This window comes from Monodon monoceros, unplaced genomic scaffold (assembly GCF_005190385.1).
Source record: "Monodon monoceros isolate NGI ecotype Baffin Bay Population unplaced genomic scaffold, NGI_Narwhal_1 Super_Scaffold_13, whole genome shotgun sequence".
NCBI lineage: Eukaryota > Metazoa > Chordata > Mammalia > Artiodactyla > Monodontidae > Monodon > Monodon monoceros.
Window position 1 is genome coordinate 23537549 of NW_021703769.1, and position 116314 is coordinate 23653862.

General features: G+C 41.2%; 2 protein-coding genes across 5 annotated transcripts; one reads left to right on the forward strand and one right to left on the reverse strand.

Annotated features, from left to right (window-relative positions):
- Positions 1–41703: 41703 nt before the first annotated feature.
- Positions 41704–46724, reverse strand: PROCR (protein C receptor). The gene is made up of 4 exons (XM_029221490.1): positions 45773–46724; positions 43323–43574; positions 42652–42930; positions 41704–42397 (listed from the first exon to the last, which is right to left on the reverse strand). The coding sequence occupies exons 1-4, from the start codon at positions 45849–45851 to the stop codon at positions 42279–42281; spliced, it is 729 nt and encodes a 242-aa protein (XP_029077323.1). The 5' UTR covers positions 45852–46724; the 3' UTR covers positions 41704–42278.
- On the forward strand, positions 43354–91869 carry EDEM2 (ER degradation enhancing alpha-mannosidase like protein 2). 4 transcript variants are annotated; one of them, XM_029221488.1, is made up of 14 exons: positions 43416–43563; positions 59280–59491; positions 64317–64525; positions 64761–64871; positions 66711–66750; positions 68744–68849; positions 73968–74093; positions 76059–76270; positions 78434–78575; positions 80210–80334; positions 86105–86249; positions 89024–89145; positions 89872–90060; positions 91302–91428. In XM_029221488.1, the coding sequence occupies exons 3-13, from the start codon at positions 64419–64421 to the stop codon at positions 90013–90015; spliced, it is 1380 nt and encodes a 459-aa protein (XP_029077321.1). In that variant the 5' UTR covers positions 43416–43563; positions 59280–59491; positions 64317–64418; the 3' UTR covers positions 90016–90060; positions 91302–91428. The 4 variants fall into 4 exon arrangements, with proteins under 4 accessions (XP_029077319.1, XP_029077321.1, XP_029077318.1 ...); XM_029221486.1 differs by lacking the exons at positions 43416–43563; positions 89872–90060 and adding an exon at positions 43354–43377 and having other exon boundaries at positions 91302–91869; XM_029221485.1 differs by lacking the exon at positions 89872–90060 and having other exon boundaries at positions 91302–91869.
- Positions 91870–116314: the final 24445 nt, after the last annotated feature.

Here is a 116314-nt window from a genome sequence, read left to right on the forward strand (position 1 = left end):
CAGCCAGCGCGCCCCCGCCTCCGCGCGCCGCGCCCTGGCGGGGGACGGCCAGGGGCGCGGGGGCAGCACCCAGGCGGGACCCGCGGAGCCGGCGGCTCCGGGCCAGCCCGGAGACACTGGCCGAGGAACGACGCTGGGGTGGGAGTCGCAGAGGCCAAAAGACCCGCTCTTGAGGCAGGGTCCAAAGGGGTGGAACTGGAGGAGGGGGGCCTGAGTGGCAGCCCAGGGGGAGGGGGAAGAAGCTAAATAAATAATCCTAGAAATAGAACCACGCCGCGGCTCTGGGAGAGGATATCCGGGGTTGGGGGTCCGAAGCCAAAGGCATAGTCCTGGGGGAGAGGGTCTGAGGCGGGACACTGCAGGAGGGGGTCTGGGCCTGGGGGAGGGGAATGAGGACCTGCCCTGGGGTAATGGTGAGGTTGGAGGGAATGAGCTGAAGAAATAGTCCTGGAGGAGAGAGTCTGAGAGGGTGGCAGTAGAGAAGGGAGGGCAAGGAGGGTGAGAAACTAAAGAATAAACCCAAGGAGCATTTCAGGGGGGTAGCCCTGGAGACAACAGGTAAAATTAAGGTGAAGCTCGTTCTCTTACCCCCAGAGGGAGAGACATCAACCAGTTGGGAAGATCATCTTTCATCCAAAACAACCCATATTTATTGAACACTTTCTATATATATGTAGGGCTCTGGGCTACTTGGGATACAAAAAAAGAAAAAAAAAAAAAGGCTGATTCCCTGAAGTGTAGATGTTTACAGCTTGGTGAGAAAACATAAGTACAAAGAAACACCAAGTGTCAAAAAGCATACAGGCAGGTGCTCCAGGGATCAGAGGAGGCTTGATGGGGGACTGGAGAAGTCAGGACAGGCATTAGGGGTTGGGTGGCGGCAACTCTAGCTAAGCCTTGAAGGAAAGGCCAGATTTAGACAAGGGAAGGGGAATGGAGAGGGCATGATGTCAGGTAGGAAGATGAGGGTGTATATGTGTACAAGACATGTGTACAAGACATGGCTGGGGCAGTAGATCTGTTTCTCTGAAGCACAGTGTTCCCATAGGAAAGTGCTGGGATGTAGGGAAATAGTCTAAGACTGTAAACCCTAGGAAAATGAATTTGGGTTATGTTCTGAAGGGAAATGGGAGTGGTTGTGATTGAAGGTTTTTTTGAGCAAGATGGTGTGTGGAAAATGATGTTTTATGGTTACCTGGTAATTTGGAGGTGTGGAAAGGGAACAGGCTTTAGAGTCAGATCTATGTTCAAATAGATCTTGGCTCTGTTCATTTTTATAAAATGATGCTGATATTACTGCATAAGGTTGCTGTAAGGTTGAAGTGCTTAGCACTTAATAGATGTTCCATATTAGTTCCCCTCCCAGTATATAGAATAATGACCAGAGGAGGCAAAGAGATTAGTTGGGAGATTACTGCAACCTTCTGCGTACAAGGAAATGATGATAACAAACATAATTAGCATTTATTGAATGTCTACTATGTATCGAGCACTGGGTTAAGCCCTTTACTGTATTATATCTCATTTAACCATGACTCATAAGTGGCAGAACTGAAGCAATCTGACCTCAGAACCCAATTTTGTTTTTTAAGCGTGGGAGAAAAAAAAAAGAGCCAAGTTTAAGACACATTGGGCAAAGAAGAAGAGGGAAAGGAATTTGGAGTAATGGCAAGTCCAGAAAGATGGGTGGTGATGTCTTCACAGAAATGGTGTTGTCATAAGGAGGAACCAGCTTGAGGGAACTGACAAAGGCTTTGCTTTTAGGCTTGCTGAGCTTGAGGTGACCACAAGATCCCTGAGATGGGTACAGCAATGAGTTCAGAGGAGGGTGGAGAATAGGTATTTTGGAAACATTCAGGTCAATATGATAGCTGAAACTGAAAGATAGGAGTAGGAAAGAGCAAAAGCCTGAGGGCCCCCTGTTGAGACATGTTCAGTTTAAAGAGTGGTCAAAACGATTGAGGAATCAGGGTTATGGAGTATACAGGAAGGGGGAGAAACGTTTCAAGGAGAGGGAGAGGGGTTGGCAGTGTCAGGGAAATCAGAGATGGAAGAGTGCATCTGCACCATTGAATTGAACAGCTCACAGTCTAGGAGGGAGACAGACATAAGCAAATCATTTTGGTTACGTGATAAATTATGGCAGTGATGAGAACAAAGTGTTATGGAAGCATTGAGGAAAGAGCAACAAACTGCTCAAAGTTAGAAGATTTGAGAGAGGGTATATTCCAGAAGGAGGAAATAGTACATTCGAAGAGTGAAAGGAAGCAGACTGGACTGAGCATCTAAGAATAAGATCTGTCTTATTCATATCCTTACTCCTAATGCCAAATGCTCATTGAACTGCTAATAAGAATGTAAGGCTCAAGTGGTAGTGGCCATGAGCCAGCTACCAAAGGTGGTAGATGTGAGTGGCTGTAGGTAATTGATGATAAAGAAGGAAGAGGTTGGATGCTTATAAAATGTAACCCTAAGGTAGGTCCCTAGTAGGAAAAATCTAGAGAGCATTGGAAAGCCAGCCGAAGAGGAGGTTTAGCAGGCTTCAGAGTAACAGCCTAAGATGGAATCACTAGGGTGCTGACTTCTCTTTTCTCCTCTTCCAGGGAAAAAGCACTGGACTTAGAGTCAGAAACCTGGATTCAATATTGGCTGTCACTAATTTGTAGTGCATCTTTGGGCAAGTCGTTTCATCTCTTTGAACGTTGGTTTCCTCATTTGTAAAGTAAAACTAATGACTCTGCCTTCTCCACTTCATGGGGAGGACCATGTGAATGCTTGGGATTCACTTTGTAAACTATATAGTTAACTGAGCCGATGTTAGGAAAAAGTTAGGTATTGATAATCTTATCAAGAATCATTATTTATATCAGTGCCTGAGCTTCCTGTAGGGAAACTGGAACCCCCTCTTCCCTTTACCTCCTCTCTTATTTCTTTATTCAACAAATATTTATGAAATATCTTTTGGGTGTTAGCTGGGCTGGGGGATATAAAGGAGATTAAGTTATAGTTGCTTCCCTTAGAAAGATAGTCATTTGGGGAGATAGACACTTAAATAGACACCAAGAAGATAACGTAGTATGTGCTATAAGAGAGAAGAGAAAAATATTATGGGAGTAGAGAGGAGGGAACAACTGTCTAGAGCTGTCAGGAGGTGAGATGGGCCTTGAATGACCAGCAGGGATTTGCTGGGTAGAGTGAGAAGGGAACTGTATACACAAAGGTGTGGATATATATGAATGCCACGCTAAGGAGTTTGGACTTCATGTTCTAAGCCAGCAGTTCTCAAAGTGTGGTCCTGACCCTTTTAGTGGGTCTGTGAGATCAAAGCTATTTTCCTAATAATACTAAGACATTATTTTTTTTTAACTCTCATTTTCTTATGAGTAGACTGTGATTGTCCAGAGGCTTTATGACATGTCACGACAGATTGACTGCAGAAGTAGACATAAGAAGACATCTATCTTCTATTTTTTTTTTTGAGATTTGTGGGAGTTTTTTTTTTAAAAATTTAATTAATTAATTAATTTTTGGCTGCATTGGGTCTTTGTTGCTGCACGCGGGCTTTCTCTAGTTGTGGTGAGTGGGGGCTACTCTTTGTTGTGGTGCGCGGGCTTCTTACTGCAGTGGTTTCTCTTGTTGGGGAGTGTGGTCTCTAGGTGTGTGGGCTTCAGTAGCTGTAGCACACAGGCTCAGTAGTTGTGGCTCACCAGCTCTAGAGCGCAGGCTCAGTGGTTGTGGTGCACGGGCTTAGTTTCTACATGGCATGTGGGATCTTCCCGGACCAGGGCTCGAACCCATGTCCCCTGCATTGGCAGGCGGATTCTTAACCATTGCGCCACCAGTGAAGCCCTATCTTCTATTAAGTCAGACTTTAAACAGGTTTTCAAGAGTGTAAAACAACACCACTCTTCTCACTAAATTTTTTGTTTTGTTTTGGAAAATATAGTTATTTTTCATAAAAATGTTATTTATGTTGATGCATTTATCATTTTAAATGAATTAATATGTAAATATTTTTAAATGTCTTAGCTTTGATTTTTAGTGTGGTAATTGTCAATAGATATAATCTACATATTCTAGGTGCTGGGATAGAGCAGTCAACAAATCAAATCAAACGCCCCACTTTTGACAGAAAACAAGCAAAATAATTAATATATATAGTATGTTAAATAGTAACAGCTGTTGAGAAAAGCAGGGAACTAGGATATGAAAGCTGAAAGCTGTGTGTGTGTGTGTGTGTGTGTGTGTGTGTGTAATTTTGGATCGAATAACCAGGGAAAACCTCAGTAAGAAGGCGTGTTTTCAGTAAAGAACTGAAGGAACAAGAAGGGAGTGGATCATGCAGCCATCTGAGAGAAATGAATTCAGAAGAGGGAACAGCAAGTGAAAACGTTCTGGGACAAGAGCATGCCTGGGAGGTTTGAGGAGCATCTTGGAGACCAGTGTGGCTGGAGTGGAAGAAGGTTGAGGGTATTAGAAGATGAAGGTTATGGAGGGAAGGGGTGCTCTCCCTGAGAGAGAAAGACAATAGAAGCTTTTGAGAACTGAAGAGACATCTTCTGACTTACCTTTAACAGAAGCACTTTGGTTGCTGCTGAGAACAAGTGAAAAGTCATAAGCAGAAAGGCCAGCTAGGAGGCTATCGCAGTAATCCATCAGGTGCAAGATGATGGTGGCTTGGACCCGAGTCCAAGTGGGGATAGTGAGATGTAGTTGGATTCTTGATAGACTTTGAAAGTAGAGTTGACCAAACATACAATGTATTGGATATGAGGTACTAGAAAAAGAAGGGACTTCCCTGGTGGCACAGTGGTTGAGAATCCGCCTGCCAATGCAGGGGACACAGGTTCAAGCTCTGGTCTGGGAGGATCCCACATGTGGTAGAGCAACTAAGCCCACGCACCACAATTACTGAAACCCGCACACTCTAGGGCCCGTGTGCCGCAACTACTGAGCCTGCGTGCTGCAACTACTGAAGCCCGCATGCCTACAGCCCGTGCTCCGCAACAAGAGAAGCCACTGCAATGAGAAGCCCATGCACCGCAACGAAGAGTAGCCCCCACTCGCCGCAACTAGAGAAAGCCCGCACAGCCAAAAATAAAAATAAATAAAATAAGTAAATTTTTATAAAAGAGAGAAAACATGAATAAAGGAGAGTGAAGTTCTGATTTGGGGTCTGAAAGGAAGTATAGATGGGAGGCTGGAGAGCACGATCCAGTTCGGGAAGACTTCTTGATTTCTCTCCTTCCTCTGAATTCCTATTACAGCAGCTGACATTTAATGAGGACTTATTATGTGCAAAGCAATTTATCTTTGTTACATCACTTAATCTTCACAGTTATCCTATGAGACAGATTCCAAAGAAAGGGTGAGAGGAGAAGCTATTTACCCAATGATACACCTAGAAAACGGCAAAAGTGGGAATAAAGCCCAAGTGTCTGACACTAAAGCTTATGTCCTTATCTGCTTGTTCTTTTGTTCGTTCATTAATCACCTCAAAAATTCTATAAACATTACTAAGCAGCCATTCTGGAAGGTACTGTGGCGAGTGAGACTGTCTTCAGGTAAAAGAGCTAAGACCTGAGCACACATAAGATGTGACAAATAACCACAACACATTACAACATCCTATAGGATTTCAGAGGGAGTGAAGTCACTCTGGCTGGGGAAAATCAGAGATCAAGGAAGGCTTCCAAAAGGAATAGCATTTGAGATGAGCCTATCTAACCAAGTAATATGTTTAAAACTAATTGTTTTATATGCAATATACACTGAACATTACCACACATGTGTTTAAAAGTTATAAGCAATGGAAGACTGTGAAGTTTTAATTGGCAGAAAATAGGGGTGAAGGCATGGAGGAAGGAAAGGGTCTGATTGTTCAGGATGTAGAGAAGCCCCAGTTCAATCCCCTGCCTCTGTCCCAGAATCCAGCCTCAAATAACTCCAAGGTATTTTCCACTTAGATTTTTTTTCCCTTAAGAACATCCTCAAAGTGATGTGCATTCAATAAAACACACTCAGTCATTTAAGAAAATGACAAAGTATTTTATGAACTGTTAGGAAATTACTTCCAAAATGTGATGTTAAATGAAAAAAAGGAAGGTGCAGAATACTGGTTATGGTATGCTACTATTTACGCAATAATGGGAAGAAAAGAGTGTGTGTGTGTGTGTGTGTGTGTGTGCACGCGCGTGTGTGTGCATTTACTTGTTTACATGTCAAATATGGAAGGATACCCAGGGCACTGATAACAGTGAATACCTTCCCGGAGAGGAACTATGTGGCTTGAGGACAGGGTGAGAGCTCCCTGTATACCTCTATGACTTTTTAACCATGTGAATATATTATCTATTAAAAAAATACATAAATATAAGTTGAACTTTTGAAAAAGTAAGTGTATTAGTCTCTAAAGGAAATTCCCTGAAAAGAGGGCATTTATTACGGTATGATATAAGCAAAAGCAGTTCACTTAGGTGGGCAGTTTCAAAAATTCAAGCCTTAATTTGTTTGGCCAAAAAAAATACCAGAAATAAAGTAAAAAAAAAAAAAAAGAACAGTAAAATATTTAGTATTAATTTTCTTAACATAAGACAGCTCTTTAGAAACCATGAAGCAAAGGACCTATTACCCAGTTCAAAAATGACAAAGGATAAAATGGGCTTCATGTAAACAGAAATATGGACTTATATTCTTTGTTCTAAAGTCCGACCTTATTTGTAATCAAAGAAAGGCAAATTGGAACAATGAGCTATTGCTTTCTCACCCACGAGACTGCAAATATCAAAAAGTTGAATATTACAGAGTGTTAAAGAGGGCACGATTAAACTACTTTGAGAAGGGATATAAACTGGTAGACTTGCTTTGGAGCACAAATTAGCCATGTCTTTCAACCTTGAAAATGAGCGTACCTTTGACTCATCAATTCTAATTTTGAGAATTTATCCTAGACAGATAATCTTTGCATATGTACACAGACAGATGTACAAAATAATTCACTGCAGCATTCTTTGTAATTACAAAAGATCAAAATCGACCTAAATATTTTCCAACTGGGGAAACTGCTACATCTAAACAGAGAAACACTAGGTAAGTGTTGAAAAGAACAGTGTGCATCTGTATTACTGTTATGACAAGATTAATTTATCCCCCTCATTATCTCCTATTTGGGCTACAGTGTCCTGACAGGTTTCCCTGCCTTTATCTTGCCCCCTCGCAGGACCTGCTATGTAATTTGCAGGCCCAGTGCAAAATGAAATTTCAGGGCCCCTTGTTTAAAAAATATTACCAATTCCAAGATGGTGACAGCAGAGCACTAAAACAAGTGCGGGGACCCTTCTAAGTGCGAGGCCCTGTGTGACTGCCGAGGTCACATGCCCGTGAAGCTGGCTTTGTTCTTGGAGTGTCAACTTAGACACTGGCTGCCAAAGTGGCATGCTGCTTCCTCCACCTCCCACATCTTTCCCCCACCATCTGATATACTACATGCCTGTCAAGAAATAACTCAAATGCTTTGGGAAGTTTTCTTTGACCCTCTCACCCAAGACACTCTTTCTTCAGTGCTCCCCTAGATCTTGCCCATCATTTTATTAACTCTTTATTACGGTGTATTATGATGATTTGTTTAAAAATCTCTCCCTGTTAGCTTCTCAAAGTCTTGGCCTATGGGTTATGCTTGTTTGCTTATTTTTTTTTAACATCTTTATTGGGGTATAATTGCTTTACAATGGTGTGTTAGTTTCTGCTTTATAACAAAGTGAATCAGTTATACATATACATATGTTCCCATATCTCTTCCCTCTTGCGTCTCCTGCTTGTTTGCTTATTTGAGTAACCCTAGAACCTCATACATTTCTGGGGACCTGGGAGTTGAGAGAATGAATGAATTGGAGTGGATCTGCTTGGGTGGGTGTGTTAAATAATCAGTTGTTTTGCTTCATGGTTACACCTCACCTTTATGTTGCTAAATTGGATTGGACTCTAATTTCACTGAGGCCAGCAAGCCCTGATGGCTAGCTCTTGATTCTAAGAGCCGTGATATAGTTTCAGATGGTCCCCTGGAGCGGTAGGAGATGCCTGAACCTGAAAGCCTTTGGAGTATCCCCCAATCCACCTATCCCTATCTCTGCATCTCCTTATACCCTTCAGGCATTTAAAAATGGGGGTTTGATTTCATCAGGTCCAGCTGACCCCATCAGTCAGTTCCAGATTCCAGGAATCTGGCAGTAGTTTCAGATTGCCTCTAATCCTTTGCAACACTGGCTTTCAAATGGAGGTATGCGATACCCCTATGGTATAGGAAGACTTTCTATGGGGTTCTCATGTACTGATCATTTTAAGGGCATTAATTTCCAGGTCCTCAACTTCCATATGCATTCTACCTGAGAAAGGTCCTGGGGTTGAGGCTCCAAGCTGGCTTTTCTTTCATAATTGTAATTCTTCTAATCTTCATAAGAAAGGCATATCCTGGGTCAACATGAATCTTACTATGGTAATCTATTGCCTGAGGCAATTAAAAATATATTTATTGCATGGGGCAATAGAAAATACTGGAAGTGAATTCAAAAAGATACATGCACCCCATGTTCATTGCAGCACTATTTACAATAGCCAAGACATGGAAGCAACCTAAATGTCCATTGACAGAGGAATGGATAAAGAAGATGTGGTACAGATACAAAATGGAATATCGCTCAGCCATAAAAAAGAACGAAATAATGCCATTTGCAGCAACATGGATGGACCTAGAGATTATCATACCAACTGAAGCCAGTCAGACAAAGACAAATATCTTATGATACCACTTATATGTGGAATCTAATAAAAAATGATACAAATGAACTTATTTACAAAACAGAAAGACTCACAGATCTCAAAATCAAATTTATGGTTACCAAAGGGGAAACATGGGGGGAAGTAATAAATTAGGAGATTGGGATTAACATATATACACTACTATATGTAAAATAGATGGCTAATAAGGACCTACTGTAAAGCACAGGGAACTCTACTCAATATTCTGTAATAATCTGTATGGGAAAAGAATCTGAAAAAGAATGGAGATATGTATATAAAACTGATTCACTTGGCTGTACACCTGAAACTAACACATTATAAGTCAACTGTACTGCAATAAAAATTTTAAAATAAAATAAAATAGTCTGAGAAAGAAAAAATAATACTGGAAGTGACAAAGAAACAATTAAAAATACCAGTTTAGGGAAACATCCTTTTTTTTTTTTTTTTTGAAACATCCTTTTTTTTTTTTTTTTTTTTTTATTTATTCATTTATTTGCGGTCGGGCCCTCTCACTGCTGTGGCCTCTCCCGTTGCGGAACACAGGCTCCGGACGCGCAGGCTCAGCGGCCATGGCTCACGGGCCCAGCCACTCCGCGGCACGTGGGATCTTCCCGGACCGGGGCACGAACCCGCGTCCCCTGCATCGGCAGGCGGACTCTCAACCACTGCGCCACCAGGGAAGCTCGAAACATCCTTTTTTTTTTAATTGAAGAAGCATAATGACCTACAACACTACGTTAGTTTCAGGGGCACAGCATAGTAATTTGATATTTCTATATATTACAAAATGGTCACCACAATAAGTCTAGCTACCATCTGTCACCATACAAGGTTATTACAATATTATTGACTATATTCCCTATGCGGTACATTTCATCTCTGTGAATCATTTATTTTGTAACTGGAAGTTTGTACTTCTTAATTTTCCTCACCTATTTCACTCATCCCCACACCCCCCTCCCTTCTAGCAACCACCTGTTTGTTCTCTGTATCTCTGAGTCTGTTTCTGTTTTGTTATGTTTGTTCATTTGTTTTGTTTTTAGATTCCACATATAACTGAAATCATACGGTATTTGTCTTTCTCTGTCCGACATTTCACTTAGCATAATACCCTGTAGGTCCGTCCATCCATGTTGTCACAAATGGCAAGATTTCATTCTTTTTATGGCTGAGTAATATCCCATTGTATATATACACATCTTCTTTATCCATTCATCTATCGATGGACACTTAGGTTGCTTCCTTATCTTGGCTATTGCAAATAATCCTGCTATGTATATATCTTTTTGAATTAGTGTCTTTGTTTTCTTCAGAAAAATACTCAGAAGTGGAATTCCTGGATCACATGGTTGTTCTATTTTTAACTTTTTGAGAACTTCCACACTGTTTTCCACAGTGGCTGTACCAATTTACATTCCCACCAACAGTTCATGAAGATTCTCTTTTCTCCACACCCTCACCAACACTTGTTATTTGTTGTCTTTTTGAGGATGGCCATTCTCGCAGGTGTGAGGTGATATCTCATTGTGGTTTTGATTTGCATTTCCTGATGATTAGTGATGTTGAGCATCTTTTCATGTGTCTGTTGGCCATCTGTATGTCTTCTTTGGGAAAATGTCTATTCAGGTCTTCTGCCCATTTTTAAATTGAGTTGTTTGTTTTCTCTGATATTGAGTTGCATGAGTTCTTGGTATATTTTAACCCCTTATCAGATATACCATTTGCAAATATCTTCTCTCATTCAGTAGACTGCCTTTTCATTTTGTTGATAGTTTTCAGGGAAATATCTTTTAATTTTGGGGTTATATCATCTATGAAAATTTTTTGGGTGGTATGTGAAAAAAATAGTATGAAGACCACTGGTCCAAGACAACACACTATGGTAGCCTCTGGAGGTTTCTCTAGGAGATCCTGGGCTTCTCAAGCACTAGGCCTCTACAACTGGACTTCAATTTTACTAGGAGAGTCAGGTAAATAATTTTTACTTGATTTTTTAAAAAGTGTATTTATTTATTTGTTTAATTTGTACTTGATTACTTTATAACTTCCATTGCAGTTGACAGTCTCCCTCTTATTATTTTTTTATATTTTTATTTATTTTATTTATTTTTATTTTTGGCTGTGTTGGGTCTTTGTTGCTGCGCATGGGCTTTTCTCTAGTTGCGGCGAGCAGAGGCTACTCTTTGTTATGGTGTGCGGGCTTCTCATTTTGGTGGCTTCTCTTGTTGCAGAGCATGGGCTCTAGGTGCACAGGCTTCAGTAGTTGTGGCACATGGGCTTAGTTGCTCTGTGGCATGTAGGATTTTCCTGGACCAGGGATTGAACCTGTGTCCCCTGCAGTGGCAGGCGGATTCTTAAACACTGCGCCACCAGGGAAGCCCCGACAGTCTCCCTCTTAAAACACACTCTTCCCTTGGCTTTTATCACACTCTGATTTTCCTTTCAACCTCTCTGGCCCCTCATTCTAACTTTCCTTTTCTAGTCCCATCTCTTCCAATTGACCTTTTAAATTCAAGAACTTCTCATGGCAGTTATAAGCCCTCTTCTCTTTCTGTGTTTTTTTTTTTTTTTCTGCCTTTGGTTATTTTTATTTCTAGCAATTTACGTTAACAAACAAGTCTTTCTTCGTTGTTTTTCCTTGAAAGTAATACTTTAAACGAATGCCAATGGGCATTGAGTGATTTTTCTCCAGACTCATAATCCAGCCACTAGAAACACCTTTCCTTCCTCTTCTTTTCTTACAAAGAGATTTCATCCATTCACCACAATTTTATTTAAAAAATTTTTTTAATTAAAAAAAAATTGGGGGGGCTTCCCTGGTGGCGCAGTGGTTGAGAGTCCGCCTGCCCATGCAGGGGACACGGGTTCGTGCCCTGGTCCGGGAGGATCCCACATGCCATGGAGCGGCTGGGCCCGTGAGCCATGGCCGCTGAGCCTGTGCATCCGGAGCCTGTGCTCCACAACGGGAGAGGCCACAACAGTGAGAGGCCTGCATACTGCAAAAAAAAAAAAAAAATGTTTTGGCTGCATCCGGTCTTAGTTGTGCACGTGGGATCTTCGTTGTGGTGTGGGCTTGTCTCTAGTTGTGGCGCATAGGCTCCAGGGCATGTGGGCTCTGTAGTTGTGGCACGCCGGTTCCAGAGCGCGTGAGCTCAGTAGTTGTGCACGGGCTTAGTTGCCCCACGACATGTGGGATCCTAGTTCCGCGACCAGGGATCGAACCCACGTCCCCTGCATTGTAAGGTGGATTCTTTACCACTGGGCCACCAGGGAAGTCCCCATTAATCACAATTTTAAATACCACCTGCATCCCAACAACTCCCAAATTTCTATCTCTAGCCTAGGACCTTGCTCCCAAACTCCTAAATCCAATTACTTATTCCATATCTATACCTAAAGATCCCACAGAATTTACAAACTGAAAAAAACCAAAGCCAAGCTCATGTTCTTCCCAGTCAGAGTTTCGTCTTCTGCTAGGCTTCCCCAACTGAGTCACAGTATTCCTTCTGCCCAGTTCATGCCAGAGGCCTGGGAGGCATCTCTGATACCTCCTTAACCTGCTCCATAGCCAATAAATAATCTATTCCTATAGATTACACTTCATGCAAGATTCCCCTAAGCCTGCAGACTAGACTACATATACCCCTATTCTATACCCTCATATAGCACCCTGTACTTCTAGTACTCATCCAAATTGTAATTATGTAATTATTTATGTAATTATCTCTCCCCCCTCTACATCACAAGCTCCATAAGCACAAGAACCATGCTTGTCTTTTTTCTGGCACATAGTAGGATCTCAATAAATACTTTTTAAATTAACAAATATAAACCCTCAGATTGTATTGATAGAAACTGTGTGTTGTGTCTGCAGTTTAGTGCCTAATGCTATGTGCACAGTAGGGGGCAGCAGAGTATAGATAATGGAAAAAGTCCACTTCAGTATTGAAAGGGTGACTTCAGGTAGATGATTTAATTTTTCTGAGACTCTATTTCCTTCCTCGGAAACCAGGGCTAATTCTCCTCCCTGTGGATCCCAAAAAATAAGCAGATATAAAAGAGCTTTAGTGCAAACAGAAGAGAGTATTATTGGAGTCAGTTATGATAAATATTTGTTGAATACATGGAGGCAGAGGAAGAGGATCTTGGTTACCTTATGGATCAGATGCGAGCTGAGAGTTGACAGATTCATAAGAGATGAAATGAAAGCTCAAGGAAGAGACTGGCCTAAGTCCATAGCCAGTGGGAGGCAAAGCTGTTATCACAGTGTGTTCTTGGCAGGCTTGTATCTCTGCTCTCTGATCACTGCCCTCCCACCTCCACCTCTTGCCTCTGGTGCCCTATCATTGTCCTGAGCTGCAGGCCTTTCCTTCCCTTTCCTCCCATCGAAGCACGTCTGTCCTGTGTCCCAGCCCCTCAGAGGCCTACTCATTGCCATCCACGATGACAGCTAGTTCACCCAGTAAATGGGTCCCTGCTAACGTGCTAATGGCAGATACTGTGTAATTCTACCACTCCCAATAATAGGAGTTGGACCTTCTTGAGACAGAATAACCTACTCAAAAAAGAATAAATTTCAAGTGATGAAGTTTTAGGTTCTATGGAATACAAGAAAATGGAAAGTTAACTGGGATTAAGGCAGTCTTAATCTTGGTCTCAAGAAAAATAATTGTACAAATACAAAATCTGTTAGATATGACTTGATATGAGAAGAAAAGCTTCTTTTAAAATTCATAAATACATCCATCCATCCATATAATATATGTATCTGTATATACAACTTAATTGTAATTTATATCAGTACAATTGACCTTTTGGTGTATAGTTCTGTGAGTTTTGCACCGTCATGTAACCACCACAATAAAAATACAGAATGGCTCATCATTCCCTAAAAATTTCCATGTATTAACCCTTTGTAGTCAAAACCTTCTCCCACCCTTAAGCCCTGGCCACACTGATGTTCTCTCTATCCTGTGGTCCAGTTTACCAAGATTTCCTTTTATGAATTTGGTTTAATGTTGCATTTAAGAATTCTGTCTAACCTAAGGTGACAAAGATTTTTCTCCTTTGCTTCCTTCTAAAAGTTTCGTAGGTTTACATTTAGGTCCAAGATTCATTTCAACTAAGTTTCTAAAATAGAAAGTATAAGATATAGGTCAAAGTTTACATTTTTGCATAGGAATGTCCAGTTACTCTAGTATCATTTGTTGAAAAGACAATCTTTCCCATTGCACTTTTGTAAAATAATCAATGGGCCATATTTGTGTCAGTCTATTTCTGGACTCCCTGTTCCGCTCCATTGATCTATGCATCTGTCCTTTCACCACTACTATGCTATCTTTATCAATGTAGTGGTATTTCTCCACCAGTGTTCTACTTTTCCAAAATTGTTTTAGCATTCTAGTTTCTTTGTCTTTCCGTATAAGTTTTAGAATCAACTTATTGATATCTACAAAAACTTCCGGGATTTTGATTGGGATTGTAGTGAATCTGCATATCAATTTAGCGAGGACTGATGTCTTAACAGAATTGAGGCTTCCAATCAGTGAACATGTTATATCGCTTTGATTTCCTTCATTGGTGTGTTGTAGTTTTTCAGCATAAAGATCCATCATATATTTTGTTTTATTTATCCCTAAGACTTTCATTATTTTGGTGCAACTGTTAATTATTACTTATTTAATTTTGTTTTCCAATTGTTCGTTGCCAGTATATAGAAATACAATTGATTTTTATATTATGACTTGTATCCTGTGACTTTGCCAAACTCATTAATTGGTTTTAGGAACTTTTTTGTAGATTTAATAGAATTTTCCATATAGGCAATCATGTTGGCTACTAATAGAGAGTTTTATTTCTTCCTTTCCAATCCATATGTCTTTTTCCCCCCTTGCCTTGTTGCATTAGTTAGAATTTTCTGGATAATATTGAATACACAAGAGTGAGCATCCTTTTGTGTTCCCACTATTAGGGAGAAATCATTCAGTCTTTAGGTATGATGCCCTTTTTGTAGATGTCCTTTTTTTAGGTTAGGGAAGTTATCTTCTGTTCCTAGTTTGTTGAGAAATTTTATCATGAATAGATGTTGAATTCTGTTAATGTGTTTTCTTCATCAGTTGAGATTAACATGTATTTTTTTTCTGCTTTAGTCTGTCAATATGGTTAATTACATTAATTGATTTTTGAATGTTGTATCAGCATTGAATTACCTGGAATAAACTCCAATTGGTAGTGAAGTATTATCCTTTTTATATGTTTCTGGATTCCATTTGCTAATAATCTGTTGAGAATTTTTAGTCTATGCTCATGTGGAATATTGGTCTGTAGTTTCCTCGTAATGTCTTTTTTTTTTCATTTTGGTGTCAGGATAATGCTGGCCTCATAAAATGAGTTGCAAAGTGTCCCTCCATTTCTATTTTCTGGGGGAGTTTGTGTAGAACTAGTATTATTTCTTCCTTAAGTGTTTGGTAGAATTTGCCAGTGAAACTCTGGGCCTGGAATTTTCTTCATTAGGAAGGTTTTAAACTATGAATTCAATTTTCTTTAATACTGTCCCACAGGTCCCAAAACTCTGTTCATTAAAAAAAAGATGTTTTTTTTTTTTCTCTGTGATCTTCAGATTGATCGGTCTTCAAGTTTACTCATTCATTCCTCTGTCATCTCTATTCTACTAATGAGTCCCTCCAGTAATTTTTTTTCTTCATATAATTTCCATTTGGTTCTTATTTTATTTTTTGGTTCTCTACTGAGAACTTCTACCTTTCTATTCATTTCAAAGGTGTTTACTTTTACTTCATGGAGGATGGTTAAATAGCTTTAAAATCTTTGTCAGGTAATCTCAATATCTGGGTCATTTTAGGATTAGCATTTGCTTATTTTGCTTTCCTTTGAAGACTGGTCATATTTTTCTGGTTCTTGGTATGTTAAGTAATTTTGGATTTATCCTGGCCGTCTTGAATATTATATTGTGGGACTTTAAAAAAAATTAATTAATTAATTAATGTTTGGCAGCATTGGGTCTTCGTTGCTGCGTGCAGGCTATCTCTAGTTGCAGTGAGTGGGGCTACTCTTCGTTGCAGTGCACTGGCTTCTCATTGCGGAGGCTTCTCTTGTTGCAGAGCATGGGGTCTAGGCACGCGGGCTTCAGTAGTTGTGGCACACAGGCGCAGTAGTTGTGGCTTTGACTGTAGAGTGCAGACTTACTAGTTGTGGTGCATGGCTTAGTTTCTCTGCAGCATGTGGGATCTTCCCGGACCAGGGCTCGAACCCGTGTCCCCTGCATTGGCAGGTGGATTCTTAACCACTGTGCCACCAGGGAAGTCCATATTGTGGGACTTTGAGTTCTGCTACATCTTCTGGATGTTGATTTTTTTTTTTTTTTTTTTTTTTTTTTTGGCGGTACGTGGGCCTCTCACTGTTGTGGCCTCTCCCGTTGCAGAGCACAGGCTCCGGACACGCAGGCTCAGCGGCCGTGGCTCACGGGCCTAGCCGCTCTGTGGCATGTGGGATCTTCCCGGACCGGGGCACGAACCCGTGTCCCCTGCATCGGCAGGCGGACTCAACCACTGTGCCACCAGGGAAGCCCGATTATTTTAATGTTAACAATCAAATCAACACAATTAGGTTCAGACTACAAGTTCTGTCTCACCTTCTATGGGTGGTGGTTCCAGTGTCAGCTCGTTTTCAGAGTTTTTCCTTAGCTGTTTGGACCTGACCCTGTCATGTGCTGCTCAGGGGTTGGTCTGGGACTTAGGTGATGGTTTATATCATAGTTCATTTCCCAAAGCCCTTACTAAGCTTAGGTATGTTCTGCTACTTGGGGATGAGCCCAGAATTTCTGTTGGTTCATGCACAGAATTAAAGGGTCCCCCTTCTCCTGCTCCCTCCTCCCTGGGATTTCTCCTTCACTCTGGCTCCCAGAGGCCCCTTTTTCTGAATCCTCTGTCTAGAAAGTTGGGGTTCTCTCAGAGCTTTAGCCTCCCATCCTGTCACACAGTTCCATATGATTCAGCCCACCTCTGGGGTGAACTAGCAAGAGAAAAGAGGAAAAAAAGGTAGGGGATTCCCTCCATAGTCTCCACAGTTTTAACCACATTTTCTAGTTTCTATATTTGGTGCTTTGACATCTAGGGCCTTGCTGCCCCTTCAAGGGTTAGCTGATTCCTAGAAATAGGAAATGACTGTCTCTCCTGTGTGCCATTCATATGCAAATTAACCAATACTGAGGCCCTACCTCAGAATCACCTCTGGGCCCGTAAATCCTAGAGGCCCTGAAATTATTCAAACTAATCTACCCTAAACTTGTACCCTGTCTCCCTCATTCCTTCCCTCCAAAACCACTTTAAAGACATCCCTCCAGGTCCTCTCTCTGCCTGCAGTGGACCTCAGTATTCTCTCTGTGGCCCCAGTGGCCATCTTTTCTATGACAATCATCTTCTGATCTACTGGCCTCACCATACCTGAATAAAAATAAAATCTACATTGAAAAACATTCACACGCAAAACTCAAAATGGATTAAAGACCTAAATGTAAGACCAAAAACCATAAAACTAGAAGAGAATATAGGTAGAACACTCGTTAACATAAATCATAGCTGTATTTTTTTGGATCTGTGTCCTAAGGCAAAGGAAGCAAAAGCAAAAATAAACAAATGAGACCTAAGTAAACTTAAAAGGTTTTGCACAGCTAAGGAAACCACTGACAAAACAAAAGACAACCTACTAAATGGAAGAAAATATTTGCAAATGATATGACCAATAAGGGGTTAATATCCAAAATATATAAACAGCTCATACTACTCAACATCAAAAAACCCAAACAACCTGATTTAAAAATGGGCAGAAGACCTGAATACACATTTTTCCAAAGAAGACATACAGATGGCCAACAGGCACATGAAAATGTGCTCAATATCGTTAATCATCAGAGAAATGCAAATCAAACCCACAATGACATATCACCTCACACCTGCCAGAATGGCTATCATCAAAAAGACCACAAATAACAAATGTTGGTGAGGATGTGGAGGAAAGGGAACTCTTGTACACTGTTTGTGGGAATGTAAATTGGTGCAGACACTGTGAAAATGGAGGTTTCTCAAAAAACTAAAAATAGAGCTACCATATAATCCAGCAGTTCCACTCCTAGGTATATATCCAAAGAAAACAAAAACATTAATTTGAAAAGATAAATGCACCCCAATGTTCATACCAGCATTATTTACAACTGCCAAGATACAGAAGCAACCCAAGTGTCCATCAACAGATGAATGGATAAAGATGTGGTATGTATATACAACGGAATACTACTCAGACATAAAAAAGGAATGAAAATTTTCCATTTGCAACAACATGGATGGACTTGCAGTGTATCATGCTTAGTGAAATCAAAGACCAATACTATATGATATCACTTATAAGTAGAATTTACAACTAAAACAAATTAGTGACTATAACAAAACAGAAACAGGCTCACAGATATAGAGAACAAACTAGTTACCAGTTGAATAAGGGAAGGGGAAATGGACAAGATAGGGATAGAGGATTAAGAGTTACAAACTACTATGTATAAAATGAATAAGGGGCTTCCCTGGTGGCGCAGTGGTTGAGAGTCCGCCTGCCGATGCAGGGGACACGGGTTCGTGCCCCAGTCCGGGAAGATCCCACGTGCTGCGGAGCGGCTGGGCCCATGAGCCGTGGTCGCTGAGCCTGCACGTCCGGAGCCTGTGCTCCACAACGAGAGAGGCCACAACAGTGAGAGGCCCACACACCGCCAAAAAAAAAATGAATAAGCTACAAGGATATATTGTACAGCACAGGAAATATAGCCAATATTTTATAATAACTATAAATGGAGTATAACCTTTAAAAATTGTGAATCACTATGTTGTACACCCAAAACTTATATAGTATTGTAAATCAACTACCCTTCAATTAAAAAAAAGAAAAAAAATCCACACAACAGTGGTCCCTTTTCCAGATCCTCTGTCTAAAAATGGGTTTTCTCCAGAGTTTTAGGTGGCCATACTGACAACACCACTCCCATAGCAGTGCAGGGACTGGGAGAAGAAAAAAATAGGGATTCTCCCCACACTCTCCAGCTCAAAATGTCTCCTTTTCCGATCCTCTGAACAGAAAGATGGGGTTATCTTAGTGGTTTTTTTGTCTGCATCTACTGCAGAGTTCCCAGATTTGACCCACCCTCGGGTGAAAGCCGAGGGGTAAAGGAGAAAAAAGTCCCAACCAAACACCACTAGGAAATTCACCACTGCCAAAGTGGGCATTCTTCAAGTTTTGACTTCCTTCCCCAATCTGTCTGCTATTATTAACTTTTCAGAGTCTTCAGACTGTTTTTGTTTTGTTTTGTTTCATATTTTTGGTCAGAGATTTTTAGCTGCCATCAGTGAGAGAGAAAGGCGATAATGGGTTTACTCCTTTTGGCCAGTGCCAGAAGTAAAAACCAGATATTTTGATTAATAATAAGTTTGATTGTACTGTTGGAGAGAAAACACTGTATACAAAACCCAGAAAGTAATAGTTTCATTGGATAAATATGATGCACCAGTCAAATGCTACCTATAGAACTATTGTCCAGTTCACACTTGCACTCTTCCAATCTCCAAGATGATTGTGTCACACCTCTCTTTCCAAGCCACCACCATCACTGTGTCCCTCTAACGCTCAGATGAAAATTGTGCTTCCTAGTTCTCTGGGAAAACAGTTTCCACATCTACTGAACTATTAGTATCTCTACCCATTTGCTCTGTCTCCCCTCCAGTTACTATGAGTGAACTGTCTATGCTCCCAGCCAAGTCAGTTTCTCCATCTGTGCCTTAGATTCCATCCTCTCTCACCTCCTCAAGGACACAACTCCAGGGACCGTCCTTTTTCCTGCATCATCAAAATTTCCCTCCCGATTGATTATTCCTATAAGTGTACAAACATGCTACATTATCCACCTTCTCAAAAGAAAAAAACTTCTTTTTTTTTAATAGGAGATGGAGCAATCTGCTCTCTCTTTTTAAAAAATTAATTAGTTTATTTATTTATTTTTGGCTGCATTGGGTCTTCATTGCTGGGCGCGGGCTTTCTCTAGTTGCAGTGAGTGCGGGGTGCTCTTCGTTGCGGTGTGTGGACTTCTCATTGCGGTGGCTTCTCTTGTTGCGGAGCACGGGCTCTAGGTGCACAGGCTTCAGTAGTTGTGGCTCGGCTCTAGTTGTGGCACACGGGCTTAGTTGCTCTGCGGCATATGGGATCTTCCCAGACCAGGGCTCGAACCCGTGTCCCCTGCATTGGCAGGTGGATTCTTAACCACTGCGCCACCAGGGAAGTCTCCCAAAAACTTCTTTTTACTCCACAGCCTCTTTTAGATACTTAATCCCACACTTCTAATACCCTTAGTTAATACTCTATTTTATATCCTACTTCTCTGCTCCCCTATGAAACAAACCAACTACTCAAAAGAGTTATTTATACTCTTTGCCTCAAATTAGTTTCCCCACTTTCTTTCTTAATCCCACTCCAATCAGGCTTTTTGTCCATCCCACCACCCAAATTGCTCTTACCAAGTCACCAGTGACCTCCATCAACAATCCATCCTCAATCCGTACCTTACTCCACCTCCAGGAACATCTGCTACCGTTGATCACTTCCCCCTTGGAACCTTTCTCACCTGGCTGCTGAGATGCCACTCTCTCTTGGTTCTCTTCATTCCTCCCTGGCCACTTCTCACATTTCTTTGATGGCTTCCCCTCCATCCCAATCATTAGAAGCTGGGGCTCCCCCAGGGTGTAGTCCTCGGGTGTTTTCTCGGTCTTCACTATACCTTAGGTGATCCCATCCAGCTTCATTGGTTTATGCATCATCTATATGGTGAGCTCCCATATTTAGGTTCCAGCCTAGACTTCTTCCCTGAACTTCAGACTTGCATACCATCTACCTGTCAGCATGTCTGCTTGGATGGAAATACTAATAAGTAGCATTACAATACCAATAAGTATCTGATTAAGTATCAAACTTAATGTATAAAAATTGATGTATTTCCCACAAAAACGTGCTTCTCCTATAGCTTCCCCCTTTCAATAAATGATAACTCTGGCCTCCAGTTGCCCAGACCAAAAACTTCAGGGTTCTATCTTTTTAACACAGGCTTTATTGAAACATAATACTAATATAGAAAAGTACAAAAATTATAAATGTATAAGTCAATAAATGTTCACAAAATGAGCACATTTATATAGTCAGCACTAGATCAATAAACAGACGATTACCCCAGAAGCACTCATGTCCCCCTTCTAATCAAGGGTAACCAATATCCTGACTTCTTACAGCACCATAGGTAAGTTCTATGTATCTTTGAAATTTAATAATTGGAATCATTTAGTAAATACTTTATGTGTGTCTGGCTTCATTTGCTCAGCATTATATTTTTGAGATGAATTCAGTGTAAGCATATAATTTAAGTTTGTTTTTTTAAAATTTAATTTAATTTAATTTATTTTTTTATACAGCAGGTCCTTATTAGTCATCAATTTTATACACATCAGTGTATACATGTCAACCCCAATCGCCCAATTCATCACACCACCACCCCGGCCCCGCCACGGCTTTCCCCCCTTGGTGACCATACGTTTGTTCTCTACATCTGTGTCTCAATTTCTGTCCGGCAAACTGGTTCATCTGTACCATTTTTCTAGGTTCCACATATATGTGTTAATATACGATATTTATTTTTCTCTTTCTGACTTACTTCACTCTGTATGACAGTCTCTAGATCCATCCACGTCTCTACAAATGACCCAATTTCATTCCTTTTTAAGGCTGAGTAGTATTCCATTGTATATATGTACCACATCCGCTTTATCCATTTGCCTGTCGATGGGCATTTAGGTTGCTTCCATGACCTGGCTATTGTAAATAATGCTGCAGTGAACATGGGGGTGCATGTGTCTTTTTGAATTATGGCTTTCTCTGGGTATATGCCCAGGAGTGGCATTGCTGGGTCATACGGTAATTCTATTTTTAGTTTTTTAAGGAACCTCCATACTGTTCTCCATAGTGGCTGTATCAATTTACATTCCCACCAACAGTGCAAGAGGGTTCCCTTTTCTCCACACCCTGTCCAGCATTTGTTGCTTGTAGATTTTCTGATGATGCCATTCTAACTGGTGTGAGGTGATACCTCATTGTAGTTTTGATTTGCATTTCTCTAATAATTAGTGATGTTGAGCAGCTTTTCATGTGCTTCTTGGCCATCTGTATATCTTCTTTGGAGAAATGTCTATTTAGGTCTTCTGCCCATTTTTGGACTGGGTTGTTTGTTTCATTAATATTGAGCTGCATGAGCTGTTTATATATTTTGGAGATAAATCCTTTGTCTGTTGAGTCCTTTGCAAATATTTTCTCCCAATCTGAGGGTTGTCTTTTCATCTTGTTTACGGTTTCCTTTGCTGTGCAAAAGCTTTTAAGTTTCATCAGGTCCATTTGTTTATTTTTGTTTTTATTTCCATTACTCTAAGAGGTGGATCATAAAAGATCTTGCTGTGATTTATGTCAAAGAGTGGTCTTCCTGTGTTTTCCTCTAGGAGTTTTATAGTGTTCGGTCTTACATTAAGGTCTCGAATCCATTTTGAGTTTGTTTTTGTGTACAGTGTTAGGGAGTGTTCTAATTTCATTCTTTTACATGTAGCTGTCCAGTTTTCCCAGCACCACTTATTGAAGAGACTGTCTTTTCTCCATTGTATATCCTTGACCCTTTATCATAGATTAGTTGACCATAGGTGTGTGGGTTCATCTCTGGGCTTTCTATCTTTTTCCATTGATCTATGTTTCTGTTTTTGTGCCAGTACCATATTGTTTTGATTACTGTAGCTTTGTAGTATAGTCTGAAGTCAGGGAGTCTGATTCCTCCAGCTCCGTTTTTTTCCCTCAAGACTGCTTTGGCTATTCAGGGTCTTTTGTGTCTCCATACAAATTTTAAAATTTTTTGTTCTAGTTCCGTAAAATATGCCATTGGAAATTTGATAGGAATTGCATTGAATCTGTAGATTGCTTTGGGTAGTATACTCATTTTCACAATATTGATTCTTCCAATCCAAGAACATGGTATATCTCTCCATCTGTTTGTATCATCTTTAATTTCTTTCATCAGTGTCTTATAATTTTCTGCATACACGTCTTTTGTCTCCCTAGGTAGGTTTATTCCTAGGTATTTTATTCTTTTTGTTGCAATGGTAAATGAGAGTGTTTCCATAACTTCTCTTTCAGATTTTTCATCATTAGTGTATAGGAATGCAAGAGATTTCTGTGCATTAATTTTGTATCCTGCAACTTTACCAAATTCATTGATTAGCTCTAGTAGTTTTCTGGTGGCATCTTTAGGATTCTCTATGTATAGTATCATGTCATCTGCAAAGAGTGATAGCTTTACTTCTTCTTTTCCAATTTGTATTCCTTTTATTTCTTTTTCTTCTCTGATTGCCATGGCTAGGACTTCCAAAACTATGTTGAATAATAGTGGTGAGAGTGGACATCCTTTTTTTGTTCCTAATCTTAGTGGAAATGCTTTCAGTTTTTCACCATTGAGTATGATGCTTGCTGTGGGTTTGTCATATAGGTAGGTTCCCTCTATGCCCATTTTCTGGAGAGTGTTTATCATAAATGGGTGTTGAATTTTGTCGAAAACTTTTTCTGCATCTATTGAGATGATCATATGGTTTTTATTCTTCAGTTTGTTAATATGGTGTATCACATTGATTGATTTGCGTGTGTTAAAGAATCCTTGCATCCCTGGGATAAATCCCACTTGATCATGGTGTATGATCCTTTTAATGGATTCTGTTGGATTCTGTTTGCTAGTATTTTGTTGAGGATTTTTGCATCTATGTTCATCAGTGATATTGGTCTGTAATTTTCTTTATTTTTCTTTTTCTTTCTTTCTTTCTTTCTTTTTTTTTTTTTTTTTTGCGGTATGCAGGCCTCTCACTGTTGTGGCCTCTCCCGTTGCGAAGCACAGGCTCCGGACGTGCAGGCTAAGTGGCCATGGCTCACGGGCCCAGCCACTCCGTGGCATGTGGGATCTTCCCAGACAAGGACACGAACTCGCGTCCCCTACATCGGCAGGCAGACTCTCAGCCACTGCACCACCAGGGAAGCCCATGTAACTTTCTTTTCTTGTAGTATATTTCTCTGGTTTGGGTATCAGGGTGAAGGTTGCCTCATAGAATGAGTTTGGGAGTGTTCCTTCCTCTGCAATTTTTTGGAAGAGTTTGAGAAGGATGGGTGTTAACTCGTCTCTAAATGTTTGATAGAATTCACCTGTGAAGCCATCTGATATGAGTATTGCTACTCCAGCTATCTGGTCCTGGACTTTTGTTTGTTGGAAGATTTTTAATCACAGTTTCAATTTCATTACTTGTGATTGGTCTGTTCATATTCTCTATTTCTTCCTGGTTCAGTCTTGGGTGGTTATAACTTTCTAAGAATTTGTCCATTTCTTCCAGGTTGTCCATTTTATTGGCATAGAGTTGCTTGCAGTCATCTCTTAGGATGCTTTGTATTTCCGCAGTGTCTGTTGTAACTTCCCCTTTTTCATTTCTAATTTTATTGATTTGAGTCCTCTCCCTTTTTTCTTGATGAGTCTGGCTAATGGTTTATCAATTTTGTTTCTCTTCTCAAAGAACCAGCTTTTAGTTTTATTGATCTTTGCTATTCTTTTCTTTGTTTCTGTTTCATTTATTTCTGCTCTGATCTTTATGATTTCTTTCCTTCGGCTAACTTTGGGTTTTGCTTGTTCTTCTTTCCCTAGTTCCTTCAGGTGTAATGTTAGACTTTTTATTTGAGATTTTTCTTGTTTCTTGAGGTAGGCTTGTTTAGCTATAAACTTCCCTCTTAGAACTGCTTTTGCTGCATCCCATAGGTTTTGGATCGTCGTGTTTTCATTGTCATTCGTCTCTAGGTAGTTTTTGATTTCCTCTTTGATTTCTTCAGTGATTGCTTGGTTATTTAGTAAAATATTGTTTAGCCTCCATGTGTTTGTGTTTTTTACGTTTTTTTCCCTGTAATTGATTTCTATTCTCATAGTGTTGTGGTCAGAAAAGATGCTTGATATGATTTCAATTTTCTTAAATTTACTAAGGCTTGATTTGTGACCCAAGGTGTGATCTATCCTGGAGAATGTTCTGTGTGCAGTTGAGAAGAACGTGTAATCTGCTGTTTTTCGATGGAATGTCCTATAAATATCTATAAACCTATATGGTCCATTGTGTCATTTAAAGCTTGTGTTTCCTTATTAATTTTCTGTCTGGATGATCTGTCCTCTTTTATAGCTGTTAGCAGTTGCCTTATGTATTGAAGTGCTCCTATGTTGGGTGCATATATATTTATAATTGTTATATCTTCTTCTTGGATGGATCCCTTGATCATTATGTAGTGTCCTTCCTTGTCTCTTATAACATTCTTTATTTTAAAGTCTATTTTATCTGATATGAGTATTGCTACTCCAGCTTTCTTTTGATTTTCATTTGCATGGAATATCTTTTTCCATCCCCTCACTTTCAGTCTGTATGTGTCCCTAGGTCTGAAGTGGGTCTCTTGTACACAACATATATATGGGTCTTGTTTTTGTATTCATTCAGCAAGCCTGTGTCCTTTGGTTGGAGCATTTAATCCATGCACATTTAAGGTAATTATCGATATGTATATTCCATGACCATTTTCTTAATCGTTTTGGGTTTGTTTTTGTAGGTCCTTTTCTTCTCTTGTGTTTCCCACTTAGAGAAGTTCCTTTAGCATTTGTTTTGGAGCTGGCTTGGTGGTGCTGAATTCTCTTAGCTTTTGCTTGTCTGTAAAGCTTTTGATTTCTCCATCGAATCTAAATGACATCCTTGCCGGGTAGAGTACTCTTGGTTGTAGGTTTTTCCCTTTCATCACTTTAAGTGTATCATGCCACTCCCTTCTGGCTTGTAGAGTTTCTGCTGAGAAATCAGCTGTTAACCTTATGGGAGTTCCCTTGTATGTTATTTGTCATTTTTCCCTTGCTGCTTTTAATCATTTTTCTTTGTCTTTAATTTTTGTCAGTTTGATAACCTGTGTGTCTCGGCATGTTTCTCCTTGGGTTTATCCTGCCTGGGACTCTATGAGCTTCCTGGACTTGCGTGGCTATTTCCTTTCCCATGTTAGGGAAGTTTTCCACTATAATCTCTTCAAATATTTTCTCTGGTACTTTCTCTCTCTCTTCTCCTTCTGGGACCCCTATAATGTGAATGTTGTTGCATTTAATGTTGTCCCAGAGGTCTTTTAAGCTGTCTTCATTTCTTTTCATTCTTTTTTCTTTATTCTGTTCTGCAGCAGTGAATTCCACCATTCTGGCTTCCAGGTCACTTATCCGTTCTTCTGCCTCAGTTATTCTGCTATTGATTCCTTTTAGTGTATTTTTCATTTCAATTATTGTATTGTTCATCTCTGTTTGCTTGTTCTTTAATTCTTCTAGGTCTTTGTTAAATATTTCTTGCATCTTCTCGATCTATGCCTCCATTCTTTTTCCAAGGTCCTGGATCATCTTCACTATCATTATTCTGAATTCTTTTTCTGGAAGGTGTCCTATCTCCACTTCATTTAGTTTTTTTTCTGGGGTTTTATCTTGTTCCTTCATCTGGTACATAGCCCTCTGTCTTTTCATCTTGTCTGTCTTTCTATGAATGTGGTTTTTGTTCCACGGGCTGCAGGGTTGTAGTTCTTCTTGCTTCTGCTGTCTGCCCTCTGGTGGATGAGGCTATCTAAGAGGCTTGTGCAAGTTTCCTGATGCGAGGGATTGGTGGTGGGTAGAGCTGTGTGTTGCTCTGGTGGGCAGAGCTCAGTAAAACTTTAATCCGCTTGTCTGCTGATGGGTGGGGCTGGGTCCCCTCCCTGTTGGTTGTTTGGCCTGAGGGGACCCAACACTGGAGTCTACCGGGGCTCTTTGGTGGGGCTGATGGTGGACTCTGGGAGGGCTCACGCCAAGGGGTACTTCCCAGAACTTCTGCTGCCGGTGTCCTTGTCCTCACAGTGAGACAGAGCCACACCCTGCCTCTGCAGGAGACCCCCCAACACTAGCAGGTAGGTCTGGTTCAGTCTCTATGGGGTCACTGCTCCTTCCCCTGGGTCCCGATGCACACACTACTTTGTGTGTGCCCTCCAAGAGTGGAGTCTCTGTTTCCCCCAGTCCTGTCGAAGTCCTGCAATCAAATCCCACTAGCCTTCAAAGTCTGATTCTCTAGGAATTCCTCCTCCCCTTGCCAGACCCCCAGGTTTGGAAGCCTGACGTGGGGCTCAGAACCTTCACTCCAGTGGGTGGACTTCTGTGGTATAAGAGTTCTCCAGTTTGTGGATCACCCACCCAGCAGTATGGGATTTGATTTTATTGTGATTGCACCCGTCCTACTGTCTCATTGTGGCTTCTCCTTTGTCTTTGGATGTGGGGTATCTTTTTTGGTGAGTTCCAGTGTCTTCCTGTCAATGATTGTTCAGCAGTTAGTTGTGATTTCAGTGTTCTCTCAAGAGGAAGTGAGAACCCGTCCTTCTACTCCGCCATCTTGAACCAATCACCATAATTTAAGTTTATTCATTTTCATCATTGTATATTCTATTTTGTAAATATGGCATAATCTGTTCAATCATTCTATTGTTTTCTTCTCTCATTTATTTTTTAGCCGTGCCATGTGGGATCTTAGTTCCCCCAGCAGGGCACAAACATGCGCCCCCTGCACTGGAAGCACAGAGCCTTAACCACTGGACCACCAGTGAAGTCCCCACAATCATTCTATTCTTGACAGCTGTTTGGGTAGTGTCCAGTTTGGGGCTATTACAGATAATGCTGCTATGACTAAACATACGTGTGTTTTTCAATGGATATATGCAAGCATTTCTATTAGGAATATACCTAGGAGGGATATATTCACCTTTAGTAGGTGCTATCAGTTTTCCAAACTGGTTGTACCAGTTTACATTACCCATGGCAGAGTAGTCGGGGTCTAGTTGTTCTATAGCCTCACCGATACTGTTTTTCCCTCCCTCCTCTCTCCTTCCTTTCCTCCCTAGTCTTGTCTTTTTCTTTTTAACTATTCTGGTAGGTAAGTAGTGGCATCATATTGGGGCTTTAATTTTCATTTCTTAGAGTCACTTTTTTATTCCTCTATTTCTCTCATACCTACATGCAATCTGTCAGCAAATTCTATCAGCTCTATCTTCATAATATATCCAACATCAATGTACTTTCACCATCTCTACTGCAAACACCCTGGTCCACACCACCATCATTTTTCACCCATATTATTATAGTAGCCTCATAAGAGGAATGTATGTGTCCTTGGGGCTCCCTGAGTGTGTCTTTGCCCCTGAGCCCTATTTCCCCTATGGTAGCCACAGTGATGCTCTTCAAACAAAAATCAGATCACATCACTCCTCTTCTCAAAAGCCTCCCATGGCTTCCCACCTCACTTAGAATAAAAATCAAAGGGGTTATAATTGGCCTACAAGGCCCTAAGGGATGAGCGTCCTGCTACTTCTCTCTCCTTTGCCCAACCATATACTATAGATAAATGAGCCTCCTTGTTAATCAAATAAACCAAGCTTACTCTCGGGACTTTTGCATTTGTTCTGTCTACTTAGATTAGATTGTTCTTCCCATGGCCATGTGATGGTTCATTCTCTCTCTTCCTTCAGATCTCTGCTCACCTGTCATCCTATTTTAGAGGCCTGCCCTGACTGTGCTGTATAAAACAGCAACTCACCACACCCTGGCACTCGTTATCCCTTTATTACTGTCCCTCACCTCCTTTACTTTTCCACATAGCACTTATTATCACTGACATTTTAAAACTTTACTTGTTTACTGTCTTTCTCTCCCAGTAGACAGTAAGTTCTATGAGGACAGACACTTCATTTTGTTCTCTGCTATAGTCTCAGGTCCTCAAATGGTGTCTGAAACATAGTAGACACTCAATAAATATTTTTGGAATAAACTCATATAAATTGACAAGTCGTGATAAGTCCAGAAGAATAATACTGGGATACTGAAAAGCCACATCACATAAGGAACCCTTGAGGGAGCCAGAGATGTTTAACCTAAAGAAGAGAATATTTGGGGGGAACAGGATCACTGTCTTCAAAAGTATGCTGGGCTGTCACATGTGGTTTTGGAGGTCAGAACTTGGACCTGACCCATTTGAATACTTCTAGTGACAGGGAGCTCACTATTTTGTGAAGCTGCCCGTTCTGTTATTGGATTGCTCTGTTAGAAAGTTACTATACTGAACTAACATTTATTTCTCTCTGACTTCCTCTTATTCATTAATCTGTTCTCCGGAGCTTCCAGACCAAATATCCTTCCCTCTTCACCTCTAACTGGATGAAATGAGACACTAATAGGGGAAATTCGCTGTCAGTCCAGCGGTTAGGACTTCAGGCTCTCACTGCCAAGGGCTGGGAATCGGTCCCTGGTAGGGGAACTAAGATCCCACATGTTGCGTGGCGTGGCCGAAAAAAAAAAGAGAGAGAGAGAGAGAGAACACCAACATGTATGCCTGAGGAAATTTAAAAAACAGAATAAAACAAAAAAAATGACATGACTTTTGTTTTGCAGAAAGGAATACACATACTGAAAAATGGGAGGCTTGAAAAAATCAAGGGTGTTGTTGCTTGTTGTAAGTGGGAAGGTATTGTGAAGTTGTGAGAGGAAAGACAAAGAAGAAAGATGAGTTGATGGCTCGGGAGAGGAATCTTGGGGAAAAGTTCAGAAATATCTAAAGGAGAATTTGGTTAAGTTTCTGCTGTATGGGGCAGGCATGATGAACCTTTTTACTAGGCTCTCCATCAAGTAATCAGTAAAATATTCCTGCATTGTAGAGTTGGATCTGTTTTTTGGGGGAATATGTAGAAGTCTTGAGTCTGGTGAGTGTGGAGACAGGCTGAGGCTGCTCGTGAGAGGGCCGTCATATGCAGGTCCACATACATCAGTCCTTCAGCCCGACGAGGGGAGATCAGAGGAAACAGAGTTTTGGATTCTGTGGAAATGAGTTTTGGATACTGGAAATGAGAATAGTAACATCTGCCAGGAAATGAGAATAATAACATCCGCTAGGAAATGAAGATAATACCTGCCCTTCTTTCCTAATAAACTTGTTTGCCAGATCAACAAAAATTTCAACAATAGAATAAAAATATTTCTGTAATGATAAAATTATATATAAAAGGGATTATTATTATTAAAGTTAGTGGAAGACTGGATGAAATAACTTCCTTTCTCAAAAATTGTCCATTTATTTATTCATCTAGTCATTTGTTGTCTATCTTCTAAATCTCTGGCACTCTTCTAGATCCCTGGCACTCTTCTAGATACTAAGGCTACAACGATGAACAAGGGTTTTTATTTCCCTAGAGAAGGAACTAGTTAACTACTGCCTGTAGAATTAAGTATCACTTCTTAGCATTGCATTCTTTTTTCTTAATTGGCCACACCACACGACATGTGAGATCTTTATTTTTTTAATTCATTTTAATTTATTTACTTATTTATTTTTGGCTGTGTTCGGTCTTCGTTGCTGCGCGTGGGCTTTCTCTAGTTGCAGTGAGCGGGGGCTACTCTTTGTTGCGGTGCGTGGGCTTCTCTTTGTGGTGGCTTCTCTTGTCGTGGAGCACGGGCTCTAGGTGCGTAGGCTTCAGTAGTTGTGGCACGTGGGCTCGGTAGTTGTGGCTCGCGAGCTCTAGAGCGCAGGCTCAGTAGTTGTGGTGCACGGGCTTAGTTGCTCTGCAGTATGTGGGATCTTCCAGGATCAGGGGTCGAACCCGTGTCCCCTGCATTGGCAGGCGGGTTCTTAACCACTGCGCCACCAGGGAAGCCCCGGTATGTGGGATCTTAGTTCCCCAACCAGGGAATCGAACCCTTGCCCCCTGCAGTGGAAGCACGGCGTCTTAACCACTGGACTGCCAGGGAAGTCCCCAGTATGGCATTCTTAATTTGGTACTCAAATGACCCATTTTATCTCCCATGACATTTCCTTACGTAAACTATACTCAGAGCAGCCGCATGAGACCATTTATTATTCCTCAAACTTACAGTTCTCTTTCACCCTCTTTGCCTTTATGCTTTTATGTCCATCCAGAATCCAGTCATTATTCATTCATCGAACAAACATGTACTGGACTCTTTCCTTGTGTTGTGTTTTATGCTGGGACATGTCAGGAACTTTTTTTTGACTGCGTAGGGTGTTTATTTGCAGCGCGCGGGTTCTTCACTGAGGCACAGGGGCTTCTCTCTAGTTGTGGCTTGGGGTTTTTCCTCTTTTCTAGTTGTGGTGCATGGGCTCCAGAGCGCGTGGGCTCTGTAGTTTGCAGCATGCGGTGCTCTCTAGTTGAGGTGTGGGCAAGCTCTGTAGTTATGGCGCAGGGCTTAGTTGCCCTGCAGCATGTGGGATGTTAGTTCCCCAACCAGGGATCGAACCTGCGTCCCCTACATTGCAGGACAGATTCTTTACCACTGGACCACCAGGGAAGTCCCAGGAACATGTTGATAAATAAGATATAAAGTTTGCCCTCAAAGATCTTAGCCTGGGAGGGGAGAAACATCTTTCCCCCTTTCACCTACTGAAATCCTTCTCTTCCTTCAAGGCCCAGGTGAATCTATGGCCTCTGTGTAGCTTTCCCAGATCCTTTCCCTCAGTACATGGCTTATAATTACTTTGTATCCTTTTCATTCCTATTGTGTGAAATTAAACTGTTTTGTATGCCTCTCCTTCTAGACTATGAACTCCTTTCAGGGATCATGTTTTACCCATTTCTGCATCCTGAGAGCAGTTAACACGATGCTTTACATCAAATAGGCCCCAGCAACAGCTGGTTGAATTGGAAGAAGAATAAGTTACAGAAACCTACACCTCAGACCTGGCAGGAGGCATAAAATCAAAACATACATTGTTTTGCATTTTGTTTTTATTTATATTTATTTATTATTTTTAAATTGGAGTATAGTTGATTTACAATGCCGTGTTAGTTGCTGGTATACAGCAAAGTGATTCAGTTATATATATATGTATATATGTATAATGGAAAAGAATATGAAAAAGAATATAAATATATATGTTCTTTTTCATATTCTTTTCCATTATATGTTATTACAAGATATTGAATATAGTTCCCTGTGCTATATGCTAGGACGTTGCTGTTTATCTATTTTATACATAGTAGTTTGTATCTGCCAAACCCAAACTCCTAATTTATCCCTCTCCCCCCCTCCCCACCCCGCTTCTCCATAAGTTTGTTTTCTATGTCTGTGAGTCTGTTTCTGCTTTGTAGATAAGTTCATTTGTGTCATATTTTAGCTTCCACATAAAAGTGATATCACGTGATATTTGTATTTCTCTGTCTGACTTACTTAGTATGATAATCTCTAGGTACATCCATGTTGCTGCAAATGGCATTATTTCATTCATTTTTTATGGCTGAGTAGTATTCGTGTATATACCACAGCTTCCTTTTTTTATATAAATTTATTTATTTTATTTTTGGCTGCGTTGGGTCTTCGTTGCTGCACGCAGGCTTTTCTCTGGTTACAAGTGGGGGGCTACTCTTCCTTGCGGTGCGCGGGCTCTAGGCGTGCAGGCTTCAGTAGTTGTGGCTCGCGGGCTCTAGAGTGCAGGCTCAGTAGTTGTGGTGCACGGGCTTAGTTGCTCCACGGCATGTGGGATCTTCCCGGACCAGGCCTTGGACCCGTGTCCCCTGCATTGGCAGATGGATTCTTAACCACTGCACCACCAGCGAAGCCCTACCACATCTTCTTTATCCATTCATCTGTCAATGGACATTTAGGTTGCTTCCATGTCTTGGCTATTGTGAATAGTGCTGCTATGAATATTGGGTTGCATGTACCTTTTCGAGTTAGGTTTTCTCTGGATATATGCCCAGGAGTGGGATTGCTGGATCATATGGAATTCTATTTTTAGTTTTTTAAGGAACCTCTATACTGTTTTCCATAGTGGCTGCACCAATTTATATTCCCACCAACATTGTAGGAGGGTTCCCTTTTCTCCACACCCTCTCCAGCCTTTATTATTTGTAGATTTTTTTTTTTTTTTTTTTTTTGCAGTGCGCGGGCTTCTCGCTGTTGTGGCCTCTCCCGTTGCCGAGCACAGGCTCCGGACGCGCAGGCTCAGCGGCCATGGCTCACGGACCCAGCCCCTCCGCGGCATGTGGGATCTTCCCAGACCGGGGCATGAACCCGTGTCCCCTGCATTGGCAGGCGGACTCTCAACCACTGCGCCACCAGGGAAGCCCATTTGTAGACTTTTTAATGATGGCCATTCTGCTGAGTGTGAGGTGATACCTCATCGTAGTTTTGATTTGCATTTCTCTGATAATTATTAGTGAAGTTGAGCATCTTTTCATGTGCCCACTGGCCATCTGTATGTCTTCTTTGGAGAAATGTTTATTTAGAGCTTCTGCCCCTTTTTTGATTGGGTTGTTTGTTATTTTGTTGTTATTGAGTTGTGTGAGCTGTTTGTATATTTTGGAAACTAAGCCCTTGTCGGTCACATATTTTGCAGATATTTTCTCCCAGTCCGTAGGTTGTCTTTTCATTTGTTTATGGTTTCCTTTGCTGTCTTTTCATTTGTTTATGGTTTCCTAAGCAAAAACTTATAAGTTTGATTAGGTCCCATTTGTTTAGTTTTACTTTTATTTCAGTTGTTTTGGGAGACTGACCTAAGAAAACGTTGCTATGACTTAGGTCAGAGAATGTTTGCCTATGTTCTCTTACAGAAGTTTTAAGGTATCCTGTCTTATATTTAAGTGTTTAAGCCATTTTGAGTTTATTTTTGTGTATGGTGTGAAGGAGTATTCTAACTTCATTGATTTGCATGTGGCTGTCCAGCTGTCCCAACACCACTTACTGAAGAAACTGCCTTTTCTCCATTGTATCTTCTTGCCTGCTTGGCAAAGATTAATTGACCATAGGTGAGTGGGTTTATTTCTGGGCTCTCTATTCTGTTCCATTGATCCATAAAAACATACATATTGAACTGAATTAAAAGGATGGGGAAAAAAAAAAGGATGGAGAAGACAGTAAGCCAAGCTACCCAGAAGGAGGCTTTTAGAATACATTAGGGAGTCACTTGTTTACATTTATTCCAGATTTGTTTACTTCTTGTGCAAACTCAAATTTGGCCTCCAGTAGTCTGGCTATTGGCAGGTAGGCATAAGCCAAACATTCTGCAGTTGTCTGGGAAGAAGAATGGGACTTCTAGAACTCTTACATTTGCCCAAAGGCCAGCTGTCTGGACTTAGGAACTTAGAATCCTAGTTATCAGAGCTGGAAAGTATCTTAGAAAGTATAAGCTCCCTTTCAGAGAGGCATTGACTTAGCCAAGGTCACACAGCTATGAACAAATATTCACATGTGTAAGCATAGGCAATGAACCTTCCATTCATGCTCTACTCGGTGTAGAACCTTCTAGAAATGAGGATCATATCGTCTCCGTAGAAGGTCGGAGTTACTGATCCCATTGTTTTTCTGACGCTTTACCTCTCCTTCTTCGGAATGTGAATAAGAACTTTAAGAGAATCCCTGCAAATAATCCCATTACTTCTACAGCTTATGACTCCCACCACCTTTCACAGCATGGTGTAGCAGCATTAGCTCAGGGTCAAAAGTCAGAAGTCCCAAGTTCTAGTGCTAGTTCCTATACCAGATAACTGTGGAACCTTGGACAAGCAGCTTAGTCTCTCCCAGATTCAATTTTACCATCAGGTCAAGAATATATGATGTAGGGCTTCCCTGGTGGCCCAGTGGTTAAAAATCCGCCTGCCAATGCAGGGGACATGGGTTCGAGCCCTGATCCGGGAAGATTCCATATGCTGCAGAGCTACTAAGCCCATGAACCACAGCTACTGAGCCTGCGCTCTAGAGCCCATGAGCCACAACTACTGAGCCCATGTCCGGGAAGATCCCACATGCCGTAGAGCAACTAAGCTCGCGAGCCACAACTACTGAGCCCACGTGCCACAACTGCTGAAGCCCGTGGGCCTAGAGCCCGTGCTCCGCAACAAGAGAAGCCACCGCAATGAGAAGCCTGTGCACTGCAACAAAGAGTAGCCCCCGCTTGCAGCAACTAGAGAAAACCCGCGAGTAGCAATGAAGACCCAATGCAGCCAAAAATAAATAATAAATAAAATAAATACATAAATACATAAAATTCTAAAAAAAAAAAATAAAGTTGAAAGTTGAAATGACTCCTTGATCCATGGGCTACAGAATGGCTGTTGTGTCAGCAGGCATGAAAATAACATTAATTTCAATTAAAAAAAAGAAAGAAAGAAAGTGTCAACAAGCAGAGTATATTAAAAAAAAATGACATTGATCTCACTGTCCATCTCCATCAGAGCTCTTGGGTGACCAGGTGCATTAATGAGCAGTAATATTTTGAAAGGAGTCTTTTTTTTTTTTTCCTGAGCAATAGGTCTTAACAGTGGGCTTGAAATATTCAGTAAACCTTGTTGTAAACAGATATGCTGTCATCCAGGCTTTGTTGTTCCATTATAGAGCACAGGCAGAGTTGGTTTAGCATAATTCATAAGGGCCCTTGGATTTTCAGGATGCTAAATGACTATGTCTTCGATTTAAAATTACCAGGTGAGGGCTTCCCTGGTGGCGCAGTGGTTGAGAGTCCGCCTGCCGATGCAGGGGACACAGGTTCGTGCCCCGGTCCGGGAAGATCTCATATGCCACGGAGCGGCTGGGCCCGTGAGCCATGGCCGCTGAGCCTGTGCGTCCGGAGCTTGTGCTCCGCAATGGGAGAGGCGACAACAGTGAGAGGCCCGCGTACCGCAAAAAAAAAAAAAAAACAACAAAACCCCCCCAAAAAAACCAAACAAACAAAAATAAATAAATAAATAAAATTACCAGGTGCATTAGGCCCTAACGAGAGTCAGCCTGTCTTTTGAAGCTTTAAAGCCAAGCATTGACTTCTCCTCTCTAGTTATGACAGCCCTAGACAGCATCTTCCAATATAAGGTTGTATCATCTAACATAGAAGATCTGTTGTTTAGTGTAGCCACCTTCATTAATTGTCTTAGCTACATCTTCTGGATAACTTGCTGCAGCTTCTACATCAGCACTGGTAGCTTTACTTGCACTTTTATGTTGCAGAGATGGCTTCCCTCCTCAACCTCATGAACTAACATTTGCTAGCTTCAAACTTTTCTTCTGTAGTTCCTCAGCCTTCACAGAATTGAAGATAGTTAGGGATTTACTCTGGATGAGGCTTTGGCTCAAGGGAACATTGTGGCTGGTTTGATCATCTCTCCAGAACAAACTTTCTCCATATCAGCAATAAGGCTGTTTCACTTCCTTATCATTCATGTGCTACTGGAGTAGTGCTTTTAATTTCCTTCAAGAACTTTTCCTTTGTATTCACAACTTAGCTAACTGTTTGGTACAAGAGGTCTAGCTCTCAGCCTATTTTGGCTTTCAATATGCTTTCCTCACGAAGCTTAATAATTTCTAGGTTTTGATTTAAAGTGAGAGACATGCAACTTTTCCTTTCACTTGAACAGTTAGAAGTGTTATAACACTTAGAATCCACTGTAGGATTATTATTGGCCTAATTTCAATGTTGCTGTGTCTCAGGGAATAGGGAGGCCCAAGGAGAGGGTGTGAGACAGAGGAACAGTCAGTTGGTGGAGCATTCAGAACACACACAACATTTAGTAAGTTCGCCATCTTATATGAATACAGTTCATGAAGTCCCCAAACAATTACAATAGTAACATCAAAGATCACTGATCACAGATCACCATAATAGATGTAATAATAATGAAAAAGTTGAAATACTGTGAGAAGTACCAAAATGAGACACAGAGACAGGAGGTAAGCAAATGCCATTGGAAAAATGGCTCTGATAGACTTGATCAATGCAGGGTTGCCACAAACCTTCAGTTTGTAAAAACTGCAATATCTGTGAGGTGCAATAAAGCAAAACACAATAAAACAAGGTACACCTGTATTGAGATATAATTCACATACCATAAAATTCATCCATTTAAAGTATGCAGTTCAATGTTTTAACTGTATTGTGCATCCATGATCACAGTCTAAGTTTAGGATATTTTCATCACCCCCAAAATAACCCTGTGTCCTTTAGCAGTCACTTTCTATCACCACCTCCTCCTCCCAGCACTAGGCACCACTAATCTACTTTCTATATCTATGGATTTCCTATTCTGGACATTTCATGTAAATGGAATCATACAAGATGTGGTTCTTTGTGACTGGCTTCTTTCATTTATTGTAATGTTTTAAAGGCTCATTCATGTTGTAGCATGTATCAATACTTCATTCATTTTTATGCTTGCAGAGTATTCTACTGTAGAAATATACCACAATTTGTTTATCCATTCATCAATTGATAGGTATTTGGATTGTTTCCACCCTTTGGCTGTTATGAATAGCGCTGCTATGAACATTCATGTACAAGTATCTGTGTAGACATGTTTTCAGTTCTCTTGAGTACATACCAGGAATGGAATTGCTGAGTCAATTGGTAAATCTGTGTTTAACTTTTTGGGAACTGTCAAATGTTTTCCGAAGTGGCTGTACCGTTTTACATTTCCACCAGCAATATCATAGGGTTCCACTTTCTCCACGACCTCACCAACACTTGTTTATTGTCTGTCGTTTTTAATTTTAGCCATTTTTGATGGTGTGAAGTGGTATCTCATTATAGTCTTGATTTACATTTCCTTAATGACTAATGGTGTTGAGCCTCTTTTCATGTGCTTTTGACTACTGGTATATATTCTTTAATAAATGCCTATTCAAATCCTTTGCCTATTTTTAAATTGGGTTATCTGTCTTTTTATTTTTTTGTTGTAAGAACTTTTTATATATTCTCAGTACTAGATCCTTATGAGATATATGATTTCCAAATATGTTCTTCTATTCTGTGGGATATGTTTTCACTTTGATAGTTTCCTGTGAAGCACCAAAGTATTTTATTTTGAAGAATTGCAATTTATCTATTTTTTTCTTTTGTTGCTTGTACTTTTTAATCATATCTAAGAAACCATTGCCTAATCTAAGGGCAGTATTTACACTTACGTTTTCTTCTAAGAGTTTTATGACTTTAGATCTTATATTTAGTACTTTGATCCATTTTGAGTTAATTTGTGTTTAGAGCGTGAGGTTGGGATCCCAACTTCATTCTTTTGCATGTTGATATACAGTTGTCCCAGCACCATTTGTTGAAAAAATTATTCCTTCTCCATTGAATTACTTTAGCAAATTGTAGGAAATCAACTGACCACAACATAAGGGTTTATTTCTGGAGTCTCAGTCTTTTTCTACTGATCTATATATCTCTTGTTATGCCAGTAAAACACTGTGTTGATGATTGTAGCTTTGCAGTCAGTTTTTAAGTGAAGAAGTGTGAGTCCTCAACTTTTTTTCAAGATATTCTGGGGAGCTATTTTGGGTCCCTTGCACTTCCATATGAATTTTAATAGGGACTGCATTGAATCTGTAGATTAGTTTGGGTAATATTGCTGCCTTAACATATTAAGTCTCTGACCAAGGAATGCAGGATTTGTTAATTTATTTAGGCCTTCTTTAATTTCTTTCAATAAGGATTTGTAGTTTTCAGTGTGTAGATCTTATGCTCCTTTTGTTAAATTTATTCTTAAGTATTTTATTCTTTTTCATGCTATTATAAATAGATTTCTCTTCTTAATTTCATTATTGGATGGTTTATTGCTAGTGCATAGAAATACAAATGTTTTTTACCAATATTTTATTTTTTAAAATATTATTTTATTTTATATTGGGGTATATTTGATTTACAATGTGTTAGTTTTGGGTGTACAGAAAAATGATTTAGTTATACATATACATAGTATCTATTCTTTTTCAGATTCTTTTCCCTACAATTGTTTTTTATATATTGATTTTGTATCCTGCAACATTGCTAAACTTGTTTTATTAGCTCTAATTGTTGTTTTAGTACATTCTTTAGGATTTTCCATATATAAAATCATGTCATTTCTGAATAGATGTACTTTTATTTATTCCCTTCTAATACAGGTGCCCTTTATCTTGCCTGATTTTACTCTTGCCTGATTGCTCAGGCTAGAACCTCAAGTACAATGTTGAAAAAAAAGTAGGGAGAGCAGAAATTCTTGTCTTGTTTCTGATTTTAGGGAAAAGGTTAAGTATGGTGTAAGCTGTGGGTTTTTCTGTAGATAACATTTATCAGGTTGAATAAGTTCCCTTCTGTTTCTAGTTTGTTGAGTGTTTTTATCATACAGGGTATTGGTTTATAACAAATGCTTTTTCTGCATCTATTGAGATGATCATGTTGATTTTGTCCTTTATTTTATTGATATGGTGTATTACACTAAGTGATTTTTATATATTGAGCCAATTTTGCATCCCTGGTATAAATCTCCCTTGTTCACGGTATATCATCCTTTTTATATGTTGTTGGATTCAATTTGTTAGAATTTGTTGAGGATTTTCGTGTCTATAAGATATTTGTAGTTGTCTTATAATCTATCTATATGGTTTTGGTCTCAGATTAATACTGGCCTCATAGAATGACCTGGAGAGTGTTCCCTTTTCTGTTTTTCGGAAGAGTTTATCAAGGATTAATGTTAATTCTTCTTTAAATGTGGTGGAATTCACCAGTGAATTATTTTGGGCCTGGGCTTTTCTTTGTGGGAAGTTAAAAATTACTAATTCAACATCTTTACTTGTTATAAGTCTATTTAGATTTTCTGTTTCTTCTTAGTCTGTGTTAATTGTTTGTGTTTCTCTAGGAATTTGTCAGTTTCATCAATGTTGTCTGATTTGTTGGCATACAGTTGTTTGTAGTATTCCTTATAATCATTTTTATTTCTGTAATGATATTTGTAATTTGATCTTCTCTCTTTTTTTCTTGATAAGTCTAGCTAAAGTTTTGTCAGATTTGTTTATCTTGGGCTTCCCTGGTGGCGCAGTGGTTGAGAGTCCGCCTGCCGATGCAGGGGACACGGGTTCGTGCCCCGGTCCGGGAGGATCCCACATGCCGCGGAGCGGCTGGGCCCGTGAGCCATGGCTGCTCCGCAGCGGGAGAGGCCACAACAGTGAGAGGCCCACATACCATAAAAAAATAAATAAATAAAATTTAAAAAAATAAAAATATGCTTTTAAAATTGGTAAATCTAAAGCACAGTTGGGTGAAGAGAAGTGGTAGGGAAAAAAATTTGAAAAGTAAGATGGGGCCAGATTTTACAAGGCCTTGACAGTCATTTTGCAGATTCTGAATTTAGCTCAATAAATACGGGAAATTTGAAAAACAGAACAATGACATGATCAGAACTGTATATTTTTATTGCCATGTAGAGGATTAGAGAAATTAGAGACCAGGAGAAAAATGAGGAAGAGCTATTGCCATGGTCCAGTCAAAAGACTGATAGACTTTCTCAATTTGGAGACAGACAGAGAGAGAGATTGTCAATCACAGGTTGGGCCTTCTGGAAGCAGATGCCAAGACAGGGTTTGAGGTGCAAGATATTATTAACTAGGGGGAGGAAGCAGGATTGAATAGAGGAAGAAATCAGACTGTAGTGTAGATCCAACAAAGACCCAGCCAACCTGGTGAGGAGCTCTGGAATGAACACAGCTCATCAGAAATACAGTGGGTCAGAATGGCTGAACCTGTATACCCCCTGCTGCGTTCAGGCACTGGATGAAGACAGCCCCAGGATGAGCATGACCTTGTGCAGGACTGTTCTCTGTGGGTGAGGCAGACCCTGAAGGAACTGAAGCAGCTAGGGGCTATCTGCTGACTATACTTCCTGTAGCTGAATAGCACGTCTTTCCTTTTGAAGGCAGAACTGGGTGGTACACCTCTGTGCCTACCAGAGAGAAAGAGATGAATTATGACATCTTGAACAAAAGCAATAGAGTGGAAAGGAGGGAGAGGATTCTACAGATATTGTATTTTATAGGTTGGGATAAAAAGGGAGTAAATAAAGGTTAACAGTGAGGTCTCTATATTGATATGATTTGATGCTAATTCTGTTTAACTGAGAGTAAACAGAATAGGGAGACCATGTTTGGGGAGACAGATATGGAATTTCATTTTGAACATGTTGACTCTGAAATATCTGCAAAATATTAAGGTACAGATGATTTTCAAGAAGCAAGGCAAATGGGGGGGTCTGGAGGTCAGCAGCAAAGGCTATATTTATTGAGTATATATATTACCTTATATTATCTCATTTAATATTCATAATGCCTCTATGAGATAGGTATTGTTTTTATTATACCCTTTTAGTATATTTTATTATACCTTTTGTTTATGAAGAAACTAAGACTTGAAGAAGTTAAATGCCTGGCTCATAGAGGTAAAACTCGAGCCTGTCTTATGACAAAACACATGCTCTCAAAGACGCCATGACATTGGTTCCCCATGGAAACCACCACATAGAGACAGTATTTGAAGTCATGGAAGTTAGTAGGTCACCAGAAAGGGTACAGTTTAAAGGGGAACAAAAGGAGCCAAAAAAAGGAATTCTAAGGAAGTCAACATTTCAAAGGTGAATTGAGGAAGATGACATAGGCAAAGGGATTGACTGAGCAGCCAGAACACTTTTTAAAGATGAGAAGTATGCTATCTCAGAAGTTGGGGTAAAAAGAGAGCCCTAGTCCACAAAGTGAAATGTTGCAGATATCATGGAAGATGAAGGTTTCACAATTAGAGGTCATTGATGATCTTAGACCAGTTTACAGAGAAGTCAGATTGCAGTGGGTTGAAGAGAGAATGGGTGGTGAGGAAGTAGAAGCAAAGGGTATAGGCTACTTTCCCCAAAGTTTTGCAAAGTAGAGGAAATAATAATGCTGTATACATAAGTAAGGAATTTTATTAATGTTATTATTAATTGATTAATTAATAATTCCTTGCTCCCATATTACTTCGATTGCACACTTCCATCATTTCTCTGGTTATTTCTACCTCTATTGTATAATACCAGTGTCCCTTCCCAAGTCTAACATACCCGGAAGCACTGAATGTTGGTTGTTTGGGTTGTGGATGACTTGTTTTATTTGGTTATGTGTTTTGAACGCCTCAGGTGATTCTGTCTTTGGAAGATGGGTGGGCCACAGACCACCTCCGTTGCCCCAACTCCATCATCTGTTTTCCACAAACATAGATAAGCATTCACTTCGCAGACCAGTTCAGCAAAGGTGCCAGTTCTTAGGTTCTTAACAAACCAACTACCCTGTCTACCTAGGCTCCTCCCCTCCCCTCCCTCAAACTCTTGGTGGGCGGGTCTCGGAGAAGAAATGAGCTGCCATTCTAAATCTTCTGGAGTATAATGTCCCGGATGGGGAATCTGTACAGTTTTGCAGTGAGCTGAGATCTTCCTTTGCCAGGCCCCATCAGTCTAGCTCTTTTTCAGAGAGGGCTGGAGAGTAATTAACACCGCTGCCGTCCACCTGTGCACAAGAAGATGCCTACAGCCACTCCAGTGATGATGAAACAGCCCACCAGGATGCCCAGGACCAGCGAAGTGTAGGAGTGGCCTACTTGGCTTCCTGTAGAACACGCGGAGAGTTAGCTTGAAGAACATACCCCCAAGGAGTCCATGGTTTGAATCAAACCCCAAGGGATTCCTTCCCCAAAGGAAGCGGGGCGGGGAGGGCTAGTTCACCAATTTACGGAAGGTGTGTGTACCCTGTCCCAAACCGCCAGCCTTGGGCCTTCTGTTGCTCAAGGTATCCATCCTTCAGGTCCACGCATTTGCCTGGAACCCACCCAACACACAGGACCCTCCCCGATCCCACCATACCGTTCGAGTTGTTCCCGGTGATGTGTTTCTGCACGTACTGCACACAGGTGTCCTGCAGAAATTCCCTCGGTTCGTACCGAGTACGATTGTACTTGTTGAGCTGCTCCAGGGCGTAGGTGACCACACTGGAAGATGCCTGAGGCCCTGCCGTCCATGAGGCTGTCTTCGGTTGGAAACTCATAAAGGAGCTCCCATTCACAGCCACTTCGAAGAAGACACGGGCTTTCAAGCCCTCAGGAGGCAGCTCACATCCCAGGAAGCAGCGAATGGTCAGAGGAACTGTAGATGGGGGATTCAGGGTCAGGGGGCTATGTGGAAGGGTGTCAGGTGTCGGGGCATGTCCGCCAGGGGGAAGTGAGCTTTCAGGGTGCAGGGTGGATCAGGGACAGGGCCTCTTAACAGGGGCTACCCCGAGGTCATGCCAGCAGGAAGAGAACCTGACGGACAGTACAGTACGTCAGCTAGGACACCCACTCTTCTCCAGCCTCAATCTCCCACCCAGCAATCAGTAAAGGCAAAAAGACCACGCCCGGCAAGCACACCCGTCCCAGAACTTGGCCCCGCCCGGTTCTTCCACAGACCCTCACCCCAGTTAGGTCCCGCCCATAGGCCGCGCCTCCCACCTCAAGGGCCCACCCTCGCCAGCCCCCGCCCCTGCGTGCGTCACTCACAGGCCACGCCCCGCTCGTGGTGCACCACCTGCACCAGGCCCAGGAACTCCTGCAGGTAGCGTTTCACACTGTTCTTTGTGAGATCCCAGCTCTCGGGCTCCTGCAAGGGCTGCAGCTGTTGGATCGAGACGTTGTTGCCCGGGCCTTCCAGAACGTGCGTCAGGACCCCCCCGAGCGTCACGTTGCCCCGGTGCCACACTTGAGAGGGGTTGCGGAAGTAGGAGACCTGGATCATGTGGAGGTACCGCGGGCCTGGGGGCAGGAGTCAGCGCGTCGGGCCCAGGCCGGCGTGGGAGGGGTCAGCGTGTAACCCGAGATAATAACTCCCCACCCAGAGGTCGGCCGCCCACCTTCTTGGCCCTTCCTAAACCATAAAGTGCCCTCCCACCCTTCCTTCCATTTGACGCTCTCAGGAACCCTGCCAGGAAGGCAGGACAGGGGTTATTATCTTTGTTTTTACAGATGAGGAAACTGAGGCTAGAAGTGCAGGAGCCACTTGCCCCAGGGTAATCCAGACGGTCAGTGGAAGAGCCACTCTGGTCTGCTTTCTCTCTCTCATCCCTTCCTCCCCACCCCCCCATTTCTGGTTGGTTAACAAATCCTGACCTACGATGAAGTCCCAATTCCATCTCCTGTTCTCTGTCTCCTCTGCCACTGCCCCACTTCAGGCCTCAGTGGTTCTCATCTGTCCTGGAGTAGTAACTTCCTTCCTCATCCCCCCCTCCACTCATCTTTCAGTGTCACCCCTTCTAATCTGCCCTCCACCTGGCCCAGAAATAAGATTATGTCCTTCTGCTTAAAAATCCTCCAGGGACACAGTCCCCTATCAACAACAACAATAGTAATAGCCATTAAGTGCTTATTGTGACCTGGGCACTGTACTTTACATGCATCATTATCTTATTTGTGCTTTCCTTCCATTAACTTGATGTAGTAGCTACTATTACTAACCCCAGTCCATGTGGAAAACAGGTGAAAGTGGCATAGCAGAGTCAAGGTTAGCATGCAGGCAGTTTGAGCCCAGCACTCTTAGCCACTCAACTATACTGTCTCCAAATAGGATATCTGTCCGTAGAATCAAGTCCAAAGTCTTTAGCCTGACATTCAAGGCTGCCGGAGACTGGGCCCCACCTGCCTTTTTTGGCCTCTTCCCTATGCTTAGATAGTACCTCAAAGTACTTGGAGTCCGTCATACTGCCTTTCAGGTGACATGTGAATAGCATGCCAGGGTTGCTGTGCCTCCTGGCAAACTTCTGTTCATGCTTTAAGACCCAGCTGTTGCCCTCTCCTTGAAGAAGTTTTCCTAATGCTTCTCTTTACCCTCTCAGACACAGTGGGTCAGTTTCAGCGATCCCAGATTCTGCATAACTGTCTCCAAACACACAGGCTTCCATTCCTCTAGGCTATGGAATCATGTCTGGTTATCTCTGCCTCCTACACCCACTAAGGGCCTGGCATGGAGTTGGTGCCCAGAGAATGTCTGAGGGGGGAATGAGTCTGGCGATGTAAATCTCCTTGGGGACATGTGTCTTGTCCACGTTTGCATCTGAGAAGTTGTGCTCTGTGTCTGCGGATGTGAACGAGTATTTCTGTGTGGGTCACCCCCAGACAAGGTTCTTAACCGCTTTGACCAGTCTCCTCCTTTGTAAAATGGAGATAATAATATCACCCACCTTGTAAAGATTTTGTGGGAGTGAAATGAGTCAATACACGTATTAAGCATAGTGAGCACTGATTGAATACTGGTTATTATTTGCTCCCTCTCTGAGGGGGAGACTGAAGCTACAGAGGCTGTGGGAGAGGGGAGACGAGGCCCCTGTGCAATTACAGTGCAAGGCAGTAACTCCCCTTCCCTGCTTAAATGGATCCACTGTGGCAGCCTGATCCTTCACAAGTTCTCCCATCAACCGCAGCTTGTCTCTCCCCCGGGTTTCCCCTCACCAGCTGCCCCCAGTCTTCCTCCACCTTATCTAGTCTCCTCTTCTGCCTCACAGGTCTCAGCCCCAGTCTTTCCCCAAGTCTCCCGTCAGTTCTCCCAGTGTCTCTCATTCCTTCCATCTCTTGTCTCATCCCTAAGTCTCTTCCCATCTTCCCTAAACTCACCTCCATCCACCATCACCCTCAGACCTCCCTCTCCAGACTTTGCCCCATCTTTCCTCTCTCCCCATGGCTAATTCTCTCACCCTTTCTACAAGCCCCTTTCCCATTTTTCCAGTCTTGTTTCCCCCCAGCCTCCTGCATCTCCCCCTTCCCAGGGGCTGAACTATGCTTCCTCACCTTGGCTTTGGGACACGAACCAGTCCCCAGGACGTGCCTGCCCGCTGGAGAGATCCAGCCGGCTGCAGACACAGACACTGTGGGATAAGCTCCCCTCTGGTCTTGCCTGTGTACCCAGACAGGCTGAGAGTCTCCAGAACCATCCCGGGGCACGAGATGTGCCCTCGACTCACCATCTGAGGCTTCCTGGCTACAGAGGGCCCAGCAGGGCAGGAGCAGTAGTGGCAGCAGGGGCAGCAGTGTTGTCAACATCCTGTAGCTGAGGTTCTCGACCCCACCTGGGCTCTTGGCTCTGGCAGGCTGGGGGCTCCGGCTGACTGCAGCCTAGGGGAAAAAGAAGTGAGGACTGTCTGGGAGGGGAGGAGACTGGACGGAGGAGGCTGGAAGGTGGCCAGGGCATGGGAAGAGAAAGAGGTCGGCAGGCTTACAAACTGTTACTCTTACCCAGTCACATTTCCTACTAGGAGGCGGGCCTCTCTCTTTTCCTCCCTCTGCCCCACCCTGAATCACACTCTCCTGCCCGCAGGGACCTGCCTTTTCCCTTTTCCCTGGGCCACTTCTGAGGAACAGGGAGCGGAAAAGGGGGAGAAGGGCCAGAGAGAAGTCCTGCCTTCGCTGAGTCAGGGGGTGGGGCATCAACTTAGAGCAGATTCTAGGATGTTGAGATCAGCATGTTCCTGGTGGGGAAACTGAGGCCCAGAGAGATGTAAGGAATTAAAAAAAAAAATAAAAGAATGACATAGAACAGTATAAAAGTTTTCAGTGCATCACCCTTAATAAGGGTAAACATTATTTCATGAAATATTTGTTCAGTTGTATATGTGTGTGTGTTGGTTCTGTGTGTGTATATTTCTATGGTGGATGGCAGTGTGAAGTTTATTTCTTACTCTAGGAAGCAAGTAGAAAAATTTGAAAGTCACTCTCCCAAACTATGTTAATCTATACTGTGGGATACTATGCAGTTGTTAAAAAAAACCCTTTCTGCCCAATGCCCACTCTGTTTTCATAATATTACTTAGCACTACCTGAAATGATTTTACTTATTCATTTACATGTTTATTGTCTGAATGTCCCATCAGGATGTAAGCTCCATGAGGATAGAGGCTGTCCATCTTATTTGCTACTGTGCCTGGAACAGTGCACATCATAAATAATAGCATAATAAATAATAAATGTCAGCTAAAGGATGACTCAGTGAGATAGTGATTATATGCATAAATCACCAAGAGTAAGTTACAGAATATTATGTACAGTTTAGAACCATTTATGTGTCAGCCACGCACACAACAACTAAACAACCTATTTCTTTATGCGAGTAAAGGAATCTGGAAAGATGTACATCAAATGTAGCAGTAGTTCATCTCCAGGGAGGGGCCTGAGATTAAGTGTGTGTGTGTGTGTGTGTTTGGTGTATGCGTTAGGGGTGACAATCTTGTGAAAGGCTTTCTCTATTTTGTGAAGGATTTTATCACTCTATCTGTATTGTTTGAAAATTTTGCATCTAGAATGTGATCATATATCTCTTGTTGGATTAAAACTAGAAGTTTAAGTAACGGATTGTGGTAGAAGACACATTATGAACTGATGTGTTGACATGAGACACTGATAAATGAAAAAAGGAACTGCAGAACGATTTATATAGTAAACGATACATATAGTAAAATTCCATCTATTTTTAGTTTAAAATTTTTACTTCTGTCCAAGTAATCCATATTTAATTCCATTCTTATATTTAAAAAAAACTTTATGTGTGTATCTATGTATTTATATATGCATAGGGAAAATGCCTGGAAGGGTACTGTCAGTAGAGATTACCTCTGGGGAATGGGATTAGATAAAGGGCTGAGGGGGGACTTTAACTTTTTATTTTATACACTGTTTCTTGGAGGGAGAGTAGATGTCGTAGTAGAATTGGGGCAAACCCTAGGCATATACCAGACTCCCAGTCTCTGAGCTGAAAATATGCAAGAGTGTCCATACTTACCTCTCAGTTGTTATAAACCAGCATAGAAATAAGAAAGTTTTTTCCAGTTCGTCAAAGTGGTCTAGTTAGAAGGAGAATGGGGGCCTTGTTTTCCTGGACTGGGACTCAGGAGCAAAAGGACTTAAATCACTGCCAATTATATTGTCTTGCCTTTTGTAAAAAAATATTATGAAATAATTCATATTTGAAGAATTAATTCACGCTTGAATTTTATTACAAACATACAAGGCCCCACTACTCGGCATAAGAAATAAAATATTACCAATATAATTGCAGCCCCCTCCGTACTCCTCCCCAACTGCATCTCTCTCCCCCGTGCCCCACCACCAAAGTAACCACTAATCAGAATTTGCTATTTTTTATATCCTTACATTTCTGTATACTTGCACAATATATGCATATATCCTTAAGTAATATATAGTGGTATTTTGCATAAGTTGAGCTTTATAGAGATAGTATTGAAGTGCTTTTTTTACCTGACATATTAATGATTCATTCATGTTGCCCTGTGTAGGTCCATTAATTTCCACTGCTCTGTAATATGCCATCTTATGACTATGTCACAATTTATTTATCCATTCTCCTGTTGTTAGACATTACAGTCTTTTTTCCAGGTTTTTGCTGTTATAAACAGTGCTGGTATGAATGTTCTTATAAACATTTTCTTGTGCATGGGTGGGAGAGTTTTTGTAGGGGCAAACCTGGGAGTAGCATTGCTGAGTCATAGGGTATATGTATACCTTCAATTTTACTAGATATTGCCACACTGATTTACAAAAAGTTTGGGCCAATTTATACCCCAGCAGTGCGTGAGAGTTCCCTAGCTCTACTTCCTTGCTAGCCATTGACGTCAGATGGTTGGATGTAAAATGGCACTTTGTTTTGGTTTTACTTTGCTTTATCTGATTCCTGGTGAGTTTGTGCATTTTTGCTTTGCCTTTTTTCTCCCTTGGGGGCTTAGAAGGGTACTTTGGGATGGAGGGTAATAAAGCATATGATTGAACCAATTGAGAGCTGTGAGTCTTTGATCTAAGCAGATAGGGCCTGGGTCACTGGGGTTAAAGTGGATCCATACCAATATGCACAGAGCTAATTACAGAGAGATCTTTCCCACCAAGCTAAGATCTGTCATGGACAGAAGTGGCAGCAGCTACAGCTGTTTCCCAAGCACCCTCCTCACACACCAGTGTCCTGAAAATTAAATAGCAGAGACAACAATTATTATAGGTAACATTTATCGTGTTTAGGAACAGTGTTAAGCTCTTTACACAAATAATCTCACATTCATATGCCAGCCCTACCAGGTGGGTTTCATTAACATCATTTTACTAATAAAGAAACTGAGGCTTTGAGAGGGTAAGTGACTCACCTAAGGTCATATAGCAAAAGCTACAATCTGAACCCACATCTCTCTGATGCCAAAGTTTGTGAATTTAACCACCACATAGTATCTCAAAAATTTGAGGAGATAACTCTCCATCAGTATATATTTTTTTGCATTCTATTGTGTGGCCCAGTTTACATCCATCAGTGTATTTTTGAACACATACTTCCAACATGCTTGAATATTTATGTTATGTATAATATAAAATGTGCCAAAAATTTATACTAAGTGCTACACCTTTATCGCTTCCTCTGGGGCAGATAGCACCAGGCTCGTTGTCTCCATGTGACTGATTGGATAATTAAAGGACAGAAAGTGTAATTAACTTGCCCAAGGTCACAGAGTTGAGAAGTTCAGAGCAGAGATTGGAACTCAAAGAGGATGGGTGTATGGGGTTGGGTACAGGGAGAACAAAGAGAGTACTGGGGCTGGGGAAGCTGGTAAGTGGGGGCAGCTTAAGGGGTGTCCCCATTCCCTTTCTAAAGCCAGGGGTGAGGGTTGGAGGCAGAGCCTCTGCTGCATCTGGCCTGGGTGGCTGAGGGGCAGAAAACCACTGAGCAGAGTGGGCACAGGGCCAGCTGCTGGGATCTGACTGCGGCCTAAAGAATGAGGGTCCTGTTGAGTAAAGGAAGCAAGTGGTAGCATTTCCCACTGCCGAGCGCACATGTGGGGGGTAGATAAGGGAGACAGGAAGCTGAGCAGGGGCCAGTGCCGGTGCAGCCCCAGTAGGTGAGGAGAGGCCCTGGCAGGGCCGTAGGAGCTAGGCTGAGCTGGGGACTGGCAGAGTGCCCGGCGGGACTTCACAGGACCAGCCCTCTCCCTCCCTGTTAGCTACTGAAGAGAGGCAGTTGAAGCAACCAGGCCCAACTCAGATAACAACAGATAACAGCGGAGTGTGGTCCCTTCAGAGATCACCTACCCCTTAGGATGTGAAATAATAACAATAACATGTATTGAGAGCTTACAATGTGCTAAGCATGGTATTAAGTCAGCAGAGTACTTGTGTTTTATTCTCACTAGTGCCCTATGAAAAGCAGGAAGACATAGCCATCACTCCCGTTTCACAGTTGAGGACACAGGAGCATAAAACAGTTACTTGACCTGCTGGAAGACACCCAACTAGTAAAGACAGATCTCAAATCCAAGCGACTTGTATCCCAAATATGTTTTCTTAACTATCAGGCCATCCTAAAAGAGTAAATGAGATGACTCGTACAAAGTGCCAGAACACAGTACGTATTCAGTAGGTGGGAGAGAGGAGAAAGAAACTTGGCTTTGGGGGCAGCAAACAGAACTGACTGTGCCACAGGAAGAATGGAAGGCAGACATTAAGTAGGATTTCCTGAAGGAGAGGCAAAGGAATAGATATGAATCTTCCTCAAGATTTCCCCCTGTAGGAGGGGGAAGGGTGAGCTGTGACAGGGCGAGAGAGAGAGTCATGGACATATATACACTGACAAACGTGGGGTAGATAGCTAGTGGGAAGCAGCCGCATGGCACAGGGATATCGGCTGGCTCGGTGCTTTGTGACCTCCTGGAGGGGTGGGATAGGCAGGGTGGGAGGGAGGGAGACGCAAGAGGGAAGAGATGTGGGAACATATGTATATGTATAACTGCTTCACTTTGTTATAAAGCAGAAACTAACACACCATTGTAAAGCAATTATACCCCAATAAAGATGTTAAAAAAAAAAAAGATTTCCCCCTGTACACACTCACACACCCCAACTTAGGAAACACAAAAAGAAGCCCCTAAAGTAGGATGATTCCAGCTCCTGCCTGCCTAGCAAGTGGTGGGAGCCTGGCGTTCCTGGCTTGGTACCTGCTTATCTTTCCAGCCTTATCTTTCCACGTATTCCAGTCTCAGCCAAACCTGCTCCTTCTGGTTTCCTGAACACAGAGCACACAAATGTTATCTTTTCACTTTCTTTATCTTATCTTTAGATAAACAGAAATTCCTAATTTTAAGATGGTCAACTTTATCGTCTTTTCTGTTAGTTCATGCTATTTGTTCCTTGTTTGAGAAATCCTTCCCTACTCTGGGATCACGAAGATATTCTCCTATTTATTTTCAAAAGCTTTATACTTTTGTCTTTCACCTTTAGGTGTATGGTGGGAAATAGAGTTCAAGATTAGTTTCCTTCTACCTCAACATAATAAAGGCCACATACGGCAAACCCACAGCAAACATCATTCTCAATGGTGAAAAACTGAAAGCCTTTCCTCTAAGATTAGGAACAAGACAAAGATGTCCACTCTCACCACTATTATTCAACATAGTTTTGGAAGTCCTAGCTGTGGCAATCAGGGAAGAAAAAGAAATAAAAGGAATACAAATTGGAAAAGAAGAAGTAAAACTGTCACTGTTTGCAGATGACATGATACAATACATAGACAATCCTAAAGATGCCACCAGAAAACTACTAGAGCTAATCAATGAATTTGGTAAAGTTGCAGGGTACAAAATTAATGCACAGAAATCTCTTGTATTCCTATACGCTAACAACAAAAGATCAGAAAGAGAAATTCAGGAAACTCCCATTCACTACTGCAACAAAAAGAATAAAATACCTAGGAATAAACCTACCTAAGGAGGTAAAAGACCTATACTCGGAAAACTATAAAACACTGATGAAAGAAATCAAAGATGACACAAACAAATGGAGAGATATACCATGTTCTTGGATTGGAAGAATCAATATTGTGAAAATGACTATATTACCCAAAACAATCTATAGATTCAGTGCAATTCCTATCAAATTACCAATGGCATTTTTTACAGAGCTAGAACAAAAAAATCTTAAAATTTGTATGGAGACACAAAAGACCCTGAATAGCCAAAGCAGTCTTTTTTTGTTTGTTTGTTTTTTGCGGTACGCGGGCCTCTCACTGTTGTTGCCTCTCCCGTTGCGGAGCACAGGCTCCGGACGCGCAGACTCAGCGGCCGTGGCTCACGGGCCCAGCCGCTCCGCGGCATGTGGGATCTTCCCGGACCGGGGCACGAACCCGTGTCCCCTGCATCGGCAGGCGGACTCTTAACCACTGCGCCACCCGGGAAGCCCCCCCCCCTTTTTTTTAATGTATTTATTTTATTTAATTATTTTTGGCTGGGTTGGGCCTTCGTTGCGGTGCACGGGCTTCTCATTGTGGTGGCTTCTCTTGTTGCAGAGCAGGGGCTCTAGGTTCACAGCTTTCAGTAGCTGCGGCACGCAGCCTCCATAGTTGTGGCGCACAGGCTTAGTTGCTCTGCAGCATGTGGGATCTTCCCAGACCAGGGATCGAACCCGTGTCCCCTGCATTGGCAGGCAGATTCTCAACCATTGCGCCACCAGGGAAGCCCAAGCCAAAGCAATCTTGAGGGAAAAAAATGGAGCTGGAGGAATCAGACTCCCTGACTTCAGACTATACTACAAAGCTACAGTAATCAAGACAATATGGTACTGGCACAAAAACCGAAATATAGATCAGTGGAACAGGATAGAAAGCCCAGAGATAAACCGATACACCTATGGTCAACTAGTCTATGACAAAGGAGGCAAGGATATACAATGGAGAAAAGTCTCTTCAATAAGTGGTGCTGGGAAAACTGGACAGCTACATGTAAAAGAATGAAATTAGAACACTCCCTAACACCATACACAAAAATAAACTCCAAATGGTTTAAAGACCTAAATATAAGACTGGACACTATAAAACTCTTAGAGGAAAACATAGGCAGAACACTCTTTGACATAAATCACAGCAAGATCTTTTTTGACCCACCTCCTAGAGTAATTGAAATAAAACCAAAAGTAAACAAATGGGACCTAATGAAACTTAAAAGCTTTTGCAGAGCAAAGGAACCCATAAACAAGATGAAAAGTCAGCCCTCAGAATGGGAGAAAATATTTGTGAACTAATCAATAGACAAAGGATTAATCTCCAAAATATATAAACAGCTCATGCAGCTCAATATTAAACAAACAACCCAATCCAAAAATGGGCAGAAGACCTAAATAGACATCTCTCCAAAGAAGACATACAGATGGTCGAGAAGCACATGAAAAGCTGCTCAATATCACTAGTTATTAGAGAAATGCAAATCAAAACTACAATGAGGTATCACCTCACACCAGTTAGAATGGCCATCATCAGAAAATCTACAAACAACAGATGCTGGAGAGGGTGTGGAGAAAAGGGAACCCTCTTGCACTGTTGGTGGGAATGTAAATTGATGCAGCCACTATGGAGAACAGTGTGGAGGTTCCTCAAAAAACGAAAAATAGAATTACCGTATGACCCAGCAATGCCACTCCTGGGCATATACCCAGAGAAAGCCATAATTCAAAAAAGACACATGTACCCCAATGTTCATTGCAGCACTATTTAATAGCCAGGTCATGGAAGCAACCTAAATGTCCATCAACAGGCGAATGGATAAAGAAGATGTGGTACATATATACAATGGAATATTACTCAGCCATAAAAAGAGACGAACTTGGGTCATTTGTAGAGACGTGGATGGATCTAGAGACTGTCATACAGAGTGAAGTAAGTCAGAAAGAGAAAAACAAATATCGTATATTAACGCATATATGTGGAATCTGGAAGAATGGTACAGACGAACCAGTTTGCAAGGCAGAAATAGAGACGCAGATGTAGAGAACAAATGTTTGGACACCAAGGGGTGAAAGTGAGGTGGTGGTGGTGTTGGGATGAATTGGGAGATTGGGATTGACATATATACACTAATATGTATAAATAGATAACTAATAAGAACCTGCTATATAAAAATAAATAAATTAAATTTAAAAAAAAAAGAAAAGCTTAGTTTCCCTTATGTGGATAGCCCATTTTCCCAGCACCACTTCTTGAAAGTCTGCCCTTCCTTACTGATCTGCAGTGACATCTCTGACTTATAGTAAATGTGTTTCTTTTGTTTCAGTGGCCTATTCTTCTCTCCCTGCACCAATGTCACAGTCTCTCAATTAGTATAGACTTATAATATATCTTCATTTCTTGCAGATCAAGTCTTCCCACCTTGTTCTTCAATAGTGTCTTGTTTTTTGTTTTTTGCCACACCACACAGCCTGTGGAATTCTAGTTCCCCGACCAGGGATCAAATCTGGGCCCTCGGCAGTGAAAGCAGGAGTCCTAACCACTGGGCCACCAGGGAATTCCCATGTCTTGGCTATTTTCGAGTCTTGAATTTCTATACATAAATTTTAGAATCATTTTGTCAAGTTGTTGGGATTTTAGTTGGTATTGCATTTAATGTGTTAATGGCTTTGGGGAAAATTGACATCTTTACAATATTGAATTGTCCAACGCATGATAGAGTATATCTCTTCATTTATTTCTATTTCTATCTCCTTTGGTGTCTCCCAGAGTTACATGAGTTTCTCTCTAGACATCTTACCCATCCTTTGTTAGATTTTTTTCCCTAGGTCCTTCATATTTTAAAATGTTATTGACAATGGTAATTACAAGAAATTTCATGTTCTGTTTATTGCTGGTATATAGAGATACTGATAATTTTATTGCATTGATTTTGTATCTAGAAACCTTAACTATTTTATTTATTTCAGTAATTATTTGTAGATTCTTTCGATTTTCTATATGCATAGTCACATCATTAGTAGATAGTGATAGTTTTATTCCTTCCTTTCGTTTTTGTAGTTTCTTTTTCTTAACTTATTGTTCTGGCTCTGATCTCTAGTACAATGTTGAATAGAAATGATAGAAAATATAAGTGAGTATTCTTTTCATTTTCCTGGCTTAAAAAGGAAAGCTTTTATGATGTTTGCTATATTGAAAAAAAAACCAGATACCGTTTATTGGAGTAAGGAAGAATCTTTTTTCTTTAGGAAGATTATTTTTATTCCCAGTTTGCTGAGTTTTTAACATAAATGTTTTGAGTTTTTTAAATCCTTTATCATCATCTAATGAAATGATCATACGATTTTCCATCTTTAATTTGTTAATGTGGCAAATGCATTGTTTCTAGTGTTAAACTAACCTTGCGCTGTTGAAGACAATTCTTCATGAGGTATTATCCTTGTTATATATATTTTACTCTCCTGCTGTTTTTCTCTAGCCTTCTCCATGTCCTCTCCATTCCTTCAAAGCCCTGCTGGGATACCACTTCCTTCTGAAAGCCTTGCAGGATGACCCCAGCTATATTTGACTTCTCACTCTACTCACAAAACCAATGGAACATTGCCTCCCCTGGTAGCTTCATTGTAGCTATATTGTCACCTTCTATCCCCTTGTCTTCTCTCCTGGACTGTAAACCCCTGGAAGGCATCTTTGTGTTCTCTTCTCAGCCTGCTTCCTCCTCCCAGGACCCAGAGCAGAGGTGGTACTGAGTGTAACACCAAGGATGAGGCCATGGGCTCTGGGGTGAAGCTGCCTGGGCTCACATCTCAGCTTGGCCACTTGCTAGCTGTGGGATATAGGGCATGCCACCTGGCCTCCCTGAGCCCATCAGTTAAATAGGAAGAATAATAATACCTGTCTCATAGAGTTGTGGTGAGAATGAAATGATATAAGTGAACCACTTAGTACAGATCCGGGCACGTAGTATTTTTGCTATCTTAGTCTATAGCACGTAGAGGACTGGGGTTGGGGAGCATGAGGGGGATCGAGCTTATGAGAGTAGAGTCCTCTAACTTAGCCTGGGAGTCAGAGAAGGCTTCTTGGAAGAGGTGATGCCTAAGGTGGTCCTGCAGGGCAAATGAGGGATGGCAGTGGGGGAAGGGCAGAAGGTGTGGGGAAGAGTTCTTTCAGATAGAGGGAGAAGAAGGTGCAAAAGAATATAATATGAGAGGAGAAAGAATATAACATGCTTTAGAAATTGGTAGTACTTAAGTGTGGCCAAAACGGAATAGGTGGGCAGCGGGGAGGGCAAAGTGATGTGAAGAGGTAAGTAGGAGTCCGATGAAGAGTCTGTCATACTATACTAAGGAATGGAGACTTTATCTTCAGATAATTCTCACCCCCTTTTTGGCGCACCTAACACCTATTAGAGTAGGTGTCTTTTACTCCAGGAAGCCTTCCCTGATGTCACGCAAATCTGTGTTGGATATTCCCTCTGTTCTACCGTAGCCCTCTCCCCTCATCACAGCTAACTTCTTTCCATGATAATTGTCTGTTTAAGCATCATCTCTCCTTCATACCAAAAGTTGTAAGAGGGCAGGGAATGGGTTTTAACGTTTCTGTAACACAAGGCTAGTAGAGTACCTGGCACATGGTAAGTGCTCAATAGATATTTATTGGATGAATGAACAAATAAATAGAACATCTAGGGAAGGAGAGAAAATTGTGACCGGCAAAATGCCTGGCACATAATTGGCCCTTAGAAAATTATTTAATCTTTTATTGTGCATCAGCTTTATCATCTGGAAAATGGGAATAAAAATAGAAACTACCTCAAAGGGGTATCATGGGTCTGTGAATTGCTTAACCTAGGATCTGACATTTAGTGTAAAGGCTAATTCTCAGCATGTTAAACACATAATTCTCATACAAACAGTGAGCATGGGTCAAAATTTCATTTAACTCATTAATAAGGGGGCTAGCAGGATGACAAAGCTAGTTTAAAACAGAATATAAAAACTGGGTTTTTTAAAAATTTAATTTAATTTTTTTTTATACAGCAGGTTCTTATTAGTTATCTATTTTATACATATTAGTGTATACATGTCAGTCCCAATCTCCCAGTTCATCCCACCACGGCCACCTCCCCCTCCCGAAAACTGGGGATTTTATAGTCACTGAGAAAGAAAAATATTGAAATGATATTGCTAAATTATATTCAAATGGATTAAGGTCCTACAGGGTAATAAAACCATAACCTTAAGGATTATCTTCTCTACTAGACAGAAAAGGAAATCATCCCGTCCTATTACTTAACAGAATTGTGAAATGTCTGGGCCCTAATCAGTTGTGTAACTAATGTTAAATTGCTCTTCAGAGGCAGATGACTCTTGGGTAGACTTGCTGATCAGTGCTTTATTGTGACATCAAAAGGTCACATAATCATCTTTTTACTTTAGTAACATGTTTTAGATAGTTTTTCTTAACACTGGTAAGTTTAGTTTAGTAGATACTGTTATTATTATAAGGCTCTCAATAAATATTTGCTGAAAGGATTTTCATTCTGTTAGGCTTTTTTCCTTCTCCCCAGCATCAGAGTTGGGACCTACAGAACTGGTAGACTGAGTGGGGAACCCTGCAGGACCCTATGCTCTTCCTTCCTTCAGCCTGGGGTGTTGTAATGCCAATTCTGTCTCATTAAACAGGCAGAAGAAGTATCTGCTTTGGGCATCAGCAAAGCAGGCACATATCTCTCCCCTCCGTAAGAACATGTATATATATTTTTGAAAGAACTGGATATTTCCAAAAAGGCAGTGAAGTAGGCAACATGGAAAAAAATCAGAAATTTTGGGGACCACTATCCATTTATTTTTTTTCAATTTTTCAATTTAGAAAATTGTGGTAAAATACATATAACATAAAATTTACCGTCCTAACCATTTTAAGTGTACAGTTCAATGGCATTAAGTACAGTCACATTGTTGTGCAACAATCACCACCATCCATCAGCAGAACTCTTTTCATCTTGCAAAACTGAAACTCTGTACCTATTAAACAGTAACACATTGCCTTTCCCCTAGCCCCTGGCAACCACCCTCTACTTACTGTCTCTATGCATTTGACTACTCTAGGTACCTCATATAGATGGTGTCATACAACATTTGTTCTCTTGTGGCTGGCTTATTTCACTTAGCATCGTGTCCTCAAGGTTCATCCAAGTTGTACCACGTGTCAGAATTTCCTTCCTGTTTAACACTGAATAATATTCCATTGTATTTATATCACATTTTGTTTATCCAGTTATCCATTGACGGATGCTTGCATTGCTTCCATCTTTTGGCTATCACCTCCCTTTATTTTATAGAATAAGATTATTTTTGTTTTGAATTGCATATGAGGGATGGATACCATTTTCAAGGCTTGAGATCTCAAAGATTATAATCTGGCTCAGGGCCTGGGACTAACCAGACTATGAGGCCATCTGTGGGTGGTCATTTCTTGATTTTGTGCTTTTGCCTAAATATAACCAGGATGACTAAGTTTCTCTAGGCAGATTTAGCCTAGAGAATGTTTACATGGAATATGAGCATTAAAAACGTGTTCTAGGGCTTCCCTGGTGGCACAGTGGTTGAGAGTCCACCTGCCGATGCAGGGGACACGGGTTCGTGCCCTGGTCCGGGAAAATCCCACATGCCGCGGAGCGGCTGGGCCCATGAGCCATGGCCGCTGAGCCTGCGCGTCCGGAGCCTGTGCTCCGCAACAGGAGAGGCCACAACAGTGAGAGGCCCGTGTACCGCAAAACAAACAAACAAACAAACAAAAACGTGTTCTAGGGCTGTGACGTGCTCTAGATTTTGTATATACTGCGGACAGGGGAAATTCGAGCATTTCTACAAAGCAACAGATGGGAAATTTCCCAGGAACAAACTAGCTATCTCTTGGCAGTCCAAAAGTATGTAGTATGCAAGCTCTGCTCTGGGAGTTGAAAGAATCTGCTTGAACCACATGACCTCCAGATGCTAGAAAAGGAATCTCCAGATACTTCCCTGCTAAAAGTAGTTAAGAGTACTGGGTCAAAGGAGAACTAAAATGCCTGGGCTTCCAGCTTCAGGGAATTGAACCTTTTATTCTGACTTTCCAGCAAAAAGGAAGGGAATGGTGAATGTAGAATCGCATGAAGCTAAGGTTAGAGGATACTGCCGAAGTCAATCCCCACGTTTTAATTCTGTTTTGGACTTTTATTTATACAATTGTCATTAATTTCATCAGTGTAGTAGAATATAGACTAGGTCTGAATCTTGGCTCTACAACTTATTCAGTGTGAGACGTTGATTATTACTAAACCTCTCTTCAATTTTTAAAATCTGTGTCTCAATTTTTAAAATCTTTAAAATGGTAATAATAATAGTATTGTCTCAGAGGATCGTGGTGAGGACTAACGTCCCAAGAACAGAGCCTGGGACATAGTAACTGCTATATAAATTCTTGCTATTATCTAGACATTTTGGCCTTCTCCTTCTCCTCTTCTTTATTATTAATATTATTCAGTTGGGAAATAATCAAATTTTATTTGGAGTGTCATCCTACAGTTTTATTCTGCTTCTTGATTGTTTCTGGGGGAAAATTTCTGCAGTTAATGTGTATTGAATTCTGCTTCTTGATTTTTTGCAATAACTCTATGAATCTGTTAACATTTTCGTTGTACTGAAAGGTAGTCTCATTCTCTCATTTTCCAGATTTTGAAACTGAATCCCCAAAAGGGAAAGTGACTTGCCCAAGATCACACAGAGACAATGACTAAACCAGTAATAGAACAAAGGACTTTTGACCACGAGTCCACGGCTTGCTCCACTCGACACAGAGTTCAAGAATACTGACCTGGGGTATTAATACACTCTGCCCATCCTCGAAACACGCACAGGAAAACTTGAACACCCTGTGATTCCAGGTATTCTCCAAAAGATGTCTTTCCTTTCTATCAAAATTTCAGGCAGTTCAAGGGAAAGTTCTGTGGCTTGACTTGTAATCTTCGTTGTATACCCAGCACTGTGCTTCAAGTTCTTGAGGGCAGAAATTATTGCTTATAACAGCTGGGATTATTAGGGACAGATGCTCAATAAATGGAACTAATTAACATACCCCCACTTTTAAAAAAAGAGGAATGGGACGCAGGGAAGAGAATATTTATTAAGAAATTAATACGTTCTAGTCACTGTGCTAGAATTTTCACCACTATCCCATTTAATTCCCAGACATCCTTTGTAGCATTGTCAATTTCCAGATTTTGAATCAGGAAATTAAGGTTACTCTGAGTCTTCATGAGTAAATATTCAAGATTGACATTTCTCTGATGGACCACAACCTTTTAGAATCTAATATGATAATCACAGAGTGAGAGGTAAAGCCAAGAAGGAAGAGACCTAATACATTCCAAAAGGTAAAAAAAAAAAAAAAAGAGTTTTTTCTCATGAAAAACCATGAAATCAACCATATAAATTGTGAAAATATAAGTCATGATTGTATTTGCTCTGTGACAGTGTGGAAATGCACATTTTTATCAAGCTAGAAAAAGAAAACAAAGAAAAATTATGAGTATTTCAATCTTGCTCATCAAAAGAGACCCATCATTACCAAATCCAGGCAACCTGGCCCCACTCTCCCTGCAAACATTTAATCCACATGAGAGTTTTGAATGGAGACAAGAAGGTAAGTGACAGGACTTATGTAGAGAAGGACACTTAGGCCTGGCTGAGTTTCATAGCATGGAAGGGCCCAGACCCGAAAAATGCTTAGTACCTATTATGCTAGGCTAAAAAAAATGGCCCCATAAAGACAATTAGGTCCTAGTTCCTGGAATCTTTAAGTGTACCCTGTTTGGAAAAAGGGTCTTTGCCGATGTGATCAAGTTAAGGCTCTTGAGATGGGAGATTATCCTGTATTATCTAGGTAGGGCCCAAATGCAGTCACAAGTGTCCTTAGAGAGGCAGAGGGAGATATGATACTAATCCACAGAGGAGGAGGTGATGTGAACACGGAAGCAGAGATTGGAGTGACACGGCCACAGGCCAAGGAATGTCAGTAACATTCTCTTTTCCCTGGGAAGCTGGAGAGGCAAGGAGCAGATTCTTCCCTAGAGGCTCCGGGCCTGCCAATATCTTGATTTTGGCCCAGTGAAACTAATTTCAGACTTCTGGCCTGCAGAACTGTGAGAGAATACATTTCTGTTGCTTTAAAACACCAAGTTTGTGGTAATTATAATTTGTTAGCATAGTCGCAGAAAACTAACACCATGCCCCTGTGTTGTTATCCAAGTCTCAATTTACTGTCATCTCCTTTCCCTTCCATCTGGCACTTCCAAGAAGAGTTTCCAAAAGCATCCTAATATCTTTTGTTTGTCTCTTCTGAAAGGCACTGTGACAAGCACTTTATATGCAGTAGCTCACTGAACCCTCATAATCCTATTAGGTGAATATAATACTAATATTATTCCTATTTTACAGATGAGTAAAATGAGGCTCAGAAGAAAAGCTGGTAGGGCCACACTCCTAACAGGTGATGGAGCTAGTATTCCAACTCAGGTCTGCTCAAATCTAAAGCCCACACTTTTAACTTCTGTACTGTACTACCTCAAGATCTCTGGGGTAAGTCAAGGTTTTAATTCTCGTATCTACTGGCGAAATTTCAGGATATATATATCTGAGGGATATTTTCAAGGACTTTGGACCAAAGGAGACCAAACATGCCTTCATTGCAGCTCAAGGAACTGAGCTGCCATTTTTTAGTAAAGAGCAGAGGATGGCCAATCCTAGCATCACAGAAAGCTCAGGTTAAAAGGACCTCAGAGATCCGTTTGTTCAAATTCCTCATTTTACATATGAAGAAGCTGGGCTCACAGAAGGGGAGGGCCCTGCCTAGGGTCACATATAGAGGCTTTAAGTGATAAAGTTGGGACTGAAGTCCTGGTCGCACTTCAAATCTAGGGTTGATTCTACTGCACATCACACTGCCCAAAGTCATGTGTGTTGCTATGGTCCAAAGGGCTGACAAAACTCTGGGAACTTGCAAGAAGGAAAATGGAAAAATGGGTCACAAACTTCTCAAAGCTATAGTGTCCCAGGTCTTCATTCTCACATGGGGTAACCTACAGGGCTGCAGCCCTGAGGTGCAGGGCTGAGATGGTCCAGGGGATTGGGAGTGGGTAGATTCTGCATTGGGACGGAGACTGAAGAGACCATGATGATGTGACCATGTCCCAAATGGGAGGAAAGGAATGTCAAGATTTCATGAATTCCTAGAACTGAAGGGATTTCTGAAAATCTTGAGAGTAGCAGCTTTGGAAGTAAGTTGTCTCTTACATGATTAGCAAGGAGCTCGTTTGGGAAACTCAATAAAATTCTAATTATGATAAAGGCTGAACATTCTTCATCCATCTTTAAATACATCCACTAATAAATATTGAGGCCCCACTGGTCTCTGCCTTCATGCTTAATAAGGTGGTTTTAAAAAAAGATAATATATTTAAAGTACCCATACAGTCTTAGTACACAAGTCCTTTAAAATGCTGTTGCTAAGAAAGAAATTGAAGATGTCACAAACAGATGGAAAGATACACTATGTTCTTGAATTGGAAGAATTTTTATATATATATATATATATATATATATTTTTTTTTTTTTTTTTTGCGGTACATGGGCCTCTCACTGTTGTGGCCTCTCCCGTTGCGGAGCACAGGCTACGGACACGCAGGCTCAGCGGCCATGGCTCACGGGCCCAGCCGCTCCGCAGCATGTGGGATCTTCCCGGAGCAGGGCACGAACCCGTGTCCCCTGCATGGGCAGGCGGACTCTCAACCACTGCGCCACCAGGGAAGCCCGGAAGAATTAATATTTTTAAATGGCCATACTACCCCAGGCAATCTATAGATTCAGTGCAATCCCTATCAATCTACCAATGGCATTTTTCACAGAACGAGAGCAAATAATCTTAAAAATTGTATGGAAACACGAAAGACCCTGGATAACCAAAACAATCTTGAGAAAGAAGAACAGAGCTGGAGGAATCATTTGCTCTGGCTTCAGATAATACTACAAAGACAGTAATCAAAATAGTATGCTACTGGCATAAAAACAGAGACATAGATCCATGGAACAGAATAGAGAGCCCAGAATAAACCCACACAATTATGGTCAATTAATCTATGACAAAGGAGGCAAGAATATACAATGGAGAAAAGGCAGTTTCTTTAGTAAGTGGTGCTGGGAAAACTGGACACTTACATGTAAAAGAATGAAATTAGAACATTGTCTAACACCACATACAAAAATAAACTCAAAATGGATTAAAAACATAAATGTAAGACCTGAAACCCTAACACTCCCAGAATAAATCATAGGCAGAACATTCTTTGACATAAATCACAGCAATATTTTTTTGGATCAGTCTCCTATAGCAAAGGAAATAAAACCAAAAATAAACAAATAGGACTTAATCAAACTTAAAAGCTTTTGCATAGCGAAGGAAACCATCGAGAAAACAAAAAGACAACCTACTGAATGGAAGAAAATATTTGCCAATGATATGACCAATAAGCAGTTACTATCCAAAATATATAAACAGCTCATACAACTCAATATCAAAAAAAAAACAAAACCCAGTTAAAAAATGGGCAGAAGATCTGAATAGACATTTCCCCAAAGAGGACATGCAGATTGCCAACAGGCACATGGAAAGATGCTCAACAATGCTAATCATCAGGGAAATGCAAATGAAAACCACAGTGAGATATCACCTCACACCTGAAGGAATGGCTATCATCAAAAAGACCACAAATAACAAATGTTGGCAAGGATGTGGAAAAAAAGGAACCTCTGTAAACTGTTGGTAGGAATGTAAATTGGTACAGCCACTGTGAAAACAGTATGGAGGTTTCTCAAAAAAAACAAAAATAGAGATACCAAATGACCCAGCAATTCCACTTCTGAGTATATATCTGAAAAAAACAAAAACACTAATTCAAAAAGATACACACACCCCAATGTTCATAGCAATATTATTTGCATTTGCCAAGTTATGGAAGCAAGCTAAGTGTCCATCACAGATGACTGGATAAAGAAGATGTGGTATATGTATTCAATGGAATACTACTCAGTCATAAAAAAGAATGAAACTTTTGCCATTTGCAACAACTTTGATGGACTTGGAGGGCATTATGCTAAGTCAAATAAGTCAGACAAAGAAGGACAAATACTGTATGATATCACTTATATGTGGTATCTAAAAAAACCAATAAACTAGTGACTATAAGAAAAAAGAAACAGACTCATATAGAGAACAAACTAGTGGTTACCAGTGGGGAGAGGGAAGGGGGGAGGGGCAACATAAGTGTAGGGGATTAAGAGGTACAAACTATTACGTATCAAATAAGCTACAAGGATATATTGTATAGCACAGGGAATATAGCCAATATTTTATAATAACTATAAATGGAGTTATAAACTTTATAGATTGTGAATCACTATACTGTACACCTGTAGCTTATATAATATTGCACATCAACTATACTTAAATAAAAATAATTAAATTTAAGAAATATTTTTAAAATGCTGTTGCTAAAACATTAATAATAGTAGCTGTACTAGCCACTGTCTTTTAAGACACGTAGATCTCCGCTTCAGAGACTACATGTTCCAAGATGCTCTTTGCTTGGGTTCCACCGCCCATTGTATTCTGGGGCTTGTAGTCCGGAAGTGAATGGATGATTCATCGGCCCGCAGGCGCAGTGCTCCTAATTCCCGGAAGAACCAGCAGAGGGTCGCAGGATGTGCGGGTGGCTGCGGCTGCTGCTGCAGCGGCGGCGCTGACAGGGCACGTGCTCTATGCCTTTCCGGCTGCTCGTCCCGTTTGGCCTCCTGTGTGCGCTGCTACCCCTGCACCATGGTGCGCCCGGCCCGGATGGCACCGCGCCCGACCCCGCCCACTACAGGTGAAGGGGGTCAGGCTCCCTGCCCTTCCATAGTTGGGGAATGGGAATCCCAGACCTAGTCCCTTCCCCATTCCCTCCATCCCAGACCCCCCCCACCCTGACCTGCTGGGACCCCGCCACTGGGCTCCTCGCAGAAATCAGGTGGTGATTACCATTTTCCGCCCTAATTCTTGTTCTTTCCTCTGCCTGGTTTCGTTTGGTGGCCCTCTGACTTATTTCTCGTACCCCGCACCAGGGCGCGAGTCAAGGCCATGTTCTACCACGCCTACGACAGCTACCTGGAGAATGCCTTTCCCTACGACGAGCTGCGACCTCTCACCTGTGACGGGCACGACACCTGGGGCAGGTAGTGCGAGCGGAGGAGCAAGGGGGCGGCCTGGGTCTGGCAGTCCGGTCCTAGGCGGGCGGGTATGCTGGAGCTGGTGGCTTCATGATCTCACCGGTTCCAGAAAAACCTCCTAGCTAGCGTGGGGTCGCGTTCCCCCTAATTCAGGCCAGCACCACCAGGATCCACCCAGCCTCCTGGAAAGTTGGATTCCCATAGTGGAAAAAGGCTGGGTTAGCCTGGTGATCTGGACCTCCGGGCTCTGGCCACAGCAGTGACAGACACCAGCTGTTAGGACTTGGGCAAATCTCTGGAGGCTTAGGATATGTGGAAGGGCTTCAAAAAGTCAGAAGACCCAACCCCTTCATGTTATAAGTGGGCAAACAGGCCTAGGAGGGGATGTAACTCTCCTAAACATGAAATTTCAGAGCCTTTGTTGTTAGTGTAACTGAAACCCACTTCCCCCATTACCCTCACATCCCTGACTGCTTCTTGAGATCTCAGCTCAAACTGTCACCTTAGCATCAGTTCCCCTACATACCCACCCCGACAGGTCACTCTCACAAACCTCTCTTTTTATTTTCTTCGTAGCACTTCTCACTCTTATACTGTTATTTTCACTCATGTGTTAGTTTGTCTTTCTCACTTCCACTAGAAGAAAAATCTGTGAGAGATGGAATTCTCTGTCTTGTTCCTTGCTGAGTAAGTGAAGAATCATTGCATTTAGCTGAAGCTAACCTTGATTAAACACTGTGCTAAGCATTTTACTTGTGTCATCTCATTTAATTAACACCCCTAGGAGTTAATTGCTGTTATCTCTGTTTTACAAATGAATATGCTAGGGACTGGAGAAATTAAGCTCAACACAAATTGTGCTGGTTTTCGTTTTTTAGTTGAAAAAAGTAATACAAGTAAATGGCAAATTCAAGCAGTCCAATATCATAAAATAAATATCTCCCATACCCTAGAACTCCAACCACTGTTAACCTTCTTGTGTATCCTTCCAGAAATATTTTTGGTTTATACCATCATATAGGTATGTATATGTGTATCTTTTAAAATAACCTTTTAAAGGTGTAACTTATATAAAATGCACCCATTTCAAGTGTGTAGTGACCACCATCACAGGATAGAGAACATTTCTGTCACACTGGAAAGTTCCCTGGTGGCCCTTTATAGTTAATCCCTCCACCACCACTGGCCCAAAAAACCACTAATCTGCTTTCTGTCTATATTGTTTCTTTTTGAAAAATGCAGTTAGAATACGACACACGACACTGCCTATTCTGTACCTTGTCTTTTTCATTTAACTATATAATTTGAATGTCTTCCCCTTAGCCCATAGAACTCTTGATAGCAATCTTTTTGACCACCTCATAGTTTCGCATTGTTTGAATGTATTGCAGTTTGGTTAATCACTTTTCAACTGGTATACATTTGGGTTATTTCTAGCTTTTTGCTGTTCTAAAAACAATATTGCCATGAGCATTCTCAAGGCTACAGTTCTGTGCACTGCGAGATAAATTCTTAGATGTGGAAAGCCTGCGCTCTGAGCTACAATCTTATACTGCCTCCCTATGGTGGAGAAGAATGCCAGAGAATATAGGCAATGCGTTTAACTACAGTCGAGCTATTTGCATAAGATGTTATACATCAGCCCACCTCCCAGGTACGTTAAATGGGTCAGAGGTTCCCGGCGATTTTCACGATGGCTTCTCTGTTGTGATTTCAGGTGGGACTGGCAGAGGCATCGCTGTGCTTCACTTATTAGTTTTTGGGGTCTCTGATCTGGGGCAGCCTTAATAACTGGTGTTTGTTTGATTTTCTTACTAAGCAGCTGGGGTTTTTGTCCTTTTACAGTTTTTCTCTGACTCTTATTGATGCTCTGGACACCTTGTTGGTAAGTGTCTCATCTATTCCTTTTCCTCTCCAACATGGCATGACCAATATCCTTCTTCTTTTGGTAACTTGACTGTGGGTGAAAAAATGAATTCTTCACCTGGGCTTTTTATTTTCATCTTTCATTTTGATCTTTAATTTGGGGGCAGTGGAAAGCCAGTGGAATTTTTTCAAGAAGAGGGTAGGAAATGAGATTCCTGTTTTGAGAAGATCACTGGCTACAGTGTGGAGAAAGATTCATGTCATCATTTAACAAACATTTTATGAGTAATTGCTTCATGCACTGTGCTCAGCCCTCTGGGGGAGTGCAGGAATGAGTGAGGCTCCTGCCTATGCAAAGATTCTCGTAATGTGGAAAGAAACAGATGCCCTAAGAGTTGTGGGAATAAACTTGCTGGAGTCTTTTAAAGGAGGAAGAGGTTAATTTCAGCTGGAGGAATCAAAGGATTCCTAGAGAAGGTGACATTTAGATAATCGAAGATAGGTTGGATTTGGAAATGGGAAGACACAGGGTGAGATTTCTGGTAGAGGGAACAGCATGTCTGAGGGCAGAAAATCAGGGAATAGTGGGTACTGAAGTCGACAGAAGAACCGTGAGAGACATGGTTAGAAGGATAGATTAGGTCTAAATCATAGAGGGCTTTGAATGCTGAGATAGTAAGGATTGTTTCAGCTGCAAGTGATCAAACTGATTTAGACAGGAAGGAAATTTACTGAGTCAGATAACTAAAAAGTCCAGGTAAAGACTGACCTCAAACCCAGCTGGTTCCAGACATTTAAATAACGTCATTAGGAATCTCTTTCTCCATCTCTTATTTCTACTTTCCTTGCTGGCTGTATTCTCAGGCTCTCCTTAAGCTGGCAGGGTAGCCAATGGTAACTCCAGACTCACATCCCACTCATTTAGTAACCTGTGTGTGGAGAGAATTAGTCCTTTTCCATTAATTCCGTGGACTGAGTCTCACTGATCTGGCTTGGGTTACACATCTATCCCTGAATCAATCAGTTGGCCAAGGGATATAGTACGTTGGCTGGTCCAGGTGAAGTGCCCATTCTTGCAGCTGAAGGGATGGAGTCAGCTTCTTCAAATTACAGGAGTGACTGTGGAAGAAGGGTGATTCCTCAAGGGAAAATTGGAACACTGATATCAGAATAAAAGGCATCAGGATTGCATTTGACTGATGGTTTAAACAAAAAGGTTTAATTTTATCAAGTATAAGAAAATCTGAATGAAGGTAATTTCTAGCATTGGATCAGCTGCTCAACTGTGCCATCAGAGACCCCATGCTCTTTGTATCCTGCCATTCTACCATCATTAGTATACTGACTTTCATTCTCATGCTTAGTACCTCATGGCCTAAGATGGCTGCCAGCTCCAGAAATCAAGTCTGCTTTCAAAGCAGAAAGAAAAAGAGTAGAAGCCATGCCAACTGTGTCTTGTCCCTTTCTATTAGGAAAACAGGAGCTTTCTGAGAAGTGCCCCTAGTAGACTTTACAAAGCTCAGAATTGACTGGGTAACACAATCACCCAGTAGCAAATGAGACTGCGAAAGCAAATATGTGGATTTCTAGTCTCTATGGCTGGGAGCTACAAGGGTAAAGAAGATTGAGAATCAATGTTGGGCCAACCAACCTGCAGTATTTTCCATAAGGATGAATGTGACAAGGTTAAAAACAATAAATATCCACTGTAAATGTCAAGCTTAGATTTCCTCATGTGGTCTACAGTCTTTATATTGGTTTCATTTAAATGAGTACATAAAAATTCTTAAATTGGTACCAAAGAATTTACTTTACCAGTCTCTTGATACTGGGTCTGTGTGATTTCCAGCTCCCAGTGTTTTCTCCTGTTACCAGCAGTCCTAGAACAGAAACTGTAGGTCTGAAGTTGAATAAGTGGGATTCACACCAGCATAGGATCCTAGACTCTGAATCTAGCATCTTCAGTGCCCACAAGCCTGAGAGCCTCACTGTCAGGTCTCTCTTTCCTTCAGATTTTGGGGAATGTCTCAGAATTCCAAAGAGTGGTTGAAGTGCTCCAGGACAACGTGGACTTTGATATTGATGTGAACGCCTCTGTGTTTGAAACCAACATCCGAGGTGAGGGCTGCCTTCTAGGGCACTTGGAAGAAAGGAGAATGTGGAATTTTGGCTTCTGTGTAAACCAAGAGGTGATAAACAGGATCTTAAGCGCCAGCCTTGCCAGGGCACTTGGCTCAAGCCAGATTGACAGAGTCTTCCCTCCTGTAGGGTTGGGTAGGGAGGTCTCGGGATCCCTCATCACTTTCAGACATGAAAGTGAGCAGGGGACAGAGAAAAGACTGAAAAGAAATATGCCAGGATTACTCACATATTTAACATATATTTGGTACCAGGCTTTCAGCCAAGAGCAAGAAAGATGTAATCCTTGCCTTTTTGTAGCTTATTGCCTATTGAAAGTTTGTTAGAACTTTCTGCATTGTTGATGGAAATGTTTTATATCTGTGTTGTCTAGTCCAGTAGCCACTAGCTACATGTGGCTATTGAACATTTGAAAGGTGGCTACTGCAACTGAAGAACTGAATTTTAAATTTCATTTAATTTTAATGGATTTAAATTTAAATAGTGACATGTGGTTACTAATTACTGTATTACATAGTGCAAGCCTAGGGTATTAGTTTCCAAACGTGGCTGCCCATCAGAAGCATTTGGGACATTTTAAAAAGTTCAGCTGTGTAGACTCCACTCTAAATCTAATGAATTGGGATCTCTGGGTTGGGTCCTACAGTCAGTATTTTTAGCAGGTTCCCAATGAATCTTTTTTTTTTTTTAATGAATCATTCATTTTATTGAGGTAAATTTACATATACTGAAATGCACAGATTTACACATTTCAATGAATTTTGACCCAGTGATTCTTTTTTTTAAAATTAATTAACTAACTGTTTATTTTTTTTGGCTGCGTTGGGTCTTTGTTGCTGCGGGTGGGCTTTTTCTAGTCGTGGCGAGTGGGGACTACTCTTCGTTGCAGTGCATGGGCTGCTCATTGCAGTGGCTTCTCTTTGTTGCAGAGCATGGGCTCTGTGCACGTGGGCTTCAGTAATTGTGACTCGCAGGCTTAGCTGCTCCGCAGCATGTGGGATCTTCCTGCACCAGGGTTCGAACCCGTATCCCCTGCATTGGTAGACGGGTTCTTAACCACTGAGCCACCGGGGAAGTCCCTTATTTATTTATTTATTTTTAAACATCTTTATTGGAGTATAATTGCTTTAGAGTGGTGTGTTAGTTTCTGCTTTATAACAAAGTGAATCAGTTATACATATACATATGTTCCCATATCTCTTCCCTCTTGCGTCTCCCTCCCTCCCACCCTCCCTATCCCACCCCTCTAGGTGGTCACAAACCACTGAGCTGATCTCCCTGTGCTATGCGGCTGCTTCCCACTAGCTATCTATTTTACGTTTGGTAGTGTATATATGTCCATGCCACTCTCTCACTTTGTCACAGCTTACCCTTCCCCCTCCCCATATCCTCAAGTCCATTCTCTAGTAGGTCTCTGTCTTTATTCCCGTCTTAGCCCTAGGTTCTTCATGACCCTTTTCTTCTTTTTTTTTTTTCTTAGATTCCACATATATGTGTTAGCATACTGTATTTGTTTTTCTCTTTCTGACTTACTTCACTCTGTATGACAGACTCTAGGTCCATCCACCTCACTACAAATAACTCAATTTCATTTCCTTTTATGGCTGAGTAATATTCCATTGTATATATGTGTCACATCTTCTTTATCCATTCATCCGATGATGGACACTTAGGTTGCTTCCTTGTCCTGGCTATTGTAAATAGAGCTGCAATGAACATTTTGGTACGTGACTCTTTTTAAATTATGGTTTTCTCAGGGTATATGCCCAGTAGTGGGATTGCTGGGTCGTATGGTAGTTCTATTTTTAGTTTTTTAAGGAACCTCCATACTGTTCTCCATAGTGGCTGTATCAATTTACATTCCCACCAACAGTGCAAGAGTGTTCCCTTTTCTCCATACCCTCTCCAGCCTTTATTGTTTCTAGATTTTTTGATGATGGCCATTCTGACCAGTGTGAGGTGATATCTCACTGTAGTTTCGATTTGCATTTCTCTAATGATTAATGATATTGAGCATTCTTTCATGTGTTTGTTGGCAATCTGTATATCTTCTTTGGAGAAATGTCTATTTAGGTCTTCTGCCCATTTTTGGATTGGGTTGTTTGTTTTTTTGTTATTGATCTGCATGAGCTGCTTGTAAATTTTGGAGGTTAATCCTTTGTCAGTTGCTTCATTTGCAAATATTTTCTCCCATTCTGAGGGTTGTCTTTTGGTCTTGTTTATGGTTTCCTTTGCTGTGCAAAAGCTTTTAAGTTTCATTAGGTTCCATTTGTCTATTTTTGTTTTTATTTCCATTTCTCTAGGAGGTGGGCCAAAAAGGATCTTGCTGTGATTTATGTCATAGAGTGTTCTGCCTATGTTTTCCTCTAAGAGTTTTATAGTGTCTGGCCTTACATTTAGGTCTTTTATCCATTTTGAGTTTTATTTTTGTGTATGGTGTTAGGGAGTGTTCTAATTTCATACTTTTACATGTACCTGTCCAGTTTTCCCAGCACCACTTATTGAAGAGGCTGTCTTTTCCCCACTGTATATTCTTGCCTCCTTTATCAAAGGTAAGGTGACCATATGTGCGTGGGTTTATCTCTGGGCTTTCTATCCTGTTCCATTTATCTATATGTCTGTTTTTGTACCAGTACCATACTGTCTTGATTACTGTAGCTTTGTAGTATAGTCTGAAGTCAGGGAGCCTGATTCCTCCAGCTCCATTTTTTGTTCTCGAGATTGCTTTGGCTATTTGGGGTCTTTTGTGTTTCCATAGAAATTGTGAAATTTTTTGTTCTAGTTCTGTGAAAAATGCCAGTGGTAGTTTTATAGGGATTGCATTGAATCTGTAGATTGCTTTGGGTAGTAGAGTCATTTTCACAATGTTGATTCTTCCAATCAAAGAACATGGTATATCTCTCCATCTATTTGTATCATCTTTAATTTCTTTCATCAGTGTCTTATAATTTTCTGCATAGAGGTCTTTTGTCTCCTTAGGTAGGTTTATTCCTAGATATTTTATTCTTTTTGTTGCAATGGTAAATGGGAGTGTTTTCTTAATTTCACTTTCAGATTTTTCATCATTAGTGTATAGGAATGCAAGAGATTTCTGTGCATTAATTTTGTATCCTGCTACTTTACCAAATTCATTGATTAGCTCTAGTAGTTTTCTGGTATCATCTTTAGGATTCTCTATATATAGTATCATCATGTCATCTGCAAACAGTGACAGCTTTACTTCTTCTTTTCCAATTTGGATTCCTTTTATTTCTTTTTCTTCTCTGATTGCTGTGGCTAAAACTTCCAAAACTATGTTGAATAATAGTGGCGAGAGTGGACATCCTTGTCTTGTTCCTGATCTTAGTGGAAATGGTTTCAGTTTTTCACCATTGAGGACGATGTTGGCTGTGGGTTTGTCATATATGGCCTTTATTATGTTGAGGAAAGTTCCCTCTATGCCTACTTTCTGCAGGGTTTTTATCATAAATGGGTGTTGAATTTTGCCGAAAGCTTTCTCTGCATCTATTGAGATGACCATATGGTTTTTCTCCTTCAATTTGTTAATATGGTGTATCACGTTGATTGATTTTCATATATTGAAGAATCCTTGCATTCCTGGAATAAACCCCACTTGATCATGGTGTATGATCGTTTTAATGTGCTGTTATATTCTGTTTGCTAGTATTTTGTTGAGGATTTTTTATCTATGTTCATCAGTGATATTGGCCTGTAGTTTTCATTCTTTGTGACATCTTTGTCTGGTTTTGGTATCAGGGTGATGGTGGCCTTGTAGAATGAGTTGGAGAGTGTTCCTCCCTCTGCTATATTTTGGAAGAGTTTGAGAAGGATAGGCGTTAGCTCTTCTCTAAATGTCCCTATTTATTTTTTAATGAACACTTATTGCCTAGGTTTTACCTGTGGGATTCTTTGAGGCCCGGGTTGAATGTGGGTTTTTCCAGATATATTTTTTGTTTACTCTTGCCATGTGGCTGGAGGCATTATCTGCTAAAACCACCTTAGGCTAAAGATTTGAGGTTTTCTAGACAACACAGTTAGTGTGAATTCAGTCTGTAAAACTTAGTGAGTACCAGTTTGTGGTTATTAATTCTTAGGAGAGATTTTTTTTTCTTCACTTTACTTGGCATTGAGATTTGAGGTATACAGTTTTCCTTACTGTATGCTAGGGGAGGTGTGTAGGGTTTATTTTTAATTCATCTTTACAAAGGGTATATAATTCTTCCAGATCCCAACTTCATGGAGGGATCTTCTGTCAGACTTCCCACTCTGGGTAGGTCCTGCCTTTGTCTCTTATTCCTGGTCTGCCAGGAGGAGGGGAAAACTGAAGCTCAAGGTCACCAGTTTTTTCAGTGGGAGGGCCATTCAGGATATCTGTTTAGCCATATTTCCAGATAATCTTTGTGTCTTTTTATAAGTCCTAAATATTATGTAATAAATTGAAATAGATAAATGAATAAAATGAAGGTAATAAGTATCCTCCCTTGGTCTTGGGGTGATGGGGAGACAGTGACCAAGTGCAATGAGCATGGACTTTGGAGTCAGACAGACCTGGCCCTACCACCTACTAGATGGATGACCCTGGGCAAGTCAGTTTACCTCTCTGAACCACAGTATCTCCGTCTGAAGAGGGCACAGTAGTACCTAGTGCTTGGTATACAGTAGGGACTGCAAAAAAATGATAACCTTTTTTTTTTTTTGGTGGTACGCGGGCCTCTCACTGTTGTGGCCTCTCCTGTTGCAGAGCACAGGCTCCAGCCGCGCTGGCTCAGCGGCCATGGCTCACGGGCCCAGACGCTGCACGGCATGTGGGATCTTCCCGGACCGGGGCACGAACCCATGTCCCCTGCATCAGCAGGCTGACTCTCAACCACTGCGCCACCAGGGAAGCCCGATAACCATTATTTTTGTGACCCACCAAGAGAAAAAAAAACTTCATGAACTTAACACTGTACCAGTGTGGGGGGTTAAGGACTCTTCTTTTGCTACATGGCTCCAGCCCCTTCCCAGTGAGCCACTGAACAGAGCATTAAGTTTAGTTTGTACAAGGGAAAGACTGGTCCTTAGGATTCTGACACTTGCTTTTTGTACCATCTGTAGTAGTAGGAGGACTCCTGTCTGCTCACCTGCTATCAAAGAGGGCTGGGGTAGAAGTGGAGGCTGGATGGCCCTGCTCGGGACCTCTCCTGAGGATGGCTGAGGAGGCAGCCCGGAAACTCCTCCCAGGTAAGACCCACATGGAGATGGGGCAGAGATGAAGTCCAGTAGGTCCTGCTGCTCTTGCTGGAGAAGAGAGTGGCTGTGCAGAATTATTTGCTCGTGTTGCTCACCCAAACACTTGGTATTTCTACCTCTTGGCGCCCACCATGGAAAACAGGAGAGTCCTTGGCATTTTGACGGCTAGGCTAGGATGGATGAGCTGACCTCATTAATGTTTGCGAGGAGCGCTGAAGGCCAGCCTGGTGGCTGGAAGGCTCTTGCCATTATTTGAGTGAGTGCTTTTGCCCCCTCCCAGGCCCACACGCCACTGGAATGAAAGGGTTCCAGAGAAGAGCCTAGGTCTGAGCGTTCGGAACCTCTGGTTCTAGACTCGGCTCTGACAACCAATAGCTTGACCAAGCCGCTCTTCCTCTCCTTGGTTCAATTTCCCCGTCTATCAAATGAGAGTCATAATTCCTGCCTCCCTCTGGGGAGATGTAAAATGAGGTCAGAGAGGAGAAAGTTCTTGGAGAACCTCAAACACCACTGAGACATGAGAGGGACTTGTTTTGTAGCTGAGCCATGTCCAGGGCTGCAGGCCAAGCTGCAGTGTTTGTCCAGAGGGGCAGTAGCTGGGCTCGGCAGCATCAGCGGGACGCTGTGTTCTCTTCAGGGTGTGGTGGAGGCTCTGAGAGCTGTTCACACCCAAACACGTTACACTGCTTTCCACCAACCTCTTGGCCGTCTCACTTCTCCCCTTCACCCAGGACTTGCCTCTCATCCTTGGGGAAGAGCTGAGGAGAGTGAGCGAACTGGGTTCAGGTCTCACTCATGGCCTGAATGTCTCCTTACAAACGTCATGTCCTGTGTGACTCATCCCTGGAGGGAAACTGTCTGGTTGCTCCCTTCTTTTTTTTGTATTGAGAAATATACATATTGAAAAGTGCATTCATGCTGAGAAACAGGATTTTGTCACCTCCCCACCCCCTTTTAAATACTGCCTGACTTCTCTGAACTATCCCTTTGGGCCCTTCTTGCTCGTGACTCGAATCCTCCTTGCTTACCACTCATGTCTGCCAGATAGCAAGTTTCTCTTCTTACAGTAAAGTTGCTGAACCTTGTGGTTCTTAGAAGTTTTGACAACTTTGTTCACAGTTTGGTGATGCACAGGCTGCTTTGGGGTTGTTGGACCTTTCAGCCTGGAGAGGAAATCTCTGCCTCTGACTTGCTGTCTTAGTTCCTTGCCTTGAATTGGAAGGCACTGGGGTGAGGTGGACAGGGCACTGGGCCCATTGCGGGGGGAAGGGGAGTGGGCACGTGATAGTCATTCCCATCCCAGCTCCGTTTGGCTCTGTCTGTGATCTCTGAGTGACTTCTTTACAAGCCTGACCTTTCCTACCTGTGAATTGAGGGTTGGACCACATTGGCAGTTTTGTGGTTTATATCCTTTTTAAAGAAAATAACGTAGCCCCTGAAACTCTTTATTTAGAGCAGGGATCTTAAACTGGCTGCTCTGGGACTGTTTACAGTCTTCAGATGTGTTTCATTTGGTCAGAATGGTGTTTTAAGAAGTAGATGAATGGCTTTTTCATTGTGCCACCAGCTCCCCCACTGCCTGTGGCTTAAGCCCTGCCTGCTTCACACTAAGTTACTTGCCTGGCCTCTGAGGCATAATATAAAATAAGTAAAAGTAGAGCTGCTCTAGCTAAAGTGAGCATGTGTGGAGTGTGATACCCCAGAGCACAGCCTGCTGCTTCCCTGCTCACCACAGGCAAGAGCCCAAGGCATGAGGAGCAGTGTTTGACAGCATCTGGGTTAGGTGGCCACTGAGGGCCCTCCAGTTGTGACATTTATCCTTCTCTGGCTCAGTCTCTAGCAGATCACCCAGGAGACAAAAGGGAAGTGCTGGCCAAGGCCTCAGGCTTTGGTCCTGTGTCCACCCATGCCCACCTCCCCGCTCCTATCTGGGGTCTTAATTTTGCGATTGTTCAGCCTTTCAGACCCCCACTGGCATGCCGTATGGAACGGTGAACCTGCTTCATGGCGTGAACCCAGGAGAGACTCCTGTCACCTGCACAGCAGGGATCGGGACCTTCATCGTGGAATTTGCCACCCTGAGCAGCCTCACCGGTGACCCTGTGTTCGAAGACGTGGCCAGAGTGGCCCTGATGCGCCTCTGGGAGAGCCGGTCAGATATTGGGCTGGTAGGTCCGCTGCCACTCTTCCTGTCTAGCTCAAGTTGGCCACCTTGGCCCCTGCTTATGAGGCTCAGGGCTCTGAGCAACAAGTTGCGGTCCAGCCGAAGGAAACTAAGGGTGACCTCAGGAGTGATCCAAGGCTTAGGCTCACAACACCAAAAGTAGACCAAGCCTCCAGTTCATGCTTTGGCACAGAGGGGAGGAGAACATGAGAGCACATCCTCTGGCAGGAAAAGGGGCCGTGATAAGCTCTGGCTCCTTGAGCTTCTCTGATCTAGGGAGTGGGTCTTATGCTTCATGCCCCTGACTCACTCGGTGACCTTAGATCGTCAGCCTGTCTGGCCCTCATTTTTATATATTTTTGTTTGTAAAACTGTGTTTCTTAGAACCAAAAGATTTGAGAGATGTTGAATGGCTGTTCCATGAGGAAATGATTACTGGTCAATTAAATTTGGGCAACACTATAAATAGTATTCTTTTTTTGGAGAGTCATAATGAACACGAGCAGGTTAAAGGTTATGAAATCCTATGATAAATTCATCTATTTAACTTTGCTTAACTCAATGTTTCACAAACTTATTTGACCCCAGAGCTTTTCTTCCCCTACAAACCTACTCACCTATGGAAATTTAAGGTTGGTTTCGGCTCCTAAACTAGATGATCCAGTGAAACTAACAGTAATTGAGCCAAAGCTGTCCAGGAAATAGCACTAGATTTAGTCAGAACTGAGACTGAGCCCCAGCCTTACTATGTTGAAACTGTGTGACCCTGGCCAAGTCACTCAACCTTTCTGATCCACAGTTACTTCAGCAATAATATTGATGGATTAATACCTCCTTGCTGAGTCATTATGACTTATGAAGACTGTGTTGTCCGAAAGTGATTCAGGTGGAGGCACGTTTTATGCAAAGTCTGGTTCTAAGTCAGCTTGAAAAGTGAAACTTGTGTGAGGACTCCTTGACAGTCACTTAAGAAGGTGCCACTCTGGAGACCTAGAGTAACTCCCTTAGTGTCCAACACAGGCAGTTTTTTCTCCAGCTCGGGAGCCATAGTGACTCCGTGACCACCCTGCCCACATCCTCTCAGCCCTTTATCATTTCCGTGCACACTGGCCTGTCTTCCAGTTGCTGTCACCCATGTCTCTTTGGCTACGGGCCTTTTCTGGTGCCTGGATCCTGCTCTGCTTGCACTTGGCTGGAAACGCCAGGTCTTAAATGCTACCCCAGAGCAGTTCTCAATCAGTGGCTGATACTGATGGGAGTTTATGGACAATCACCCTTGTTCCCCGGCCCTCGGGTGGGACCATGCTGAGGCTTGTGCTCTACACTGACTCCCAGAGCTGCCCGGTGGGATGGAGCTCCGTTTCCCATGGTGGTAACTTGCCTGACAGCACACCCTTTAGGGCTGCCTCCCTGCCCTGCCTCACTTTTCCCCTCCTCTTCCAGAGTTTCCAGGGACTCACCGTCCAAATCAACTACTTCCTGGCTTCCTTGCTGGGGCTCTGCCCAAACTAACACAGGACAATTAGCTGTTTCTTTGAATGAGTACCAAGTGAAGTTATCAGCTTCCGTCGGGGTCTAAGTTATATGGACAACATATCTCTTCATTTAAATCTTTAAAATTTATTTTTAAATGGTTCACAAGTCAAAGGATACAAAAAAGTACGCAGTGACATCTGTGACCCGTCCTCCAGCTACCCAGTTCCTCTCCTTACAAGCAACTACTCTGTCAGTTTCTTGGATGTCCTTCCCAAGTTGATTTATGGAAATACGGAAAGTATATCTTATGTCTTTAGACACTGGAATCGCATGCAGATTCTCAGGCTGAGAAGTCTGAGACAGATTGTGGGAACAGCACGTTCTCATCTCCCAGCTCACACTCACTCTAGACAGGGCATGAACACTCCAAGTCATTGTTCTTTTTTCAGTTTTTGACCAGTGTGTATAATTAAGTCCTCCTAAATGTGCATGAGATGTGTCTCCACTGTACATATATGCAAGAGAGCTGGCCATGATCCAGCCTTGCCCCCCAACCCTGTACCCCGATAGCCTGCATGTCTCCCAAGAAGCACTGGGGTGCCTGCCTTGTATCTCACGGGACAGTCAGGGGTGTGGGGACATCCTTGTTTGGTCTTGGGCCCTCCTTTGACACCAAATGTCTCTCTCCTAGGTCGGCAACCACATCGATGTGCTCACTGGCAAGTGGGTGGCCCAGGACGCGGGCATTGGGGCTGGCGTGGACTCCTACTTTGAGTACCTGGTAAAAGGAGCCATCCTGCTTCAGGATAAGAAGCTCATGGCCATGTTCCTAGGTAAAAAGGGCAGGGTAAGGGGGCTTTTCCCCATGGTTTTCCCTATTGACATGTAGTTTATTTATAAACTTTCAGTTGCTCCCAAGTGCCTACAGAATCAGCTCTGCATTCAAAACCACCATGGACTTACACTGCCCACTTGAGGCCCACTACACCTTTTCATGCCTTCCTGCAAGAGCCAACTGAACCATGCTGGCTTCTCTATATGCAGCCCTGGATTTTTTATTTCCTGGCCATTGCACATGGTGTTTCCTTTGCCTAAAATACCTTCTTTCCTGCCTTTATGTGTCCAAATTCTGTCCACCCGTTAAGGCCCAGCTTAAATGTCACTTTGCCCAGAAAATAGCTTGATTCTTCCTCAGAATTTAGGGCCTTCAGAATCTTTTTTTTGTTTTTTAATATATAAATTTATTTTGGCCACGTTGGGTTTTCGTTGCTGCACGCGGGCTTTCTCTAGTTGTGACGAGCCGGGGCTACTGTTCGTTGCAGTGCACGGGCTTCTCATTGCAGTGGCTTCTCTTGTTGCGGAGCACGGGCTCTAGGCGCGCGTGCTTCAGTAGTTGTGGCACGTGGGCTCAGTAGTTGTGGCTCGCGGGCTCTAGAGCGCAGGCTCAGTAGTTGTGGTGCATGAGCTTAGTTGCTCCGCGGCATGTGGGATCTTCCCAGATCAGAGCTCGAACCTGTGTCCCCTGCATTGGCAGGCGGATTCTTAGCCACTGCGCCACCAGGGAAGCCCGGCATCATTTTTGCAGTCAGCTATCATCACAGTTATACCTCTTCTAAATGAGTGCAGCATCCAGGCCTTATTCATCTGTACTCCCCACAGTGCTTTGCAGGAGGTAGCTGTAGATTAATGCCTGTTGAATAAAAGCAGTTTACCCTTCAGGCCCTTAGACACTAGTAGTAATGATATTGAGGAATTGTTGGGCACCTAATAATAATTATAGCTACCATTCATTTATTCAGCAAATATTTACTGAGTACCATTGATGTGTTAAGTTTTGTGCCAAGCACTGAACATGGACTATTTCATTTCATCCGTACAACACTGTTTGAGATTGTCTTATTTATTTGCATGTTTTTGGTACTTTGTTCATTCAGATAATGCTTATTGTGCATATTTATTATGTACTATCTTCATGTTGGGGATTCTGCAATCAACAAAACAAAGTCCTAGCTCTCATAGATTTACAGTCTAGGGGGAGTTATAAGTCCAAGTTCCCACTAGAATGCCAGCTCCCTGAGGGCTGGACTTTGTCTTATTTGCCACCCCCCAGGTGCCTGGCACCTGTTAGGCACTCAGTGAATATTGTTGAGTGAATAAATGACTGCACAGTCCCATGAGGTATATAACATTACTCTCCTCACTTTACAGATAATAAGACTGAGGCTTAAGAGGGAAAAACTTGCCCGAGGTCACAGCTAATAAGTGGTAAAGCTGGAGCTGGAATTTGAGCCTGGAAGTTTGCTTCCAGAACCCATGCTCCTTCCTCTGTGCCTCCTTGCGTCCTAGTCTGCTTTGAGGCTGGGCCACCCTAGGGTCTTGCAAATGTTTAAGTCCATCCTTCTGTTGCCAAAGCCTGCTTTTTGTGTCCCTCATCACTGATGTGTCCATCATCTTATCTCCTCTGCAGAATATAACAAAGCCATTCGGAATTACACCCGCTTCGATGACTGGTACCTGTGGGTGCAGATGTACAAGGGGACTGTGTCCATGCCAGTCTTCCAGTCTCTGGAGGCCTACTGGCCTGGTCTTCAGGTAGGAACGATCAGAGAGGGTGGTCCTTTTACTATGGAACCGGCAAAGCAAGCTCATTCTAATGTATGAGTCAAAAAAGTGCTTGAGCACTTTTTTTTGGAGGGGTGGATTGGGGATGGGAGAGGGGCTTAGAGTGAGACAGATTTAAAGTTCTGCCAAACTGAATTTTCCAAGGGGAGCTTTAAGGTGTCAGGAACTGAACTTCCAGCTTGCTGTGGAATGTTGTACCACTTAAAGTAGACAGGGCGGTAATAGCCATTAGCAATGACCATTTCTCCACTGGACATTTCTGTCACGTATCCCCATTCTTGACAGCGGGCCTAGGAAAGGGCGTGACAGCAGCTGGGACCGCTCTGTCTGCCATCATTATGCGTGTCCATTACATGGTCTGATAGAGTTGCAGCTGGAAGGGATCTTAGAGCCCATCTAATCCAGCCCCTATGTGTCCCAAAATATTTTTAATATTTTTATAAACAACTTCTTTTTAATCTTAAGAAATTAAGAAAAGGTAGTAACATGTAGATGGTGGTAAATTTTTTTTTTTTTTTTGCGGTACGCGGGCCTCTCACTGCCGTGGCCTCCCCCGTTGCGGAGCACAGGCTTCAGACGTGCAGGCTCAGCAGCCATGGCTCACGGGCCCAGCCGCTCCGCGGCATGTGGGATCCTCCCGGACCGGGGCACGAACCCAGGTCCCCTGCATCGGCAGGCGGACTCTCAACCACTGCGCCACCAGGGAAGCCTGGTGGTAAATTTTTAAAGCACAACAAGGAATACAATGATAAGTCTCAAGCCCCCACACTCAGATTCTCTCCCCAATCCAGCCCTTGTTGTCAGTTTTCTGTACCTCTTTCCAGAAATCCGTATACATAGATATATGCATATTTATAGCACCCTTTTTTCTTTACGTAAATAGGAACATTTTTATTCTTTTTCACTGAATGTATCTTGGAGATCATTCTTTATTGATACATAAAGATCAATTTTACTTTTTTAAACAGTTGCATATATTCCATTGAATAGATATATTGTCATTTATTTAACTTGTTCCCCATTATATACTTTTAGCCAACCCTCTCATTTTATAGATGGGGAAAGAAGCTCAGAGAGAACTTGTTGATAACATTAAATATTGGTTCAACTCTTCTAAGATCTTCAAATTTAGCTGAGTGTCCCCTAAAAGAATTTTGAAAAATTATAGAGCCCCATGCATGTTTTAAATCTTATGAGTTTAAATAGTTGCATACCATTCCTTTTTCTCCTCCAACTCATATTTCCATTCTACCACTCCAACAGGATTTTATCCTAATTATTATATTTTATGCTGAAAGCATTTTATTGTTCACCCTATCATATGTCTCTGTGACAAAATTTGTTCATACATAGAAATTTAAAATGTTTTTAAATTTCCCGTGATCATAAGCTCTGAGTATTAAATTTGTTTTCTTCTGGATTTAGTTATCATTGGTATGTAACTGATTAAAACGACATTTATAGCTTACAATTTTGGATGATTATAAACCTGAAAGTAATTTATTGGAAGTGCATTTCTTAATGAGATTTTTGGGGCTTTTTAAAGTTTTTAAGTAGTTCATGTGTTTGTGCATGAATAATACGTATTGCTAAAACAGAGCACTGTTAAGCATCAGTTTTATTCCTGCCTTTAATTTTTTTTAGATGTAAGTGCCACGGAGCCTATGCACATAAATAAGTAGATGGAGATGGAAGGAGTTTGATGTTGTAATATCATTCAGTTCTTTGAAATCATTGAGTTAATAGATTGAACCATATAAAATTGCCAGCATCAACCATTTTTGACCTGCAAATGTGGCAGTATTTTATGGTTCACTCTTTATATGGTTAAAAAAAATCACAAATGATCTGTCATCAAAAATTATTTTTAACGATGTCTCTGCTGACAACTTGACCAGTTCCTCTTTCAATTTTTTGAAGGCAAAGAATTGAAAGCCATCTGATTTGCAGAAGGATTTGTTACCCAGTGGTTAGAGCCATTCATTTTTCTCAACACCTACACTAATATTTTAAATTTAACCTAGTTCAGTGCTCAGGACATTTTTATACCCAAGGACAGTGTTCCGCAGTAAGGCTGGAGATTGTTGGTGGGTACACCTTGCTTTTATAAGATGGTAGGACAGTTGTGGAAGAGATAGAATGGGTAGCCTGCCTTTGTGTTGTAAGCATCTTCAGGCAGATCCATTTTAGGAAAATTAAGGGTAGGAAATCTATTTCCTTAAAACTATTTGTGACTACATTCCTCTTGGAAAACCTGCTTGCTACCCAGCCATACAACTGATCACACCCTTTGACTTTGCATGATTCTATTTCTATGCATGTTCCTCAAGAAAATAATTGACCGGGGAAAGATGCAACCTGTACATGGATATTCCCAGCAGCAAAGTTCATGACAAAGAAAAACTTAGAAATGGTCCAAATGCCCAGTAATGGAAGAAAAAAATAAATGATTGTATTTTTTTCTTTTTTTTAATTGTGGTAAAATACACATAACATAAAATTTACCGTGTTAACCATTTTGAGTGTACAGTTCAGTGGTATTTATGTTCATGTTGTGCAGCCATCACCACTATCCATCCCCATAACTCTCTTCACCTTGTAAGACTGAAATTCTATACCTTTGAAACAATAACTCCCCATTCTGTCCTCTCCTAGCCCCTGACAGCCATCATTATTATTTTGTTTAACATCTTTATTGGAGTATAATTGCTTTACAATGGTGTGTTAGTTTCTGCTTTATAACAAAGTGAATCAGTTATACATATATCCCCATATCCCCTCCCTCTTGCGTCTGCCTCCCACCCTCCGTATCCCACCCCTCTAGGTGGTCACAAAGCACCGAGCTGATCTCCCTGTGCTATGCGGCTGCTTCCCACTAGCTATCTCTTTTACATTTGGTAGTGTATATATGTCCACGCCACTCTCTCACTTCGTCCCAGCTTACCCTTCCCCCTCCCCGTATCCTCAGGTCCATTCTCTACGTCTGCGTCTTTATTCCTGTCCTGCCCCTGGGTTCTTCAGAACCTTTTTTTTTTTTTTTTTAGATTCCACATATATGTGTTAGCATATGGTATTTGTTTTTCTCTTTCTGACTTACTTCGCTCTGTATGACAGTCTCTAGGTCCATCCACCTCACTACACATAACTCAATTTTGTTTCTTTTTATGGCTGAGTAATATTCCATTGTATATATGTGCCACATCTTCTTTATCCATTCGTCTGTGGATGGACACTTAGGTTGCTTCCATGTCCTGGCTATTGTAAATAGTGCTGCAGTGAACATTGTGGTACATGACTCATTTTGAATTATGGTTTTCTCAGGGTATGTGCCCAGCAGTGGGATTGCTGGGTCATACCACCATTATGTTTTGTGTCTTTATGATTTTGACTACTCTAGGTATCTCATATCAGTGGAATCATACGGTATTTGTTTTCTTGTGGCTGGCTTATTTCATTTAGCATAATGGCTTATTTCATTTAGCATAATGTCCCTCAAGGTTCATGCTTGTAGCATGTGTCAGAATTTCCTTCTTTTTTAAGGCTGAATAATATTCCTTTGTATGTATATACCACACTTTGCCGTCTTTGTATAGGATTTGTGTGCTTTGTGTGTGGCACTTTTCCTGCTTTAAGAACGGGTCCTGGGGTTATTTCTCTATGAGGTTATAATAACACTAATAGCTAACATTTAGCTGACAGTCTGTCTGGCACATAGAGGTGATAAATACTTATGAAAGAATGATTTATGTGCTGGGCATTTTACACAGAATAGTCACAACACACCGAGGTAAACGATGTTTCATAGATGAAGAAAGGAGGCTTATAGACATTAAATTTGTTCATTTACTCAACAAATATTTGAGTGCCTGCTGTATTCCAGGCCCTGTCCTTGTGAAGTTTATAGAGGGTGAGACACAAAAACTTAGACAAATTCATAAAATAATAAGTTGCAATGAAGGAAACAAATTAGAGGCGAAAAGAGGGAATATTGGATGGGGACTTACTTTAGATAAGAAGGCCTCTCAGAAGTGGTGATGCTCAAGCTGATATGTGAAGAACTGGGGTGGGGGACGATGTTCCAGGCAGAGGAAACATGATGTGTGAAGGTCCCGAGGCAGGAAAGAGTTGGGTGTTTATCAGAGACAAAAGCAGCATGGCCACAGTCCAGGGAAGGGAAAGATCGGTCAATGGAAAGTCAGCAGTGGCCAGATTGCTCAGGGCCTTGAGGGCCATGGTGAGGTGTCTTGACCTTAAGCTGAGCCTGTGGAAAGCCACTGAGTAAGACAGTTACTCTGGCTGCCTTGGGAAGAGTGGACTGGAGAAGACAAGTGGTAGGACCAGTGAGGAGGCCTTTGAGGTCATCCCAGTGCAAGATGCAGGTGAACAGGTGGTGGCTCTGGAGATAAAGAGAAAACTCTTGATGTTTTAGAGAGAGAGAATTGATAGGAGTTGCTGATGGAATGGATGGGGGAGTGGGGGAAGAGGGAGGAGTCAAGGATGGCCAGCAGGTATCTGGCCAGAGTGGAATCAGTGGAAGGTGGTGCCGTTTACTGAAAAGGGAGAGAGGTGAGAGGAGGGAGGCAGCTTTGCGGGAGAGTGAAGGGACCGATAGTTTTGTTTGGAAACTGTCAAGTTTGTTCTATCCTTGAGACATCCAGTGGAGATGTCAAGAAGGTCAGCTGTTTCCCTGTGAGCTTACACTAATATGAATAGCTACATAGAAGCACCTAGTAAAATTACAAGTGCATATATTCTCAGATTCAGCAATCCCAACTCTGGAAATGTGTCTTACAGACACACTTCACATATGTTTAAGGTGACATATGTATTGGGTTATTTATTGCAGCATTGATTATTGTAGCAAATAACAAAAGATTGGAACCAAGCCAACTAGCTATCAATAGGGAACTAATTAAATTGTGGTCCAAGGAATGGAATACTACGCAACTGTATAAATAGGCGGAGGGAGTGCTTTATGTACTTACATGGAAAAATTGAGATGTATTGTTAAATGAATAAAGGAAGCTACAGAAAAGTATATTTAATAAGCCGTATTTAATGTGGGGGAAATAATACATACTCATACATCTTTGCTTATGTTTACAAACTAATGCAAAATGGTTATTTGCTGGGGGGTAGGGTGTGAGTGAGATTAAGTACAATCAATCTTTTTCTTATTCTTAGAATTTTGAATCAGATGGCTGACTTACCTACTTAAAAGCAGTTAGTAGCCAGTATTGACTGAGCACGTACTGGTAGGCAGGGACATTGTATACAGCCTCTGTCCCTCACAACAATGTAAAATATACGTTGTATTTTGCATGTTAGAGACGAGGCTCAGAGAAGTTAAGTGTCTGGTTTGAGGCAGCACACTGAGTAAATGGCCGACTCTGGGTTTGATCACAGGTCTTTTTGGCCCCAAAGCCTTCGCTTCCTCTTTTCCCTGAGGTTGTGTGTGGGGTTTTTGTTTTTGTTTTTGGTGTACGCGGGCCTCTCACTGTTGTGGCCTCTCCCGTTGCGGAGCACAGGTTCCTGACGCGCAGGCTCAGCGGCCATGGCTCACGGGCCCAGCCGCTCCGCGGCATGTGGGATCTTCCCGGACTGGGGCACGAACCCGCGTCCCCTGCATCGGCAGGCGGACTCTCAACCACTGCGCCACCAGGGAAGCCTGTGTGTGGGGTTTTGTATGTGGGTTTCCTGCCTGGTGGCTGCTTGCCTGACAACCACTTCTCTCCTACAGACCCTCATTGGGGACATTGACAATGCCATGAGGACCTTCCTCAACTACTACACCGTCTGGAAGCAGTTTGGGGGGCTCCCAGAATTCTACAACATTCCTCAGGGATATACAGTGGAGAAGCGAGAGGGTTACCCGCTTCGACCGGGTAAGCAGCATCTCTGGCCTACTGCCAGTCCACAGGCTCTGATTCTCAGAACCCCAACCCCTCGCATTTCTATGAGGCTCCATGCCTCACAAGTGCTCACAGCTCCATTTTTTTCCCATCTGCTTCTTCCAGTGGCTCTGGATGGTTTTCCTTCTAGGAATTATTTATCCCCCTTATTTTCAGAGAAGGAGATGGAAGCCTGGTGGGTTGAAATGGCTTGCCCAAGGCTGTTAAGTATAGGAGCTAGGACTGGAACCCAGGTCTCCTAATTACATCTTATGCTCTTTCAAACCCAGACAAGCAAGTGAGATGGAGAAAGCCAGGCTGACGCCTTTTGAGTTCTTGCCATTGGGATTTCAGACGTGGAGGCACACTTCGTTAAGTCAGTGGGTCAGGTCAGATAAGCTGTGCATCTATGGAACGTTAGAACTTTGGAATGGACTTTAGGAGTGAATCATCTCTTCTCGTCCACCTCCCCACTTGCAGGTCAGCAGTCAAGATGTAGAGAAGAAAGGGGCAACACACTTGAGAACTCTTCTAAGTTCCTTTCCAGCTCCGATCTTATGACTCACTGAAGGAAAGTTAAACATTGTGAGGAGAGGAAGGGAAAGGGGGACAGCGGAAGGAAGCTGAGTCAGCACACAGTCATCTCCCCTCCCCCCCAAAACGGGTTACATTCCCATTGTTTTAGACCCTTCCTACCTGAATGCCTTTTAGCTGTGGGATGGGCCTTGTAATGGGTTCTGCCCATCCTGCCATCCTCGGCTCCACTTCCTTCCTCCTCTAACCCTGTAGTCCCCTAAGTGATTGCTGTAGGAGTCTTGGAGGGGGACCAGAAACAGGAGTAAAGCAGCAACTGGAAGCAGCAAATTAGTCACTTTTGACTCCTTAGAGGCTGCTGTTTTTAGTATTTCTCATGCATTTATTCTCATGGCATTTTTTTTTTTTAAAGAGAAAATACTCAGATGGTATTGGATCCCATGTTACCAATAGATAAAATGAAGACAGAGATTGGGACTAAATGTAAGACTTAGACATGTGCATTCTCAAGGTTAGAGGGAACCTGAGAGGTCTTCTAATCGAAATCCCCCCGCAATAGCCCTGTCAAGTGGTTATCTCATCTTTGTTTGATTACCAGCAGTGACAGGGGGCTCACTACTTAAGGAGGCAACATGTTTTGTTTGCAGGAATGCTCAGTGGAAAGTGAGGTACCACAGCCAGGAATCCAGAAATGTCTTAGACCAGTCACCCTTCCTATCCCAAAACAATAGCAAATGGGAGATAAGGTACTATTCTATGATTAGATTGGCTAGTCCCTGACGCTCTGGTGCATGTATCCGATCAGCAGTGCTGGAGCACAGAACCTAGCCTAAAAGCCTCTGAAGGGCTTAACCTCCACCTAAGTCCAAATCTAAACCTTGGGCTGTCACCCTCTTCTAGAGAGTTGGCTAGATATACAGGAAATTAAAGCATTTACTAGCATACACAGGCCCATGTGTGAGGAAGAGAAAACAAGAAACAAGATACTTGGCCCTGGGCACTGAGTCAGCCAGCTGTGAGAAGCATAAGGAGAGGCTTCCCATGAGGACACCATCTTTTCTGTCTTTGAACACACACAGCGTGTTCATCTACCAGTAAATGTGCCCCAATCCTTGCTTAGAATATGAGTGATTAGATTAGCCAGTGTCTAGAGGCCTGTGGGGTAAACAGAGAGAGAAGTAGGAGAAAACTGGAGAGATAGGCAGCGATCTTTTCTCCAAAAATAAGTAATGGAGTTTGCAGTAAAAAATCAAAAGGGGGAAAAGTACTGATCAAGGGCTAGGAGGAAACAGGATGTAGAACATCAGGAGGAGACATTGGTATAGGGAGGGGAGAGGTGTTCTTTCCTCTCTGAGAAAAAAGAGGTGAAGAAGTAGGAAAGTCTGTTGAACTGTAGCTTTTGCCTACTGGGCCCACCCTAGAAATCAAATCTTTTCCATAACAGCTCTCTAGATCTCTGAAAGCAACAAACACATTTTGCTAAGTTTTCTTTTCTCTGGAATAAATATTCCCATCTGGTCCAATTCCTGTTGGCTAGTTGGCGAATATTCATCTTATGATGGGGCCCGTGTGTGAACGTCAAATTCCAGTTGTGGTGTAGAACAGGGCAAGACTGTTGCCTTGTTCTGGGCACAGAGAACTGATGGCTGCATCTTTGTTAGATTGAAAGTTGATTCTTGAGTATTTTAACCTTTATCTTTTGGCCTATCCCATCTTGGAAAGGGCCTTGTAATGACAGGCTCATACTCTTTTAAGTTTTAGGATTAGGTTAAGCTAATACAAAGTAGTAGCTTAGATAAAATAGAAATTTATTTCTCTGGCCTTACATGACTCTCTTTGGTGGCAGGGACCTTAATCCCACACCTGCCTGCTGGGAATAGTTGTTAGTCTAGGCGTCCATGTGCTTGGATAAAGTTAGCTTTTCTGTTACTAAGGAAGAAGGAGGGAACAGATATTGGGAGATAGGCAGCCGCCTCTGCCACCTTCCCTATCCCAGAACCTGGCTGCCTGTCTCTCCCTTGGGATGGGATTCCATGGTCCACTAAGTCCACTAAGCTTCAGACTGGGTATACTGGCTCTGAAGATTCAGTATTGAGTGAGTTGTCCCATGTTCCCCCTAGTTGGGACCCTGTGGACATGGTGTGGAGAGAAGGAATCTCTCACTGGCCCAGGCAGTCCCCAAGCCTTCTCTGCCCAGCCACTGGGTGAAGGAAGGTCTACTTTGAACTTTGCAGAACTCATTGAGAGCGCCATGTACCTCTACCGTGCCACGGGGGACCCCACGCTCTTAGAACTCGGAAGAGATGCTGTGGAATCCATCGAAAAAATCAGCAAGGTGGAATGTGGATTTGCCACAGTAAGTGTTTCCACGGGCCCAAGAATTGGGAAATGTCTCCCCCTGCTGCTAAAGAGCCTCTGGAATATTAGCACTGGAAGGAACCTTAGAGATATAAGCAATGCCTTTATTTTATAGATGGGGAGACTGAGGAGCAGAAGCTGAGAGCCTCGCTAAAGGTCACAGAGCTAGTAGAGGTGGAGCTAGGATTAGTTCCCAGGGGTCTTGACTCCATGCCCTTGGCATTCTCCCTGCTTCATAGATCCTTTAGCTGTCGGAATAGGCTACTTGGCAAGGGTGAGTATTGTGAAACATTTTGCGAAAAGGCTTGTAAAATGGATTCTAGAAGGGAATTACAGAGTCCTATAGCCTTATTTGCAAACCCAGGGATCCTTAATGGAACAGCTGTACTGGTCTCACAGATATTTACTGAGCGTCTTTCACGGGCCAGGCGCTATGCTAGGCTGAGGGTTATAGCAATGAAGAAAGACCAAGCCCCTGAGCTGACATTTTACTAGAAAAAACAAAGAATGTGTATCTGGAAGACAGAAAGAAGGCCAGTGTGGCTGGAGGGCGTGAACAAGGAGGAAAGTGGGAGGAGATAACAGCCCCAGAAGTAGGCAGGGGCTAGATTGTGCAGGGCTTTGTATAAGTCGTGGGGAAGAGTTTGGCTTTTGTTCTGCTTGGAATGATAAGCCTTGGGAGCATTTACAGCAGAGCAGTGACATGCTCTGATTTGTATTTTAGAAAGATCACTCTGGCTGCTCTGTGGAGAATGGACTGGAAGGGTTAAGGATGAGAGCCATGTCACATCCTGAGAGGACCCAGGCAGGCAAGACAGAAATAAACAGTGGTTACAGACATGTAAAAACCAAATGTGTAAGCAAATAGCCTGGAAGCCTATTTGCCAAAAAGCCTGCAGAGGTCTTTTTTAGGGTAAGGAATTAAAAACAAACAAAAACCTTCTTTTTCAAAAAGTTGTAATGTGATTATCTGTAAGTAAAACATAGATACATGTTTTTAAAGAAAAGACCTATATGTGTAGGAGAAATATAAAGCAATGATATGTTTTAGTTTCTAATATGTTGTATTTTATGAAAAGCCAAAGTGGATGAGCCCGTTGGGCCCTTAGGAACTCTTGACTTATTTCCATGAAAATGAAGTCTTTTGGAGCCCTTCCAAGGCAAATGATGGGAACAGGCAACTGACTCCTTGGCCTTTGGCAAACAGGGCAAGAGAATAATAATTCTTGGTATGTCAAGTCCATGTTTTAGTCACATTTTTTTGGTGTAAAATAGATGTCTACTGAGAATTAGTTTCATTTAAGAAAATGTATTGCTAATTCTGAGAAGCTAAAATAAATATTTGTAGCAAGTAAACTTACTCATCCCTGACTGTAAACTCAGTATGAATTTCTCTTCATAAAGACTCCTAATTCGTTGTTTACAAGAGCAGAAAACTTGGTAACCTCCTTAATGTCTGTCAAGGGAGGATTAGCTAAGTAAATGATGCTACATTTTTACATCATTAAGAAGGGAATGATTAGATCAATGTTTAGAGTCACAAAAGGGTAAGATAAAGGGGTTAGGAGATTGTTGTATCATGTAGGGGGGCCAGGGGAGACCATTCTGATGAGGTAGCATTTGAGCAGAGACCTGAAGGAAGTGAAAGAGTGGGAGGGCGTCTGAAGGAGGAGTGCTCCAGGTTGCAAGGACACCAATGAAAAGAACCGGGCTGGGCATGTGCTTGTTCACAGAACAGAAAGGCCATGTGGCTGGAACTGCGAGAACCAGGGAGAGAGCAGGAAGAGATGAGGTCAGGGAGGGAGCAGAAGCCAGATCACCAAGGACTTGTTAGGCCACGATAAGGACTTTGATTTTAGTCTGTGGGCAATGGGATGTCAACAGAGGGTTTTCCGTGAAGGAGTGACAGGTAAGATTTATGATATAAATATACTTTAGGGTAAGGATGGAAGCAGGAAGCCCAGTTGAAAATTGTGATAACCTGGGTGAGAGATGTTGATGGCTGGGAAAAGGGCAAAGTTCTGGAAAGTTAAGTGATTTGCCCAAAGGCCTGCAGTCACCTAGTGGCAGAGCGGGAATGCCTGACAGGGTCCCCTGACCCTTTCTGCTGTACTTTGATGCTGGCCTGACTTGCTTCCCTCCCCCACGTGGCAGATCAAAGATCTGCGAGACCACAAGCTTGACAACCGCATGGAGTCTTTCTTCCTGGCCGAGACCGTGAAATACCTCTACCTGCTGTTTGACCCGACCAACTTCATCCACAACAATGGCTCCACCTTCGATGCGGTGATAACCCCCTACGGGGAGTGCATCCTGGGGGCCGGGGGTTACATCTTCAACACTGAAGCACACCCCATTGACCCCGCCGCCCTGCACTGTTGCCGGAGGCTGAAGGAAGAGCAGTGGGAAGTAGAAGATCTGATGAGGGAATTCTACTCTCTCAAACGGAATAGGTCGAGATTTCAGAAAAAAACTATGAGCTCAGGGCCATGGGAACCCCCAACAGGGCCAGGGACATTGTCCTCCCCTGAAAACTATGACCGGGCAAGGGAGAAGAAGCCCACCAAGCAGAAAATCTCACTTCTCAGCTGCCCTAGTCAGCCCTTTACCTCAAAGTTGGCATTACTGGGACAGGTTTTCCTAGATTCCTCATAACCACTGGATGATACTTTGTTTGTTTTTGAAACTAAACTATAACAATAAATCTGCTTTTGATGATCATGGTTTTCTGTTTTACATATTGGATCATTTCATGAGATTTCATTCAAAGAAAGGGTTCATGGCTAAAAACAGTTGCGAATCTAGTTTGTTTTTCTCATACAGTTGGAGAAACAGCTAAACGTAAAAGACTCCAGGGGTTGATAATTGAATCTCCCTTCCTTTCAAAGTTCCCATTTTCTGGAGGGTGTTATAAATGTATTTGTTAGTTCTTTTCTGGGGGGGAGGGATTTTCATTTTTTACTTTTTATTTGAAGTATAGTTGACTTACAAAATTACATAAGTTCCAGGTGTACAACATAGTGATTAGATATTTTTATACATTACAAAATGATCACCACGATAAGTCTAGCTACCATCTGTCACCATACAAAGTTATTACAGTATTACTGACTATATTCCCTGTGCTGTACATTACATCCCTGTGACTTATTTATTTTATAACTGGAATTTTGAACCTCTTAATCTCCCTCACATATTTCATTCTTCCCCCCACCCCACCACCCCTCTGGCAACCACCAGTTTGAGTTTGTTTCTGTTTTGTTATGTTTGTTCATTTGTTTTTTTATGTTTCACATAAGTGAAATCATATGGTATTTGTCTTTCTCTGACTTACTTCCCTTAACATAATACCATCTAGGTCCATCCATATTTTTCAGAGGGCAAGATTTCATTCTTTTTTGTGGCTGAGTAAATATTCCACTGCGTGTGCACACGTGTGTGTGTGTGTGTGTGTACACAAACCATATCTTTTTTATTTTCAACATCTTTATTGGAGTATAATTGCTCTACAATGGTGCGTTAGCTTCTGCTGTACAACAAAGTGAATCAGCCATACGTATACACATATTCCCATATCCCCTCCCTCTTGGGTCTCCCTCCCACCCTCCCTATCCCTCCCCTCTAGGTGGTCACAAAGCACCAAGCTGATCTCCCTGTGCTATGCAGCTGCTTCCCACCAGCCATCCATTCTACATTTGGTAGTGTATATATGTCCATGCCACTCTCTCACTTCGTCCAAACCACATCTTTATCCATTCATCTGTTGGTGGACATTTAGGTTGCTTTCATGTCTTGACTATTGTAAGTAATGCTGCAATGAACATAGGCATGCATAATCTTTTCAAATTAGTGTTTTTGTTTATTTCAAATAAATGCCCAGAAATGGAATCGCTGGATCTTATGGTAGTTCTATTTTTATTTTTTTGAGGAATCTCCATACTGTTTTCCACAGTGACTGCATCAATTTACATTCCCACCAACAGTGCACAGGGGATCCCTTTTCTCCACATCCTCGCCCACACTTGTTATTTGTTGTCTTTTTGATGATAGCCATTCTGACAGGTGTGAGGTAATATCTCATTGTGTTTTGATTTGCATTTCCTGATGATCAGTGATGGTGAGCATCTTTTCATGTGTTTGTTGGTTATCTGTATGTCTTCTTTAGAAAAATGTCTATTCAGGTCCCCTTTCCATTATTTAATTGGGTTGTTTGTTTGTTTTTGCATTATATTCATTTAATGTTCACGTAATATTGAATACATACAAAAGATTATATATTCTTTTTTTGAATTTTATTTTACTTTTTTATATAGCAGGTTCTTATTAGTTATCTATTTTATACATATTAGTGTATACATGTCAATTCCAATCTCCCAATTCATCCCACCACCACCGCACCCCACCCCCACTTTCCCCCCTTGGTGTCCATATGTTTGTTCTCTACATCTGTGTCTCTATTTCTGCCTTGCAATTCGGTTCATCTATACCATTTTTCTAGGTTCCACATGTATGCGTTAATATACAATATTTGTTTTTCTCTTTCTGACTTACTTCACTCTGTATGACAGTCTCTAGATCCATCCACGTCTCTACAAATGACCCAATTTCATTCCTTTTTAAGGCTGAGTAGTATTCCATTGTATATATGTACCACATCCGCTTTATCCATTTGCCTGTCGATGGGCATTTAGGTTGCTTCCATGACCTGGCTATTGTAAATAATGCTGCAGTGAACATGGGGGTGCATGTGTCTTTTTGAATTATGGCTTTCTCTGGGTATATGCCCAGTAGTGGGATTGCTGGGTCATATGGTAATTCTATTTTTAGTTTTTTAAGGAACCTCCATACTGTTCTCCATAGTGGCTGTATCAATTTACATTCCCACCAACAGTGCAAGAGGGTTCCCTTTTCTCCACACCCTCTCCAGCATTTGTTGTTTGTAGATTTTCTGATGATGCCCATTCTAACCAGTGTGAGGAAATACCTCATTGTAGTTTTGATTTGCATTTCTCTAATAATTAGTGATGTTGAGTAGCTTTTCATGTGCCTCTTGGCCATCTGTATGTCTTCTTTGAAGAAATGGCTATTTAGGTCTTCTGCCTGTTTTTTGATTATGTTGTTTGTTTTCTTAATATTGAGCTGTTTATATATTTTGGAGATTAATCCTTTGTCCATTGATTCATTTGCAAATATTTTCTCCCATTCTGAGGGTTGTCTTTTCATCTTGTTTATAGTGTCCTTTGCTGTGCACGTGCTTTTAAGTTTCATTAGGTCCCTTTTTTTTTTTTTTTTTTCAGTACGCGGGCCTCTCACTGTTGTGGCCTCTCCCGTTGCGGAGCACAGGCTCCGGACACGCAGGCTCAGCGGCCATGGCTCACGGGCCCAGCCGCTCTGCGGCACGTGGGATCTTCCCGGACCGGGACACGAACCCGTGTCCCCTGCATTGGCAGGCAGACTCTCAACCACTGCGCCACCAGGGAAGCCCCTAGGTCCCATTTCTTTATTTTTATTTCCATTACTCAAGGAGGTGGGTCGAAAAAGATTTATGTCATACAGTGTTCTGCCTATGTTTTCCTCTAAGAGTTTTTATAGTGTCTGGTCTTACATTTAGGTCTTTAATCCATTTGGAGTGTATTTTTGTGTATGGTGTTAGGGAGTGTTTCAAATTTATTCTTTTACATGTAGCTGCACAGTTTTCCCAGCACCATTTATTGAAGAGACTGTCTTTTCTCCATTGTATATCCTTGCCTCCTTTGTCATAGATTAGTTGACCATAGGTGAGTGGATTTATCTCTGGGCTTTCTATCCTGTTCCATTGATCTATATTTCTGTTTTTGTGCCAGTACCAGATTGTCTTGATTCCTGTAGCTTTGTAGTATAGTCTGAAGTCAGGGACTCTGATTCCTCCGGATCCATTTTTTTTCCCTCAAGATTGCTTTGGCTATTCATGGTCTTTTGTGTCTCCATAAAAATTTTAAGATTTTTTGTTCGAGTTCTGTAAAAAATGCCACTGGTAATTTGACAGGGATTGCACTGAATCTGTAGATTGCTTTGAGTAGTATACTCATTTTCACAATATTGATTCTTCCAATCCAAGAACATGGTATATCTCTCCATCTGTTTGTGTCATCTTTAATTTCTTTCATCAGTGTTTTGTAGTTTTCTGAGTACAGGTCTTTTATCTCCTTAGGTAGGTTTATTCCTAGGTATTTTATTCTTTTTGTTGGAGTGGTGAATGGGATTGTTTTCTTAATTTCTCTTTCTGATCTTTCATTGTTAGTGTATAGGAATGCAAGAGATTTCTGTGCATTAATTTTGTATCCTGCAACTTTACCAAATTCATTGATTAACTCTAGTAGTTTTCTGGTGGCATCTTTCAGATTGTCTGTGTATAGTATCATGTCATCTGCAAACAGTGACATCTTTACTTCTTCTTTTCAGATTTGGATTCCTTTTATTTCTTTTTTTTCTCTGATTGCCATGGCTAGGACTTCCAAAACTATGTTGAATAATAGTGGCGAGAGTGGGCATCCTTGTCTTGTTCCTGATCTTAGAGGAAATGGTTTCAGTTTTTCACGATTGAGAATGATGTTTGCTGTGGGTATGTTGTATATGGGCTGTATTATGTTGAGGTAGGTTCCCTCTATGCCCACTTTCTGGAGAGTTTGTATCATAAATGGGTGTTGAATTTTGTCAAAAGCTTTTTCTACATCTGTTGAGATAATCACATGCTTTTTATTCTTTAATTTGTTAATGTGGTTTATCACACTTATTAATTTATGTATATTGAAGAATCCTTGCATCCCTGGGATAAATCCCTCTTGATCGTGGTATATGATCCTTTTAATGTGTTGTTGGATTCTGTTTGCTAGTATTTTGTTGAGGGTTTCTGCATATATACTCATCAGTGATATTGGTCTGTAATTTTCTTTTTTTGTAATATCTATGTCTGTTTTTGGTATCAGGGTGATGGTGGCCTTGTAGAATGAGTTTGGGAGTGTTCCTTCCTCTGCAGTTTTTTGGAAGAATTTGAGAAGGATGGGTGTTAGCTCTTCTCTAAATGTTAGAATTCACCTGTGAAGCCATGTGGTCCTGGACTTTTGTTTGTTGGAAGATTTTTAATCACAGTTTCAATTTCATTACTTGTGATTGGTCTATCCCTATTTTCTGTTTCTTCCTGGTTCAGTCTTGGAAGGTTATACTTTTCTAAGAATTTGTCCATTTTTTCCAGGTTGTCCATTTTATTGGCATAGAGTTGCTTGTAGTAGTCTCTTAGGATGCTTTGTATTTCTGTGGTGTCTGTTGTAACTTCTCCTTTTTCATTTCTGATTTTATTGATTTGAGCCCTCTCCTTCTTTTTCTTGATGAGTCTGGCTAAAGGTTTATCAGTTTTGTTTATCTTCCCAAAGAACCAGCTTTTAGTTTTATTGATCTTTGCTATTGTTTCTGTTTCTTTCATTTCTGCTCTGATCTTTATGATTTCTTTCCTTCCACTAACTTTGGGTTTTGTTTGTTCTTCTTTCTCTAGTTCCTTTAGGTGTAAGGTTAGATTGTTTGTTTGAGATTTTTCTTGTTTCTTTCTTTTTTTTTTGCAGTATGTGGGCCTCTCACTGTTGTAGAAGGACATACAGAACCAATCTCTGTATGTTTTTTTGATGTTCAGTTGTGTGAGTTCTTTGTATCTCTTGGATGTTAACCCCTTATCAGATATATTGTTTGCAAACATCTTCTCCCATTCAGTAGGCAGCCTTCTTGTTTTGTTATAGTTTCCTTCACTGTACAAAAGCTTTTTAGTTTGATGTAGTCCCATTTATTTATTTTTGCTTTTGTTTCCCTTGCCCAAGGAGACATATCCAAAACAAAAATATATTGTTAAAACCAGTATCAAAGATCATACTGCCTATATTTTCTTGTAGGAGTTTTACAGTTTCAGGTCTTATGTTTAAGTCTTTAAACCATTTTGAGTTTCTTTTTGAACATGGTATGAGAAAGTTCATTTATTAGTTCTAATAGTTTTTTTGGTGGTATCTTTAGGATTTTCTATATATAGATTCTATAGATATATCTTGTCATCTATGAACAGTGACAGTTTTGCTTCTTCCTTTCCAATTTGGATTCCTTTTATTTTGTTTTCTTGTCTGATTGCTGTGGCTAGAACTTCCAATACTGTGTTGAATAAACGTGGCAAGAGTGGGCATGCTTGCCTTGTTCCTTATCTTACAGCAAGTGCTTTCAGCTTTTCATCATTGAGTATGGTATTGATGGTAGATTTGTCATATATGGCCTTTATTATGTTGAGATATGTTCCTTCTATACCCACTTTGTTGAGAGTTTTTATCGTAAATGGATGTTGAATATTTTTTGATAGGCAAGAAGTAGATTTATAATTTAGGATGCTCATAAAGGATACAAGTGGGCAGGCAAGAGGGCTCTGCCCTGAGAACTAAGTGGGCTACATCTTTATAATCAAAGGAAAAGTTGGGAGGGGGAGAAGACCAACTTCTTCCTCTTCTTTTGTAAAGATGTTGCAGGAAAATGGGGCACAAGAGGATGGTCATGTCTCAGGTCTCAGGGGAGTTCCTGGGACGGGCCACCAAGTGAGAGTACTTGGCTTCACACAGGAAAGAATTCAAGAGCAAGCCATAGTAAAGTGAAAGCAGAGATACACATTCCATAGACAGAATGCAGTCCATCTCAAAAGGTGAGAGCAGGTGAGAGCAGGATTTCCCTGGTGGTGTAGTGGTTAAGAATCCGCCTGCCAATGCAGGGGATGTGGGTTTGAGCCCTGGTCCGGGAAGATCCCACATGCCGTGGAGCAACTAAGCCTGTGCACCACAACTACTGAGCTTGCGCTCTAGAGCCCACGAGCCACAACTACTGAGCCTGTGCACCACAACTACTGAAGCCTGTGTGCCTAGAGCCCATGCTCTGCAACAAGAGAAGCCACCGCAATGAGAAGTCCGCACACTGCAACGAAGACCCAATGCAGACAAAAATAAATAAATAAATAGATTTATTTTTTTAAAAGAAGTGAGAGCAGCCCTGGGAGAAACAGTCTCCACAGAGTGTGGGCTGTCTCAGAAGGTGAGAACAGCCAAATGGATGTTGAATTTTGTCAAAAGCTTTTTCTGCATCTATTGAGATCATCATATCATTTTTATCCTTCAATTTGTTTATGTATCACATTGATTTATGGATATTGAACCATCCTTTCATCCCTGGGATAAATCCCACTTGATCATGGTGTATGATCTTCTTAATATATTGTTGAATTCAGTTTGCTAATATTTTGTTGAGGATTTTTGCATGTTTACAGTGATATTGGCTTGTACCTTTCTTTTTTGTGTGTGCCTTTGTCTGGTTTTGGTATCAGGGTGATACTGGCCTAGTAGAATGAGTTTGGAAGCATTCCTTCCTCTTCAGTTTTTTGGAATAGTTTGCGAAGGACAGGTATTACCTCTTCTTTAAACGTTTGGTAGAATTCACCTGTGAAGTCATCTGGTCCTGGACTTCTGTTTGTTGTGAGGTTTTTTTTTTTTTAATTACTAATTCAATTTCATTACTGGTAATCGATCTTTTAATATTTTCTGTTTCATCTTGATTCAGTCTTGGGAGGTTGTACGTTGATAGTTTACATTATGATTCATTCTTGGTGTTGTACATTGTATGTATGGGTTTTGACAAATGTATAATGATGTGTGTCCACCATTATAGTATCATACAGAGTAGTTTCACTGCCCTAAAAACCCTCTGTGCTCCACCTTTTCATCCCTTCCTCTTTCTAACCCCTGGTAACCACTGATCTTTTTACTGTCTCCATGATTTTACCTTCCAAAATGTCATACAATATATAGCCTTTTCAGATTGGCTTCTTTCACTTCGTAACATGCATTTTAGTTTCCTCCATGCCTTTTCATGGCTCAATAGCTCATTTTTAAAAAAAAAAAACATTGTCTGGATATATCAGTTTATTTAATCATTCACCTACTGAGGATATCTTGGTTGCTTCCAAGTTTGGGCAATTATGAATAAAACTGCTATAAACATCTGTGTGCAGGTTTTTGTGTGGACATAAGTTTTCAGCTCCTGTGGGTAAATACCAGGGAGCATGATTGCTGGATATTATAGTAAGAGTACATTTAGTTTTTTTTAAGAATCCACCAAAGTGTCTTCCAAAGTGGCTGTACCATTTTGCATTTCTACCAGCACTGAAAGTTCCTGTTGTTCCACATCCTTGTCAGCTTTTGATATTGTCAGTGTTTTGAATTTTGGCCATTCTAAAATGTGTGTAGTGGTATCTCATTATTTTGGGGGGGGAGGGGGGAGGGAGTTGTTTTGTTTTGTTTTGTTTTGAGGTATAGTTGATTTACAATGTTATGCCAATCTCTGCTGTACAGCGAAGTGACTCAGTTATGGTATCTCCTTGTTTTAATTTGCATTTCCCTGATGACATTTGATGTGAAGCATGTTTTCATATGGTTGTCTGCCATCTGTGTGTCCTCTTTGGTGAGGTGTCTGTTAAGTTCTTGGCCCACATTTTAATCAAGTTGTTGGGTTTTTTAAATTGTTGAGTTAAGCATCCTTTGTATATTTTGGAAAACAGTCCTTTATTGTATATGTCTTGCAAATATTTCTCCCAGTCTGTGGCTTGTGTTTTCATTTTCTTGAACTCTCTCTTACTTTCACAGCAATTTATTTGTTGAAGAAACTGGGTTGTTTGTCCTATAGTTTCCCATATTATGGGTTTAGCTAATTGCATCCCTGTGGAATTGATTGTTTAATGTCTCTCTGGTGTTTTTGTTTTGGTAAATTGATATTAAGATCTAGAGACTTAATCAGAGTCAGATTTTTTTTTTATGTTTTCCATTTAGAATATGTTATCCTAAGAGCCATTTTAAAAAATATTTATTTGTTTATTTATTTATTTTTGGCTGCATTGGGTCTTTGTTGCTGTACATGGGCTTTCTCTAGTTGCAGCGAGCGGGGGCTACTCTTCGTTGCTGTGTGCAGGCTTCTCGTTGCAGAGCACGGGCTCTAGGCATGCAGGCTTCAGTAGTTGTGGCACGCAGGCTCAGTAGTTGTGGCACATGGGCTTAGTTGCTCCACGGTATGAGGGATCTACCCGGACCAGGGCTCGAACCCATGTCCCCTGCATTGGCAGGCAGATTCTTAACCACTGCACCACCAGGGAAGTCCCCAGATTCAGATTTTTACATTTTGTTTTTATTTTTCAAGAATGTTTCATAAATGGTGTTGTGTGCTTCAATCAGGAGGCACATGTATCTGGTTGTCTCAATTACTAACAGCCTTTTGTTGACCATTGCCTAGATTCATTATTTCAGTAGGGGTTACAATATCATGATATTCTGATTTGGCTAGAATACTTCTCTAAAGAAAGACTTTTCCTTATTCACTAGTTGGCTACCTTGAGGTATAGTTCATACAGAAAAGTCTTGGTTCTTTTCCTTTATTTACCAGTTTTCAAAATAATGAGCAGATTCCCTAGCATCCTCCAAAGGTGACAATGAAGTTTTTATAAAAAGTACTTCGAACTTGGATTTAAACTCATTTGATGGTTTTCAGTCCACTGAATCAAAGCTCAAATTTTCCCATTTCTGGCCAATGGAAGCCTCTCTTCAAGTTAGCTCCTGAGTCCTGTTAATGCAGCCCCAGTCATCCTTGATAGCTTCCTTGCTTTCTGGTAAAAGAAGATGTTTCAGGCTCATCTTATATATTTCCTGCCCCATCCCTGAATTGACCATTTCTCTAATAGCTGAGGAGGTGACTTTTTACCAGCAGCTTGCCTGGTTTTATCTGCCAGCCTCATCTTTGCCCGTGAACCTTCATTAATTCAGCTGCTGATTATCTTCTGTAGTTCCAGGACAAGCCTCTGTGGCCACTTTGATAGACAAGGATACCTGTTGCCCTCCTTTTATTACTTTGCCTCAGAATAGGGACCTAGACCTACTCTTAATTCCCCACAGCACATATAAGAACTGCTATAACCTTTAACAAGACTTGACTGCAAGTTGAGGACATGACAGCATCTAGAAACTAACAACTACCATTAGCTATGGCTGCTCATAGAACCACAATCCACCCCACTCGTTATTCAGGGCTTCTTTGTGGCCGAGACCAGCTCACCCCCCACTCAGGGACACCCTTGATCATCAGTCAACACACTAGATTCTAGGCCAGAGAGAGGAAGGAAAGTCCTTCCCCAAATCCCATCGACTTCCCCAACTTACAAAGTTGCATTTTTTAAATTAAAGTATAATTGACTTACAATATTATACTAGTTTCAGGTGTACAACATAGTGATTCAATATTTTTATATATAACAAAATGATCACCACAGAAATTTGTATTTTTCTAGGAATTTATTAGCATAAAGTTGTTTGTGTGTGTGTGTGTGTGGTACGCGGGCCTCTCACTGTTGTGGCCTCTCCCGTTGCGGAGCGCAGCGCAGGCTCAGCGGCCATGGCTCATGGGCCTAGCTGCTCCACGGCATGTGGGATCCTCCCGGACCGGGGCACAAACGCGCGTCCCCTGCATCGGCAGGTGAACTCTCAACCACTGTGCCACCAGGGAAGCCCTAAAGTTGTTCTCTTTTATTCCTAATATTAGTTATTTATGCCTTGATTAGTCTTGCCAGAGATTTTTAATTTTGTTATTCTTTTTTCAGCAACAAACTTTTTTTTTAATAAGCAGATATTCATTTTTAATTAATTAATTAATTATTTTTGGCTCTGTTGGGTCTTCGTTTCTGCGCAAGGGCTCTCTCCAGTTGCGGCAAGCGGGGGCCACTCTTCATCGCGGTGCGCAGGCCTCCCACTATCATGGCCTCTCTTGTTGCGAAGCACAGGCTCCAGATGCGCAGGCTCAGCAGTTGTGGCTCACGGGCCTAGTTGCTCCACGGCATGTGGGATCTTCCCAGACGAGGGCTCGAACCCGTGTCCCCTGCATCAGCAGGCAGATTCGCAACCACTGCGCCACCAGGGAAGCCCAGCAACAAACTTTTGACTTGGTTGTTACTGTCAATTGTTATGTTTATTTTCTATTGTCCTAATTTTTGCTTTTATTTTATTATTTTCTTTCTTTTTTTTAATACTTTCATATTTTATTACTAATCAGGTGTACTTTATGTTTTATTGAAGTATAGTATAATTTACAATATTATATTAGTTTCAGGTGTACAACATAGTGATTCAGTATTTTTTATTGTTTTCTTTCTTATACTTTCTTTGAGTGATTCTGATGAGGTTGCTGGTTACTGTGGCATGACCTAGTCTGTAGGGTATCTTCCATTTGCTCCTCCGGAAGTACTCTCCACCCTTTCTGCCCCACGAGGGTGAATTGTTCTCTACTCCTGTAGCCTGTATGAACCACCCCAGTGGGTTCACTTTCCTTCTGGCTTCTACTTGGGTCCAGTCAATGGGGCGTCCAGGCAGGAAATTGGCAAAAGGGAGTAGAATGATGTCATGATATTTGTCCCCCTGGCTTCCTTCCTTCCAGGGTGCTTCAGGCTGGCTAATCTCTCAATTGAAGGTCACTGTTTCTCTCAACTCCTTCTTTTCAGGAAATGGTAACCTTTCCATTCCCTTGTTCTTTCAGGCTGGGTATGGTAATTGCTGTGCTGTTAGTAGCTCCAGATTCCTGAGTTATCCTTTGTGGTTCTCTTACACTCTGCCCATACCTTTGTAAATAGTCTTTTTATTAAACCCTCCTCTAATGTTCCTAATTTGAATGAGCCATATGTTTCCTGTCAGGTGCCTGACTGTTACACCTAGAGACCATTCTGACTGGTACATGTTTTTAATTTAAAGTCTAAAGTTAATCATTATCTTTACACCACTCCCAAATAAAAGAAAAACATTAGATTAGCAAGGTTGTGGGATACAAGATCAATATTCAAAAGTCAGTTTACTTCCATACATTTGCAATTAACAATATAGAAATGAAATTAAGAAAACATTTCCATTTATAATAGCATAAAATAGAATAAATTACTTGGGAGTAAATTTAACAAAAGAAGTACAAGAAGATTTGTACGCTGAAAACTATAAAACATTGTTAAAAGAAAACTTTAAAGACCTAAATAAATGGAAAAATATTTCCATGTTCATGGGTTAGAAGACACAATATTGTTAAGATGGCATTACTACCCAAATTAGTCTACAGATTGAATGCAATCTCTATCAAAATTCAGCTGCTTTTTAAAGAGAATTTGACAAGCTGATCCTAAAAGTCATTTGGAAAGTCAGGGGACCCAGAATAGCCAAAACAATCTTGAAAAAGAAGAACAAAGCTGGAGGATTCACACGTCCTGATTTCAAAACTTACTACAAAGATACAATAATCAAGACAGTGTGGTGCTGGCATAAGGATAGATGTATGAATTAATGGAATAGAACTGAGAGTGCAGAAATAAACCTTTATATTTGTGGTCAGTTGATTTTTGAAAAAGGTGCCAAGGCAATCCAATGGGGAATATTTTTAACAAATTTTGCTGGGACAACTGGATATCTACTTGCACAAGAAAGATTTTGGACCACTATTTAACACCATATTAAAAAAAATTAACTCAGTGAATCAAAGACCTAAATAGGAGCTAAAACTGTAAAATTCTTAGGAGAAAACGTAGGCATAAATCTTTGTGACCTTGGATTAGGCCATGGCTTCTTAGAAGACACCTTAAAGCACATGTAGACAAAGAAAAACAGATAAATTGGACTTTCTCAAAATTAAAAACTTTGTGTTTCAAAGGACACTATCCCTACAGAATGGGAGAAAATATTTGCAAATCAAATATCTGGTGAGGGTCTAGTATCCAGAATATATAAAGAACTCTTACAACTCAACAATAAAAGACAACCCAATCAAAAAATGGGCAAAGGAGATAAATAGACATTTCTCCAAAGAAGTACACAGATGGCCAATAAGCACATGAAAAGATGTTTAACATCATTAGTCATTAAGGAAATGCAAATCAAAACCACAATGAGATACCACTTCACATCCACTAGGACAGTGTCTTAGTCTGTTTGGGCTGCTATAGCAAAATATGATAAACTAAGTGGCTTATAAACAATAAAAATTTATTTCTCACAGTTCCAAAGGCTGGGAAGTCCAAGATCAAGGTGCTGGCAAATTCCGTGTCTGCTGAGAGCCTGCTTCCTAGATGGCTGTCTTTCCACCGTAACCACATCAGAAGGGATGAGGGATCTCTCTGGAGCCTCTTTCATAAGGGCACTAACGCCATTCATGAGGGTGAAACTAATCACCTCCCAAAGGCCCCACCTCCTAATACCATCACCTTGGGGGTTAGGATTTCAACATGTGAATTTGGGGAAGACATAAACATTCAGTCCATTGCAGATGGCTATAATAAAAAAAAAAGACAAATGTTAAGAAGAATTTGGAACCCTCATATGTTGGAGGTGGGAATACAAAATGGGGAAGCTGGTCTGGAAAACAGTTTGGAGGTTCCTCAAAAAGTTAAACATAGAATAACCTGTGACCCACTAATTTCACTCCCAGGTTTATATATACCTGAGATAAATGAAAACATATACCCACATGAAAACTTAAACACCAATGTTTATAGCAGCATTATTCATAATAGCCCAAGGTGTAAAAAACCCTAATATACGTAAACTGAAAAATGGATAAACAAAACGTGGCATATCCATACAATGGAATATTTTTCAACCACAAAAAGGATTGAAGTACTGATAAATACTACAACGTGGCTAAACCTTGAAAATATATGCTAAGTGGAAGAAGCCAGACACAAAAGACCACTTATCATATTGTTCTTTTTATATGAAGCACCTAGCTTAGACAAATCCATAGAGACAGAAAGTAAATCGTTAGTTGCCAGGGTGAGAGGGGGGAGGAATGGGGAGTTACTCCTAATGTGCATAGGGTTTTTTGTGGTTTTTTTGGTGGGTGATGAAAATGTAAAATTAGATAGTGTTGATGGTTACACAACTTCGTGAATATACTAAAAATACTAAACCGTACACTTTATTTAAAAAATTTTTTTTGGCTGCGTTGGGTCTTCGTTGCTGTGCGCTGGCTTTCTCTAGTTGTGGTGAGCGGGGACTCCTCTTGTTGCGGAGCACGGGCTCTAGGAGCAAGGGCTTCAGTACTTGTGGCTCGCGGGCTCTAGAGCGCAGGCTCAGTAGTTGTGGCGCACGGGCTTAGTTGCTCCGCGGCATGTGGGATCTTCCCGGACCAGGGCTCAAACCTGCCAATCCCTGCATTGGCAGGTGGATTCTTATCCACTGCGCCACCAGGGAAGTCCCTGAACCGTGCACTTTAATAGGGTGAATTTACGGCATATGAATTTTATATCTCAATTTGTTTTAAAAAGCAAAAAAAAAAAAAAGAAGGAAACGAAAAAGAACATACAGTCTCTCAAGAAGCAGCAGCAATTTGCAGGCACAGAGTGGTCTAAATCCATAACTGGAAAATAAATTTACCAAAGGAAGCATTCTGCATGCGGAGACGTAAGCTATTCTGTTTATATATACTTTCAAACAAACTTTCTTGCTTGTTTAGTGCCTTAGAGCAGTGTTTTTGAGACTCAGCTTATGACCCTTCAGCGGGTCAAGAAATAAATATAATGAGTCACAACTAACTTTTACAGTAATGAAATAGAATGGATTAGAAATTGTTAGAGTGTATCATGTTGATCCTTGACAAGAATCAAGGGCATTGGCAATACTAAGGCTAACTGCATCATGCTGTGGGAGAGAGACACAGATGGAATGTGAAAAATATATACATTGGTTGGAGCAGATTGTTTTATTCAGCGGACTGGCATCTACTTTGATTTTCTGGTCTATGACTGTCAATAATATGATCATCACCCTACAATGGGAGAATTGAGTATTGTTTAACTTTATAGCAACATAATTTGAAGTTAGTTGTGAATGAAAGTGTGGGAGAATTTTATTTTTGGCAACATTGCCATGACTTTCAAGTGAGTTTTGGTTAGGAATTTGCAGTGTGGTTTCTCAGAAAGTTCATAATCAGGAAAATCTTGAATGTGTGGAAAAATGTAGCATTTTTTTATTGCACTAGTTCAAATTGCCCTTAAATAATTATTTTAATGCTACAAAAGATGAGAATGAGAAGGTGAAAAATATGGGAACAGTGAATAGTGATATTGGGGAAAGTACTGATGTTAGTCAGCAGACGGTGTTTATTTGTGCCTCATTAAAAAGAAAGGGTAAGTTTAGTAAGACAGCTCTTAAAAAATATGGCTTTTGGGACTTCCCTGGTGGCACAGTGGTTAAGAATCCACCTGCCAATGCAGGGGACACGGGTTCGAGCCCTGGTCCAGGAAGATCCCACATGCCACAGAGCAACTAAGCCAGTGTGCCACAACTACTGAGCCTGCGCTCTAGAGCCCGCGAGCCACAACTACTGAGCCCACGTGCCACTGAAGCCTGTGTGCCTGGAGCCCATGCTCTGCAACAAGAGAAGCCACTGCAATGAGAAGCCCGTGCACTTCAACGAAGAGCAGCCCCCGCTCACCACAACTAGAAAAAGCCCCCACGCAGCAACGGAGACCCAATGCAGCCAAATATATATATATACATATATATATATGTATATATATGTATATATATATATATATATATATATATATATATATATGGCTTTATCAAATGTGCAAAACCAAAAAGTGACATATACTAGTGTGTTATTTGTAATGATACACTTGCCAGTGAAAACTTAAAGCCACCAATATTAAAAAGATACTTGGAAACATGACATGCTGACTTAGTCCCTTAAATATTTTCAAAAAAAGAAAAAATATATATAATGTGATGGGCAAATTTTTCTGAGTCGTGATGTACCTGTCAGTGAGAAAACCTTATTATCATCGTATTGGGTTGTATATTATGTGTCTAAAGGGAAAATTGCTCACATGGCTCCTGAAAAAAAATTATTCTTTTGGCATATATATTTTTTTGTTTTTGTTTTTCTTCCAATTTTATTGAGATATAATCGACACACAGCACTGGATAAATTTAAGGTGTACAGCATGATGATTTGACTTAGAAACATCATGAAATGTTTGCCACAATAAGTTTAATGAACATCCGTCATCTCATATAGATACAACATTAAAGAGATAGAAAAAAATGTTTCCTTGTGATGAGAACTCTTAGGATTTACTCTCTTAACAACTTTCCTCTATAACATGCAGCTGTGTTAATTATATTTATCATGGTGTACATTACACCCCTAGTGTTAATTTATCTTATAACTGAAGGTTTGTACCTTTTGACTGCCTTCATCCAGTTCTCCACCCCTCACCCCCTGCCTCTGGTAACCACAAAACTGATCTCTTTTCCTGAGTTTGTTTGTTTCTGAAGTATACTTGACCTATAAAACTATGTTAGTTCCTGTTACACAACATAGTGATTTGATATTTCTGTGCACTGCAAGATGCTCACCACACTAAGTCCAGTTACGATCTGCCACCATACAAAGATGTTACATAATTATTGACTATATTCCCCACACTGGACATTTCATACCCCTGACTCATTTGTTTTGTAACTGGAATTTTGTACCTCTTAATCTCCCTCATCTGTTTCTTTCCTCCCCTTCCCAATTCCCCTCTGCAGCCACCTGTTTCTTCTCTGTATCTATAACTCTGTTTCTGTTTTGTTATGTTTGTTCCTTTGTTTTCATTTTTAGGTTCCACGTATAAGTAAAATCATACAGCATTTGTCGTTCTCTGACTTATTTCACTTAGCATAATACCTTCTAGGTCCATCCATGTTGTCACAAATGGCAGGATTTCATTCTTTTTTTTGTGGCTGAGTAATATCCATGGTGTGTGTGTATGTATGTGTGTGTGTGTGTATATATATATATTATATATATATATATGTCACGTGTTCTTTATTCATTCATCTGTTGATGAGCACTTATGTTGCTTCCGTATCTTGGCTATTGTAAATAATGCTGCAGTGAACATAGAAGTGCATATATCTTTTTGAATTAGTGTTTTCATTTTCTTTGGATACCCAGGAGTGAAATTGCTGGATTGTATGGTAGTTCTATTTTTAATTTTTTGAGGAATCTCCATACTCTTTTCCATAGTGGCTGCAGCAATTTACATTCCCACCAATAATGCACGAGGGTTCTCTTTTCTCCACATCCTCACCCACGCTTGTTATTTGTTGTCTTTTTGATAATAGTCATCTGACAGGTGAGAGGTGATATCTCATTGTGGCTTTGATTTGCATTTCCCTGATGATGAGTGATGTTGAGCATCTTTTCATGTGCACGTTGGCTATCTGTATGTCTTTTTTGGAAAAATGTCTATTCAGATCCTCTGCCCATTTTTTAATCAAGTGATTTTGTTTTTTGATGTTGAGTTGTATGAGTTCTTTGTATCTTTTGGATACATCATTTGCAAATATCTTACTGGATATATCATTTGCAAATATCTTCTCCCATTCAATAGGTGACGTTTTGGTTTTGTTGATGGTTTCCTTCCCTGTGCAAAAGCGTTTCAATCTTCTGGTATGTATTTTGGTGTGTACTGTTTTTATGGTACATCAACTGATAAAAATATGTCTTAGCAATAAGACGATTTCTCCTTGAATCTTTGCTGTTGCAGATTTTAGAAGCAATGTTTGTTATGCTATTACAGTCTGGTATAGATTTTGTGATCCAACTTGAGAAAGACAAGTTGCAAATTGCACAACACTTAGATTATGTCTGATATGAGTGGTGAGGCCATTTTAAGGAGGGTCTTGTTAGGTGTTTAGTTAACCTCTTCACACAAAACTTGATTTAAAATGTTTACAGAATTGACAAGTGCAATTTTGGTCAATGTAAATTAGTCTGGAAAAATGAAAATATAACAAAGGCATTTAAAAATTTTAGAAGCATCTAAAAACAATGTTATTTGGCATACTCTTTTATATGTTGTAAATCTTTGGAAAACAGAGATTCTGCTGAAATTCACGTGTATGTTCTTGTTAATTTTGTTAAAGGAAGCTGACAAAATAGCTAATTAAAAAAAAAACAAAACACTTTTTCGGGGCTTAGAGCTGACCTACCACTTAGTTTATCATATCAAAGTTAGTTGGTTGTCTTAAAGGAAAGTCCAAAGCACATTATAGGAATACAAGAGTGAAATTCATATTTTTCTAGCCAAAAAGCAATCTCATTTGGAAAATCTTTTCAAAGTTTTTTTTGAGTAACAATGTTGGCCTATTTGATATATTTTTTAACATTCTTAGTGAATTAAATTAGAAAGTTCTTGGGAAACCCATTCCAACATTTCAAGCCTATCCAAGCATTTCAAATAATATTACTGCTATGGCAACAAGATTTCAATATATATGCCACTGGATCCATGGTTTTCAAATGTGGTCCCTGGTCCAGCAGCATCAGCATCACCAGAGAACTTCTTACAAATGCAAACTCTTGGGCTCCACCCTGGACCTTCTGATTCAGAAACTCTGGGGTAGGGCCAGCAATATGTGTTTCAACAAGCCTTCCAGGTGATTCTGATACAAGCTTAAGTTTGAGAACCAGGGTATTGGATGTCCCCATCATTGTTGCAACAAATTGATGAGACCTTATTAATGAAAGCAGTTTGAATTAAATGAAATAAAATTAGAGATTTTTATTGCACCTTATCTCCTATGTTGGTATTAGTGTTATGCTTGCCTCGTAATATCAGTCGGGGAATGTTAACTCTTTTTCTGGTCTTTGGAAGAAATTGTGTATTGCTGGTATTATTTCTTCCTTGAAAGTTTAGTAGGTATCACAGCCATCTAGGGCTGGAGTTTTCTTTGTGGGAAGGTTTTTAATTTATAGATTCAATTTCTTAATAGATATGGGATTATTCCAATTTTGTGGTGTCCATTTAGGTATGGCTTTTTTTCCTAGAAATTTATTTATTTCATCTAAATTTTCAAATGTCTAGGCATAAAATTGTTCATTATATCCTCTTACAATCTTCTTCTTGTTCATTATATCCTGCTGGAGAATCTGAAATGATGTTCCTCCTTTCAATTTTTGACACTAATTCCTGGTTGGAATCTATTCTTTTTTTTTCACAGGGTCTGTTCTAATTTGATTGATTGCTTTCTGGGATTGCAGCACAACAGTCAATGTGGGATTTCTTGTACTGCAGCTTAAAAAACAAACAAACAGAAAAATGGTGGTTATGTAAGACGTAAATATTTGGGGAAGCTGGGTTACAGGTGTGTTTGTTCCCTTACAAACAGTAAGGGAACTGTTTGTACTATCCTTGCAACTCTTATGTAAATCTAAAGTTATTCCAAATTAGAAGTTTTTTTAATAAAGAACAGGAAAAAACGGTATTAATAATCCACTTATTCATCAAGCTCCACTCAGAAGGACTTTGGACTGTTTGTAAGACTTGAATCCACCAGAGAATTCGAATTTGTTGCCTGTCAAGAGGTTCCCAAGAATTGTAATAAAGACTCAGAGGCAGTGGCTTTTACTCAGAATTTTCTTTCTTTTTAAAAGAGATTTTTTTGGATTCTTTCCAAAAAGGATTTTTTAAAGGGGATAATTATACAAGTCAAGGAAATAAGGCTTTGAATATCTTTTGAACTATATGTGTGTTAAAAGGAGGGAAAAGTAATCTTGTTACTTTATCCTTCTCTTAGATGCAATCTACCTACGAAATTGAAAGAAACCGTAAGAACTAAGTATTGAACAATACTAAAACGGTTTGTGAGCAAGGGTTAAGTTGTGAGAGTCTGACCAGAAATGCTTCCAGAGTTCTGAAAAGGGTAGGAGCTTAGTCTTAAAGAAAATGTGGGATCTGCAGGAGTTGGAGGCTCTCATCCTTAGCATGACAGGAGGTCTCTAAGGATCCCAGTCTGCCTGGAACGTGGAGGGGGATGTGGAAGAACAGTGGGAATCAGGATTGAATACTTAGGGGTAAACATGGATTGTGTAGAGCCTTAAAAATGCCAGTTTAAAGCCACTGAATTTTACATATTTTTGAACAAGAAAATTTATGTGATAAATATAATGTAATAATAATAGCTAATATTTTGTTAGTGTCTACTTTGTGCCAAGTCCTGTGTTATATCTATTATCTCATATAAAACTCAGAACAATCCATTGGGGTTGGTGCTGCTATTTTCTCCATTTACACATAAGCAAATTGAGGCTTTAGAAAGTTAAGTAACATGTTCAAGGTTATAATGCTTGTGTGGATTGGAATTGCTTATCTATCTGTCTTCCTCCACTAGACTCTGGACCCTGGAAGGCACAGACCATGTTTATCTTATTCACAGATATATCTCCAGTTCCTAGGAGAGTGCCTGCACATAGTAAGTTTGCAATAAATATTTGGTGAATGAATGAAATTTAATGACCATATGCCTTTATTTATAACTGCACGTATTCCATCTTGCTATGACAATTTGTTGGTTAGTTTATTAACTCCCTATTTTATGTCTCTTTGTCGAGATAACATGTATCTAACTTTTGACACAGTGTCTGGAACATACATAGTAGGTCTTTTTTAATGTTAATTTTCTTCCTTTCTTCCCTTTGCATTTCTACCATAATTTCTGATACATAGCAGGTGTTCCATGAACAGCCTTGAGATAACTAGTTTGAAGCCCAAGCCAAGAACCTTGTGGCAAAATTAGTTGTGTGTGTGTGTGTGTGTGTGTGTGTGCGTGTATGCATCTTTTTGGGGAGAAGGGGTTTAAGCTTTCATCATAGAAGGGTCCTCAGCCCCTCAAAAAGTTAGGAAGTGCTGTTGTAGATTAAGGAGTGATTGGCTCTGGAAGTGAGGAAAGAATCTACATTGGTGGGGATTGGAGCAGAGATCTAGAGTGATTGTATTTTCTGAACTCAGATCAGGTGACAGAGTTGAACAAGTTCAAGTCTCACAGGGACCATTTAAAATTAGGATTGTCCCAGAAAATATCAAAAGGACACAGGAACTGGCTTGAAAGGACTACCACTGGTCAAATTTGGGACAATTTGAGCATTAAAAACAATAATGATGTTGGATATTAACCTGTTATTGGACATATTTGCGAATATCTTCTGCCATTCAGTAGGTTGTCTTTTCATTTTGTCCATGTTTTCCTTTGCTGTGCGAAAGCTTTTAAGTTTAATTAGGTTCCATTTGTTTATTTTTATTTGGTTTCCTTTGCTTTAGTAGACGGATCCAAAAAATTATTGCTGTGATTTATGTCAGAGTATTCTGCCTATGTTTTCCTCTAGTAGTTTTATAGTATCTGGTCTTACATTTAAGTCTTTAATCCATTTTGAGTTTATTTTTATATATGGTGTTAGAGAATGTTCTAATTTCATTCTTTTACATGTAGCTGTTCAGTTTTCCCAGTACCACTTATTGAAGATATTGTCTTTTCTCCATTGTATATTCTTGCCTTCTTTGTCATAGGTTACTTGACCGTATAAGTGTGGGTTTATTTATTTCTGGACTCTCTATTCTGTCCCATTAATCTATGTCTCTGTTTTTGTGCCAGTACCATACTGTTTTGATTACTGTAGTTTTGTAGTATAGTCTGAAGTCAGAGAGCATGATTCCTCCAGCGCTGTTCTTCTTTCTCAAGATTGTTTTGGCTATTTGGGGTCTTTTGTGTTTCTATACAAATTTTAAAATTATTTTTTCTAGTTCTGTGAAAAGTGCCATTTTATTTTGATAGGGATTGCATTGAATCTGTAGATTGCCTTGGGTAGTATGGTCATTTTAACAATATTAATTCTTCCAGTCCAAGAACACAGTATATCTTTCCATCTGTGTGTGTTGTCTTCAGTTTCTTTCATCAGTATCTTATATATAGTTTTCCGCATACAGGTCTTTTACTTCCTCTGGTAGGTTTATTCCTATTTATTTTATTCTTTTTGATGTGATGGTTAATGGGATTGTTTCCTTAATTTCTCTTTCTGAAAAAATGAAAAGACAACCTACTGAATGGGAGAAGATATTTGCAAATGACATGACTGATAAGGGGTTAATATCCAACATATATAAACAGCTCATACAACTCAACATCAAGAAAAAAAACAACTCAATTAAAAAATGGCCAGAGGAACTGAGTAGACATTTTTTCCAAAGAGGAAATGCAAATGGCTAAAAGACACATGAAAAGATGCTCAATATCCCTCATCATAAGGGAAATGCAAATCAAAACCACAATGATATATCACCTCACACCAATCAGAATGGCTGTCATCAAAAGGAACCCAAATAACGTTGGCATGGGACTTCCCTGGTGGCACAGTGGTTAATACTCCATGCTCCCAATGAAGGGGGCCCAGGTTCGATCCCTGGTCAGAGAACCAGATCCCACATCATGCTGCAACTAAGAGTTCACATGCTACAACTAAGGAGCCGGTGAGCCGCAACTAAGGAGCCCACCTGCCGCAACTAAGGCCCTGTGCAACCAAATAAATAAAAAAAACAAAAAACAGAAACAAATGTTATTGAGGATGTAGAGAAAAGGGAACTGTCATACACTGAAAAGACAGAAAAATGAAAGGGACTCTGATGAAAGAAAAGATGAGGGGAGTCTTAGAGATTAAAAGACACTAAAGAGACATGGCATTCAAAAGCAATGAGTGATCCTTGATTGAATCCTGGATGTGCGGGGAAGACTCTGTGGGACATTTTGGGGGGCAATTGCAGAAAATTGAATGTAAGGTAATATTATATCAACATTAAATTTCTTGGGTGTGATACTCTTGTTAGGAGTATGGTGTATGTCCTTGGGAGATAGATGCTGAAATATTGGGGTGTAGTATCATGATATCTGTAATTTACTTTCAAATGGTTTGGCAAAAATGTGATATATATGTATATATACACATGTAGATAGAGAAGAAATAGATAAAACAATGTTAACAATTGGTGAGTTTAAGCAAGGATATATGAGTATTCATCGTATTATTCTTTCAACTTTTCTGTAGATTTGAAAATTTCCCCCCAAAAAGCTGAGGGAAAATAAAATATTGCAAATAAGGTGCTTGGCCAACGGTAAATGCTGAAAGAAGGGTGGGTCTTACACAAGTGTATAAGCTCCATGAGAGCAGGGACTTTGTTTCTTTTATTTAGCACCTACAGTAGTGCCTGGCAGGTGAAATGGTACTCAACAAACATTTTTGAAACAAATCCTTGAGAGATTGTACATTAGAAATGTAATGTGAAAGAATATAACAGTCGGAAATAACACCAAAGGATGATGCATGAACAGCTGTTTCTGTGGTCTGAATATAACTGTGCCAGTTGCTTTGATTAAAATGACTTTTCTATGATTCAAAAATATGATCTAAAAAATTGCCCCAGAAAATCCATCTGCCCAGTTGAGTTTGGTAACTCATTTACAAGAAGTGATACTCTCTGAGTAGTATCAGCATGTTTCGTTAAGCCATTTGGGATTATTTTGGGGGAAAAAATTAGCCTATTAAGGAGCTTCAGTTTTTCTAACCCTGACCTAAATTGACATCAACTGGCCTCTTACGGGAGGGGTGCTCTGCCCTCTGGTGGTGAAAGACACTCATCTGGTTTCTACAGAACGGGCCAGCAGAACAGAGATGAAGTGGAGAGTACCTTTGCCCAGAGGTTTCTGGAACCCTGTCTCCTTATTTCCTAGTCAGTAGTGACCTTACGACTGAACTTGATGTGATCATTTTTGACTCAATGAATAGCCAGCTTTGGGGAATGCCTGGGCCAGGCTGGGCTGAGGAATGTTCAAATTTAGGAATGTAAAGTGACATTTGTAGTTGGGTCAAAACTGAGGTGGGAAGACTTGTTCCTAGCATCATGAGTGCCAAGGGAAACCTGAAGGGCCATTTGAACTGTAAGGTTTGTCAGGATCCTGTTTCCTTGCTGTGACAAGGATGAGAGTATATTCCACCATATGCCTCAGGAAGAGCTCTGGGTGAAATCCTGGGGCTGTGATTGCCCAGGGAAGGCTGGCTGCTTCACAGTCAGCTGACCAATGTCCAGCTTTGTGGCCCTGGAATGGATTTTTTTTCCTTTCTTTTTTTTTAAAATTAATTAATTTATTTATTTTAGTTTTGTCTGTGTTGGGTCTTCGTTTCTGTGCAAGGGCTTTCTCTATTTGCGGCGAATGGGGGCCACTCTTCATCGCGGTGCGCGGGCCTCTCACTGTCGCAGCCTCTTTTGTTGCGGAGCACAGGCTCCAGACACGCAGGCTCAGTAGTTGTGGCTCATGGGCCCAGTTGCTCCGTGGCATGTGGGATCTTCCCAGACCAGAGCTCGAACCCATGTCCCCTGCATTGGCAGGCAGATTCTCAACCACTGCGCCACCAGAGAAGCCCCCTTTCTTTTTTCTTAATTTCTAACATTAAAAGAACTTTTTTTCCTCCCTGAGTGTAAAAATGATACATAGACTATGTAAAAAATTATGAAAAATATTAATAAAGTAAAAATTACCTGAAGTCTGTCTACATTGTGATAACCACAGTTGACATTTTTGGTAACATTTCTTTCAGGTAATTCTGTGCATATAACCATATAGAGTATGAATGTCTAACTATACATGAATGGGGTCATAATATACCTCTTCCTTTATAACTTGCTTTATTTTTCTTTCAAGAGTGTGTGGTGAGCACCTTCCTATCCAGTTATAGATATGTACTTTTTTTAATTTATATTTTAAATTATTAAAGTTATCTACGCTTATAATAAAATGAAAGGAATGTTGTGGCCGCTCCCGTTGTGGAGCACAGGCTCCGGACGTGCAGGCTCAACGGCCCAGGCTCACAGGCCCAGCTGCTCCGCTGCATGTGGGATCTTCCCGGACCGGGGCACGAACCCATGTCCCCTGCATGGGCAGGCGGACTCTCAACCACTGCGCCACCAGGGAAGCCCCATGAGCGCTTGTTTTAAACAATTTTTTTAAGATTGTTTCTTTTTTGATGTGGACCATTTTTAAAGTCTTTATTGAATTTGTTACAATATTGCTTCTGTTTTATATTTTGTATTTTTGGCGGCGAGGCATGTGGGATCTTAGCTCTTTGACCAGTAATCGAACCCATACCCCCTGCATTGGAAGGCGAAGTCTCAACCACTGGACCGCCAGGGAAGTCCCTCCGTGAGCTTTTTTTTTTTTTTTTTTTTTTTTTTTTTT

Coding starts and splice junctions, on each gene's coding strand:
- PROCR (XM_029221490.1), bottom strand. CDS start 45,851: ATGTTGACAACACTGCTGCCCCTGCTGCCACTACTGCTCCTGCCCTGC. Junction 43,575..45,772: donor TAGCCAGGAAGCCTCAGATG/GTGAGTCGAGGG, acceptor TCCTGCCCCCAG/GCCCGCGGTACCTCCACATG. Junction 42,398..42,651: donor CACCGGGAACAACTCGAACG/GTATGGTGGGAT, acceptor CGTGTTCTACAG/GAAGCCAAGTAGGCCACTCC.
- EDEM2 (XM_029221486.1), top strand. CDS start 64,419: ATGCCTTTCCGGCTGCTCGTCCCGTTTGGCCTCCTGTGTGCGCTGCTA. Junction 78,576..80,209: donor GCTCATGGCCATGTTCCTAG/GTAAAAAGGGCA, acceptor TCTCCTCTGCAG/AATATAACAAAGCCATTCGG. Junction 86,250..89,023: donor GGGTTACCCGCTTCGACCGG/GTAAGCAGCATC, acceptor TGAACTTTGCAG/AACTCATTGAGAGCGCCATG.